The following is a 115272-nucleotide window of genomic DNA, read 5'->3' on the forward strand; positions in this document are numbered from 1 at the left end:
TTAAAAACTCCATTTTTCATTCTCCTGTCATCAGATTATATAACTCATTACTATCATCTATCATTCTATCTATGAATAACTGATCTTTCACTGGAACTTCTAGATGAGTCAAACTGATCAAAGTACTATGTCTAATTCCAATATTAGTTCTTATCTATTTCAATTTATGTGTAGATAATATTTACAGCAACTAGAATTAAGTCCCTTAAATTCCTCCATTCAACACCAGAGTCATCCCTGAGGTGCTGTCATTACTAATAACTGTAATGCTTTTATGGTATTACCATTTCATGCATAATACTCCCTAATACCACCTCTGTCTTTCTAAGTTAGTTCCAGTGTCCCCTAATTCAACTAGAACTTCCAAACTATTGTCCATTCCATATTCCCGTGGTCCTGCACTACTGGAGGTGCTCTCCATCCTTCTCATCCTACTTCAATTCCATATGCAATCATTACTACTACTCCCTCATAACTATTGTTGAATTCCAGGGACCTAGCTTACGCCTTCATTTGTTGACAGAATAACATCATGGTTTATTCAATCTCTTATTTCTCTTATCTTGCAACTATGCATTGCTGATTGTGACTAAAGAAAATGCACATAAATATTTAAATATACGACCAAAAAACAAAAGTGGGTTCTTGTGCTGCCAGACAACCAAACCATACTATTTGCTCTCCCGTTGTTCTAGATGTTATCTTACACTGCCTTTTCTTTACTAAAACTTCCAACATTTTCTACCTCATTTACCCTCATATAATGCCTATCGTTCTTACTTTCCTCGGGAAGTTGAGGCAATCACAAGAGAATATTGACAGACTGTCACCACTACACCTATTCATATGCCATCATCTATATTAGTATAAAGTAACTTTCTGCCCTTCATGAGAAATGAAATCTTCATTTACCTATGTAATGCCAATTACTCAGTCTATGTCCCAAATTTCCTTTGTCTTCCTTACACAGATATTGCTGTAACATTTCTCTACTTGCTTTTTTAGTTACTAAAATTTCCCTCTCTGATAGATTGTATCAGTCATCATAGGAATGTATTTAAACACTCTTTCCTATCTTAAATAAAACTTTTTGGCCCACAACTCTAATAAACTTCCTCCTCTTTGTAGCAAAACTCCATGTGAAATAATTGTCTATACTCGCTGTCTTCAAATAACTCTCTCAAATTATGTCTTAAATTGAGCATTTACTCTGGCCATTTTGCCAAAGCTGCTTTTCCCAAGGTCACCAAAGTACTTTATGGGTTATCTAAATTCCAATAACTATGTGTGACATTTGACACAGTCAATACTCTCACCTCCTTGATACACTGTCTTACTTGGCTTCTAACTTAGCCTACACTGTTAATTTTCTCCTACCTTATTGATTATTCCATATCAGTCCTCTTTTCCTATTACCTCTCTTCTATCCGACATTTACTATGGTAGTACCTTTGGGATATCAGTTCTTGGTTCTCTTCTCTGTCTAAACTTACCCTTGTATTAATCTTATCATATGTAATGATATTATAAAGAATACACAGGATCATATTATTAACTAGGCTCATATGAAACAGAAATACTACCCAGTATCAGGGTAACTAATAAATATTGAGGCACAAATAAGTAGGAAGACCTCTAGGACTATCAACACAGTTCCAATGGTTCTTTTATTCTACACTGGACCTGCTCCGAACTAATTAAAAAATTAACACAAGTAGTCTCTAAGTGATGTGTGAGGTTGAGATTATTTACAAAGAAGGAGTCATTGTGGTCAATAAGTTAAATCATGTATATTCAGATTATTAAATAATTTATATGACATATCCCATGGGCCACCCACATAAATTCATAGATGACAGGTTTACTGTAATCAATTCTAAATCAGGTATATCCTTTTAAAATCAATCACAGATAGAGCCTTCAACTAGCAAAATCATTTGTTTATTTTTCAGGAAAATTATCATTATTATATTTATAAGGACATTTACCAAGTAATTTGCCTTCTTTATTTTCCTTAGTAAGAGGAAACTGAATGAAGGGAAGACCAGCTGTTTAGCTGCATACTTTCCAGCATTGTCTCATATTTTAATATTAATGACTTCCAATTTATATATCCAGCTAAATCTCTCTCATGAATTGCATAATATTTTACCAAAGGCCATTCTCAATATCTCTATTAAGATGTTAAATCGTCATCTCATGCTTAACACGTCAAGCACTGAATTCTTAATACTCTTCCTGCTAAAATCTCTCCCATAATGACTGATAGCTATTCTCATCTTCAAGCTCAAAAATCATTAATTTAGGCCACTTGAGTCTAATTCAGCCCACTACAACCATGTACTTTGGTAATAGAAGTCTATTGCAACACGATTACAGTCTTTAGCTTATGTATTCTCTGTGGCTGTTTTCAGGATACAGCTGCATATTCTAATAGTTTCAGTGAAGATCATAGGCATAGAAAGTTTAAAATGTTTACTTTCTGGCCCTTTAAACAAAAAGTTGGCAGATCACTGATATAAAATAGTCTATAATTGTTCTGTCTTCTAATCTCATTGTGCGGTTTTCTTTTTTCTTTTCTTTTTTTATTATGCTTTAAGTTCTAGGGTACATGTGCACAACATGCAGGTTTGTTATATATGTATACATGTGCCATGTTGGTGTGCTGCACCCATTAACTCGTCATTTACATTAGGTATATCTCCTAATGTTATCCCTCCCCGCTCCCCCCACCCCACTACAGGCCCCAGTGTGTGATGTTCCCCTTCCTGTGTCCAAGTGTTCTCATTGTTCAATTCGCACCTGTGAGTGAGAACATGCAGTGTTTGGTTTTTTGTCCTGGTGATAGTTTGCTGAGGATCATGGTTTCCAGCTTCATCCATGTCCCTACAAAGGACAGGAACTCATCATTTTTTATGGCTGCATAGTATTCCATGGTGTATATGTGCCACATTTTCTTAATCCAGTCTATCATTGATGGACATTTGGGTTGGTTCCAAGTCTTTGCTATTGTGAATAGTGCCGCAATGAACATACATGTGCATGTGTCTTTATAGCAGCATGATTTATAATCCTTTGGGTATATACCCAGTAATGGGATGGCTGGGTCAAATGGCATTTCTAGTTCTAGATCCTTGAGGAATCGCCACCCTGTCTTCCACAATGGTTGAACTAGTTTACAGTCCCACCAATAGTGTAAAAGTGTTCCTATTTCTCCACATCCTCTCCAGCACCTGTTGTTTCCCGACTTTTTAATGATCGCCATTCTAACTGGTGTGAGATGGTATCTCCTTGTGGTTTTGAATTGCATTTCTCTTATGGCCAGTGATGATGAGCATTTTTTCATGTGTCTGTTGGCTGCATCAATGTCTTCTTTTGAGAAGTGTCTGTTCACATCCTTTGCCCACTTTTATAATTTTTTTCTACTTTCAAAACTGAGTTCATAAACCCTCTTTTAACTTCTTTGAAATAGTATTTTAAATGATAATATTTTCCTATTTCTATTATGGTTTTTATTGAATCCACATAGTATTTCTAAATTGTTTTCTTAATTTTTAAGAATATAAGTATCTTCAACTTAGTTACAATGTATACAGCAGAAACATTTGGTAAGCTATTAGTCCTTTTGAAATTTTGGAGACTTGCTTTATGGCAAATCTATGTTTGTTTTCTTTCTATGCTGCAGTGTAGATAGTTGTATGTGCTCTATCTTCAAGTTCACCAATTTTCCATTCAGCCCTGCCTAAACTTCTGTGAAACATATCCGTTCAGTTTTTAATTTTGGTTGTGTTTTGGTGTGCATTGGTTTATTTTTTAAAATATTTTATGCCTTTTAAAATTGTTTTATTGTTTTCAAGTCTAATAAAAGTGTGAAAACGTGCATTTTATTTCTTACTACATAGTAATCATAATTTGTATTTGTAGGCTGTGGTCGATATTTCCAAATAGTCCTCGGGGAAATATTTCAATTTGTGGATTATGCTCATTCTTAATTACAGTGTCTTGTTTCCTTTTATGTCTGGTCATTTGTACTCCATATTAGACCTTGTATAAAAAATACTTTTAATTATCCTTGCTTATTTCACTTTTGTGTGATTATATCTTCTTTCAAAGATGATATCCTTTACTTATATTTAATGCAATCTTTGATCATATTAATGTAAGTTTGGGATTTGTTTTTTCAGCTAAAGCTTTAAAAGACCATGTAAAGACAGGCTTTAATGCATGGCAGCCTGCTTTAATCCAGTTAAACCTTAACTGATGACAAAGATCTTTGAGTCCTACGTTAACATACTGAATGGTTCATCAGCATCACAAAATGTTTCATATCTCATTTTTTTTAAGTTCCATAGATGAAAAACAGATTCATTTGTAGTTCTTTCTTCCTTGATTATAAATGCTTTCAGAATCCATGGTTATTAGTATGACTTTTTTTTGTTTGTTGTTTGCTTGATTTATTCCTCAAATCATGGCCTAGAAATTCTTCATTGAATGGTTAGATCTTTGGTATTTTCAAGAAGATAAAATATGTTTTTGAATGAGCTTGGTTGTTCTCAAGGAGAACATTGACCATATTATACATTGTTTTATCCACCATTACAGGAAGCAAGGATTCCGAGTACTCTTCTGAGTACATGGCTATTTCAAGGAAATTAAATTCATAGATACAAGTGGTTCAAATCCAGGCTGCATTAGTAACTGTGCAATCACAGGCAATTTTATTGTCCTCTCTTAATCTTGTTTCCTACCTATTTAATATTGGGATGGTAACAGAGATTTTCAGAGTTTATGTGAGAAATATAAATGTATATAGAGTAACTAACATATGCATATGTCACATAAAAGAGCAACCAAACAGATGGCTCATTATTCTGGTCAGTATTGCTACTATTAATGTAAATTTAAAATTATAATTCAAACTGAGTAAATCATTTATCATTGTCGTGTACTACATAAATACTTGTAGAGAAAACCCACCTATCTTCAAAAAAATAGAGAAAATATGAAAGTGAGAGAGAGAGAGAGAGAGAGAGAGAGCACAGCACATTGGGTATATAACTATTATGTAGAAATCTTAATATCCTCCCATTACACTTAGACATTGTTCGGTAATTTTCTAGTTCGGTTTCTGATATTATAAATCTAAAAATGGTGATACAGAGTAGATTAAAAAGTTAGAACAAAAGACTTACGAGAAAAAGTTTAAAAATGGAAAAATTCTTAACCTGTTAATAGGAAACACTTGTTGTCCTACATATGAAGAGACGTGATTTAGAGATTCTCTCTTCAAGTCCTTGGAAAGCAAAATAAGAAAAGAGCTAAAATTAAGTGAGAGAGATTTGTTTGAAGATATGTTTTTGGAATGTAAGTGGTGTTTAAAAAAATGACAGAGCAATTTGAAGAAAGATGTGCCTGGTCTTTCCCTGGAGATTCTGAAAATATGATGAATAGTCACAGGTTAAAATCTGTTAGAATCTTTTTTAAAAGGTAGAAAAAACGTTAGATGATCTCACCGGGGTTACTTCAATCCTTTAATTCTATTTTTGTAGGACTCAAAATTATAACTGTATTCTTAGCATAAAATGGCCAGTTACAAATACATCCTGGTAATTTCAAAACAAATAAGCAAACAAACAAAAAATCTTACTATACAAAGTAATTTAAATTATATTGTGTATCTTGTAGCAGATAAGATCTGAGCTTTGGCATCTTAAATAATTTGCTTTGTTTCAGGTCAATGCTAAGCAAAAATTATTTGGAAAAAATGTTTAATTAACCTGTGAAAGATTAACTTTCTCATTGATAAAATGAGGACAATAATTCACACAATTGATCTTAGAATTTAATAAATAAAATAATACATATAAATCAAACTTTCACCATGCCTAATAAGCATAGTTTCTTAAAAATTACTTCATGAAAAAACAAATACAACAAATAAAAGCAGGCAATAAATTAACTAAGAATATATAATCTCATGATAAAATTGAATAAGAACTCCATGCTTTACTAGGAGAAGTAATCAAATGGTTAAGTCAAATAATTAAAAAGTGAATTTATCTTTTTTGTTATCATTGAATGTGACCTTGATTTTTTCTAATATTTAAAATTAGATGCATTTGTATAAACTGCCTCAAATCTTTCTCCTCCTGCTGCTCCTACTTCTCCTCCTTCCTCTTTTACCCTCTCCTTTTCTCTCTCCTCCTCCCTTTCTCTCTCTTTTTCTCTCTCCTCCTCCCTTTCTCTCTCTTTTTCTCTCTCTCATTCTACTTGATTTTATTTTTCTTTATCACTAGATGGTTTTGAGGCCTAAGGCACAGAATTAATCTCTCTATTTCAGTTTCCTAATGTACAGTCATGTATTGTTTAAGGGCAGGGATAAGCTCTGAGAAATGGGTCTTTAAGCAATTTTGTCATAGTGCAAACATCATAGAGTGTACTCACACAAAGCTAGATAGTGTAGCCTACTACACATCTAAGCTATAAGGAATAGCCTACTGCTCTGAAGCTACAACCTCGTATAGCATGTTACTGTGTTAAATGCCATAAGCAATTATAACACAATGTTAAATATTTCTGTATCTAAATATATCAAAACACAAAACAAGTTATAGTAAAAGCATGATATAAAAGTAAAAAACGGTACACCTGTGTAGGGCACTTACCATGAATGAAGCTTATGGGACTGAAAGTTGCTCTGGGTGAGTCAGTGAGTGAGTGGTGAATATGAAGAGCTAGGACATTACAATACTGTAGACATCATACATGATATACTCTTATGCTACACTAAACTTGTAAAAGTATTTTAAATTATTTAATAATAAACTGATCTTAGCTTACTGTAACATTTACTTTAAAACCTTTTTTTTTTTTTTTTTTTTTTTTGAGACCAAGTCTCCTCTATCACCCATGCTGGAGTGCAATGGCACGATCTCAGATCACGGCAACCTCCACCTCCTGGGTTCAAGCAATTCTCCTGTCTCAGCCTTCCGAGTAGCTGGGATTACAGGCAAGCGCCACCATGTCCATCTAATTTTTTGTATTCTTAGTAGATACGGGGTTTCACCATGTTGGCCAGGCTGGTCTCGAACTCCTGACCTCAAGTGACCCACCCACCTCGGCCTCGAAAATTGCTGGGATTACAGGCGTGAGACACTGTGCCCAGCCAAACTTTTTAATCTTCTTAACTTTTTGATTTTTTGTAGTAACACTTAAGTAAAACACACGTTATTCAGCTATACAAAAATATTTTCTTATTTGTATCTTTTCTATAAGCTTTTTCTATTTGTATTTGTAGTGTTTTTTTTTTTTTTTTTACTTTTTCAACTTTATGTTAACAACTAAGACATAAATACCCTTATTAGCCTAGGCCTACACAGGGTCAAGTTCATCAGTGTCACTGTCTTCCACCTCCACGTCTTCTCCCATTGGAAAGCCTTTGAGGGTAATAAGAGGCATGGAGCTGTCATCTTTTGTGATAACAATGTGTTCTTTTGGGATACCTCCTGAGGGACCCACCTGAGACTATTTTTAAGTATTTTTTTAATAAGTGGAAGGTGTATACTCTAAAAAATGATGAAACAAAATAAAAACATAAACCAGTAATATCGTCATGTATTATCATAATCAAGTATTTTGTACTGTACATAAGTGTATGTGCTGTACATTTATTGGAAGTACAGTAGGTTTGTTTATTTCACCACAGACACGTGAGTAATGCTTTGCACTATGACATTATGACGGCAATGACATCACTAGGTGGTAGGAAGTTTTTGACTGCATTATAATCTTATGGGACCACTGTTGTATATGCCGCCCCTCTTTGACAGAAATGTCATTATGTAGGGCATGGTTGTAATTGTAAATATTAAAGTATTTAATATATTTAAAGCATTTAAGACAGTTTCTCCATCTAGCAAAAAATAAGGAATTGTTAGTTATCATCTTTGCATCTTATAAAAAGGTATGGCTCTGCTTGATTTCAGCTTAACAATGTAAATTACAGTAACATAGGGTTGTTATGAGGCAGGAACAAATTAACATTTAGAATACTGCTTGGCACATAGCAAGCATTAAATGTGTTTATTTTAAAAATTAATATACCATGCAGTAATCATACAGTAGACTTAATTTTCAAGAAACTTAGCCATCTAACAAAATATGTATATGTTCGTGTCTATGTGTACAAAAGGCAAGCTCTAGATGTATTGAAGATATTAACATTTAATAGAATTTGAAAATTATTCTAATAAAGATTTGGCATATCATGTGATATAAGGGATGTGTAAATAAATAAACATAATCCAGGAAATTTATTTTTAGAAGTTTAATTACTAATGTGATTTATTCTTATAAGGTTAAAACTAATAACCACATGCTAAGTCACCAGATTCATTATAATTAATTTAAAATTAAAAGTATAATTGTTTCAATTTTATATTTATATACATATATTATATCTTTGTTGGCAAGGCATTGGTATTCATGACAGTTTAACATTTCTGGAGGAGGAGTTAGCTGTGTTGGTTTATATCCAGAGAGTTAATAGCAATGCCTATGCTTGAAGTTCCCAAAATGTGTGCTGAGGTGCTCAGGTTGCAACAGTGAATTCACCCAATTCCCATGGAATAATGCATTGCATTTCATAATTTTCAAGAAAAACACAGCAACACTCAACAGAGTTACTAAACATCATACATCACACGATACTTCACAGTTCAGTATTAATGCACATTGAATTCCTTTCAATGGCATCATGTCTTTGCAAATCTGTGTTTTCAGAAATTGCTATAATAAAAATCAAGTACTGAGGGAAAGCTACCACAAAACAGATTTTAGGGATACTGGTGTCCAATCTAATTCCAAAATTTGAGAAGCTATAAAGTGTGCAAAAGGTAAATATATCCATTTTATAAGACATTGTGGTTTTTTAATAATGAAATAAAATATTTTCTTACAATTTATATGTATTGTTTTAAAATGGCTGTACTGTTTAGGTTAACTACTTAATAAATAAAATTGATTAGTATTTATTTTATGGAGAAGAACCATTTTTTACTGTACATAAGTGTATGTGCTGTACATTTATTGGAAGTACAGTAGGTTTATTTCACCACAGACATGTGAGTAATGCCTTGCACTATGATATTATGATGGCAATGACATCACTAGCTGGTAGTGATCAGGCCAGAGTAAGGACTCTGTTAGCTGCAAAAGTTTGGGAACCTCTGGTCTACAGCAAAAGTGCTGCTCCCAGATATCTCAATCCTGAATGTCAGAATAGTTCTCTATTCTTTTCATATCCAGAGAAAACATTTTGCTACTCATTTTCGTTATTTTTCCACCCAAGCCACAGTGTACATATTAAAATTCTCTCATTAAATGTTCTTTCAGCTTTGGAATTTCACTCTGAGCAGTGTTTTAGTTAATGTCTGTAGTAGAAAACAAACAAATAACATCATCAACAACAACAAGGAGAAAGTTTCTGGTCTTTATTCTCCTAATATCAATATTTTTTCTTCACCGTTTGTTACTCCTTGAGGTTCCTGAAGTAAACTAGAAAGATGCCTTGGCACAACACTCTGCCAATACATAAGGGGATTCTATCATTGCAAGTAACAAAAAAAAAACTAATGAGAAGTGGACCTGGCAGCATCTCAAATCTGTATCAATGTTATGCATTTTGAAGAAACACAATTTTATTGGTAAAAATAAATCCCTTTAGATTGAACTAATTTTAGTCTATGTACTTCACATAGGCCTCTGTGTTATGATACAGGAGCAGAAAGAATGAGGCTTCTTCGCAGTAGACAGATTGAAACTTTCACTCTAATTTGAGAGTTTCCCTCAAATCTCTCTGTCCAATTGACACCTGTGTTATTTCCCATTGTTAAGTTCTGAAGGAATGAATGTTACAAAAGACCTGGGTGATATGATCACTAGTCTATGGCCAAACACATACCAGAATTATAGAGATCAAATATAGCAAATGGAAGAAGGGAAAATAATTCTAAAACAATGAGAGAAGTATTCAACCCACTTTTCTACGTAAGGCAGCAATATGTTTAACCGCACAATGTCAAATATTGAAAATATTTCTTACCCTTGGGGAAGGAATGATGTCAAATATTCGATATTTTATTAGGGATTTTGGAAAATTCCCTGGATTTTGACTGCAGACATCAAAATGAAAATAGAGGCTCAAAATCAGTCTGGGAGTTCAAGAGGGGTGAATAATGCTCAACTGACAATTTTCTCTCCATCCTTTTCCTCTCCACAAAGCCCATTTCTATTAAAGGTAAATGTGTCTCTCCTTTATGTAAGTAGCGAAGACCTCAAAGCAGTTTTGATTTGTGCAGCTTCTCGAAGCTATTCCAAAAATTCTCTGGACTACAGAGAATCTTTGCTTCATGTGAGTACAACTGAAAGGTGCTCTTATAGTTTCTTTTTATTTTTTAACAGCAACAAAGAAACTTACTACCCCAGATTATTAATTCCAGTTTTAAAAATAGAAAAAAAGTTGAAAATTTCAACTTATATTTCTCTTTTACCCCAGAATTTGACACAATACATATTCCTAATCAATATTTCAAGTATCTTAATATCCATTTTTACTCTATTCTTAAGTTCAAGCTGTCTGATTTCCACCCTCTGTTTAGCAAGCTCTGTGTAAAAGATAATTTTCTTAAGCATCTATGTTTCTAGAGATAGTCCTGAGGATATGGAGGTTAAGTGCTAAAAATGCATGTGAAATGCATAGGAAAATATTTGACACACAGCAGGCACCTAATGGAACCTATAGATGCAAGCATTCCTCCCCATTAGAAGTAGAAGTTGGCTCCCCTTGGGGACTTGTGACAGTTTCATTAAGGTATAAACCCTTGGAAATTCTGGTGAGGGGGAGGGAATAAATCTCCTTCTGAGATTGAGGAAAATTTTCCAGAAGTTCATTTCGGATGATCTTGCTTATGTCTCATTGGCTACAGGTGGTTTATATTTATGGTGCTCCTAAATTATTGTCACAAAATGAGAATGGACTTAAAATGGTTAGCTTAGAATAGTGAGTCTCCTCTTGAAACTCATCTTCATCAGGAGATGGACAAATGAAATCACAGTTCTGTTTAGAAAGAGAGAAAGAGAGGGGAAGTGACTGTCAGGTTGTCAATGTGAATTGTAAACTGCATAATATACTTAATTTGTACTTATCTCATGTTCCTAGCAAGCTATAACTAAACAGAGGTGGTGCACTCTATCAGGCATAGCCTCCACTTCTCTGTGAACAATGCACCCCAACTTTATGCAGAAAACTTTCTAAAGAGGGTTTGTACATTCTTCTCTGTCTTGACTTTGCATTGTCTCTGAATGTCTCTATCCATAGGGTTCCCTAGACAATTTTTACCATTGTACCATTGAGAATCATGCTTTGCATTTTTTTTAACTAATGAGTCTTCCTTCAGGAAAAACATTTTATCCCTTTGTGCTCATATCTGCCTTAAGTGATTTTAAATAGAAAGGGTTCTTAACTTTTCTCAGTGCCTGTGCCCCAGAGTACAGCTGCTTTGCCAAGGTCTGTTCTTAAGACCTTGCTTTACTTCATCTTTAAAACTTACCATAAGTGAGCAATTTGTGCTACTTCAACAATATCAGAGGCATTCATTTCTGTCTTTTATTTTTATTCAGCAGTGACATATTTCACTTATGTTCCACTTCCCATTTATTTTTCAACTATATCTGTAAGGAAGACTTTTAAAGTTATTAAAATGTTAACTGTTTCCTAAGAGCGTTCCTTTGCTATGGCCCGAAATCTTTGTCCTTTTATTTGTCTCTCCTGCCTTTAGGCATAGACATTTGTTTTGCTAAAATTTTTCTCCATATTTTTCATTGAGAATCCCTCACAGTGAAACCTATGAATTCTACAAATTCTCACGTTGATAGAAACATTCATTTTTCAAACAAATCTTTTCTATCCTCTCCTCCTAAGTTGTATAATTCTACCCAAGAGGTATCATTTATCCATTTTATATCTCTCCCCTCCATGGAATACATTTATTGTTCTACCTTCCTTCCCCAAAGAAAGATTTGTCTTCCCTGAGACATACCTCATGCTTCTAAGTAATAGATGTCCCTCAGCATACGTATATAACCTATTGGTCTCCTACCTAAATGTTTGGATTTGTTTTTCTTCTAATACCATATCAAGCATTCTACATTGAGAATAATACTAGTCTTTTCCCAGGAAATCTGACATGATTTTCAGGAACCTATAAGTGATGTTCTCCTAATCAGAAAAGAGAGGGACAAGGCAGTTGTCAGGGAAAATATTAACACCTTTATAAGATAAAAACACACGAAAGAGTTTCTTTAGCAAGTAAGTGTCTCAGAGAATAATTTCACTTTTCTACCTGAGATTTCCCCTTTTCTTCTTTTGAAATGCCTTGTAATTGTTCTCTTGAGAATACACTATCAAATCTCTGAACCTCCAATTTTCCCCAGTTCCATATTGATGAGCAATTTATCATTGAATAAAACACATTCACAGTTATGAATGTGTTTTATTTGTCATTATATACATATTTATCCTATTCTTTAATATTTCAACTCTTATACTAAGGAAAACTTTCAATTCCTACTGTGAATATTATTTTCTGGACCTACTAATCAATTTATTTTTAACATTAGGTTAATGTAATGTTAAAATACTGGAAGCATTCAGAAAGTTGTGTGAAATCTTGCTTCTACTCATCCCTCTTCCTCTATTTACTCCCAAGTGCCCTGCAATGGGCACTTTTATATTCTTGCAAGAAATTATTTAAAAATAAATTATCTTATTACCAAAGAAATGCTCACTGTTTCTATCTGATTCTTATATGGAGATGGCTCTGTAACTTACATTAATTAAAAGAGAATTTATCTCCTGATTGTTGAATGTTTTTGACACTATTAGTACTATTGTCCTCCTGCATTTTAAACTTCAGTTTTCAGGTTCATTAATACAGGAATTTATTTCTCTTTCTCTCTGGACTTAATATCCATGCCTACCAAGTTTTATCTTTTCTTTCCCTGCCTGATTTTGCTAATGTGAGCTTGTTTTCTTGGTAGCATACTGCATATTGCATGTCCAATCAGTGGCTACTTAGGAGGCTCTGCCCACATTTTCTCTCTGTTGCCTATTTCTTCTTTTGTGTGTGCTACTGAACATATGCAGCTTTTTAACATTGAGGGGCTTTAATTTATCAATAAGCAACTACTATTTTATACAAGAGATTCATGCATTGAACCTCACTTCAGTTGCTTAAGACGTATGGGGACCTTTTAATATCAATTACTATATTGGAATCAGAACCCTCCCTGTTTGTTTTGCTTCTAGATCTGGATACAATTAATCCCATAGTTTCAGTTCCTACATACTACTGTCTACTTTTGATCCACAGGCATATTTCTCTAACATTAACCTCTGTAATTCTTTGGTCACTTTCAAATTTCATATCAATATAAGCTTGCTTTGGAAAACCCACCCAAATATACACCCTGTGCCTTAATGAAAAGAGGCAACTAGGAATTAAGTAATTAGGTATCAACCATATGTCATATTTTTAACAATACCACTCATATTCAATTTCAGATCCATGCAAGTTTACAGCATAGTATCCTTCAACCTTCCGCAAGTACAACACAACATTTAATTATACAGAATTATTTCTCTTTATCTTTTTGGCAACTGCAGATATTTTCAAATGCGATTTGCAATCTCTATGCTTAAGGTTTTTTAAAAAAGAGGATATTTCAAGTGAAGATTGACAAGAGTAAAATGTTTCTTTCTAATTTACAGACGTTAAAGAACAAAATGAATTTAGAAGCATTTTCAATAAACTCTTGGGAGCTAGGTACCTGAAAAGTCTCTGTTGTTACTAATGAAAAAAGCATAAAACATTCTGCACATATCATTTATTCATTGTGTCACATTTAAATCTTACTTTGGTGACTATACATACACAACATCTAAATCATGATTTCAAGAAAATTAACAATTATTTTGCCCATAACATCTTATCAATTGTGAGTTCACTGTAGTAGCTATCTTCTAAATCCCATGAAGTATAGGACTAGAGTTATCTCTATTTAATACATTATTTTATTATTCAAATTATTCTTAAATCATTATTTGTAAGATTCCCAAATTAGGCATTCTGACATTGACTCAACTTGAATATAGCAAAGATAAATTATTTATATCTTTACATTGTTTCCTGTAATCGATGTTGTCATTATGATGGGCATTATATATTTTTCGCTGTCTCTTTTCACAAACTTCAAATATTATGAAAGCTTTAGCTCATTCTTATGATTTAACTCTTCAAGCTAAAAATACACAAAGGATATGAAAGGTAAAGATACATCCTCTGAAAGTTTATAAGCATAAACTGTATTAATTGAATTTTCTGTTTTTATACTTATTTCCCATTGTGCATTATATTTAATTTTGCCCTAGAACTTTTATGTTCTTTTTGGTTATGCAATATGAATAATGGTATTATAAACAGGCTCTTATATGATATGGAATGAGAGGATTAAATATGCCCTGACTAAACTTAATTTTACAGTTATAGTAACCAATAAATATTCAATTTATTTTCAACTAAATTTTGTTCAGGTAAAAAAAAAAGATAAAGTTTGAATATGATTGTATAATTATGATAAATAAAATGCCATAAATTTTGTGCTATATTAGATTTCAATTTCAATTTTCATATCACACCCATATTGATTTCACTTATAGAAAGGTTTCTTTCCAATCAATATTATTTTTATTTTAATATTTACTATTGCAATTTTTTTGTTCCAAAACAGCATTTTTTTTCTTTTTTCCTCCACCATCCCAATACAGTATTGAACAGAAGTAGTGTGAAAGGGCATCTTTGTCTTGTTCAATATTTCATCATTAAGTATATTATTAGCTGAGGTTTTATGTGACAGCTGTATATCGACTTGGGGTAGTGCTCATATTTCTCAAATTTTCTGAAGTTGTTGGCTATGAGAGTGTGTTGAATTTGGTCCAACAGATTTTTCTTCATTGTTGAGATTATCATATGAATCGTGTTATATGTTGTTTTAATGTGGTATATTAAATGGATGTAACCAATCTTCCATTTCTGGGATACAAATTAATTTGTCTTCTGTCAGAAATATGTTGCCAAATTCTTTGCATTAATAATTTCATAGGACTTTTACATCTAAATTCACAAGGGATGGTTCTCTGGAAATTTTTTCTTGCAGTTTCTGTCAGGTGTTCGTATGAGTTTTGTACTAGGTTCATGAAATTATTTGGAAAATGTTCCAGTATCCTAATGGTGATTGTGTGAGATTAAAAGTGTTAATTTCTTAAACATTTGGCGGAATTCAGTAGTGAAATATCTTGGTCTTGGGTTATTTTTTTGTGTGGAGATATTTTGTAATACAAATTTAATTTATTAAATATACATGTGACTACTTAGAATGTCTACTTATATTTGTGTATGAGTAAGTTGTGTTTTACTGAGAAATTTATCCATTTCATCTAGTTGTTGAAGTAATTAGCATACAGTTATTCAAAAATTGGGATAAATGTATTCTTTCATTGTCTGGAGAATATTTGGTGATATTCCATCTTTAATCCTTGATATTAGTGTTTTCTGTTCTCTCTCTTGTTCTCTATTAGTCATATTTAAGGGTCATCATGTTAACAAACCTTTCTAAAGTATCAGATTTGTTCTCTTTGTCTCTCTACTATCCATGATTTCTGTTTTTATATTCAATTTTTTAGTTACTTATACTTACTTTGGTTTAATTTGCCTTTTTGTTTCTACCTTTACAAGATGAAATAAAAATCTCTGGTTTTCAGGTTTTTCTCTGATACAAGAACATAAGGCTATAAATCCCTCTTTAAAGGATAATTTAGATGCAACTCGTGAATTTTATTATGTTCTTTATGTATTCTGTTTGTTTCGATAAACCTTATAAGCCATTTGTGACATCTGCTTACCCAAAAGTTAATTAGAAATATGTAACTCATGTGTGGTCCAGTATGGTTCAATATATTGTTTATATTCACAAATAGCAGTGTGCACTAAAAAGAATGTGTGTTTTTTAAGGTGTTGGATGTAATGGTTTACAAAAGTCAATAAGTAAAGTTGGTTGTTAGTATTAAGATCTATAGACTTACTCTTTTTGACTACTTGTTCTACCAATTGTCAAGACAGAAATGTTACAATCTCCAACTATTGTTGTGATTTTTCTATTTCACATATAATATTTTTATGTCGTGATTGCATGACCTTTTATCTTTATGGATTATCAGAGAGAAAAAGAGAGAGAAAAAATTAATCCCACTAAAGAAAAATTGAAATGATTCTAGAAGTCTAATGTAAAAAAAAAAGTAATTTCTGACAAAAGTTTTAAGATGCTGCAAAAATAAGAAGGTAAGTGGTAAATATATGAGCAAAAGACGCAAATATTTACTTAAGAAATAACAATATGAGTGATTAAAAATTTGTAGAATGCTAACTTCTAGAGAAATTAATAAAAATACAGCAGATATATTAGTTTAAAAGGTGTTCCATATTTAGATGAAAATATAATAACATATTTATGTTATGTATTTAAATCCAAATAACATATTTATGTTATGAATTTAAATCCAAATTCACAAAGATTCTTAAACATATGTTTAAAATAGGGTACAATCATATCATATATCCACCAGAAGAACTATAATTAGAAGACTGACTTGGTGATATCTTGGAGCAAGAAGACCTCTCAGGCATTGGTAGTGGTAATGTAAAATGGTAAAATCTCATTGGAAAAAGCTCTAGATGCTTCTTATGAAAAATACACTTACCCTATCATACACAATTGCACTTGAAGGTATTTCCTTACCAGAAACAAAAATACTTGCTCACACAAAACTTCTATAAGAGTGTTCATGACATCTTTATTCATAATCCACAAAACTGGGAACTACCTAAGTGTCTATCAACAGGAATTGATCAACAAATTGTGGTATAGTCTTACAATGAGATACTACTCATTTCAATGAATTAAAAAGGAAGAAACTACTAGTATAACAATAATATAGGTAAATCTGAAAGATATTATGGTGAGTGAAAGACACCTTAACCAAATGAATACCTTATGTATAATTACGTGTATTAATATATTAAATTTTAGAACAGGTAAACCTAATTTTCAGTGGGAAAAATAATGATAATGGTTGTCTCTGGAATGAAATGGGTTAAAAGTTAAAGACTGATGTGAACATTTGTTCATATTTTATACAATGATGAAGATCTGGATTAAAGTATATGCACCTGACAAAAATAAAATAATGTAAAAGAAAGATTTGTGTATTTCATGTAATGTAAAGTTTGTTTAAATACCTATAAATAAATATTGAACTATATTTTTAAATATATATGCTGAACTTAAGGTGGAATTGAACTGCTATCAGCAATTTTCTTTGAAATACAACACAAACTGTATTCATTGATAGAAGTTTGGGTAGATGAATAGATACGTGAAGAAACAAGTATAGTAAAATGCAAAGGTTTATTCTAGGTGCTAAATATGACAGTGACCAGAGTAAAACCTTTTAAACTTTGCTATAGGTTTAGTTTTTAAAACAAAGTATTAAAGAAAAATAGAGTGAAAATATGACGAACTGACAATCATTTAAAACAATTGAGTTTTAAAGCTTAGCACCAAATGAGTAAAAGAGTAATAAAATTGGACAACAGCAGCAACCACTTTAGTGGTTAATGCTCTTCTTCCCTTATTAACTTAAAATATTTATTTTCTTTCAGAAAGAAGATTCAAACTGAAACTACATTAGGCAATTCTTTGTATACAGTTTTGCCCTTGGTAAATATGTGGCCAACAGAAAAACTAATTTTGTTTTTCTGTTTCAGAAGAAGGGATGTTTTATTATAAGCATCTTTTCAAAGACACCTACTGACCAAGAATAATATTGATAGTGAGAAGGAAAAGAAAAAGGTAACAGCCTGGAATAATCAATAAATACACATGAAGCACATAGAGAAACACATGATAGAAACACCCATTTATGCCTATTATTTAGTTATAAAGAAGTTACATACTTTACTTTCTCTTATGTAATTTGGAGCCCACTTTGCTCAATATCTGAATTGTATGAAGTGATAATATTGATTCCCAGTAATTCTAAAAAATAGGAAAGCACATTCTCCAAGCAAACTTCTAACCATGAAATAGCCAGAAAAGGCTCCATCTCTTCCCTCATTGCTACATATAATAAGGCCTTTGCCACATATAGGCAATAAAAATTACAAAATTGATAATTTATTAACTCATTTTTCTAAACATGTATCCAAAGTCCATTTTTGTGACAGTAAATAATCTCTACCGCTGCTATTAATATGTTCATTAGAATACAAATAAATGGACATTTATTAAGTAATTAATATGTGATCGATACAGCAACACATTTTCTATTCCTTTCCTCCATAGAGTGAAAGACAAATGTAGAAATAAAAATAATTAGAAAATAATCAATTTTAAAAAATGGAGCTGGCCACACATGCAGAGACATTGCAAACTAAAAATTATGAATTCTAGTGTGAAGAAATAGTGACATCATCATAGAAAAAATGGGAACTTAGCTAAGCTTTACTAATAGCATTTGGCAGAAAAATATATAAAAGAGAATGTAGTACAAAATTTAAAATAGTCTTCCAAAAAGAAGAAAGGAAAGAGAGAAGGCAGAGAAAAATATGTTTCCTAGAAAGAGAAAGGAAGGTGAATTTATTTCACAAGCTTCTGAAGTTGACCATATATTAGATTAGTGATTAAAAAAATAAAAATTAAATTTATCCTTTTTAACTCTCTCTAAACACCCTAGCCACATACTTGTACACACAAATCCCCTTATTACATTTGTGAAAAGCAATTTTAAAGCATCTCAATGTTGTATCTTGATGGCTTTTTAAAACTTTAAAAAATATAAGACACTATTTCAAAGCATGTTGTATCATATATACTAAGTGATGTTTGATGAATTTAAATTATAAATATTTTATTATGCAATTTAATTATTTTTTTTCCAAAAAATAAGTAATGGTGTTGGAAAATGACAAATCATTACAGTTGTTTACCTACTTACATATCGCTAAACACTAAAACATGCAAGTAATTTCAAAATTAAATTACGCTTGACAAGATTAAAAATCTACATATAACTGAAGACTTTTAAAACACAATATTTTGATATATTCTTAAGTATACCTACAGAAAAGTGGTATTAGTACTTTCAATATAAAGGTAATTTGTTGATGTTTAGAAAAATTTTACATGTATATACTTGTTATAGATTTGCAATGGAATGATTTTGGATATGTAAAAAGCTGAGAACTTTCATTATATTGTTGGGTAATTTTGCCCTGGAAGTAAAGCTCAATTCTGCTGATGTAAGTGGAAATACTCTTTTCAATGTTTAAGATTAAAACACTTTTGTGTAACTTAAGAAAAAAAACTTTTTATTAATAAATTTCCTTTATTTAATGTATATTTTATCTGAGGCTCCAAATATTCAGTTGATGTTTATAACTAGAAAATAATTATTTGTACTTTGCCTTCAATGCAGCAAGTACTGAGTGGGAATTAAAATTATGTAAATATTTAATTAATCTATTTGTTATTTCTACCTTTGTTTATTAAATGGGCTCTGAGATCTTACAAAAGTGTTTAAACAAATCAAAACAAACATATGCCCACACAATAACAAAATGTGTAAAACGTATTTCTTACAACGTTTGGTACAGTGTACGGTACATCATTCAGTGAAGAGTCCAAGTTAATGGCTGTCTTATTAGCTCTTTCTATATCTTTTTATGTGCCTTTAAAATCTTGATGCCTTTTTAGTTTAGTCCAGCACTTCAAAAGCACTATAGTCATCATAGAATATCTTAAAAACATGTTACCATTTAGCGCAAAATGTAGTGGCTATCACTCAGAAATAATGAAAAAGCCTAGTAAATCTTTTGGGATCTTATTCTCATGGTTTACATTTCCAATGAAAATAGGTCCCAAATTCTCAAAAGAATACCTGTAAAGACACCAGGAAGGAAAAGTCAAAACACCACTAACCTTTGTCATGCATGCCTAAAAGAGGATATGATAATTCCTGATTTTTGTTATTTTTTTCTTTGTTTCTCATTTGGTAATTAAACCAGTATCACTTATTTTTGGATTTTGTTATGAAAGCCTCACATTCTTGTCACTAATTTCAGTTTTAGTTAGCCTAAATGTCAAGCTTCTAGAGCCAAGAAGATTCCTAAATACTCAAAGACTAAAAACATGCTTGTTTAAATTAAAATAATAATAACAATGAAGAACATTAATAGAAGAAATGTATTATATTGTTCTTATAATATATTTATTACATTAAAATCATTACTTATTTCTTTGGCTTTACCGCAGAGCATATAGCCAAAGGAAAAAAATTTAAAATATGACAGAAAAAATAATAGACATATAGATTGACAATGTGAAATATCTACGAGTCCTAGGATGTTAGACTTCAGAAAATAGATGTCTGAAATTATCCAAAATAATAATAGTAATAATAATAATAATGGTAGAAAAGAGTACCAGTCTTTAGATTAAAAATTCCCAGAAAGCCAAAATATTCAGTGAAAGAGAAGCATAATTAATATCTTCTTGATATGCACAATAATGAGGATAAAGAAAATATCAAACAAATCTTCTAAAAGTAAATAATAATAATAATGGTAATAACAATGGCAATGTAAGCAAATGGTTTGCTAAGCCCTTTCTCTATGCAGGAAAGCATTCAGCTTAGCAAACCATTTGCTAGATAGGCTCAATTCAAGTAAAAACAGGAGATCATATGTTGCATCAAGTTGAAATACATCAATGCATATTTCCCAAAAACAAAATTGACATTTTGGTTTCCAGCTAATTCCTACATTCGCTTATGCAAAGTTTCAGAACTAGGAAAGCGGAGGGATAATTAAATGGGAATTTTAAATCCTATAACATAGATTTGTATTTTGCGTTGTGATTTAAGGTAATGGTTATATGTATGGACTATTGAGTCAGCCTTCTTGGACATGAATTCTGGCCCTGCCACAGATCGGTTCTGTCTGTTCAACTCATTACTCTGCTTGACGCTGGTTTGCTCATGTGAAACATGGAAATTATGAGTACTTAGCATATAGGTTTTCTGTGAGTATTAAATAAGATATTGTAAAGAAAACTCTTAAAACAGTCTTGGGGTCTGGAGGGTTCTATATACATTAATCAATACTTTTTATTACATTAACCAGAAATTGAAACTCAATTGCTTGGAAGTCTTCTATAATCATCTCTATATCACTATAATGATAAAGTTTAGGTTCATCAGGTGAAGGAAGACTGAAGCCTGTCACACATAGTAGATTCAATGTTGGTGGCATCTAGTAGATTCAAAAATAGAAATCTAAGAGAGAGTAACTAAATTATTAGTTTTGCAGTCTTCCTCTTTTTACATTTCATCAAAGAGGGACATAATCCTTCTTTCCTGAAGATAAGTGACTTAATGGAAGGAGTAGATGGGTGTGTGGCAGACAGTGATAATTTCTTCTAAATATACTGACTTGGGAGACTGAGAAGAAGGCAATTGTCTGACATATTCATCAGAACCTGTTTTCTACCACTAGAAAAATGTTTCCTGATCTTCCAAATCATTATTCCATATCAGTTTTCTTGGGTTCATTCTTGCTTATTTCATTTTACCTTATGTCAGGGAGTGATTTTATCAGCTAAAATTTAAAGAATTGGCTAACAAAATCATTTTCAGATATATTTCTATTAATCACCCTCAAATACCTTCATCAGTAAGTAGATGAATTGAGGCCAAGATATCTTATTTTGAGAGAGAAATTTTAAACAGATCCTTCATTATAACAAAGCAAACATCAATGGCATCTCATGGTATCACTGGAGGAACATTTATAATCATGCATTTTTCACAACCATTCTCACATATTATGATGTTACTTGTAATGTTTACAATTATGAATTTGTGTATGAAGTTGGACTTTTCTGTTTGCTGGTGACAGATGGCCAATTTGAACTCTAATAATGGGAGGTATTGACTCATGAAACTATTGGCTCATAATTTGAAAGAGAAGCTCAGGGCCAGCATGACACATTATGGTGGCCTTCTGTCCTGATTTGTCACTTAATGTCCATTTTATTCCCATTAGGACGTGTTAAATTTATGTTTCAAGAGCCCTCAACACAGATTTTCTGGGTCCCTACACTTAAGAGAGCAAACCACCACGGCACATGTATACTTATGTAACAAACCGCACATTCTGCACATGTATCCCAGAACTAAAAGTGAAATTCAAAAAAAAAAAAGAGAGAGATTCAATATAAAAGAGAAAAGCATGTTGATTGCCTCTAATCTTACAAGAAATTGTTCAATGAATTTCCAAGTAGCCCACTTCAGGTGATATGTCCATGCATTTGATCATTACCTGAGCTACAGGTAAGACAGGTCTGCAGAAAGGAAAAGGTAATGCTTGATAAACACATCAGTATATTTCCACTATACCTTCCCCAATGTTACTGATTACATCTAATCTCTATTTACCCACCTCTGTAAGGCATGCTCTTTCCATTTATAATAAGCTTACTCATGATATTTCATTAATGTCTGCCTTTATTATTAATATGTACATGTACAAAGGGCAGGCAGGCATCGTGTCTGTTTTGCTCCTTGATGTGGTCCCATTACCTGGCATATTGACAGGTTTATCATTTGCTCTCACATATTAATAATGAAATAACTGTCTTTTTTCATTCAGTTCATACTAAAAGTTCAGATCCCAACTTGTATTATGTATTATTGAATGCATTCTATATCTGGAAATTATAACTTGTTCTAACAGTGCTTTGCTGAACTACTCTGCTGCTTCTGTTCTTTTCAAAACAATGAAAAATAGTACTTTAAGCCTCATTTTTTTTACCTTGCAAGTGAAAGGGAATCTCTTGCTACATGTGGAAGCAGCTTACGAAGTACTAATGGAATCTAGCCTCAGTAGCTGCTATCATGTTTAAACTAATTTTCATTGTCAAAAAACTTGAGTAAAAAGTTAATATATTCCCAAAGCTCATTTGGATTGTCTTGAATACTCTAGATTTTATGACTGGCAAAATCACCTAGGAAAGAAAAATTTCTCCATTTAACAGTAGTCATCAGTCATCAGATGCTAAGTATAGTACAGTGTTCCACAATTCAGATTGTTGCCAGGCCAGCCTTACTTCTATTAAGAATATTGGCTGTGGGGGGAGCAGGGGTTGGGAATGGGAAGGGCAAAGATGACCAGAGTGGAGAGGTGGAGATTTTCTTTTAGTATTTTTTTGGTTATTTTGAAAAAAAAAGAAAACAAACAAAAACACTGATATCACATGAAAACTTTCTAAAGCCTAGCAAATTAGACAGCTTTTTAAATTTTTTTTTATTTTATTTTTTACATATGTAACTGTTTATGGCACAGGGGAAGGGATTCTCTCCATATTAGTGAAGCAAATTCAGTACAGCTTGGTGCTGGTCAATACTCCCTTAGTAGACATTGTCAGGTGTCACCAGCATTGAACTGGCACTAGCTGCAGTAGCAGCATAGCAGGATGTGAAGGCAACTCTGAACATCTTTAGCCCACTGAAATATTAGCTAGGGGATTTGCTGGCCTTTAGAGGCCTGGAAAAGTAAATTTTATCAAAGAGAAGCAGAGTCAAAGCAGAGGACAAGGTAAAAGGTGATGCTTCTGTGTTAGCCGTGATCATAGGATCACAACCCCTGTGGACCTAAAGGAATAAATAGGACAGAAGCTTTGAAAGAGTCCTCTGGATAGAGACACATAACTTCTCTCAGTTACAGAAATTGTGACACTACATTTACATTCAGACTACTATGTCCTAAAATAACAGGGTTCCTTATACAATATGTTTCAATTAGGTAACAGAGTTGTTGTGAAGAGATATATAAAGTTGGACACTGCATCAATTCAAAGGGTAAAACATTCTGCCAAAAGAGAAGATTTATTTACACCTCTCTATTTAGATGTCATGTAGGAAATATAGAATAGTAGCTAGTTAGTTTCATTTATCTATTCTAAAAGCAGACAGTGGAATACATTTCAAAATGTATATGTCCATTTGGGGAATCTATTACAATTTACCAGGAAGCAGAAAGACTTGAGGAGAAATTAGAAAATTCCAGACTTCATGAGTCTCTGTAATGTAAAAGTGTTTTAAATAACCAAGCTGTCTTATGTTTGATGTATTTTCCTTTGGGGCTTGAGTCATAAACATAGATATATGGAGGGAAGAATTTTATATCAAGTTTTAATGAAAGGTTAATCACTTCAGCATCAATAAGTCATTTACTAGGAAAGACATTCTAATTCATAACTGTAAGGTTTGATATGTGTTTCCATTTATTAAGATGTAGGGAAAGAAAAAATGAAAATAACCAAACTTTAAATGTAGCTATTAACTTGCTTGGTGTTTCATGATGCTAATAGATTCCTGTCAAAATAGAAGCTGACTTCAGATGACCTTGGTTGAAGTTGACTAGCACTGAAATTTAATTAACTGCTGCATTAGGGTAGTAATGAATACACTTTATTGCAGGTTAGTAATAACCAGAAGAGACAAAGCCCAAGGGTGTAAGTTTTTAAGCATGCTGCAGAGATAGCAGAGGAGTAAAATTATATGCAAGCAACTTGAAACTTCTTGTAATAAATTACTTCCAATATTATAATGATATAGACAAAAAGCCATTGATACTTTAAGGAAAATCTCAGAGCAGCAAGTTGCTGGGGAAAGTTTCTTTACACATATGTAAGAATGTACGACCATTAATAGTAGATTAGAAGAGTGGCCAAAATGATCCATGCTTCCTTATGCCCACACTCTTTGCAGAGTGATTTGCAAGTCTTTTCTTTAAAAGGTGGAGACTCTTTCCTTACTCCTGGAATCTGAGCTGATCTGGTGATTTGCTTTGACCAGAGAGAATGACACAGAAGTGATGTTATGTAACTCCTCACTTCAGACTTCAGAGGCCTTGCATGCCTCTGCTCCCTTACTTGGACTCCTGAAACTTCCATATGAATAAGAAAAGACTAGCTTCCTGGAGATGAGAAACCAAATAGAGCAGAGTCAATCAGCTGGTTTATGTCATCCAAGGCCCAAGGCTTGCAAAAGAACCCATACAAGCTCCACAAAGACAACCCTCAACATTTCTTTGAGCTAACCACCAAATGGAACAGAGTCAATCAGCTGGTTTATGTCATCCAAGGCACAAGACTTGCAAAATAGCCCAGACAAGCTCCACATAGACAACCCTCATCATATCTTTGAGCAATCCATCAGCTGACTGCAGTAGGTACATAGCCAAGGACATCCTAGAGCTGACACGCCCACACTGACTCAGTGATTCCTGAGCTCAACAAATGTTTGTTTTAAACCATTGAGTGTTGCCGTAATGTTACATAGCAACAGAAAACTGATGTGGCTGATTATATTGTGTTTGAAAACAAGAGTTTATTTGTTAAAACATTGGGTTTTCTCCTTCAAAAAATTATTGAATCCAGGAGCTGGTTTTTTGAAAGGATCAACAAAATTGATAAACCGCTAGCAAGACTAATAAAGAAAAAAAGAGAGAAGAATCAAATAGACGCAATAAAAAATGATAAAGGGGATATCACCACCGATCCCACAGAAATACAAACTACCATCAGAGAATACTACAAACACCTCTACGCAAATAAACTAGAAAATCTAGAAGAAATGGATAAATTCCTCGACACATACACTCTCCCAAGACTAAACCAGGAAGAAGTTGAATCTCTGAATAGACCAATAACAGGAGCTGAAATTGTGGCAATAATCAATACCTTACCAACCAAAAAGAGTCCAGGACCAGATGGATTCACAGCCGAATTCTACCACAGGTACAAGGAGGAACTGGTACCATTCCTTCTGAAACTATTCCAATCAATAGAAAAAGAGGGAATCCTCCCTAACTCATTTTATGAGGCCAGCATCATCCTGATACCAAAGACTGGCAGAGACACAATCAAAAAAGAGAATTTTAGACCAATATCCTTGATGAACATTGATGCAAAAATCCTCAATAAAATATTGGCAAACCAAATTCAGCAGCACATCAAAAAGCTTATCCACCATGATCAAGTGGGCTTCATCCCGGGGATGGAAGGCTGGTTCAATATACGCAAATCAATAAATGTAATCCAGCATATAAACAGAGCCAAAGACAAAAACCACATGATTATCTCAATAGATGCAGAAAAGGCCTTTGACAAAATTCAACAACCCTTCATGCTAAAAACTCTCAATAAATTAGGTATTGATGGGACGTATTTCAAAATAATAACAGCTATCTATGACAAACCCACAGCCAATATCATACTGAATGGGCAAAAACTGGAAGCATTCCCTTTGAAAACTGCACAAGACAGGGATGCCCTCTCTCACCACTCCTATTCAACATAGTGTTGGAAGTTCTGGCCAGGGCAATTAGGCAGGAGAAGGAAATAAAGGGCATTCAATTAGGAAAAGAGGAAGTCAAATTGTCCCTGTTTGCAGACGACATGATTGTATATCTAGAAAACCCCACTGACTCAGCCCAAAATCTCCTTAAGCTGATAAGGAACTTCAGCAAAGTCTCAGGATACAAAATCAATGTACAAAAATCACAAGCATTCTTATACATCAACAACAGACAAACAGAGAGCCAAATCATGAGTGAACTCCCATTCACAATTGCTTCAAAGAGAATAAAATACCTAGGAATCCAACTTATAAGGGACATGAAGGACCTCTTCAAGGAGAACTACAAACCACTGCTCAAGGAAATAAACGAGGATACAAACAAATGGAAGAACATTCCATGCTCATGGGTAGGAAGAATCAATATCGTGAAAATGGCCATACTGCCCAAGGTAATTTATAGATTCAATGCCATCCCCATCAAGCTACCAATGACTTTCTTCACAGAATTGGAAAAAACTGCTTTAAAGTTCATATGGAACCAAAAAAGAGCCCGCATCGCCAAGTCAATCCTAAGCCAAAAGAACAAAGCTGGAGGCATCACACTACCTGACTTCAAACTATACTACAAGGCTACAGTAACAAAAACAGCATGGTACTGGTACCAAAACAGAGATATAGATCAATGGAACAGAACAGAGCCCTCAGAAATAGCGCCGCGTATCTACAACTATCTGATCTTTGACAAACCTGAGAAAAACAAGCAATGGGGAAAGGATTCCTTATTTAATAAATGGTGCTGGGAAAACTGGCTAGCCATATGTAGAAAGCTGAAACTGGATCCCTTTCTTACACCTTATACAAAAATCAATTCAAGATGGATTAAAGACTTAAACGTTAGACCTAAAACCATAAAAACCCTGGAAGAAAACCTAGGCTTTACCATTCAGGACATAGGCATGGGCAAGGACTTCATGTCTAAAACACCAAAAGGAACGGCAACAAAACCCAAAATTTACAAATGGGATCTAATTAAACTAAAGAGCTTCTGCACAGCAAAAGAAACTATCATCAGAGTGAACAGGCAACCTACAAAATGGGAGAAAATTTTCACAACCTACTCATCTGACAAGGGGCTAATATCCAGAATCTACAATGAACTCCAACAAATTTACAAGAAAAAAACAAACAACCCCATCAAAAAGTGGGTGAAGGACATGAACAGACAATTCTCAAAAGAAGACATTTATGCAGCCAGAAAACACATGAAAAAATGCTCACCATCACTGGCTATCAGAGAAATGCAAATCAAAACCACAATGAGATACCATCTCACACCAGTTAGAATGGCAATCATTAAAAAGTCAGGAAACAACAGGTGCTGGAGAGGATGTGGAGAAATAGGAACACTTTTACACTGTTGGTGGGACTGTAAACTAGTTCAACCATTGTGGAAGTCAGTGTGGCGATTCCTCAGGGATCTAGAACTAGAAATACCATTTGACCCAGCCATCCCATTACTGGGTATATACCCAAAGGACTATAAATCATGCTGCTATAAAGACACATGCACACGTATGTTTATTGCAGCACTATTCACAATAGCAAAGACTTGGAACCAAGCCAAATGTCCAACAATGATAGACTGGATTAAGAAAATGTGGCACATATACACCATGGAATACTAAGCAGCCATAAAAAAATGATGAGTTCATGTCCTTTGTAGGGACATGGATGAAATTAGAAATAGTCATTCTCAGTAAACTATCGCAAGAACAAAAAACCAAACACCGCATATTCTCACTCATAGGTGGGAATTGAACAATGAGAACACATGGACACAGGAAGGGGAACATCACACTCTGGGGCCTGTTGTGGGGTGGGGGGAGGGGGGAGGGATAGCATTGGGAGATATACCTAATGCTAGATGACCAGTTAGTGGGTGCAGCACACCAGCATGGCACATGTATACATATGTAACTAACCTGCACTTTGTGCCCATGTACCCTAAAACTTAAAGTATAATAATAAAAAAATATATATAAAAAAATTGGGTTTTCTTTCCTTACTACCACCTGAAAGACACACTCTAGCCCTATAAGCGGTTTAACACATTTCTAGATTAATTTCACATTAATATTTGGTAGAGAGTATGATTGGAACAGGTGATATTTATAGGTGGTAGAAACAGGATTAAATAGAGTCAGAAAACCAAATTTCTAGATGAAAATTTAGTGTATAATAGAAAGGAAAATTAGTCAGGTTGAGACATTTAATTTATTTTATTCTCATGTTACCTGAGATAGAAATATAACATGACCTTTTGTTTCTCACTTTTCCTCTAGATTAAAATGGAACTGAAACTTGTAGATTGTAGCAGTCCTGAGCTTTCAGGACCTTTCCTTCCTATATCCCCTTGGCTTTTGTATGTCAGATTCCTATTATCTCAAGTGTGAAGTATGGCAAAAACGCACTTTAATGATTTTCTCAAACCAACCGTCTCTCTTTTTAAGCCATGTATCACCCAGTAATGATTTTCAGCCTGAGCCAGATTTAAAAGTTTCATTCTTCAGTTATGATCCTTCAAAGCTTGCTGTATTGCATTGTATCAATATTCCTTCATGAACCCATGCCATTTTAGTTTCTCTGTCTTCCACTTCTCATTCATTGCTCATAAAACCTTAGATGAAGTACTCTTTCCAAATGTGTCATGAAACTTTTAAATTTCTTTAATTTTAGGAACAAAAAATTATATACATGTCTATGTTTCTTCTTTTCCTAGAATGCTAAAGAACTCAAATTCAATTGTGTATATTTGAAAAACTATATTTCAAATATGTATATTTGAAAAACTGTAATTTTTAATGAATGAAAACAAAATTAGTAAGAAAATAAGTAAACTTTCAAAATAAAAGGCACAAGGTGATTAAAAATTGCTGAAGTTCGTCAGAAATATGAGTTTCAGTTATAAAATGTGATGTTTGTTTTGGCAAAGAGAACTAGGGCCTCAGATATACCTGAAAGAGTGTGAAGAGGTTGGTTACTACAGAGTATATTGCAAGTATATGAAAGTAATGAGCTTAGTCTTAGAGGCTCTAATAAAACAATTACCTGAAAAGAGCAGTTAGTGAGTAGGTAAAAAAAAAAAAAAAAAAAAAAAAGAAGAAGAAGAAGAAAGAAAGAAAGAAAGAAAAGGATTACCTGTGAGAAAACATTTTAATTTCTAAATTTTCAAGGCATGATAAATCTAAGTACAGGTAGCCAGCCCGAGGATGTAACAAACTGCACAGCTCATGCACCTAGAAGGTCACGATAAGCAAACAGAATGTAGAGGAGGGGGTCAGACAATAAAGAAAGTTTTGTTATTGGGAAATTGAACCTTAAGTGGGGAAGGGGACAGGGATACAACCTTATAAGGGAGATAATAAAACTTAGGTGATGTCAGGGAAGATTGTAAACCCATAGTACTCGACCAATGAGGAACTGGGCGAGGGAGTTATGAGCTAGGAGATAAATTACCTGCTGTAACTGCCCCAGGTGTGCCTGCCTACCAGGCACCCAATCTAGCAAAACCGCCATTAAAAGTCTCGCTTCCACTGTTCTTTGTGTCTCCAAGTCTACTCTTTGGGTTTGGACAGGTGAATGTATGTTTCTCACATAAGAACAGTTGAAGCAGTACATAGTATTGTGGCTAATATCAGATTGTATAGTCAGAGTGTCTGGATTTTAATCCAGTTTCACACATTTACAAGATATACAACCTTAGGTAAATGTCTAACATGTCTCTGTGCTCTCATCTGTAAATAAGTAATAGCTTTACCTTTTAGGGTTGTTATAAAGATTAAATGAGAAGATTTTATTTTGTAAAATAATTATTTTCTAACTCCTGGACATTGGCCTAAGCAAAGGGTTTATGATTAAGTTCTCAAAAGCAAATGCAACAAAAACAAAAGTAGACAATTGGTACTCATTTTAGCTAAAAATCTTCTACACGGCAAAAAGAAATAACAGACAACCTGCAAAATGGAAAATAATATTTGCAAGCTATGCCTCTGACAATGGACTATCAAGAATCTATAAGGAACTCGGCTGTGCATGGTGGCTCACGTCTGTAATCCCAGCACTTTGGGAGGCTGAGATGGGCAGATCACGAGGTCAGGAGATCGAGACCATCCTGGCTAACATGCTGAAACCCCGTCTCTACTAAAAACACACAAAAAATTAGATGGGCGTGGTGGCGGGTGCCTGTAGTCCCAGCTACTCGGGAGGCTGAGGCAGGAGAATGGCATGAACCCGGAAGGCAGAGCTTGCAGTGAGCCGAGATCACGCCACTGCACTCCAGCCTGGGCAACAGAGCAAGACTCCGTCTCAAAAAAAAAAAAAAAAAACTATGAGGAACTCAAACAACTAAACAAGAAAAGAAATTAAGAAGTGGCCAAAGGACATGAACAGACATTTTCAAAGGAAGACATACAAATAGCCAACAAACATATGAAAAATTTCTCAACATCACTAATCATCAGAGAAACATAAATTAAAACCACAAAGAGATACTATCTTACACCGGTCAGAATGGCAGTTATAAAAAGTCAGAAAAGAACACATGCTGGTGAGGATGCAAAGAAAAGGGAACACGTAGACATTGTTGGCTGGAATGTAAATTAATGCAACTTCTATGGTAAACAGTATGGATATTTCTCAAAGAATTAAAAATGTATCTACCCTTCAATCCTGTAATCCCACTACCGAAAGGAAAATAAACCATTATATCAAAAAGATACCTGTACTTGTATGTTTATTACAACACTATTCACAATAGCAAAGATATAGAAACACCCTTAGTGTTCATCAATGAATGATTGGATAAGTAAAATGTGGTACATATAAATCATGGAATACTACTCAGTCATATAAAAGAATGAAATCATGTCTTTTGCAGCAACGTGGATGGAGGTGGAGGACATTATTCTAAGTGAAATAACTAAGAAACAAAGTCAAATACCACATGTTCTCACTTCTTGGTGTGAGCTAACCAATGACTATGCATTGACATTCAGAGCTGAATAATAGACATCAGAGACTCAGAAAGATAGGCGGGTGGGAGGAATGTGAGGAGGGATGAGAAATTGTCTATTGCGTACGATGTACAGTATTCATGTGATAGTTACAGCAGAAGCGCAGACTTCATCACTGTGTAATATATCCATGTAACAAAACTGCACTTCTGCCCCCTAAATCTACACAAATAAATAACATATTAAAAATGCAAAAAGCTATATTAACATGGTAAACATGTTATTTAAAAATGAAGTACAATATTTTAAAATATTTTATATTCTAAAATTTTTGCCTTGCTCACTTTTTCCGCCACATTCACCTCCCTGCCTTAGAGTATTTGGATCCTCTTTCAACAGATCTCCTGATGTTCTCGTTCATTTCATTCATATCTGTTCAAATGACAAATCCTCAGAGTGTTCTGGCATCATCTCTCCATTTAAAATGGAAGCGTTTCCTACTCTCACCCTCTTCTACTCTGCCTTTATATCTCTACATAGTCCGTATCAATATCTGACATCATATTCTGTGTTTAGTTGTTTGTTTTCACTCTGTTTTTACTAGAATACAATTGGGCAAATGACAGTAGATGTTTTGCCTTTGTATTCTTGTTATTCACTGATTCAAATCCTTCTACATAGAAAAATGTGGCTTATAAGTTCTCACTAATTATTTGTTCAGTATATGTTGAATAAATAAAATACTTTAAAAGACATTTCTATTTTTTCTCACAAGATTTTAAAAAGACCAATGACAAGATTTTTTTGGATGTGCAATCTATATATGAATAAGAGGAATCTAACACCTACAAAGAAAATATTTTATTTAATATACATTTTCAATAAGGGACAGAAACTATAGCTTGATTATCACACTTTTAATTTTTTCATATAATTAAGTTATCAAATCACATAGATATTTTAGACTATAATTTATACCAGGTAATTCCTTAAATGATTTTACTTAATAGAGTGTTCCGGAAATAAAAATACATTTTATTTTAATCAAGTAATACTTTTGGATTGTGTAAACAAAAGGAATAGTACCCCTATTCTTTGTTATATCTCTATCTTTGATGGATAACTAATTGGTGCCTTCGCTTCAAATTTGAGCAGAGTTTCTAATTTGGAACTCAAAGCTAAAGTTAATTCCTAAAATTTTCAAACCAAATTCCTCACTTTTTAAAGAAAATGTTTTTTGTTTTGTTTTGTTTTTGTGATTTAGGCCTGAGGGGAGAAAAGCAGCCAAGAGTAAGGTGCAAGAAAGTCACCCTAAGTCTCCTTCCCTATCTATCCTATGGAACAAAAGTCTTAATCTTTCTTTCTTTCTATTTTTATTTATTTGTTTATTTTTTCTTTGAGACTGGGTCTCGCTCTTTCACCCGGGCTGGAGTGAAGAGGTGTGATCTCTGCTCACTGCAACCTCCACTTCCCAGGTTCGAGTGATTCTTCTGCCTCAGCCTCCCAAGTAGCTGGGATTACAGGCATGCACCACCACGCCTGGCTAATTTTTGCATTTTCAGTAGAGACAGGGTTTTGCCATATTGCCCAGGCTGGTATTAAACTCCTGACCTCATATGATCTGCTCACCTCAGCCTTCCAAAATGCTGGGATTACAGGCGTGAGCCACCGCACCTGGCCAAAAATCTTCATCTTGTTAGGGGAAGGAAAACAAACACTGCAGTCCTTAGGACACTGAAGAAAATCTATTGCAGTTGGGACAAGGGAGTAAAATTAGAAAACAGACTACTTTTGGGAGAGAGGCAGGAACAAAATCTGTAGCCAGAAATACAGGACGAACAGGAAGGGCAGGAACACTGAGGGGATCACTCTCCCTGAGGCCAGGGTCAGAGTGCCTGCCTCAGACTGTGGCTTAATCTGAAAAACAGAATGGATTTTCCATGCCCTCCAGAGTTGGAAGACATAAAAAAGCCATTGGGTAGGAAGCACTGAGTAACAAGCAAGAGTGGAATATTGCTGGTACAGAGATAGGAATAGGATAAGGATGTCAAAAGGGACATTCTCTGAGACACCACAAGAATGGAAAACCTAGAGTGAAAGTGTCACAGCTAAATATGTAAGAAAAAATGCACTAGGGAGTAGAAGGTAGGTATAAAAGAGAGATAACTTCAAGGAGACTGATAAAAAGCAATAATATCTGTAATGGAATAAAAGCTGAGGCCTGGCACGGTGGCTCACGCCTGTAATCGAGCACTTTGAGAGGCTGTGGTGGGCGGATCACGAGGTCAGGAGTTCGAAACCAGCCTGACCAACATGGTGAAACTCTGTCTCTATTAAAAATACAAAAATGAGCCGGGCATGGTGGTGCACACCTGTAATCCCAGCTACTCAGGAGGCTGAGGCAGGAGAATTGCTTAAACCCAGGAGCACGAGGTTGCAATGAGCTGAGATCACGCCACTGCACTCCAGCCTGAGCGACAAGGTGAGACACATATATGGAGATGGTAGATAAAAGTAGAGAGATGAGCAAAACATGTTATTTTACATGGCAAAAATATGTTTTGGGAATGGGACTATCTTATGTATTCAGAGGGTAAGTTTTTATGCCCTGACTCTTCCATCAGAACAGCTTTGGTTACTTTAGCTTTGTGTGTATATGCAGCGGGTTAAAAACGCTCCCTTGTATTTTCCAGGACTGATGTTTGAGCTACAGTAGTGAAGAGGGAACATCAATATCTAGCATTTAATGTTGCCCTAAGTTGAAGCAATTCCCATTGACTTCAGCATGATTTTAATTAACGGGAAGATTTGGCCAATTAAGTTCATCTCCTTGTTGGGCAAGTCCACAAACTCCTACCTGTCACTTGGTACAGGTAGGCTTCACACTCTCACATGTTCAGGCCTCCCTGCTTTCTCAGATTTGGGCACTGGATAGAAGTCATTAAAACAAAAACTTTGTAGTGGATAAGAAAGTATATTATTCAAGAAAAGACTTAGAGGTGTTACATGGGTATTTTAGAAATACCTAGTTGGTATATTAAATTCAATATCATTGAATGTTGATGATATAGTTTTCACTTATAGCATTTTGCTATTGTACACTCTTAGCTTTCCTAAGAACAACAACGTATGTTATTAAACACCTGTAGGAAAACTATGCAACTTTTGGAATTGTAATGTTTTATTCTTTGGTGTTTACTTAAATATTTTATATGAATGTAGTTAGCTATAGTTTAATTTGTATTTGGCACTATAAATATATATAGCTAATTATGTAAATTACATCACATACATTTGAAATATAATAATGTTTAAATACGAAATAAGAACTTTGTTAATTTAAGAAAATAATGGCTTTTTCTGTGACTATCAATATTAATATTTCAAAAATAAAATTCAAATTTACTTGTTATCCAAAATTCATCAGGATTGTAATCTATTTTTCAGCATGCCTGATAATATAAACACATAAAACATAACTAAAAAATTACTAAGAATATATCCCACTGAAGTTTATAGGAATTTTTCTATTAATAATGAAGTACATGCAACATAAAGAAAAACATTCTGCTGTCTCATTATTCTTTCATCTGGAAACAGGAAACTGTTAAAAGTAGAAAAGATTCCAATAGAATCCATGATTCATATTATATATGAGAATGGTTGTCCATATATTAATTCAAGCACCTAATTAATAAATTCTATATCAGACTCAGGAATTGTCACGGGTCCCATAGAAATTTCAGATTATGGCTAGGGAGGCTATATACAACCAGCATCTAAACCATAGGTAGCACTTTTCAGACTGAGGGGATGTGGGACAAAGAGCGACAGCTGGGACCCTGGAACAACAGGTATTCAACAGACCTGCCTCCAGCAAACTGGGACTCATGGTCACCCTAGTTATGTGTCTGCTGTGCTCTACACTGAAATCTCAGTTTGCTCTGCCTCAGCCGCAGACTTTTGATCCCTCACTCGGTAATTTGGAATCAGAGATAATGAGTATAGCTCTAGAGGCAGGAAGGAGGATGGTAGTAAGTTTTGGATAAAAGTTATAAAGAACTGACAAAGAATAGGAATAAGAGACTCTGAATAATGCTCTCTTTATAGACTTTACTGCCTTGGCACCTGAAATGAAAAATCTGAGTGCAGGAATGAGGCACTAGCAATTTACCTTACAGTACTATAGATTTTGAAGATTGATGGCATTTTGTTCTTCTTGTACAGCACATTGGATACGTGAAGAGGTTATATGGTCTGCCTTTGTACACTAAATTTATATCTGATTTATAAGCTGCATAGAGCTCTCCATCAAAATAACAAAAAAGGTTTCAGTGCTGCTTAGAATGGCATTCTGACTTTTGTCTAACAATGAAATGTGATTTAAAGTGTATCACCTTCTTGATGGAGAAATCAAACCCCTCCCCACTGCCTATTTTACAACTTATTTCAAATAAGTCCTTCAATTTGGTTTGTGGCAAGTATGATTTCTTCAACTTTGACAGATTTATTTTGATTCTGACAAAAGTATCACCAAATAATGGCTCTGTTCTAAAAGGGAAGGCACTTACTTTTGCCTTTGACGACATAACAGCTTACCAAGGGGATCATGTAGCAAATTCTAAAATGTCCACTGTTACATACAGAAGGTAGCCCCCACCTAAGCTTCAGTTAACACTTTAATAACCTTGTGAATCTAAAAATATATATGAATGACAGTCTAATCAATATGAGGTTAAAAGGAGAAAGCTGACCTATAATTAAATAGGAGCACCTCAGAGTTTTCATGAATTTGCCATGAAGCAATGTTCTATCTAGAGGCTGAATAAGTGCTTCTTGGGACCATTGTTCTAAATTAATAAATGATTTTTTTAAAAAAAGAAAAAATGACAACACACAGCCTTAAAGGAAACTTTAAAAGTTTTAAAGGAATTTTATTCTCTTAGATTAAAAAAAATACTATTTTGAAATATATTTATGGGAGAGTCTAAATACATTTTTAGCAAAACTATATATAGGTCAGGAAGTTGAACAGAGTTAGGGTAGTTGAGTGTAACTTTAACACATGATTGTATTATCCACACATATTATATAGCACAAAGAGAAAATTTAGATTGCAATACAGTCAAAAGAGTATATTATATTCTTTTGAAGTTCCAGTACACACACATGCAAAATAGTGGTAGAAATCAAACTATTTTGATTATCTCTGTAAGGCCCCATTGCTTAGAAAGCAGTACAAATGAATCTTTGGCAATTCTGGAAATATTGTATATTCTGAACTGTATTATATTGACATGGATGTACACATTTATAAAAAGGAATATCTATATGAAAGATAAGTAAATTCAAAGCCCTTTACTGCATAAATATTGTACATCAATAAAAACTTAACTAAAAATTATAGAATACAGCAAAAGCAATGAAATTTCTTGAGAAGAAGCAAGGCCCAAAGAAATTTGAGAGACTTAACTGCATATGTTAGAAAGGAAGAAAGGCTAAAGTCATTGACCTAAGCATAATTCTCAATAAGATAAGAAAAAGAACACTAATGAATGAAAAGTAGGAAGTAGAAGTAGATTACAGTCTGGTAATCTAACTAAAATATATAAAAGCAATATAAAAAAGAAAACTAAAGAAACATTGTTAAAAATAATAAAATTTAATGAAAAATGCAGTGTATGGATCAGGAACCAAAAAAAGAGAAGACATAATATCTAATGACAAAGGAGGCATCACAATATATCCTAAAAGCAATAAAGGTAAGGGGAAATATAAAGAAAATTGGATGAATAAATTTTAAAATATAAATAAAAGTGATTATTCCTAGCAGACACAGCTACCAAAAACAGTCCAAAATTAGAAAATATAAAGTCTTACAACTTTTAAATAAAATAAATCATTTTATTTTTATTATCATTTTTAGTATTATTATTTTAGATATGGGATCTCTCTCTGTGGCTAGGCTGAAGTCTCACAGTCCTGGCCTAAAGTGATCCACCTGCCTTGACCTCCCAAAGTTTTGGGATTACAGGTGTGAGTCACTGTGCCTGGTCTAAGTAAAATAAATCTTAATTAAAAACCTTTTCACAAGATTCTAGGCTCAGTTTGTTCACAGGTCAATTCAACAGACATTTAAGGAAAAACTACTGCAAATCTTTCAACAATTCCTCCAAACAACATAAAGAAGTATTTCTCACAATGTGTTTTCTCAGTCCATCATGCACTTGCTATCAAATCTGACAAGGATATTACAAGAAAGGAAAATTAGAGGTCAATTGTTCACGAACATAGATGAAATGTCCCTAAATAGAATATAAAGAATGTGGTTCCTTTTAAATAGAGGGAATATATTTATACATTGGATTTATTCATTCTCTGCTAAGTTTTTATGAATGTTAAAATGTAATTAGAGAATTTATCATGTTAAGAAAACAAAAATCAGAAACATTTCAACATATACAGAAAGCCATGTAATAAATAGGCTGTCATTTTCTTCATCTGATATAGAATTTCTATTAAGAAAATACTACAGCAAACATACTTGCTAGTGAATTTTTAAACTGTCTATCAGAGATCGTAAATGAGACAAAGATACTCACTAGCATCACAGCTACTAAATATTAATTGAGTATATGAAACATTACAGTTTTTAAAGAATTGTAATTTTAACAGGAATAAAAGGACCATGTTAGCAGGTACTATAACTATGTGAATAGAAAATTCAAAATATATATCCACAAATTAAAACAAGCAGAAATTTAGTTTGTTACATTTCTGCCTAAATTACATTTTTAAATACAAACATTTATTAAATGTTATTTTAAAAGATATCATTGAAAAGGTACTTAGAAATAAATGTAACAAAAAGTCTTTAAGATATCTATATATTGAAAACATTGCAGGAAATTTTGTATATACTTAAATAAATAGGGAAACATACCATGATTTGATTGTATATTGGGAACTCAATATTGTAAAGATAAGAATACTTCCATAACTACCTCATAGATGCAATGTAATCAGTCAACATCCTAATGGTTTTTATTAATGTATTAGTGGTTATATTTGATGAGGTAATTATAAACAATAAATGAAAAGACAGAGGGCCAAATGTAGCTAAGTTACTTTTGCAGAGAAAAATGTTGTTTACTAAGCCCTAGGATAAAGTTAGATTTATTAAACAGTGCCTTTTCAGTATAAGGCAGGATGAAGAGACCAAAAGAGAATATAAACCCTAGAAGCTATCCTTCTCACATAGGGAGAATAGATTTGTGATTAAAATGGCATTGGATAGCACCAGGAAAGTCATTGTCTTTTGAAATAAATGTTACCATATTAACCGCACTTAAATATTTTAAAAATGAAACTTGACTTCTATCTTCCTATAGATACATGATTAATAATAATGTGAATAAAGTTTAGAAATATTGTACCAATAAAAGGTATTAATGAAATTGTATAACATAGTAACAATTTAAGAATATTTCCCCCACAATTACCCCTAACGTATTCTATATTTATTGGTGTAGTAAATCAAGTATTTTAAACACCAGTAAAATTAGCATACAAAATGCACTGGAAAATATCATGAAAATACTCAGAAACTGTGATTTAAAATATTATTTACAAATTAAAATTTGAGTAAAATGCTATGCAAATCATTTCTTATTTAATCAACAAAGTTTACAAAAATAAAATTTACTTATAGGAATAGTTAAATGATAATAAATTTTCATAAATTTCATCAATGATAAGAAAGAAAACCTAGAAAAAATAGTGTGAAAGAAATTGAGCTAGCCAGGCACAGTGGCTCACACCTGTAATCCCAGCATTTTGGGAGGCTGAGGCGGGTGGATTACTTGAGGTCAGGAGTTCAAGACCAGCCTGGTCAACATGGTGAAACCCCAACTCTACTAAAAATACAAAAAATTAGCTGGGCATGGTGTGCACCTGTAGTCCCAGCTACAGAAAAAAAAAAAAAAGAAAGAAAGAAAGAAAAAGAAAACAAGAAATTGAGCTTATAAGATCAAGTATTCTTTACCGTAGGTCATATTTTTTTGGAGGGGGATTGTTTGTTTGTTTGTTTTTGTTTTTTTGCGATGGAATCTCTGTCTCCAGGCTCGAGTGCAGTGGTGAGATCTCCGTTCACTGCAACTTCAGCCTCCCAAGTTCAAGCAATTCTCCTGCCTCAGCCTCCTGAGTAGGTGGGACTACAGGCGCCTGCCACCATGTCCAGCTAATTTTTTTTTGTATTTTAATAATTTTTTTTTTTTTTTTGTATTTTAGACAGGGTTTCACCATGTTGGCCAGGATAGTCTCGATCTCCTGACCTCGTGATCTACCTGCCTCGGCCTCCCAAAGTGCTTGGATTACAGGCGTGAGCCACTGCGCCTGGCCCATATTGTGATTTTATTTTGTGAAAAAAATGTTTCAGTCTTCCTGTGCAACAGAAAATCTCCAAATATGTGAATTTATTTCTTATTCCCTAAATTAGGAAACACCAAACTAAACACAACACTACTGGTTATCTTCCAAAATATATAATTTTACCTTTTTAACATTTATTGGTTTTATTCTGGAGATAAGTGGCATGGGGTCACATAGACCTTTAGACTATCTGTTCTTCATGTTTAAATGTATAATTGATTGTTTCATACTGTGATACTCATACATAGTATACTAATTTTCTTCTGAGATTTCTCTGTCAGCTTCAATATTAATATGAGATTTGGATGTTTGCCTGCTTAACATAACATGTTTAATATGAGAATGAATATATAATAATGTGAAGATTAATTTGAAAATGGCAAAATGAAGCTACCTCTATAAAAGAATAACACTGGAAAAGTTTTAATTTTTGACCTGTCCATTCGTATAGCTGCTCTTTTTGTTTCTTTTTTAAAATTTATTATTTAGTTGATTTAATTCACAAATTTGTTTGTTGTACTTCTAACTCAAAAAGAAGAGTCTTCTTAGGGTGATTGCTTTTCCTAATGGTTCACATACAGCCGCAATTTAAAGGCAAATATTCTGCCGATAAAATTAATTATTTGTTCTTCATCTCCAAATACGTGTGCTGCTTACCTACATAAAAGCTTTCAGAGGTTTGTTGTGAGTTCTACATTCTCCAGTGAGATTTATGGTAAAAAAGCTCTTCACACTTTACAATGTAAAATGTCATGTGCGTTAATGGTTATGATGATATTAGAAGAATCCTATTTTTAAGAAGCACTCATAGGGATATATTAAGAAGACATAAACACCTAGACCACATCAGTTCCATTAAGTCTAAAAACTCATTATCCAAATGTTAATACAATTGTCATTCATTATGACAGTAGAACAAGATATCTTCATGAGCAAAAGTAAATGTGTTTGCTATGGTCTTGGCTTTACTTTTGATACAGGCAGCTGTTTCCAACAAGACAGCTGTGGTAAGATAATAGAAACTATGGAGACAATAGCTGCCTTGTCATATGATAAGTAATGCTCTTGGAGTGATTAGATGAAGAGCTTCTTATCCAATGAAGTATGTGCTGCTTTTCAGAGTGATGCAGAACTTTGCAGAAAACTTGTAAACACTCATCAAGATGGCATAAATGGCTAAATGCTAGTGGAAGCCTTTCTTAATGATAAAAATAAAAAGTATTGTGAGGCCTTTAGTTGCACAGCTTACTGTTAACCATTACGGGATCTAGAATTGTACAGATTTGAGCTTGATATCATCCTCTGAATTTTGTTACCTCTGTGAACTGGACAAAGTTCCTAATCTCTGATTTTTTGATATTTTATACATTGAGAAATATAATTGTTCTTATGTGATTATTCTGATGGTTAGAAAAAAAGGGTGAATGAAAACTAGCTTTACAAGAGAAGGAGTGAAGAGGGTATAAAACAGTTAAAAAGCAAGGAAAAGTAAAAAGTAACATACTTAGATTTATTTATGCATTTGTTTTTGTTCAATGATTATAAAACAAATTTAAAGAAGTAAAACATGTAGAAAGAAATTTATTCATTCATTTGAAAGAATCAATGAAATTTATGTAATATGCCTGATGATAATGAATAGTGTTAGTCATTTTAGCTCATCTTCAGAATAACTTGATTGTTTGGTTCTATTCAGCCAGCAATACTTCATGCTGCTGAATGTTTTCCACGTACACTGTTTATCTTCCTTCTTTCTCACCCCAAACCTGTCTTCCTTTTGTGTTTAACCTAAATCAACAATGTTACAAATTCTCAGTCACCTATACTAGAAATTCAGAAGCACTTTGAAGTACTTCTGTACCAACACATAGACTCAACTTCTACAAACTTCTGAAATTTCCTCCCACACAGTTCTTGAGCCACTTTTTTCACCTCTATATTCACTGTTCTTATCAAGGCCATTGTGTGCTCCCTGCAATAGCTGCTTAGTTCATAATGTGCCACTTCTCTCTTTCCTCACAGCTGCATTACATTGTTATAGATAAACTCTCCAGACAGCTATAGAGTCCAGTGTCTACACTTATGCTTTAAATCCCTTACCCTCTGTTTTTGCAAGGCACAATTCTAGCAGTTTTACAGGTCTTTCTCTGAAGAATTCTGCATTCTCTCTCTAAAAAATAATTCTGGTGAGCTATAAATATATTAGAAATTTTTAATCTTAAAAATATGTACATACCTATATCTATAAACATACCTACATGTAAGCATATAGATACACTTCTACTGAATTAACTATGTGTGTGTATACACATGCATATACATATCTAAATAGAAATATATCTATCTACCTGTCATCTCTCTATCATTCCTATATCAATCAGCATAGGCCAGATTATGCTGTGGCAAAAAAAAAAAATCTTTATCAGTTGCTTAAAATGATAAATACCTTTTTGCATGTGATATCTGGTGACATATAAGTAGTTTATGCTCATTTAATTCATTTGGGGTGATTAACAATTTGCATGTTCCTGGTTGCTGTACAGAGCAAAAGAGGACTCTGAAGGATCTCAAACCAGCAATTAAATATTCTGGCCCAGAAGTAATTCTCATATCTTAAAGTACATATCATATTTTCAGCACCACCCAATGTTAATAAAGCTAAGAAGATCATCCTTATACCCAGAGAGCAAAGTTGAAAATATTTGATGAACTGAATTAATTCCAATGACAATCCACTTTTCTTATGACCAAAGGTAAAATATACTCACTTCATCCCCAATGGAAAAAAACCACAAAGCCCAGTTCAGTAATGACATCATTGCATCAAATTTAAAGTTCAGGAACTTTGGGGTGGGTGTCCTTACCACCTCCTCAGGCTCAGATGGTACCCCTTTGATTTAGACCCTTATGGAATAAAGGCATGAGTTTGCTCCCTCTTGTTACAGTCAATCTTATATTCATTTGGTATTGCTGGAACAGGAAAAATATATTTACAATGAATACCTCCACTTGGATAAATGAAGAAGGAGAGCAATATTGATCTATAGAAATTTTGAAATTCTGAAATGTCTCTTGGCAGAAAAGTTAGTGAAGAAGGAGGCAGGAAACTTCTTTCTAAGGCCCTCTCTTCAGGACTAGAAACCTTGTTCTCCAAAGACCCTGACTCTGACCTCCTAAAGTTCTTTCTTTTTCCTTATCACTTTTGCTCTATCTGAAGGGACTTCATAAAATACCTACTGTATTAGTCTATTCTTACACTGCTATAAAGAAATACCCGAGACTGTTTAATATATAAAGGACAGAGGTTTAATTGACTCACAGTTCTGCATGGCTGAGGAGGCCTCAGGAAACTTACAATCATGGCAGAAGGGGAAGAGGCACATCTTACATGGCAGCAGGTGAGAGAATGCTAGCAAGAGCAGGGAAAACTGCCTTGTAAAACCATCTGATCTCGTGAGAACTTACTCTCTATCATGAGAACACCATGGGTGAAACTACTGCCTTAATCCAATCATTTCTCACCAGGTTTCCTCCTAAATACCCAGGGATTACAATTCTAGATGAGATTTGGGTGGGGAGACAAAGCCTTACCATACCACCTACTTTGTGGGTTCTGAGAAACTTTCTAAAGCTCACTTGATGCAGAGACATCTGGAGACAAAAGCTTTGTTTTAGATCCTAATTGTCATGTTTTCTTTCAGATACTTTAGAAAAGATAGTCCCCTCAAAAATATAATAAGCTTTTTGTCTACTCAGTTTTGGTAGCCTCCAAGTGATAAAAGCCTAACTAGCCCTGGTAAAATAGTAAGCAGAAGAGCCAGATTCAAACCTCAACTGTGGGGCTCAGGGTCCATGATCCTAATCACGATGCTATGCTGACTCTTGCTCATTTTTTTTTAGCTTTCCCAACTATAATCATTTTGAAGTGCCATTCCATTTATATTTTTGAGTCATTTTATTAATATCTGTAAACTATCTTTCTGGAGTAGTTATTCAGATTGTCTTTAATCCTTAAATCTAGTTAGAAACAATGGATATCTTAACAATATTGAGGTATTCCAATTCATGAAAATGAAATATTTCACTTTTTACTTGATTTTTCTCATTAGACTGTTATACATATTAATCATATAAAAGTTTTGTTAGATTGATTCCTAAATGCTTTATATTTTTGGTGCTATTGTAAACAGTGTTGTTTTTGTAACATCAAATTCCAATTGTCCATTGATGGAGTATGAAAAGGTAATTGACTTTTGCATATTGATCTCTATCTTCATAAGCTGAAATGTTTTTCATAAATTGGTGTTGGATCTTGTCAAATACTTTTTTATGTGTCAGTCGAAATGATCATGTTTTTCTTCATTAGCCTGTTGATATGATGAATTATATTATTGACTTTTGCATGATAAATTAGCCTTGAATTCTTGGAACAAATTCTATTTGTTCACGGAGTGTAACTGTTTTTGTGCATTGTTTGACACAATTTGCTAATATTTTATTGAGGCTATTTCTGTTTAAGTTTATAAGAAAAATATTGTTCTATAGTTTTACTTTTAGTAATGTCTGAATATGATTTTCATATTAAGGTAATATCAGCTTTATACAATGAGTCAGAAAGTGTTTCCTCTGCATCTATTTTCTAGAAGAGATTGTGAAAAAAAAAATGTTTCTTTCATATATGTTAGGTAGAATTCACCAGCGATGGTATCTAGGTTTAGTGTTTTCTTTCTTGAAGGTTATTAATGATGTATTTAATTTATTTAATAGATACAGAGTTGTCAAGAGCTCAGCTGAGCTAGAGAGAAAGCTGAGCAACCAGGTGTCCAGTCGTTTACTAAAGCAAAAACATGCCAAAATTCAAGTAACAGGGAAGCCTTTAATCACTTATTGCAATAGCATCAGCAAGATGCTAAATTCAGAGAAAATACCTACTCTCCCATTTTCCATTTCCCCAGTTGGGCCAGTTCATTGGTGGAGGGTCAGGTGTATCAGCACAGAGTGGCATCACTATGAAAGAGAAAGAAAAAAAGGCTCCTGTAGTTTTATGGACTCTAAGGCTGTGGGGAGAGAGTAGAGAGAGTGCTAGGAATGAACAATTACTAAGTACTGAGTCAGACTAAGTATTAGTGTCTTCAAACACAGGTCCTTCCCCAAGGAGGTCTCAGAAGAGGCACTTGATGAAGACCTCAGCCAAATGCCTCAGACAAAAAAGCTTCTACATGAACACGCCTGGACTAAAAATGCAGGTATGCACAAGAGCATGTCCAGCCAAGCAGGGCTAAGTATTGGACTGCAACTCTCTTCAAAATTGCAATGTACTGGCTGTGCACATAGTCTAGTTTAGGAAGGGCAGCTTTCCACTGTGAAGACTACCAGGTAAAGCCTTTTTAATGGCTTATGGTCAGATCTGAAAAATCACACAGGAATGTTTTGTTGTTATTGTTGTTGTTGATGATATTGTTGCTGTTGTTGTTTTAATTTTTGACCAGGAGCTGGACTTCTAAAAAGCTATTCTGGTTATCTATTTCTCCTTGTGTAGAGTTTTAATAAATTGCATCTTTCTTTTTTTTTTTTTTTTTTTTTTGAGATAGAGTCTTGCTCCGTCGGCCAGGCTGGAGTGCAGTGGCGTGATCTTGGCTCACTGCAACCTCCGCCTCCTGGATTCAAGTGATTCTCTTGCCACAGCCTCCTGAGTAGCTGGGACTACAGGCATGTGCCACCATGCCTGGCTAATTTTTTGTATTTTTAGTAGAGACAGGGTTTCACCATGTTAGCCAGGATGGTCTCGATCTCCTGATCTCATGATCCTCCTGCCAAGGCCTCCTAAAGTGCTGGGATTACAGGCGTGAGTCACCGCAACCCGAGCCTAGATTGCATCTCTCAAGAAATTAGTTGGTCCATTTTTTCTGTTATAAAATTTGCAGGCACGGAATTATTCATAGTATTTCTTTGTTACTCTTTTAGTGTTTATGAGATCAGTCATGATGACCTCTCTGTCATTTCTATTACGCTAATGTGTATCTTCTCTCTCTTTTTCCTCATTATTCTGGCTATAGTTTTATTAATTGTATTGATTTTTTCCATACATGTAAATTAGATAACATCAATTCATAATGCTATTCTGATCATCTATATCCTTAGTGATTTTCTGCCTACTTGATCTAACCATTAGTGATAGGAAAATGTGGAATTCTCCAACTGTAATACTGGATTTATCTTTTTCTGCTATCAGTTTTGCTTCATGTATTTTGAAGCTGTTGTGATACATAAATATTTAAGATCATGGTGTCTTTTTGAAGAATTGACCTCTTTATCATCATGTACTTGTGCTTTTATTGCTGATCACCTTCCATCTTATGAAGTCTGGCTTGTCTGAAATTAATATAGCTACTTCAGCTTTATTTTGCATAGTGCTAGCGTGGTATACATTTCTCCACCACTTTACTTTCAACCTGAGTCTTTATATCTAAAGTAAGCATCACGTAGAAAAAGCATAATTGGATCTTTTTTTAATCAACTGTAACCATCTCTGCCTTTTAGTTGGTGTATTTAGACCATTCATTTTTAAATGATCCTTGTTATGATTAGAATAACATCGGCCACGTTTTTGTTTTCCATGCGGTGCATTTGTTTTGTTTCTTCCACTCCTTCCTTCCCTGGTTTTAATTGAATATTTTCTGTGATTTTATTTTACATGCTCTTTTTTCATACCTGTTGCACTTCCTTTGGAACTTTTTTGTACTGACCTCGAGTTTACAATACATATTTTTATTTAATCTAAATTCACCTTCAAATAACACTCTATTGCATGCAGTGCAGGTACTTTCCACCATAGTATTCCTAACTTTTTTCTCCCATCACTTATAATAGTGACACATTGGTTTCACTTATCTATATCCTAAAATTATCAAGTGTAGAGGTACTATTATCGCTTTAAATAAAGAGTTATCTTTTAAATCACATAAGAATAAGAAAAATAAAGATTTTATTTTACGTTCATTCGTGCCTTGTCTAATGCTCTTCTTTTTAAATACAGTTTCTGATCTATGTCATTTTCTTTCTGCCTGAAGTATTTCTATTAAAACGTCTTGTGAGGCAGTTTTGCTGGAGATAAATCCTTTCAGTCTTTGTCTGAGAAGACTTTATTTCTCATCAACTTTGTAGAATAAGTTTGCTGGTAAAAAAATTGTAGGTTGATGGATTTTTTCTTTTAGCACTTCAAAGGCTTCTGCTCATTCTTTTTTCTTGCATGGCTTCTGATGAGGAGGGTATTGTAATTCTTATTCTTATCCTATATTTAGGATGTTTTATTTTTTATCTGGCAGCATTTATTTGTTGTGTTTGTTTCTCTGCAATTTGAATATAATATGCCTAAATATGTTTCTTTTTTGGTTTTTATTGTTGTTTTGTTTTGTGCTTTGATATTTATTCTACTTGGTATTCTTTGAGCTTCTGGGATCTGCAATTTGATGTATATTATTACTTCAAATATTTCTTTCATTTTTTTCTCTTGACATTTTAATTACACATATGCTACACCTTCGATATTGTCACCCTGTCATTCTGTTTATTTATCTCTTTGAATTTTCTTCTGGAAGTTTCAGAAGTTTCTTTTGAATCTATCTTCAAGTTCACTAATTATTTCTTCAGCTATGTAAAGTCTAATGGCTAGCCCATCAAAGACATTCTTTATTAGACATTGTTTTTGATTTCTAGTATTTTCTTTTGATTTTTGGTTACAGTTTCTACCTTTCTGCCTTCACTAATTATTTATTTTCTAATGTTGTCTACTTTTTTCCATTAGAGCACTTAACATGTTAATCTTAGTTATTTTAAATTCCCAGTCTGATAATTCCAAAATATCTGACATAATTGAATTTATTTCTGATATTTTTTGTATCCTCGGACCATGTATTTTCTGTGTTTTGGCATGTGTTATAATTTTTTTGTTTAAAACTGGGCATGATGTATTTGATTATGGGAACTAAGTTAAAAAGGCCTTTAGTGTGAGGTTTTATGCTAGGAGTTGTGTTGTGTTAAAGTTTATTCTAACTGTAGGTGTCAGAGTCATCAATTTCCTCTAGTGTGCTTGTTTTTTGTCTTTTCCCTTGGTTTTGAACTTCCCTTAAGCACTGCTCCTCAGAAAGAGTTTAAGTTCTACAGTTCTTTCAACTGTAATTATCTGTTACTAAATTTGCACCCAGTTAGTGTAGAAAAAGATGTATCAAAGAAGAGTATTTTATAATATTCCTGTTAAATCAGTGTTTAAATGGCCCTGTGTCTTAGGATAGTAACCTTCATAATGTTTCTCCAGTGGTATAATATTTTTTTTCCACAGACCTCTACTCTGGTCTACAGTGTTCTGTCAACTTCCATGACTTGATTCCTATTAGCTACTTTTTTCCTTTAGTTAGTTACAGGAAGGATAGAAAGAGCTGGAGTAGGAGAACTGCCCTTCCTACAGCTGTCATAAGGCATTAGAAAAATGCCTTCCCCTGGAGTTTAAGCTTTTGTGATGGAGAAATCTCTTGGTCTATTTTATAATGATTACCTTTCTTTTCCACCTGCCAGAACCAAGAGGGGATCTTTCTTATATTTTCACCATGAGAATGTGTTGGGCTTTATAGAAAGACTGAGACCCCCAGCAGTTTCTCAGTCTCATATTAACCCATACTCAACCACTAACAATGATGAAAGTACTCTTTTAATATTCCTACCTGTTTAGGGTTCCAGCTGCTTCGTTTCCCATTAAGCGGATCTAGGGTATTTCTTTCAGGATGTGCTGGCTTCTCATATTTTCAGCCAGCAGTTCTCCCTGCAAATTCAGAATTCAAACAAATCACTGATTTTTATTTTATCCAGTTTCCACTTTAATATGGTTTGATTTTGTGTTCCCACCCAAATTTCATGTTGAATTGTAATCCCCGATGTTGGGGGAGGGACCTGGTGCGAGGTGATTGGATCATGGGGGCAGATTTCTCCCTTGCTTTTCTCATAATACTGAGTGAGTTCTCATGAGGGATCTGGTTGTTTGAAAGTATGTAGCATTTTCCCCTTCACTCTCTCCTGCCATCTTTCCCTTCACCCTCAGCCATGATTGTAAGATTCCTGAGGCCTCTCCAGAAGCAGAAGTCTGTACAGCCTGCAGTACTGAGAGCCGACTAAACCTCTTTTCTTTATAAATTACCCAGTCTCAGGTATGTTTTTATAGCGGTGTGAGAACAAACTAATATACTCCTGTTGTGGGGATGCAAGTGATTAATTCCAAGCTCTTTAAATGTTAAAATGTAACTGCATTTTTTCCTATAGCTTACCTCTTACTGATTCCATTTTTGTCATTCTCATTATTTATTAATTTATCTTTAACATTTTGTTGTTTTCTGAAGTGTTATTTTTAGTATCATCTACATGTTCTTTAGATTTTCTAAACATCTATTGAGTTATAGACTCCCAAATTAACTTAATATTCATGAGATCATAAAATCCTATAATAGTGTATCACTATAAGGCAAACCATGATTTCCGTATCCCCAGCAGAAAAGAATCGTAGTGCATATAAGTAAAGTAAATTCTTATCTACATGACATGTTTTCTGTGGCCTCTGGAAAGCTACTTTAATTCCAAAGCAACTTTTCTCCAACCAATATTTGAAATCCCTTTAACAGGAGATCAATCTTTTATACCACAATGAGAAATAAGACTTCAGATTTTTCCTTGGAGATGTAATATGTTGAGTTCAATTCATGCAGAGTAAAATTAAATAACAAGTACTTCAAAGGCAGTAAGCTTGAAAAGGAAAAGTAATGGGTCAGATAAACTGAAAAAAAGAACAAAAATATACGCATGTTGTGAAGAAACTCTGAAAGTGTCCCTGCTCTCATTTTAAACAACAGATCTATATCTTTATAAAGGAAAGTATCTTACAGTTGGAGAATATAAAGCCAGATAGATCTCACCCCTAAAGTGGATCATCAACCATTTCCTGTTGGAAAATTAGTGACTTAGTGCTAGACAGAAATTTAGTGACTTTTTAACTCTCATAAGCAGGAATACAGATCCAGAGCACTTAAGTGAACCAACTAATACACACGGATAATTAGTAGCAGATATATAACTAAAATTAAAATATCGAAACTCATATTCTTTGCTAACTTTTGATTTTGAAACATACAGTAAAAAAGTCACTCACATTACTGAGTTTTGAATCAAATGAGAACTATAAGAAGACATAATTGTCACAAAAGCAGAATGTTGTTATGCCTATGAATATTTACAAATATATGTGTATATATATGTTCATTCTAATATATACACTTTCAAAACGATGGACTGAGCACATAACTTAGCTCTACCTGGCCTACTCAAATGTATGGTATTAATTTTTTTAATTTAAATATCTATAGCTTTTTCAGAAAGCTATAAATGCCATGCTTAGTGGACAAGAAATTTGGGGGAATCCTGGAAATAGAGAAAACAGATAATATATTACTGAGAATAAAAGTTCAATATGAAATGCTTGAATGAAATGTATGTATAATGGATCAATATAAAGGATCTGGGATTAAAATTACCCTCCCTACAACAACACTAACACAGACAAAATATGTAATTCCTAGCAGTTGTATATTTTGTGTATAAAATGTATAAAAAATGTATACAAAAGAACAGTATTCACTGAGAGAGGAAAATAGAGCAGACAGAGTAAAGAGACTACTAGCAAAACAGTATTGCAGTCTCTCTAAATTAAGGATAGAAGTTGGAAGTTTAGAAAGGCTAAGAAAACTGGAAACACTGTGCAAAGGTATGTAGGAGAGTTTTCCCAAAGTGATTTATAGATTTAAGCATCCCCAATTAATATCTAAGCAATCCCAATTAAAATCTTAGCAATCAGTACAACAGTATAAATAGTACAGAAATAGACCCACCCATATACAGTCAACTGATCATTGGCAATGGAGCAAAGCAAATTCAATGGGGAAACAATAATCTTATCTATAAACAGTTCAGGGAAATGATATTTTTCTATACTGAAAAATAAACATTGATTCATAACTTACACCAAATAAAACAATTAAATTGAAAGGAATCCTATAACCAAATGTAAAACCAAAATGGAAAATGTAGAAGAAAACACAAAAGGAAGTTTTGACTAGAATGTGGTATAATTCAACTTCTTATACACTGCTCATGAGAATGTATCATTGTACAATTGCTTTGGAAAGTATTTATATGGTGACATAAAGAACATCAATTATGGTCTTGGAATGGGGATTTTGCAGGGTAAGTGGGAATAAAAAAGGTGAACGAACTTTTGGAAATGATGATGCATGTATTTCAATTGTAGTAATGGCTTCATATGTAACAAATATCACATTGCATATTTTGACCATGTACAGTTTAACTTGTGTCAAACCTTAAGAAAACTTTTAAACAATAAAAGAAAAATTACATATGGAAATGCAGGATTCCATTTGGCTATGACTAATAGAAAACTTGAACAAATAGTAGCTTAAACAAATGAGTGTTTTATTTTTCTCCAAGACAAGGCTCTCAGAGATAAGGCTGATCCAGTAGCCCCAGGATTTCATTTCATTAATGTGGTAGATTTCTCAACACTTTCTGTTCCACTGTCATTAGTGTTGTGTCTCTGCTTTATGAGCTCAGGAATACACCTCTATGTCCAGGAATCAAGGGCATGTTATTGGCAGTTAGTAAAAGGAAATGAAAGTAGAAGAGAGTTGTCAGCTGACCCTATTTTAAACAGGTTTTCCATTTTTGTACAGCTCTGTGGCCAAAATTTTGTCCTATGGCAATATTTCTCAGAAAAGAGTCCTTGATATATAGTTTTCATTTTCTTTGTTTAGCTTTACCCATTGTATCTCTGGACTAAATTGAAGTTTTTATAGTTTCTATTAGTAATGAAGAAAGCTATAATAGATATTGGATTGATAACTAGCAGTGTGTGCCAGAGGCATTAATAGTTCTTGTCATTAGTAGGTGTGGAATAAGAAAGAGAAAAGGTTTCAAGAGCAAGAGTACTAAAGCATATACAGTATGATTCCAAGAGAGTCACATCTTGCATATTGTCAATTCCCAATCTCCTTGCTCCTGATAGCTGCAGATAAATGAATATGTGAGTTGGGGTGGGAGAAAGACAGCCAAGATTCATGCAGCCTGATATATATATATATATATATATGTAAGTATATAAGTATATATAAAATATATGTGTATATATATATTATATATATCATATATATTACATATAATATATGTATATATATATTTTATATATATATATATAATAAAGCATCCCCTACTCAATGACTAGAGAGCAAGTGCCTCATATGTAATGAGATCCCTCAGTCTCATATTTTCTAGAAATAAAACCCACAAAAAACAAAAAGCCATAATACTCAGCAAAGTAGAATCCTGCCATCCAGTGCCCCCAAAAGACATCTCTGATATCTTGAAGGAAAATATGATTGTTTTCTCATATTCTAAAGGGTGTTAAATATTTATTCTAAATTCCTGAGAAATGTGTTAACATATATAAGATATTTAATATTAAAAGGCATGTATTTGAAATGCATAAAAATAAATGGAATTTCAGAATCAAGAGAGAAAACAAATAACTTGAGCAATGATAACAAAATCAAATTATACCCAGCCTAAGATTATAAAATTAATAATATAGACTTTGACTTATGCCAATGCACTTATAAGAACGTTATTAATGAAATAATAAATTTCTGAGAAATTACAAATTATGAGAATTAGACTAAGAAGTAGAAAACCTGAGTGAGGCGATGGCGGTGTAGTTACAAGATAATCAGGGATATTACATCTGAGATCTGGACAATTTCAGATGAAACTTGCCAAGTGTCATAAATGGAGTGCTCCCCAGTGCAAACAAAAATATGGCTCCAACCAGTCAATAGGTATAAATATGATCAGATACGACAGAATTTAAGAGTTTAAGAAATTTGAGAATTTTCAAGCACGGATACATTTCTCACTTTCGGAAGTAGTTTAAAGAGATTTCAGGCAGAGCTATAAGTGAAAATAATTATTCATATATAAATAAATATATTTATTTATAACTTGTTTACATCTAAAAGTTAAAATGGATTTAGAACAAGTTTTAGGCTAGTTCTGCAGGATAATATAGGTTACAAACTTATTTTCTCATGAGCTGAAAAATAGATATGGCAGGAAAATACATTTGTTTCCAGAGTGGGTCAGCCATAAAATTTTTTATTCTTTTATTCATAGGTTGGTAAAGATTGAAACTCTCTAACTTGTGTCATTTTGTATCAGGAGACAGTGATAACTGTGAAGTTTGCTAGTATTATTTGTAAGTAGAGCTTCATAACACTGACTTTGAATAAGTCTAAGTGAACCAAATCAGATTTGCTTAGGAGAGCTATGCTAATGTGTCTTGAAATCGGGAGTATGTCTTTGTGTAACCCAATAGGGAGGAGATAGTACATGTCATCTATAATAGTAATTTGAGAATAAATGCAATACTGAATTAAAATGTAATTATGAATAAATAGATTGTTTTGCATTTAATGATACATAAAAATATTTTAATATTTAATACATATTTTAACATATTTGCTAATTTATTCTATAGTAACATAATATAAACATATTTTTATTTATAATATAACAATGCATATTATATATTTGCATATGATATATAAGCTGCCTATAACATAAATATATTTTAATATAAAACAGTTTATCAAAGTTATATCAGCAATGATTTATTGATGTGGGGAATTGAATTATAATCTTAAATAGCTGCATTCCACGAGTAATTATGTGGGAAAATAGACCAGCTGGAGATACCAATAACAAGTATGACCAAGTCTCAAAAAAGAAAAAAAAATAATAATGATAATAATAATTAGTAGATCCAGATAGAATGCTGGAATATATAACATTACATTTAATCTCCAGGTTCTAATATGTTTTATTTTCCTAGAAATAAAAATGATTATTGGTAAAACAGATTCTTTTTCCAGTTTTCTAAGTATTTTAAAAACATTTTTGAAATTGCTTTTACTAATTAATGCTATCACCAGCATTTCCAGGGAGATCCTATTTGCCCACATTCTGGACAATGTTTGGCATTGTTAGACTTCTTCTTTTCCTACCAACACAATGGTGTGCAGATTGAATTAGCATTACTTTTACTTTCACTTCTTAGAATACCAAGTTGGAAAATCAGTTTTATGTATATTTAGTGTCAACATGTGAATTCGTTAGTCATATATTTTCACCAGTTTTCTATTGGCTTGTGGACTTTTCACATTTAAAAGAATATTTTGTTTATTCTCAATGCCAATTCTTTGTTAATTTTGATATATATAAACATATCATTTCACACCGGCCCTTATATTTTAGTTTTTTATACATTAGGTCATGCATATACATTTGTATTTTAATTTAGTTTTAAGGAAGATTAACTTGTCACTTTCTCTCTGTCTTTTACACACAAGAACATCTTTAATATATACAGATATTTTACCAATTAATAATAAAAGGATGCATGCTTCAAGGAGAAGATGGGCAAAGACACAGAAGAGGAAATTTACTAACTATAGAAATTACTTACTATAGCTGTGTGTGTGTGTGTGTGTGTGTGTGTGTGTGTGTGTGTCATTTAAACAATATGTAATGTTAAGGATGGAAACAAAATTCACTGTTTAATAGCTGTGGGTATTCTTGCAAGTGCCCATACAGCCCAGACACTCCCCTGCTCACTGACTTCCCCAGATGGCTTACTCATTAAAAACGTTCCATCATTGCCCAGAGGTGAGGCAAGAGGCCAGCTTTTTGTTTGTCCGTTTTATTTATTTACTTTTTTATTATTGTGGTTGAAACATTTAATATAAGATCTACACTTTTAACAAAATTTTTACTGCACAATACAGTGTTTAACTATAGACACTTTGTACCCATTGAAGAGCAATTAGCTATTTACCCCTCCCCACACCCCTTAGCAATTACCACACTACTCTCTTTTTATGAGTTTGATTATTTTAGATACCTCATAGACGTGGAATCATGCAGTACTTGTCTTTCTGTGATGTCATCCAAGTTCATCCATTTTGTTGCAAATGACAGGATTTCCTTCTTTTTTTTCCCATTTTTTCATTATACTTTAATTTCTGGGATACATGTGCAGAACGTGCAGGTTTGTTACATAGGTATACACATGCCGTGGTGGTTTGCTGCACCCATCAACTCGTCATCTACAATAGGTATTTCTCCTAATGCTATCCCTCCGTAGCCCCCAATCCGCCGACAGGCCCTGGTGTGTGATATTCCCCTCCCCGTGCCCATATGTTCTCATTGTACAACCCCCACTTATGAGTGAGAACATGTAGTGTTTGGTTTTCTTTTCCTGTGTTAGTTTGCTGAGAATGATGGTTTCCAGCTTCATCTATTTCCTTGCAAAGGATATGAACTCCTTCTTTTTTAAAGCTGCATAGTATTCCACGGTGTATATGTGCCACATTTTCTTAATCCAGTCTAACATTGATGGGCATTTGCATTGGTTCCAAGTCTTGGCTATTGTGAATCATGCTGCAATAAACATACATGTGCATGTGTCTTTATGATAGAATGATTTATAATCCTTTGGGTATATATCCAGTAACGGGATGGCTGGGTCAAATGGTATTTCTATTTCTAGATCCTTGAGGAATCACCACACTGTCTTGCCCAATGGTTGAAATAATTTACACTCTCACCAACAGAGTAAAAGCGTTCCTATTTCTCCACATCCTCTCTGGCATCTATTGTTTCCTTACCTTTTAATGATTGCCATTCTAACTGGTGTGAGATGGTATCTCATTGCGGTTTTGATTTGCGTTTCTCTAATGATCAGTGATGATGAGCATTTTTTCATGTTTGTTGGCTGCATAAATGTCTTCTTTTGAGAAGTGTCTGTTCACATCCTTTGCCCACTTTTTGATGGGGTTGTTAATTCTTTTTCTTGTAAATTTGTTTAAGTTCCTTGTAGATTCTGAATATTAGCCCTTTGTCAGATGGACAGATTGCAAAAATTTTCTCCCATTCTGTAGGTTGCCTGTTCATGCTAATGATAGTTTATTTTGCTGTGCAGAATCTCTTTAGTTTAATTAGATCCCATTTGTCTATTTTGGCTTTTGTTGCCATTGCTTTTGGTGTTTTAGTCATGACGTCTTTGCCCATGCCTATGTCCTGAATAGTATTGCCTAGGTTTTCTTCTAGGGTTTTTATGGTTTTAGGTCTTATGTTTAAATCTTTAATCCATCTTGGGTTAATTTTTGTATAAGGTGTAAGGAAGGGGTCCTGTTTCAGTTTTCTGAATAAGGCTAGCCAGTTTTCCCAACACCATTTATTATATAGGGAATCCTTTCCCCATTGCTTATTTTTGTCAGGTTTGGTGGTTGTAGATGTGTGACGTTATGTCTGAGGCCTCTGTTCTGTTCCATTGGTCTATATATCTGTTTTGGTACCGGTACCATGATGTTTTGGTTACTGTGGCTTTATAGTACAGATTGAAGTCAGGTACCCTGATGGGTCTGGCTTTGTTCTTTTTGCTTAAAATTGTCTTGGCTATACAAACTCTTTTTTGGTTCCAAGTGTAATTTAAAGTAGTTTTTTCTAATTCTATGAAGAAAGTTAATGGTACCTTGATGGGAATAACATTGAATCTATAAATTAATTTCAGAAGTATGGCCATTTTCATAACATTGATTCTTCCTATCCATGAGCATGAAATGTTTTTCTATTTGTGTGTGTCCTCTCTTATTTACTTGAGCATCAAAAAGTGGGCAAAGTATATGAACAGACACTTCTCAAAAGAAGACATTCATGCGGCCAACAAACATATGAAAAAAGGTTCACCATCACTGATCACTGGTTTGTAGTTCTCCTTGAAGAAGTTCTTCACATCTCTTGCAAGTAGTATGCTAGGTATTTTATTCTCTTTTTAGCAATTGTGAATGGGAGTTTGCTCATGATTTGGGTCTCTGTTTGTCTATTATTGGTGTATAGGAATGCTTGTGATTTTTGCACATTGATTTTGTATCCTGAGACTTTGCTGAAGTTGCTTATCAGCTTAGGGAGATTTTGGGCTGAGATGATGCGGTTTTCTAAACATACAATCATGTCATTTGCAAATAGAGATAATTTGACTTCCTCTCTTCTTATCTGAATACCTTTATTTCTTTCTCTTGTTTGATTGCCCTGGCCAGAACTTCCAATACTCTGTTGAATAGGAGTGGTGAGAGACGGCATTCTTGTCTTGTGCCGATTTTCAAAGGGAATGCTTCCAGCTTTTGCCCATTCATTATGATATCGGCTGTGGATTTGTCATAAATAGCTCTTATTATTTTGAGATACATTCCATCAATACCTAGTTTATTGAGAGTTTTTAGCATGAAAAGGTGTTGAATTTTATCGAAGGCCTTTTCTGAATCTATTGAGATAATCATGTGGTTTTTGTCATTGGTTCTGTTTATGTGGTGGCTTATGTTTATTGATTTGTGTATGTTGAACCAGCCTTGCGTCCCAGGGATGAAGCCAACTTGATCGTGGTGGATAAGCTTTTTGATGTGCTGCTGGATTCGGTTTGCCAGTATTTTATTGAGGATTTTTGCATCGATGTTCACCATGGATATTGGCCTGAAATTGCCGTTTTTGTTGTGTCTCTGCCAGGTTTTGGTATCAGGATGACTCTGGCCTCATAAAATGAGTTAGGGAGGAGTCTGTCTTTTTCTATTGTTTGGAATAGTTACAGAAGGAATGGTACCAGCTCCTCTTTGTACCTCTGGTAGAATTCAGCTGTGAATCCGTCTGGTCCTGGGCTTTTTTTGGTTGGTAGGCTATTAATTACTGCCTCAATTTCAAAACTTCTTATTGGTCTATTCAGGGATTCAACTTCTTCCTGTTTTAGTCTTGGGAGGGTGTATGTGTTCAGCAATATATCCATTTCGTCTAGATTTTCTAGTTTATTTCTGTCGAGGTGTTTATAGTATTCTCTGATGGTAGTTTGTATTTCTGTAGGATCAGTGGTGATATCTTGTTTATCACTTTTGATTGTGTCTATTTGATTCTTCTTTGTCTTCTTCTTTATTAGTCTGGCTAGCAGTCCATCTGTTTTGTTAATCTTTTCAAAAACCACCTCCTGGATTCATTGCTTTTTTGAAGAGTTTTTTATGTCTCTATCTACTTCAGTTCTGCTCTCATTTTAGTTATTTCTTGTCTTCTGCTAGCTTTTGAATTTGTTTGTTCCTGCTTCTCTAGTTCTTTTAATTGTGACATTAGGGTGTAGATTTTAGATCTTTCCCACTTTCTCCTGTGGGCATTTACTGCTATAAATTTCCCTCTGAATACTGCTTTAGTTGTGACCCAGAGATTCTAGTACATTGTGTCTTTGTTCTCATTGGTTTCAAAGAACTTATTTATTTCTGACTTCATTTTGTTATTTACCCAATAGTCATTCAGGAGCAAGTTGTTCAGTTTCCATGCAGCTGTGTGGTTTTGAGTGAGTTTCTTAATCCTGAGTTCTAATTTGATTGCACTGTGGTCTGAGAGACTGTTATGATTTCCTTCCTTTTGCAATTGCTGAGGAGTGTTTTACTTCCAATTATGTGGTCAATTTAGAATAAGTGCAATGTGGTGCTGAGAAGAATGTATATTCTATTGATTTGGGGTGGAGAATTCTGTAGATGTATATTAAGTCCACTTGGTCCAGAGCTGAGTTCAAGTCCTGAATATACTTGTTAATTTTCTGTCTCCTTGATCTGCCTAATATTGACAGTGGGGTGTTAAAGCCTCCCACTATTATTGTGTGGGAGCCTAAGTCTCTTTGTAGGTCTCTAAGAACTTGCTTTATGGATCTCAGTGCTCCTGCATTGGGTGCATATATACTTAGGACAGTTAGCTCTTCTTGTTGCATTAATTCTTTTACCATTATGTAATGCCTTTCTTTTTCTTTTTTGATCTTTTTGGTTTAATGTCTGTTTTATCAGATATTAGGATTGCAACCCCTGCTTTTTTTTAATTTCCATTAGCTTGGTAAATCTTCCTCCATCCCTTTATTTTGAGCCTATGTGTGTCTTTGCATGTGAGATGGGTCTCCTGAATACAGCACCCCAATGGGTCTTGAATCTTTATCCAGTTTGACAGTCTGTGTCTTTTAATTGGGGCATTTAGCCTGTTTACATTTAAGGTTATTATTGGTATGTGTGAACTTGATCCCGTCATTATGATATTAGCTGGTTATTTTGCCCATTAGTTTCAGTTTCTTTATAATGTCGATGGTCTTTACATTTTGGTTTGTTTTTGCAGTGGCTGGTACCAGTTTTTCCTTTCCATATGTAGTGCTTCCTTCAGGAGCTCTTGTAAGGTAGGCCTGGTGGTGACAAAATCTCTCAGCATTTGCTTGTCTATAAGGATTTTATTTCTCCTTCACTTATGAAGCTTAGTTTGGCTGGATAAGAAATTCTTGGTTGAAAATTCTTTTCTTTAAGAATGTTGAATATTGGCACCTCACTCTCTTCTGGTTTTGTAGGGTTTCTTCAGAGAGATCCACTGTTAGTCTGATGGGCTTCCCTTTGTATGTAACCTGACCTTTCGCTCTGGCTGCCATTACTAACATTTTTTCCTTCATTTCAACCTTGGTCAATCCAACCATTATGTGTCTTGGGGTTGCTCTTCTCAAGGAGTATCTTTGTGGTGTTCTCCGTATTTCCTGAATTTGAATGTTGGCCTGTCTTGCTAGGTTGAGGAAGTTCTCCTGAATAATATCCTGAAATGTGTTTTCCAACTTGGTTCCATTCTCCCCATCACTTTCAGGTACACCAACCAAACGTAGGTTTGGTCTTTTCACATAGTCTCATATTTCTTGGAGGCTTTGTTTGTTCCTTTTCATTCTTTTTTCTCTAATCTTATCTTCATGCTTTATTTCATAAAGTTGATCTTCAATCTCTGATATCCTTTCTTCTGCTTGATTGATTCAGCTATTGATACTTGTGTATGCTTCACGAAGTTCTCGTGCTGTGTTTTTCAGCTCCATCAGGTCATTTATGTTCTTCTCTAAACTGGTTATTCTAGTTAGCAATTCCTCCAACATTTTATCAAGGTTTTTAGCTTCCTAGCATTGGGTTAGAAAATGCTCCTTTAGCTCGGAGTAGTTTATTATTACCCACCTTCTGAAGACTACTTTTGTCAATTTGTCAAACTCATTCTCCATTCAGTTTTGTTCCCTTGCTGGCCAGGAGTTGTGATCCTTTGGAGGAGAAGAGGCACTCTGGGTTTTGGAATTTTCAGCATTTTTGCGCTGGTTTTTCCTCAACTTCTTGGATTTATCTCCCTTTGGTCTTTGATGTTGGTGGCCTTCGGATGGGGTTTTTATGTGGATGTCCTTTTTGTTGATGTTGATGCTATTGCATTCTGTTTGTTAGTTTTCCTTCTAATAGGCCCCTCTGCTGCAGATCTGCTGGAGTTTGCCAGAGGTACACTCCAGACCCTTTTTGCCTGGGTATCACCAGCAGAGGCTGCAGAAGAGCAAAGATTACTGCCTGTTCCTTCCTCTGGAAACTTCATCCCAGAGGGGCACTTGCCAGATGCCAGCCGGAGCTCTCCTGTTGGAGGTGTCTGTCGACCTCTCCTGGAAGGTGTCTCCCCATCAGGAGGCACAGGGGTCAGGGACCCATATGAGGAGGCAGTCTGTCCTTTAGCAGAGCTCAAGTGCTGTGCTGGGAGATCTGCTGTTCTCTTCAGAGCTGGCAGGCAGGGACGTTTAAGTCTGCTGAAGCTGTTCCCACAACTGCCCTTTTCCCCATGTGTTCTGTTCCAGTAAGATGGGAGTTTTATCTATAAGCCCCTGACTGGGGTTGCTGCCTTTCTTTCAGAGATGCCCTGACCAGAGAGGAGGAATCTAGAAAGGTAATCTGGCTACAGTGGCTTTGAAGCACTGTGGTGGGCTTTGCCAAGTTTAAACTTCCTGGAGGCTTTGGTTACACTGTAAGGGGAAAACCACCTACTCAAGCCTCATTAATAGCAGACGCCCCTCCCCCCACCAAGCTGGAGCATCTCAGGTCTACTTCAGGCTGCTCTGCTGGCAGCGAGAATTTCAAACCAATGGATCATAGCTTGCTGGGCTCCATGGGGGTGGGACCTCTGAGCAAGACCACTTGGCTCCCTGGCTTCAGCCCCCTTTCCAGGGGAGTGAACGGTTCTGTCTCACTGGCATTTCAGGCACCACTGGGGTACAAAAAAATACTCCTGCAGCTAGCTCAGTGTCTGCCCAAACAGCCACCCAGTTTTGAGCTTGAAAGCCAGGGCCCTTGTGGTGTAGGCACCCGAAGGAATCTCCTGGTCTGTAGGTTGCAAAGACCATGGGAAAAGTGTAGTATCTGTGCTGGAGTGCACTGTTCCTCACAGCATAGTCCCTCATGCCTTCCCTTGGCTAACGGAGGGAGTTCCCTGACCCTTTGTGCTTCCTGGCTGAGGAGGCACCCCACCCTGCTTCAGCTCACCCTCCATGGGCTGCTCCTACTGTCTAACCAGTCCCAATGATGTGAACCGGCTACCTCAGTTGGAAATGCAGAAATCACCTGCCTTCTGCGTTGGTCTCGCTGGGTGGGAGCTGCAGACCGCAGCTGTTCCTATTCTGCCATCTTGCCCAGGAATCTCTCCTTCTTTTCTAATGCTGAATAATATTCTATGTATATATCATATTTTCTTTATACATTCATTCATTGATAGACACAGGTTGATTCTGTATACAAATAATGCTGCAATGTGAATAATGCTGCAAAGAACATGGAAGTGCACATATCTCTGAGATTCTGATTTCAATTCTTTTGGATATATACTCAGAAGCGGCAATTGTTGACGAATATGGTAATTCTATTTTCAATTTTTTGAGGAACACTATTTTCATAGTGGCTGCACCACTTTGCATTCCTACCAACAGTGTTACAAGGGTTCCAGTTTCTCCACATCCTTGCCAACAAGTATCTTTTGTTGATGTTTTTAATTCCAATGTGTGAAGTGATATCTCATTGTGTTTTGTGTTTTGATTTACATTTCCCTGATGATTAGTGATGTTGCACATATTTTTATATACCTTTTGGCCATTTGTATGTCTCTCGTCATTATTATTTCTGCTTCCTATGTCTCTCGTCACTCTCTTGTTATTGTTTCTATTCTTTACGGAAATTTACCTAACATGAATAAATAGAGTCCTTTATATACTTTTTCTACTGTGCTTTATGCTTTGCCCTTCATATTTAAGCCTGAAATACATCCAGAATTTATTTTGTGTGTGGGGTGCAATGGGATTCTTATGAGGATAAAATGTAAACCATTTAATGAAGTTTTAATTTAAAAATATACAAAATAATGTGGAGTTCATATTTTAAAGCAAAGTTATTCTCATAGGATTAAGTATAAGAAAAGGGGTGGAATGGGAAAAATAAACAGATGTGGGTTTAGATTAAAGGCTGGCTCTGCATGTAACTAATCATAGAGAGGGAGAGATCAGAGACAAACGTGAAGTACCATTTTCATTGACTTTAGAACATATATTTGTTTTCACATTTTTAACAATTCTAAAGTTGAGATGATACAATCACTGGCATGTGGTAGTTCATTTGGCAGATTTTTTCTTTGGTAATGTTACGCAAACTATGGCATAATATAGAGTCAAGAACACTTTAGATTTGATGAAGCACTTTAATAAAATATTCTCTATGAGCTGAAGAGGGAATAGATATTTAGATTGATGGAATCCACTGACTGTTGAACGGAACCAATGATCAAAGACTCATGGTGAAACAGATTAAGATAAAATATCAGAGACCGAAAATTGAAGAGAAAATATTCTCATATATATGAGGGTGGCAAAAATCAACTGAACTGACTGGGCGCAGTGGCTCACGCCTGTAATCCCAGCACTTTGGGAGGCCGAGGCGGGTGGATCACGAGGTCAGGAGATCGAGACCATCCTGGCTAACATGGTGAAACCCAGTCTCTACTAAAAAATACAAAAAATTAGCCAGGAGTAGTGGCGGGCACCTGTAGTCCCAGCTACTTGGGAGACTGAGGCAGGAGAATGGTTTGAACCCAGAAGGCGGAGCTTGCAGTGAGCCAAGATCGCGCCACTGCACTCCAGTCTGAGCGACAGAGCGAGACTCCGTCTCTAAGAAGTGAAGAAAATTAGACTAACGTCATTGTTCTCATCAACAATGAAGGTTACAAACAATCAATCAACACCTTCCAAATTATAATAAAATAACATTTTTGAACTTATAATTCCATAAACTGGAAAGTTATCAAGTCATGACAAGATACTGTCACACTGGGGATCTTGCCTTGCATGATCTCAAGCTTCGCCTTTTGTCAGCAATGTGATTCCCAAATCCCAAGCTTCCATATAGGCAAATATTTTGAGTGTTTGATTATTCGATCTAGAATATTTCCAATAGCCAAAGAATACGAATATTAGTCATCTAAGCAAACTATATGAAAAAAAACTTAAAAAGTTACGACAGCAAAATGTAAAGATCTATTTCAAAGAAGGTAAAATTGGAAACAGAAGGCATGGGAGTAAAGATAACCTAAGAAAGAAAATAAAAAAATTAGAAGCAAATTCATTGGACCGAATGAATGGCAAAGTCTTCACTGAGCAACAAATATTTGAAGCACAGACTCACATCTCTTTTCTATTGGATTATTCACAATACTTGCTCTACAATATTGATTGCATTATTATAATTGTGTAAATGTTGTGTAGAGAGTTAAGTTTCAAGTTTTAAACTGACGAAAAAGCACAGAAGAGTTCATTATATATGAAAAGGAGGATAAACGCTGTAAAACTTGACAATGAAATAATCATAGTAAAATTAACACAAACCAGGAGTTGAACACAGAAGTGGGGAGCAGGGAAATTTACTGCATTCTTCACATTTTTTAGTGGTAAATCAGTATTATTTCTAAGGAATTTTACAATAGACTAAAGAAAAAATGTATATAACTCAAAGTTATACAATTGATCATCAAATGAGTAAAAATTAAAAACTCAAAAAATGGTTATCTCTGAAAATGGTTCTGAAGCAGGGAAAAGAGGCTGGTAACTATTTTTGATTTTAAGATCCTATCTTTAAAACTATTTTTTTCATAAATAATTCAGAATTGAAGGAAAGTTAAAAAGAATCGAGAAAAAAGTTGCCCCTTTCCTTTTTTCCCTCTGCATCAGTTAATTTAATTTTAGAGTATTTCTCTTCCACATGTGTACAAATATTTTATTCATTCTTTTCACTTTTACATCTAGTGTTTCCTATTTTTCTCCACAAAATTAAGGAAAATTCTTGGTTTTTAATTCTAACTTCATTTCACTAATAACCCAAGAAATATCTAAGTCAGAACTTACAACCTAAACTATAACATATTTTTCAATTACATAAAAATATTAAGTAAAATTAGGCATGATATCAAATAAGTACCATAAATCCCTAAAATTCTTGAATGATCTAAGCATTTTTTTTTTTTTTAGACAGGGTCTTATTCTGTCTTGCAAGCTAGAGTACAGTGGCGCAATGATGACTCACTACAGCTTTGACCTCCAGGGCTCAAGCTATCTTCCTCAGCCACACTACCCCCAGTAGCTGGGACTATCTTAGCACACCACCAGGCCTGGCTACGTTTTTAAATTATTTTTTTGTAGTGACAGGATCTCACTATGTTGCCCAGGCTGGTCTTGAATGCCTGGGCTCAAGCAGCTCTCCCAAGTCTCCCATCTAGGCCTCTCAAAGTGACAGGATTACAGGTATGAGCCACTGTGCCCAGCCTGATCTAAGTATTTTCATGACCATTTTTAATTAACTTCCATCTGAATATTTACACTCAACCTATTTTCTCTCAAAAAACACAGTATTTGGGGTAAAATTTAAAATGTTTCACTAATCCATACAAACACTTCTGTTTTATTCAGAACTATTTTAAAAATCCTTTTAATGTAATTAATAACAATTTAAAATATCTTGATTAAGATGAAATATTTTAAGTTAATTAATTAAAGAGGTTTTTTTCTTTGAGTCTACTAAAGAAATGCATATGTTGACCCTATAATAAGATATGTTTGCCTGTGTGCTAGCTTCATTTCAAGTACTAGCTCAGGAGAAAATATTTCTTTCTGAGTATAAACTGACCATCTTAAAAATAAGTGTTTTGAACAAATTCATGTAAGAGTCAGAAATTTACAAATTTTTCTGTTCTTGTTTCTTTAAAATAATTTCATTGAACATACAATCTCATATATTATAGTTTTAAATTTTATTTATGATGGCAAGTAAAAAGATATGACTATTATACCAGATAGAAGATAATAATTTCTGTCTAACATGTACATTTGTTGCTATATTAAGTACATTACATTTCAGTGATCAAAATAAAATGGAAATAATTAGTTAAGGTTCAAACAACTAATTTATAGAATTCCCAACAGCAAGAATGTTGTAATACGCATTGCCTAAAAAAAGCCAAACCACAGTAAAAGGATTGTGATAATAGCCTATTATTTCTGTCTTTAGACAAAAATACTTTGTATTTTTTTTGTTGACACATTTTTTGAACTCTCATTGGAAAAATAGGCAGTTATACACTATTGTAAATAACACAACCAAATCAGAGGAATGGTACTGAAATTAATTATGCAAATCACATAGGTACAACAGGATCTCAGTTATTGTAAATTATTTTGGTTGAACGTGAAACAACAATGAAAGGTTTTTTTAGCAATTACATAAAATTTTAAGGTGTAGGGAAAATTATGGAAGTTAAATTTTATTTAATTGAAAGATGTACCCAGTAGCAAATATGTTTACATGTGTGAATGAACAATATGGTTTTTAAATTTTATTGTTAGTATAAATTATTTTTCTTTACTATTGACTATTAATTATTTTTTAAAACAACTGTTAGTGGTAAGTATCAAGGACTTGTCTAATATGTGATTTAAAAAATAGTTCTAACGGTTCAGACTTAAGAATAGTGTTTGCTTTAGGATAGTGATAATTGTCCTTTAGTAGGTGAAGCACATAAAGAGAAATTATTATGACAGGAGAAAAAATTATGTTTTCTTTCATTTATTGGGATTATTTTTATCATTTAATGTGTTAATGAATGTGCACATTGTGTAATTTCTAGTTTATATTTGTCTTCAGGATTTTTTGCATCTATAGTCATAAGTAAAGTTGTCTTCAAACTCCTTTGCTGTTTCTCTTGTCTCTTAATTGGCTTGTTATCTGAGTTTTTAGAATTTACATATTAATTTTTTAACTTTTAAGTTTAGGGGTAAATGTACAAGTTGTTATATAGGTAAACTTGTGTCATGGTGTGGCAGGCCAAGTATCACTAACAGCTGAACAGGCAGGCCTCCATGACAACTGTTTCAACACTGACAAATGCTGACAGAGGCCAGGCGCAGTGGTATAATCCCAGCACTTTGGGAGGCCAAGGCGGACAGATCACCTGAGGTCAAGAGCTCAAGACTAGCCTGGCCGACATGGCGAAACCCCGTCTCTACCAAAAATACAAAAAAATTACTCGGGCATGGTGGCAAGTGACTGTAATCCCAGCTACTCCAGAGCCTGAGGTGGGAGAATCGCTTGAACCAGGGAGGCGGAGGTTGCAGTGAGCCAAGATCACGTCATTGCACTCCAGCATGGGTGACAGAGAGAGACTCCATTTCAAGAAGAAAACAAAACAGAAGATTATTATGGGTAAAGGCTTTTATATACAAATTATTTTTGAAAAAAAATCTCCATTCAAATTCCAGACAAAACACGACACATAGACACATTTGTGTATGTATGTGTCTCTGTGTCTCTGCTAGAAATGCTGACTATCCTTTCACTGAGTGGATCTCCATGGAATCTAGCTACCTGCTGACTATCCTTTCATGAAGCCTATATTTCAAGAATGTTGGCATTTTGTGGGGACATGGGGGTAGGAAGGAAAGTTCTTATAACCTACTCATTTCCATCAACTTGCCTTGCATGATCCCAAAGGCTTGCCTTTGTCAACCATGTGATTTCTAAACCCGAGGTTCCACAGAGGCAAATATTTTGAGTGTAAACATGGATTTATGGCTTGGTTATTCATATATTCCCTGCTATGTATTTAGTTTGCACAGCTGAAAATATTCATTATTTCTTATAGCCTTTGTGATTTACCTAGTATCAGAGTAAGGTCAGGTGCCTTATCTCCGCTCTTGAATTTGTAGGCATTTCCTTTTCTCAAGTGAACAGTTATCTGGGGAAATTGCCACAGATTTCTTTATGGAAGTATGAGAATAATATTTTTTGTAAACATTTTGGATGGTAATACAATGTCTTTTCTTAAAATAATTTTCTCTGCTTTTTAATCATTGCATCATTTGTAGCACCTTGGTGAAAAATCATTATTTCCCATTGCAATGACTGACATACTGACCTTACTGACTCTCCATTTTGTTTTGATTATATTGATTAAACACCCTACCTATCATACCTCCAGGGACATTATGAACTACTCTAGGTTAACACAGTGACCTGAGAGTCAGAGCACATTGTTAGACTTCCAGCCTTACTATAACATAAGGATTAAAGCCATCTTACCTATCACAATAAAAAGTCCACAACCTGATATCTGCTATTATGAAATTCTATAAAACATGTTAAAATTAGGGAATGTGGTTCCATGGCAACATCTTCCACTGTTAACTCTAACCAGAAGAGGATGGCCAACAGCAAATGTCTCAAAAGATGCTGGTGCCCCCTTACCTGTCCATTCTTCATTGCTTTATGAAAGATAGTGATCTCCGTGCCCTGCCAAAGAATAGAGTAAGGTGAAAATTTATATTTCTTTTTTCAGCTTTAGTGATGTATAATAGATAAATGTGAATTGTAAACATTCAAGGTACACAATGTGATGTTTTGATATATGTATAAATTACAAAACAATTGCCACAATCAAGCTAATTAACATATCCATCACCTCACATAGTTGTCTTTTTCTTTTCTTGGTGGTGAGAATGCCTAAAGTCACTCCTTCACACATTTCTAGGATATATTATGTTATTCTTAGCTATAATTACCATGCTGTACATTAGGTCTCTAGCGCTAATTCACCCTATAAGCACAAGTTGCTACCCTTTGATCAACATGTCCCTCTTCTCCCACCCCAGACTCCTTGTAACCACCCTTCTACTCTCTATTTTATGAGTTCAAACTCTTTAGATTCCACATATAAATTAGATTATGCAGTATCTGTATTTCTATGTCTGCCTTCCTTCACTTTGCATAATGTCCTTCATGTTTATACATGTTTTTACAAAACTCCTCCAAGAAAACAGGAGAATGGTCTATGACATTGGTCTTGGCAATGATTTTTTTGATGGGACACCAGAAGCACAGGTAAGAAAGGCAAATATAAGCAAATAGGACTACATCAAACTAAAAAGTTTCTGTACAGCAATGGAAACAATCAAAAACTTAAAAAGTAACCCCCAAAATGAGAAAAAATGTTTGCAAATTGTGTATCTAATAAGGAGTTAATATCCAAACTGTAAGAAGAGCTCTGAGAACTCAATTGTGAAAAACCAAATAACCCAATTAAAAAAAATGAATAAAGGATCTAAACAGACATTTTTTCAAAGAAGAAACACAAATATCCAATAAGTATATGAAAAAGTGTTCAACATCACCAATCATCAGGAAAATATAATTTAAAAATACCTCACATCTGTTAGGATAGCTATTATCAAAAAGTCTGAAGGTAAGTATTGGTGAAGATGTAGAGAAAAGGCAATGCTTATATACTGTTGATGGGAATATAAACTGGTATAGCCATTATAGAAATGAGTATGAAGGTTTCTGAGAAAATTGAAAATAGGGTTACCATATAATTCAGCACTCCCACTTCTCATTATATATTCAAAATAATTAAAATCACTGTTTCAAGAGATAACTGCACTCTTATGTTCATTGCAACATTATTCACAACAGACAAGAACTGGAAACAACTTAAGTGCCTGTCAATGTATAAATGGATATAGATAGTGATACAAAATGAAATAGATGTACATATAGATATAGATAAATAAAATAAAATATTAGTGAGCTTTAAAAAAGGAAATTTCTTAGTTTCTAACACAGTAAATCCACTCCAACATTCCCTACTTACTCCCTGATAATTCCAAGGTCTTATATTAAGGACACACCAACATCTCAATCTCATTTACTATAGGGCATCATTATGTTCAGAACTCAAGGTGATAACACAGCAGTGTATTAGGACAGCTCTGTCTCTCCTTGCCAGAATACTTAATGTATAGTAAGGGATAAGTCCCTTTTTCAATGCGTTTTCCCTTATCTACTCTTATATTATTCCTGCTCTGGTATAACTCCCTAAAAATACATCTCCATACATGTTATCCAGGTTCCTTCAAATATATATTTAATAAGCTTTTTTTTTCAATTTATGGTGGGAGAATTTAGATCCCTTTTTTTTCTGGAGGACGGCCAATATTTTCCAATTTCAATGATGCTAAATCGGAACCTTGGTTATTAATACAAAAACATTAGAGTTGGTTTGGATGTTCTTGAGAGGAACAAACTTTATCATGCAAGGTGCCTCCTTCAGGTGAGGTCACTATGCAAGGAAATCTGGTTTGTTTTGTTTTTGTTTCTCTTCTGAAAAGGGGAGAGGATGTTACTGTTTGCCAAGGAGTTTTACAGGGATTTGGGTTTTCAAATTTCCCACACTCTGAGGCTATCATACTAAGACTAAAGCTCTCTCTCCTACTTCATCAGGGATCTGACTTTATTATAACACAATTATTCTGGCTTTAGATTACTTCTCATTCTTTATTATTAGATCCTGAAGCTAATGTTCACCAAGGTCTGTCCGTTATCTGTAGAGGATAAGAATTTCTAGTTAAACATCTTTTTCATTCTCACTTTCACAGCATGATTTAAGTTGCTAATTAACACTTCTTAACCTAAAAATTTTTTGCAAAGCTTCACTTGCTTTCAAAAGCAGCTTCTTCACAGAAAATAATAATAATATAATAAGGTCATTATTGCCATTCTACCATCAAGTACAATAGCAACTTTCCTCCTGCCAAAGTATCAACTCTCATCTGAACCTTATCTGTCAACCAAGTTTTATGCTCACTCAAATTGCAAACAGAAGCATAAGTTCCCGTTTTTGTGTTTGTTAGTTTTGCTTTGCTTTGTTTTAACAAGTGGGAAAGCTAGATCCAAAATATGACTCTGGCCTTTTCTGGTATTAAGTGTTTTAGTCCCTATTTCCTGAAAAATAAGGCTATGGCCGTTTATGTACACACATATGTGTTATGTATATATAGGAATTACATAGACATATAGACACACACATATATGCGTATGTATATATAATTTTATTTGGAGGTACAATCCTCAGACAGGGAAAACTAAAGTGAAACAGGAAAGTAGTGGAAGCAAATGCAAGACGGCACTTTATTTTTTTATTTTATTTTATTTTTGAGACAGAGTTTCACTCTTGTTGTCCCGCTGGAGTGCAATGGCGGGATCTTGGTTCACTGCAACCTCCACCTTCCAGTTTCAAGCGATTCTCCTGCCTGTCTCCCGAGTGGCTGGGATTACAGGTGCCCACCACCATGCTGGCTAATTTTTGTATTTTTAGTAGATACGGGTTTCACCATGTTGGCCAGTCTGGTCTCAAACTCCTGACCTCGTGATCTGCCCACCTCGGCCTCCCAAAGTGCTTGGATTACAGGCGTGAGCCACCGTGCCCGGCCAATGGCAGCTTATTGAGTTGACCAGAGCTTCAGAAGAAAACACAGGAAGTGAACCAATATGTCTAATAGATGTCCATCAAGGGAGAAATAAGAATACTCCATTCACTTTCTTCTTCATTTCTTCTGCCTCTTATATTTGAATATTGCCTCATGTTGTGTTAACTCTTCTGTGTGTTGATCATGTGTCACTTGGTCCAAATGAGCTGCCTCTGGGGTGTTGGATCTCATGACTCCTGGTGTGGTGCTGCATCAGAATCAGGACCTGGCAAAAGAATCCAGGTACTCTGTGAGTCCGAATGATGAGAGCAGGGTAACAGAGCTACTGAAATGTCTAATATGGCAGATCTCATGGAAGCTGCACCAAAAGCTAGGTTCCAGTCTTGGGTAGCAAGTGACAGTTGGTGATATTAGATGATGAGGCAAGTTGCTAGAAGTAAGTGCTCTCTTTCGAGCAAGTGGTGGAAACCCAGGGGACAAGTGGGGTACAGTGTACCAAAGAAAGAGCAAAAATTAAGCCATTATAATTCTACTTTGTTCTCCATACCCAGCTTTAAAATATTATTTCTATTTTTCACATGCACATTCTTCAACTTTTATTTTCATAATTTCTATATATTATTTTAAAAGTGTCTCTTGTAAGCAACAAATTAGTAATTATTTTTGTGAATTTAAGTTTCCACCCTTTCATTGATATATTTAAGCCATATTTTCATTACTTTAAACTTTTTTCTATGATACTGTTTCATCTTTTCCATTTACGTACTTTATTTTTCTTGCCTGCTTTCACTTGTATATGTATGTGTTTATCATTTGCATATGTTAAATTTCCTCCTGCTGAATATAAATTTACATATGTTGTAATTCTTTGGAAACTAGATAAGACACATATTTGAGCCCTTTTTACAACTATTGATTTATAAAATTGATCAGAATATATACATTTTCAAAGGAAGACAAGAGCATTAGTATAGTTTTTCAATATGTTATCTTATCTCTGCCCAACACCATATTGGCATTTTCTACAACTTTATATTGGATTTTTCAGATACATATATTTTAATTTACATTTGTTTGGCTCTCTGATTATGTTTAATTTGCCTATGTTCATCTTTCAATTTTCAACTTTTCTCCAAAATTTCTTTCAAGTCAGCTTGTTGGGGAAAAACATGAGAGCTTAACTGATATTTTTATTGCGTTTTTCACTAAATGACAATTTAAATGGAGAGTAGTCTTAACACTGAAAAATTTGCTTCCTATTTCTTTTCTTGTTGTTTTTTTGCTTCTTGGTTCTTTTTTGCAGCCAGCGTTTCTGTTAAGAAGTTTCCCTTTCTCAATGTGATTTTTGATCCACAGTTATTACAAATTTATCAAAGTGTAGATATGGTATTTTTTGGTGACCTGTTGACACATTATGAATTGTTTCAATGTGTGATTTTAAAATCATTCTTTGATTATGGAAAATATGCCACCACTACTATTTTCTCCCTTCTATTTGCTTATCTTTCCTTCCGGTATTCCTATTATTGAGATTTTAATACTTGTAATCTCCATGCCTCTTAGCAACATTTTCTTAAAATTATTTATTTATGAAAGCTTTCTAATGAGTTTTATGAGAATTCTTCATTCTAATTCTTTAGCTCAGTAGTATACTCTTCCAATGTATTTGTTCCAGTACTCTTCATTATGCCTTTGCATTTAATTATTATGTTTTTCAAGATAATCTCAATATGTCTATCCCAACAATTCTACTTTGGTGATCTCTTTGAACTTTATCTTTATTTTATGGCAATGCTCTTCCAGCTTAGACCCATCTTCCTCTAGAGACATTAGTCTCCTTCTTAGGTAATGAGTATTGGTGATGGATCCAAACCACATGCTTTAGTTTATAGTGCACCTGGTAAGTTTAAAGAAAGAGAAAACTATGTGGTGAGAACAGAGCTCCAGGTATCATAAAGCCACATTTCACTATTTATGCTGATTGTTTACTGCCACTCAACCATGTATTTATTCTCATTAGTAATATAAGAATATTCACTTTCCTTAAATTCATTCAAAGGTAGCTTCCCTGAAGCAGCAGCAGCACCACCACAATTGATATTTGTATAGCATATGCTATGTGACAAGGACTTATGTGTGTGTATGTTCATTTAATCCCAACAGCAATCCTACAGAATGTGTACTATCACGAGCTCACTTTACAGACAGGAAAACTGACATAAAGAGAAGTGATGTCTACTGAGTCTGGCCCAGAATGTTGGCAGTTGAGATTTTACCTAGTTTTCAAATTAGAACTGCAGTTTAAATATTGATGAGTATTATAGTTACACTATGCAGACTTTTAAAAAAATTTTTCCATAAAAAGGCCTTATGAATATATTAAAGTTAATCAGTTTATTTTTACAACTATGATTTCAATAATCTGGGAATTTGATTTGCATAGTGTACTGAAAAGTAATAAGCAGATAAAATATTTTATAAACAAAGGAATTTGGAAAACATCTTAAACTCTATATATTTAATCTTATAAAGTAAAGAAAATGTATCTAACAAATTAGAGATTGACATTAACTTTTGCAAGAACAAAGAATGTTAAGATATTAAAAATGCATGTTTTCAAAATAAAAAAGAATGAAGATTAAAAAAAGAAAGTTTAGCAGAAAGGATTTTTTTTAAGTAGAAGAAAAAAGTAAGAGCATGTACATAAGAGTATCAGCTGGGAAATGAGTTTAGTTTGAATTAAGATCATTCACCAGATTGAGGAGGAATCAAACAATGCAAATTAGAAACATGATATTGCATTTCAAAAGAATGTTTCCTCACAGATGTTGTAGCTGAATGTAGTTTCTATTCTTACCTTTCCTTTAGATGGTAGGGCAACAGATGAGTACAGAGAAAAGGAAGCAGCATTTAACTTAAAGTGAAAAGAGAGAAATCACTATTATCTGGACCAATTATTATTTAACAAAAGAACTTGATTTACTGTAAAAAATAGTCTTTAAAATGTGTCCTTTTCTGTGTTCTTTATATTCTTTTGGGGACTTTGTATTGGTCAAGGAACAGATTCTACTATACACAATTTGAATAGAAGGGGATGTATTAAAAAGTATGTCAAATGGCTTACAGAATTGAGATGGCTGAAGGAGATTCTACAATGAAATTCCAGAATCTGCTCTTAGGTCTGTGCTGCAGAACCAAACTGCAAAAGGAGTTGTTTCTTTTGCCATGATCAAGAAGCTGCTGGTCAAATCAGGAGGCATTCTTCATTGAGTATACAAATATTAGAACTATCTCCATTCTGAGCTGCATAAATTAGCTGTAGTTACTGCTTCCAAAAGGCACTCTGTCCTCCCATCAGGAAACATCATGTGCAAAATCAAGAAGCTGCTATTATAGCTGCAGAAGTCTATACCATGCCACATTTTCTACTATCAAGAAGCCATCTCTGCCAAATCAGCTAGCCTCAGAGACAAATTTTGGCTCCAGAACCATGCCACATTTGCTACAATCCACATTGATAATATATCTGCACCATATCCTATATATCTCCATTCAAATTTCAAATTTCAATGTGTTTGTCTCTGATGTGGGACCTAAATCACATTTACGTTATCAAATGAAAATGAATTGGAGAAATTTCCCTTATAGTTTTCTGCCCTCTACAGAAAAGGAAAGTCACATCAGAAGAAAATTTGAATAGGTGTTTTAAGCCAAACCAGAATAACTGCATTAGACTTCACTCTTACTTTATATCTCTGCTTTTATTTTTAAAAATTTCTTATATTTTCACACATGGAATTTACATTTGATCCATCTTTGAGCATAGTCTCAGAGTCTGAAACATTCCAGCTATGAAGTAAGTACTTAAATGGCTGTTCAATAAATTAATATGAGCTACTTTCTGATAATTAAAAAATCTTTTTTATAAGAATACAATAGGAAAACATTGGATTTACTGCTCATTTTTTTTATGGTATAAGCACATCTAATCCTGTATATGAAAGAGTACCAGCTGGAGCCTTATCTGAAATTTCTACACATCTGGGAAAATTCGTTAAAGGTTGAGCTAGATTGAATATATTAAACAACTCTATTGGTATAAAAAAGTAGAAAATACAAAAGACAGAAATATTTCTAAAAGATAAGATAGCCTGAACAATGCAATTAATCAAAAAATGATCTTCAGTTATCAAAATTGGGTAGTGATTGTGACTATATTCTGGTGGCTATAATTCTAATATTCCTTCATCCAACTCTCATGGGCATAAAAACTAGGTCCCAGGAGAAAAGTAGGCTAAAATTAACAGCTGCAGCAGCTGTTTCCATATAACACCAACAAACAAGCAAACAAACATCTATAAAATTTTGTAGTCCAAGCAGAAATAATTTGGTTCCCAGTAACTTAATGTTACATAAAATATGGAGTAATATACTCTCCCACACATCACCTTAGACCTTCAAGGAATGGGAATCTTTATAGAAAGGAATGTCATGCATGAGTAAAAACAAATACAAATTTCAGATTTGTATTAATTATTGCCTTTTTGCTGAAATAGTTGCTACCAAAAAACCAGGTTGTTTTCCTGAGTCTATTTACTCATGGTTTTAAACAGCAGGTGGCCAAAGATTAATGGTTGCTGCTTGAAAAGAGTACTTAGCAAGATTTTTAACCAAGTTAGCTTGGTGAATAGAAGACCATATTTTTGTTTTATTTAAAAACAACATTTATTTTAAGTTCAGGGGTACCTGTGCAGGTTTGTTTTACAGGTAAACTTGTGTCACAGAAGTTTGTTATACAGATTATTTTGTCACTCAGGTATTAAGACTACTACCCGTTCGTTATTTTTCCTGATCCTCTCCCTCCTTGTAACCTCCACCCTCTGAAAGGCCCCAGTGTATGGTTTCCTTCTATGTGCCCGTGTGTTCTCATCATTAACTCCCACTTATAAGTGAGAAGATGCGGTATTTGCTTTTCTGCTCCTGTGTTAGATTGCTAAGGATAAAGGCCTCCACCTCCACTCATGTCTGTCTGCAAAGGAAATGATCTCATTCTTTATTATGGCTGCATACCATTCCACGGTGTAGATGTACCACATTTTCTTTATCCAGTCCACCACTGACTGGCATTTAGGTTGATTCCGTATCTTTGCTATTGTGAATAGTGCTGCAATAAACATATACATGCATGTGTCTTTATGGTACAAAGATTTATATTCCTTTGTGTATATATCCAGTAATGAGATTGCTGGGTCAAATGGTAGTTCTGCTTTTAGCTCTTAGAGGCATCACCACACTGTTTTCCACAATGGTTGAACTAATTTTCACTTCTACCAGCAGTGTATAGCATTATTTTTGTCTGCAACTTCACCAGCATCTGTTAATTATTGACTTTTTAATAATAGCTATTCTGACTGGTATGAGATGGTATCTCATTGTGGTTTTGATTTGCATTTCTCATATGATCAGCAATGTTGAGCTATTTTTCATAGTTTGTTGGCCACATTTATGTCTTCTTTAGAAAGTGTTAAAGTCCTTTGCCCAATTATTAATGGAGTTGTTTTTTTCTTATAAATTTAAGTTCCTTATAGATGCTAATGACTTTTGTCAGATGTATAGTTTGCAAAAACTTTCTCCCATTCTGTAGGTTCTCTGTTTACTTTACTGATAGTTTCTTTTGCTTTGCAAAAGCTCTTTAGTTTAATGAAATCCCGTTTGTCAATTTTTGCTCCTGTTGCAAATGATTTTGGCGTGAAGAATATGTTTTTAAACTCATGGTTAAATATCTAACCTGCAACAGTTCCACCATATCCACTTCATGAGACTGATAGGGAAGCCCTTGATAACTGACTAATATCCACAAGTGTTTTACTGTGTTCATTTTCCCCAGTAATAAAGGGCCTCCTCCAGACTTGACATCACCAATGAGCCTTACAATGGACAAACACGCTTTCAATCTTTCAGAACAAACCTTTGCTCCCTGTTGTAAATTGTAAGAGATCTATTTTTTTAGTGTTTCTCCTTTCAGGCACAGTAGGAAATGTAATATAATAGTTGAAGTTCTGCCCACGGTGGAGTTTTCCTTCTTCATGGCCATCTGGAACCCATTAAGCCAGGACCAACGCCATGCTACACAGAAATCATGTATTGGATTTTTGGGGATCTGTTAATTGTCACAAAAAACACACATAAAATCTTAGATGTAGGTTGAAGAAGAGACAACAGAATGACAAGATTGGAAAGATAGGTTGGAAGATGAGCAAACTGTTCTTAAAATTTAATTACACTTTTCCAAATGTGTTAAGGTCTTTTGTATAACTATTCTTCTAGATAACAAAATGCTACTGGGTCACATGATTTACATGGCTAGTCATATCAGATAATGTTAAATTTATGATAGGCTGCTCAAGTCTCCCTTTTCCTGAAAGCAAGTTTTTTTTAGTATCTTTCAGAGAGTGATAGCTAGAGCTATTTTTAAAAGGTGTCTTTTTCACTTATTTTACCTTTACTCCAAAAATTCAGAGGCCATGACTACGATTTTCTTATTGTGACTTGTTATGGTTTGTAAAAAATTTTACAGACAGTTTAATCCAGTGGATAATTATAAAGACTTAACTGTAAAACTATTGTCTCCTTAGTCCACCTAGAAAGCATCTTCTCTTAATCTGAGCCATATGGAAAGCTGACAGGTTTGAGGGAATACAGGAAATGAAAAAAAAAAAAACAGGACAGCAAAATATCACAATTTTTGCCTTCATAATTCAAAGAGGTCCACCATGCTGTGTCCCTTTCTTAGTATTAGGGAGCATAAAGCTCAGCAATGTGTTCATTACTTTAAAGGAGTAACTTCATATTACTTAATGCCACAAAATTCCACAAATTATGCAATATAGTTGGTAATATTTGTTAAAAACCTAGTTGCTGCTATAATAACGTTTTCCTTTTAAAAATACATATATAAAATGTAAGCACAATACATTAGGAAGTGAAAAATAATAATATCTATTTTTAAAGGAGGTGTACTAAGCTGTCAGTGAGCTTAATAAACATGTTTCTATACAGTTAAGCAATAACTGCTCCCAAATACTAATGAAACAATATCCATGGTATTGCTGCAATGCTGTCTTTATTTACTGTGTGTGCCTCTTGACCAACAGATCCTAAGAGTACTACTGGTCACTGTTAGTTTTAAACCGATATTGGTTTTTATAAAAGAGAAGGGTGAATAAACTTTAAAAGTGGAAAACAAGAAATCTTGGCAAATTAGTTAAAAGCTAGGGGGAAGAAAAAAGACACTTAATGCTTGAAAGAGCTTTCTAAATAGTGCCCAAATTATGATTAGCATTCCTATAGCACTTTCAAAAGGTATTTTATAGTGATCTCTCTGATGGAAAAATATTCTATAAAAAGCATGAGATTGAGGCAAACATACAACTTTTAAAAGTAATTATACAAAACCAAACATTGCTCTGAGAAACTTGAGGAAAATACAAACAGCAAGAAACAAAGCCAAAAGATGTTCTATCTGACATTTCTTGGAGGTTGGGTTTTCTGCAGTTCCAAAATCAATGAAATTGATTGTTCCTTCTATTTATTTTGCCTACCCCACTGCATATATTAAACATTTCCCACATTTAAAATTCTGATAAACCCAACTGCAGAACAAAATACTGTTAATTACAATTTATTTTAGGTAAAAGAAGTTATGCATGGCAAATCTTTATTACAACAAGTAAAACAGAAATTGACCTTAAGTATTGTAAAAGGTAATTAAAAAGCATCACCATTATGGAAATAATTAAATATAAGTTGCTTTCTGAACAAGCAACGAAGTATTTCAAAAAATACTTTAAAGGATAGAAAGGGAAAAAAAATTAAAAGCATAAATAAAGACATGCAGACAAAAATATGTAAGCACAATAAAATTAAATAAGCTTGCATACAAATAGGGAGCATCCATTGTTATATATGTCACATCAATATAGAACCACTTGATGTGATTTCTATATTTTAGTTCTTTTTTCATTTAAATTTAATGTTATTTTTCATATAATACATTTCTATGGCTCAAAAGAAAATTATATTAAAAATATTTATTGTAAAGTTAACTCTCCCCTCTTTCTGTATTAAGCCCCTCTCCCATAGTTAATCATTTTTCTTCCTCTTCAATGTATTTCTGTCATGTTTCTATTAACAAATTGTATTTGTGTTCCCTTAAATGTGATTAAAAGCCTTTTTAACTCATCTCATTTTTCTTAGCTTATTGTGATAATTTCCTATCCCTTTAATGTTTTATTGCATGGATAATGTGGCACTGTTTTCCCTATGTAAATTTGCCTTTTCTCATATAAATCACATCCACTTTGATTAGTCCTGTGATACAGATTTTCTTTGAGATTCGTCTTTATTGTCATGAGTGTACATTTTCTAACTTGGGGGCAGGGGAATCAACTTTCTTTAAGTTTAAAACATAAAAAATTATAATGGGCATCATTTTTTATCAAAATATCAACTTGATTACAGAAATAACCTAGACTGTAGCTTTTATTTGCAATCATACTTAGATAACAGTGTTTTCTCTGATAAAAGAATTTACCTAGTTAGGCACAGAGACAGTAGATAAAAAAAAAAAAAAATTAAGACTCATGTCCAAGACACTACTCCAGTAGGCCTAACTCAATAAGGACAGCCAAGGACTTCCAAGTTGAAGAACAAATGATTATATATTACACTGAGAGGCATTCATCTGAATTCTTCTGTGGTACTGATTATCTTTAACTGCTATTGCCATGAATTATCATTTCAGGCTAAAAGACTCAGACCATCAGCAATAGTGTGCTAAAAGCAAGTATGGTTTTCAAACAAATCATGTCCATGTTTTTAAAATGTTTTAGCAAAAGCTGAGTGATCCTTCACTTGAAGATGAATAGGTAAAGCAGCCAGGTAGAAAATAAATAAATAAATGAAACTGATTCCAAAATAGTAGCTTAGAAGGGATTTGGCTAAGGTCATCCTCCCTCACAGAAAACCAAAACCAAATAAACACAGGGAGATTATCACCAGCAAAATCCCCAAACTCAAATATGAGAAGGAAACTGTTTCTGGGGCCACAGAACATTGAAAACAGTCCAAGCATATGGTAAGAGAATTGGACTTCCATATATTTGATATCTCTATCCCCAATCTGTCCAGGACTAAGCTCATAGAAAATATTCCCTTGAGTCATAGTTTCTTTTTTTATTTAGATGGAGTCTCACTCTGTCACCCAGGCTGGAGTGCAATGGCATGATCTCAGCTCACTGCAACCTCTGTCTCCCTGGCTCAAGTGATTCTCCTGCCTCAGCCACCCAAGTAGCTGGGACTACATGCTCCCGCCACCAAGCCTAGCTAACTTTTTTTGTAGTTTTAGGAGAGACGGGGTTTCACTATATTGGCCAGGCTGGTCTTGAACTCCTGACTTTGTGATCTGCCCATCTCAGCCTCCCAAAATGCTGGGATTACAGACGTGAGCCATCGCGCCTGGCCAAATCATAGTTTCTAAACTGGGAAAAGTGAGATGGAGGTGGACAACCAGCTTACCCACCTTCTTGGGTTTCCTGGCAGGAGACTTGTGCCTTCTTTAACTCATGGGAAGTATTGTGACTGCCTGATGGGAGAAATCTTCCTCAGGACAGCTATAGACAATGGGGGTAAGTGGGACTACCATCACCAGCCTTGGAAACTACGCTATAACTCAGCCAAAGGAGATGCCAAATCAGAGTGGCTGTTTGGCAGCACCTCACTATACGAAGTACATTCCACTGGCCTCCTGGGCACAAATCCCTAGCTAGCCTTCCCATACTGCATGATATAGCCTTTGGAACTTCCCCAATTCAAGATGGGCAGTACTTTGGTTATTCACTAGAGCCAAGGCAAATCTGTGCTTAAGGAACCATCTAGTGCCAAAAGAAAAGCAACAACTTGGATACAACACTACAATAACCAGGGAAATCACAAAGAATTTTTAAACAAAAATATCCAAGGAAAGTGAAAACAAGCTGAACAGAAAAGACTGGAATGAATAACTTATTTTTCAAGGCAAATACATAGATGTACATCCGCAAGAAACAACAGCAAACAGGGAATCATGACCTCGCAGATGGACAAAGCAAGGAACAAGTGACTGACTCTAATGAGACAGTTCTATGTGAGCTCTCTGAACAAGAATCCAGAATAGCAGTTGTAAGGAAACTCAGTCATCTCCAAAATAACAAAGAAAATCACATCAGAAAATTTTTGGAGAAATGTAATACAGAGATTTAAATAATGATTAAACATTCAACTGAAATTTTAGAACTGAAAAATATATTGCTGAACTGAAAAACTCTTTAGAGGCTCTTAACAACAGAATGGATCAAGCAGAGGAAATAATCGTTGAGCCCCAAAACAAGCTATTTGAAAATATACAGTCGAGGAGAAAAAAGAAAAAAGAATAATAAGGAACAAATATTACCTACAAGATACAGAAATTTACATCAAAAGATCAAATCTAAGAATTATTAGTGTTCAAAAGAGAGTTGAGTGAGAGCAAGGAGTAGAAGGCTTGTTAAAATAAGTAATAAGAAAATTTTCCAGGACTTGAGACAGATACAAATATCCAGGTATAGGAAGGTCAGAGAACACCAAACAGATGTAACCCCAATAAGATGACCAGAAAGCATGCAATAATCAAGTTATCAAAGGTTAAATACAGCATCCTAAAAGCAACAAGAGAAAAGAAGAAAATAACGTATAAAGGAGTTCCAATATACCTGGCAACAGACTTCTCAACAGAAACCGAATGGGCCAGGAGGAAGTGAGATAATATTTTCAAAGTGGTGAAAATCATTGCCACCCAAGAATACTGCATCTAGCAAAACTATCTTTAAAATATGAAAAATAAATAAAGTATTTCCCAAAGAAAGAGGAGATAATTCACCAGTATCAGACTTATCTTACATGAAATACTAAAGGGAGTTCATCAGTCTGAAAGAAAAAACAAAAAACAAAAACAAAAATAAACACTAATGTGTAAAAGAAAACATTTGAAGATATAAAACCTACTGGTAAAAGAAAGTACACAGACAAGCCCAAAATACTCTGATACTATAACTGTGGTGTGCAATCAGTGCATAAATGTAGCATAAGGTCTAAAAGATAAATCTATTAAAACAATAATAGCTGTAGCAACTTGTTAAGAGATAGGCATTATAAAAATATATAATTTGAGAGAACAAAAAATCAAAATGTGGAAGAGATAGTGATGAAGTGTATGTAAAGTGGAATTTTAGTTTTTTCTTTCTTTGTTTCTATTTTTTTCTTTGTGATCTGAAAGAAATTGACAAGTCTTTAAAATAACTTGTGTACCTCTATTGTTGTAAATGTCATGGTAAACACATAAAAAGCAGTGAATTAAAACATACTACCAGAGAAAATCATCACTCATCCACAAAGAAAGACAGGAAAAAAGGAGGAGAGATATTAAAAAATGTTACAAATGAGCAACAAAATGGCAGTAGTAAGTCCTTACTTATCAATAATAACACTGAATGTAATGAATTCAATTCTCCAATTAAAAGATAAAGTGGCTGAGTGGATAAATAAATATGATTGAACTATAGTTCATATATGCCACCTACAAGAAACCCAACTCACCTATAAAAGCACAAATAAACTGAAAGCGAAGGGGTTGAGATACCTCATGCAACTGGGAACCAAAAAAATAAAAAAGCAAGAGAAGTTACACATATCAGATAAAATAAACTACAAATTGGATGATAAACAGAGACAAAGAAGGTCACTATACAATGAGGAAATGGGTCAATTTAGAAAGAGGTTATAACAATTATAAATAGGTATAAACCCAACACCAGAGCTATGAAATATGTAAAGTAAACACTAATAGACATAAAGGGAGAGATAGACTGCAATACAGTAATGGTAGGGAATTTTAACACCTCACTGTCAGTAAAGGACAGATCATCTAGCCAAAAAATGACAAAGAAACAGCAGAGTTAAAGTACACGCTAGATCTAATAGACCTACATGACATTTACAGAATATTTTACCAAATCACTGTAGAATACATATTTTTTCATCAGCACATAAAACATTCTCCAGAATAGACCATATCTTAGGCAACAGAACAAGTCTTAGCTAATTCTTTAAAGTAGAAATCTTATCAGCTATCTTGTCTGACCACAAAGGAATACAATTAAAAATCAACATGAAGAGGAACATTGGGAACAACACAAACTCATGGAAATCAAAGAATAACTTCCTGAATAACCAATAGGTCAATGAGAAAATTAAGAAATAAATCAAAAATGTCTTAAAACAAATGAAAATAGAAATACAGCATACCAAAATCAACAGGATACAGCAAAAACAGTACTAAAAATACTTCAAATAAACAACTTAATTATGCATCTCAAGAAACTAGAAAAGCAAGAACAAACCAAACCTCAAATTAGAAGAATAAAGAAAATCATAAATATCAGAGCATAAATAAATAAAATTGAGACAAACTCTGCAGAATTTCCTTTGGAAAAAAACTTTTTTTTTTTTTTTTTTTTTGAGATGGAGTCTCACTCTGTCACCTGGGCTGGAGTTTAGTGGCATGATCTCGGCTCACTGCAACCTCCTCCTCTCAAGTTCAAGAGATTCTCCTGCCTCAGCCTCCCAAGTAGCTGGGGTTACAGGCACCCACCACTATGCCCAGCTAATTTTTTGTATTTTTTGTAGAGATGGGGTTTCACCATGTTGGCCAGGCTGGTCTTGACTCCTGACCTCATGATTCACCCTCCTTGGCCTCCCAAAGTGCTGGGATTACAGGTGTGAGCCACCGTGCTGGGCCAAAAACTTTTTTTTTTTAATGAAGATTAATCAAATTGACAAACTTTTAGGCTAAAAAATGAAAGAGAAAATATACAAATAAAATTGTAAACAAAAAATAAGACATAACAATTGAGACTACAAAAGTAAAAGACAAATTAAAGGCTATCATGAAAAATTATAGGCCAACAACTTGCAAAACTTAGAAGAAATAGATAAAATTCAGGACACATGCAACCTATCAAGATTGAACCATGAAGAAATAGAAAACCTCAACAAACCAATAATGAGTAACAGGATAAAAACCATAATAAGAAGACTCCCATCAAAGAAAAGCCCAGGGCCTGATGGCTTCTCTTCTGAATTCTAACAAACAGTTAAAGAATAACTGACAATACTTCTACTCAAACTCTTCAAACTGATTAAAGAGGAATAAATACTTCCAAACTCACTCTATAAGGCTGTCTGTCCTCTGATTCCAAAACCACACAAGGACACAATAAAAACAGAAAAGTACAGCCAATATCTCCAATGAACATAAATGCAAAAACCAACAAGACACTAAGAAACCAAATTCAACAAAACATTAAAAAGATCAGTTACCATGATCAATTGGGATTGATCACAGAGATGCAAAAATGGTTCAACATATGCAAATGTGATACATCACATTAACAAAACCTACAACAGAAGCATATAATTATTTCAATAGATGCTTTAAAAATCTGTTAAAATTCAATATGTTTTATGATAAAACTACCAACAAAATGAGTATAGAAACAACATACTTCAAAGTAATAAAAGCTATATATGACAAACCCACCGCCAACATTATACTGCATGGGGAAAAATGGAAAGCCTTTTCTCTAAGATCTGGAACAAGACTCTTTCAAGATTCCTACTCAACCTAATATCAGAAGTCCTAGCCAGACCAACTAGGCAAGAAAAAGAAATAAAAGGCATACATATTGGAAAGAAAGCATTCAAATTAGCTTTGTTCACAGGTGACATGATCTCATACTTGGAAAAACCTAAAGACTCCACCAAAAAACTGTTATAATTGATAAACAAACTCGGAAAACTTACTGGTTACAAAATCAACATAGAAATATTAGTAGCATTTATATATTTCAAAAACAATCTGAAAAAGAAAGAATTCTAATTCCATTTACAATAGTTACAAGGAATATAAAATACACAGGAGTCAAGTTAATCAGAGAAATCAAAGACCGACAAAAGGAAAACTATACAACACTGATGAAAGACACTGAAGAGTACCCCAAAATGAAAAGATATTTCATGTTCATGACTCATGGTTAAAATAACAATAGTACACAAAGTGATTCACAGATTCAGCATAATTCCTATAAAAAAACAATGACGTTATTCATAGAAATAGAAAAAAATCCTTACATATGTATGAAACCACAAAAGACCCCAAATAGCCAAAGCAATTCTGAGCAAAATGAACAGAAAAGAAGCAGTGTACTACCTGACTTCAAAATGTACTATAAGGGTATGATAGCCAAATCAGAATAGTTCTGGCTTAATAGACACACAGGCCAATAGAACAGAATAGAGAACCCAGATATAAACACCTATATTTACAACCACCTCATTTTCAACAAAGGTAACAAGAATATACAATGGAGAAAGGACAGTTTTTAATAAATGGTGCTGGGAAAACTAAACATCTATACACAGAAGAACGAAGCCAGACCCTCTCTCTCTCTCTGCATATACAGAAATCAAATAAAAATGGATTAAAGACTTAAATCTAAGATTTGAACCTAAGAAACTACTAAATGAAAACATTGTGGAGATATTTCTGAACATTGGTCTTGGCAAAATATTTTTATGTAAGACCTCAAAACCACAGGCAACAAAAGCAAAAACTGACGAATAGGTTTACATCAAGGTAAAAATCTATACAGCAAAAGAAACAACAAAGTGAAGAGACAACTTGAAAAATGGGCAAAATATTTGCAAACTCTCCATCTGACAGAGGATTAATAATAGATAAGAAGTTCAAACAACTCAATAGGCCCAAACTAAATAATTCTATTTAAAAATGGGCAAAAGCCCTGAACAGACATTTCTCAAAAGAAGACAGATAAATAGCCAACAGTATATGAAAAATGATCGCTAGTCATCACAGAATATCACTAGTCATCACAGAAATTCAAGTCAATGCCACAATGAGACACCATCTCACCTCAACTAAATTTTTTTTTTATTGAAAAGACAGGGAGTAAAGGATGTTGGTGAGGATGTGGAGGAAGGGAAACCCTTGTAAACTGTTGGTAGGAATGTAAATTAATACAGCCATTATGAAATAAAAATAGTATGGAGTTTCCCCAGAAAACAAAAATAAAAATAACCATATGATCCAGCATTTCCATCCATCACCTTCCACCATAATTTTATGCTTCCTGAGGCCTCACCAGAAGATGTTAGTATCATGCTTCCTGTAAAGCCTGCAGAACTGTTAGTCAATTAAACCTCTTTTCTTTTTAATTTATCTAGCCTCAGATATTTCTTTATAGCAATGCAAGAATGGCCTAACAGAGATTACTGTTACCGAGAATTGGGGCATTGCTATAACATATCTGAAAATGTGAAAGTGACTTTACAACTGAGTAATGAGCAGAGGTAAGAAGAGTCTGGAGTTCTCAGAAGAACGTAGGAAGATGAAGGAAAGTTTGGAACTTCTTAGAGACATGTTAAGTAGTTGTGACCAAAATACTGATAGAAATATGGACAGTGAAGCCCAGGTTGACAAGGTCTCAGATGGAAATAAAAAAAGTTATTGAGAAATAGAGTAAAGGTCACCCGTGTTACCCTCTAGCAACTGACGTGGATGTTTTGTGTACATGTCCTAGGATCTGTGGAAGATTGAACTTAAGAGTGATTATTTAGGGTATGTAGTGGAAGAAATTTCTAAACAGCAAAGCATTGAACAGGTGACCAGGCTACTTCTAACAGCCTATGATCAGATCCAGAAGCAAAGAAATTACTTAAGGTTAGAATTTATATTTAAAAGGGAAGCAGAGTGTAAAAATTTGGAAAATTCTCAGCCTAGCCATGTGGCCAAGAGGAAAAAATGCATCTTCAGGAGAGGAATGGAGCAGGCTGTGGAGCAACAATTTGCTAGAGATAGTCGGATGACTAAAAGGGACCCAAGTAGTACATCCAAGACAATAGGAAAAAGGCCTCAATGGCATTTCAGAGATTTTGGAGACAGCCCCTCCCATGACAAGCCCAGAGACCTAAGGGATACAATGGTTTCTAGGTCCAGACCTGGGGCCCCATTCCCCTGTTCAGCCTTGGGACTCTGCTCCCCACATCCTGGTCGCTCCTGCTCCAGGTGCAGCTTAAAGGCCTGAGATACAGCTCCAGCCACTGTTCTGGAGGGTACAAGTTATAAGCCTTAGTAACTTCCATGTGGTGTTAAGTCCACAGGCACACAGAATACAAGTGTGAAGGAAGCCTGGTGGCTTCTCCCTAGATTTCAGAGAATGCCTGGGAAAGCCTGGGTGTCTAGGCAGAAGCCTGCTGCAGAAGCACAGCCCTCACAGTGAACATCTATTAGGGCAGTGCAGAGGGGAACTGTGGGGTTGGAGCCCTCACAGAGCCCCACCAGGGCATTACCTGCTGAAGCTGTGGCCAGACCCCCAGAATGGTAGAGCCAGGAGCAGCTTGCCTCTTGACCTGGAAAAGCTGCAGACATACAACTCCAAGGTGTGAGAGCAGCCATGGGGGCTGTAGCCTGCAAAGCCACAGGGGCAGAGCTGCCCAAGGCTTTGAGAGCCCACCCCTTGCACCATTGTGCCCTGGATGTAGGACATGGAGTCAACAGAGATTATTTTGGAGGTTTTATGATTAATGTCTACCCTACCAGCTTTCAGACTTGTGTGGGGCCTGTACCCCTTTCTATGGCCAATTTCTCCCTTGTAGAAAGGGAGCATTTACCCAATGCCTGTACCATCATTTTATTGTGGAAGTAAATAATTTGTTTTGATTTTACAGACTAATAGGTGGAAAGAGATGAGTCTCAGATGAGATGAGATTTACGACTTTGAACCTGATGTTGGAACAAGCTAAGACTTTGTTAGAACTGTTGGAAAGAGATTGTTGCATTTTGTAATGTGACAAGAACATGAGATATGAGGAATCAAAGGTGGAATAATATGGTATGGATGTTTGTCTCCTCCAAATCTCTTGTTGAAATGTAATTCCCAATGTTGGAGGTGGGGCCTAGTGGGAGATATTGGATCACAGGGGCAGATCCCTCTTGAATGGCTTAGCACCATCCCCTTGATGATGAGTGACTTCTCACTCAGTTAATTCATGTGAGATTTGGTTCTTTAAGAGTCTGAGACATCTTCTTTCTCTATCTTGCTCCTGTTCTCACCATGTGACATATTGGCTCCCCGTTGTCTTCTGCCACGATTGTATGTATGCTTCACAAAGCATGCCTCACCAGAAGCAAATGCCAGCATCATGCTTCCTGTAAAGCCTCCAGAACCATGAGCCAAAATAAATCTCTTTTCTTTGTAAATTACCTAGTCTCAGGTATTTCTTTATACCAATGCAAGAAGCCTAACACAGTGACATTATATACCTTGATGTTATATTTACCAAAACAATATCTACTATATGCATATCTATCTACTGATCTATAAAATACCCACTAGGTAAAAAGATATAAAGCTTACATTCCTTTCTTATTTTCTTCCTTCCTTTTGTTTTTTTTTTATGTATTTCTATATTTAACAAATGTTAATTGGGCTACTATTACATCCATGGGATTGTTCATGTAACTGTATTCAGGGTCCTGGTTCTTAAGGGCGCATATTGTAGAATAAACTTGTATTCTAGTGATTTGTATGCAGTAAAAATTTATAGAACTGAAATAATAATTTACAAATTTTTGAATATGTTTACAAAAATACACATTTTAATGAATTTGAGGGGTAAAATGTATTACAATTAGCCTGAAAGAATCAATGAATAAAAACAAGCATGCAAAAAACAGATGTGTTTAGCTATGTTAATAACAATTACTTATCAGAAATAGATTTTGGGGGATTTTTATCTTCATTTGGAAATGGCATGCCACTCAAAAATAAATGTTTTAACTACTATATTTAATTGTCCATTTACATGAATTTAGTTAGAAAAATCACATATTCCAGTAAATTAATCTTTTGACTAGCTTTAAGAAATTCTGAAATTTCTCCTTCTACTGCCTTCCTGTTCTCCTGTTCCCCATTCCCCTCCTCCCCCTCTCCTTCTTTCTCCTACTCCCTTCTTCTCCACTTTCTTTTTCTGTTGTTTTTGCTTCAGCTCCACTTGCTTCATCTAATGCTTCTCACCTATTTCTCAACTACTTCCCCTCCTGTCTTTATTTTCTTCTTTGTTTTCCTTCTCTTTCTCTTCCTTCCTTCATATTTTTCTCTTTTCTTTGTTCCTCCAGTCTCCACCTCTAATTATTTATTTGAGAAACAATCATATTTGAATTAACAGAAAAAAAAATTGTTTATGTTTCTATGTCCTTCATTAGTGTGTTTTACTATGATCTTAGGACAAAAATTGAAGACAGCGTTTCAGGTCCCCAAAAGGTATTAATGTATATCCTAAGTTCAGAGTTTTCATTTTATCAACTCAGGCCTAAGGCAGTAATAAATCATCTCACAAATAGTACACTGAATAAAAGATAAGTACAAATATCCCTAGGATCAATTGCCTGGGGTTTTATCAATTGTAATATTAATATAACCTAACTGTAATGTCATTTATAATTAGGTTTAATTACCTAAAAACATAACAAAACACAATAACGTGTATTTTTTAGCTTATATAATAAAAATTATGCAAGTTATTTGGCAAATACAGACTTTCAGCAGAAACTATTTGTTATTGAGGTTAGATAATAAGATAGCCATTTGAACTCCACATTGACAGTTTTAGATCACTGGAGCTTAAAAGGGTAAGCAATAGCTCAGTCAACTAGTAAATATCACTGGCATGGTGTTCCATTTGATTTTTAAAAATACTCCTTCTTCTCTTTCATTGTCTGGCTGCTGCATACTGGCTTTTTTTTTAATTTCACATTGACTCTGTTTAACTTAATTGACCATGCATAATTTTATTCTTATATTGGTAAAAATCTCTTTTATTGTATAATTGAAACTTAACCTTTACATGGTGCATTCATGTTTTCTGCCTAATGTGAGAATAACTGAGACTGCTTAATATCATTGCTTGAAATTTTCACAAATCAGTTAATAGATTTTCTTATACTCTCATGATTTTCAAGTGTATGTCAGTTATTTTCAATAAAATGTATTTTAAAGTAATGGCATTGATATTATATCTAAAATAGCTTATATATTACTATCTAAACTCCAATTACTTAGAGTATATCATAAATGAATACATATATACATATATCATCATTTTACTATAAAATATGCATGTATTCATGTACACATATTCATGAACACATCATGGCACTTATATTTGCAGGTTAATAAATAATTACAAATTGAGTACCCATAAAACTTGATAGTAAAGAAATAAGAGTGTTACCAGTACTGGAGAATTCTCCTGTGTATCCCTCTGCTATGGTTTGGCTCTGTGTTGCCACCCAAATTTCATGTTGAATTGAAATTCCCAGTGGGGCCTGGTGGGAGGTGATGGGATCATGGGGGTGGTTTCTAATGATTTAGCACCAGCCTTCTAGTGCTGTCTGGTGATAGAGTTCTCATGAGATATAGTTGTTTAAAAGAGTGTAGCACCTTCCCCTTTACTCTCTCTTTCCTGCCAGCCATATGAAGAAATTGGAGGGAAGATACAGTGTTTATACTGGGTTAGCCTGTATAAAAAGGGAGTTTCATAAAAGAAAAAAAAAGAAGAGGAAGAATGGAAGAAAGAAACAGGAAGAATGAAAACAATAAACAGAAAGAATAGCCACACCAATATGGCACAAATAGGCAGGACCTACATGTCTGATTTGGAAGATGTCTACTTTATCTAATACTCTAAATTTAAGCAGAAATTCCCCAGGTAAAAAAATGATGAAGGATAGAGCACAGTGGCTGAATAGAAGCCTCCAGTGAGGGTTCCCTCCTAAAACACCAAACTGAACAACTAGCCAAAGACAAAAAGCACCTTCATAAGAACTGAAAATCAGGCAAGCAATCACAGTACCTAGATGTTACATCATATCAAAGAAACAGTCAATGAAGAGGCTAGGAAAGTCAGTATTGAATAGTCTATGTCACTCCTCCCCTATCCTCAGCAGCAGCTACATGGCAAGAGAATCTGCACTTCGGGGAGGAAGAGTACATTGACTGTAGGACTTTGCATTAGAACTCAGAGCTGCCCTGTCACAGCAGATAGCAACAGAGGGCAGAACTGACTTGGAAATCATGGGTGAAACATTTATACCAGCCCTAGCCAAAGGCAAAACACCCATCCCAGTGTTTGAACCCTGAGTTCTGGCAAGCCCTGCCACCGCAGGCTAAAGTGTTTTTGAGTCCTAAATAAACTTGAAATTCAGTCTAGGCCACAAAGACTGCAATTCCTGGGCAAATCCTGGTGCTGTGCTGGGCTTGGAGCCAGTGGACTTGGAGGGCACATAACCTAATGAGAAATCAGACAGGGCAGAGAAGGGAGTGTTTGCATTACCCTTCTCCCAACCCCAGGCAGTGCAGCTCACACCTGCAGGAGAGATTACATCATTCTCTTTGAGGAGAAGGGAAGGAAGAGTAAAGAGGACTTTGTCTTAAAACATAGATGCCAGTTCAGCAACAGTAGGATAAGATGCCAGGCAGAATCCTGAGGCCCCCATTCCAAGCCCTAGGTTGCCAATGACATTTCTAGATACACTTTGGGCCAGAAAGGAAGCCACTGCCTTGAAGGGAAGAACCCAGTCCTGGCAGGATTCATCATCTGCTGAGTATAATGCCTTGGATTCTGAATAATTAGTAGTGGTAGTCAGACAGTACTCTTCACAGGCCTTGGATGAGACTCAGAGCCATGCTGGCTTCAGATGTAACCCAGCACATTCCCTGCTGTAGTGACTATGGGGAGAGACTTCTACTTGACTAAAGGAGAAGAAAAAGTAAAGGGCACTTTGTCTTGCAGCTTAGGCACCAGCTCAGCCACAGGGGAAGAGAGTAAAAAGCAGCCTCCTGTGGTTCCCAATTCCAGGCTTTGACTCCTGGATGGCATTTCTAATTTCTAGACCTGCCCTAGGTAAGAGGGGAGCCCATTGCCCTGAAAGGAGAGAATCACGCCTGGAAGCATTATCCACAATCTGACTGAGAAATCACTGGGCCTTGAGTGAACACAAGTGGTAGCCAGGTAGTACTTGTTGTGGGCCTGGGACGGTGGTGGCCAGGGAAGGAGACACCTCTGTTTGAAGGAAGGGGAGGAAAGAGTGAGAAGGACTTCATCCTATGGCATCGGTGCCAGCTCAGCAGCAGCAGACCCAAGCATCAGGTCTACTCCGAAGGGTCCTGACTCCAGGCTTTGGATCTTAGATGGCATATCTTGGCCCACCTCGGACCAGAAGGATCTCAACACCCTGAAAGGAAAAACACAAGGCTGGCTGGATTTACCCCCTGCTAACTGTAGAGCCCTTGCACCTTAAGTAAACACAGGTGGTAACCAGGAAGTGGCCACCATGAACCTTGGGCAAGAAACAGTGCTGTGCTGCCTTTGGGTGTGACCCAGCACAGTCCCAGTGGTGGTGCTCACAAGGGTCCTCATGTCACTACTCCCCCAGCTCCACGAAGCTCAGCACACACACAGAGAGAGACTTTTTTTTTTTTTTTTTTTTTTTTTGAGGGAAAGCCTGGAGGCAGAGATTCTTGTTCTCTTCCCTTACTTTCTCTCAAAAATTATCCAGGAATTCTCCTGGATCTTACCCAAGACTGCCAGGGCAAAATTCTCCAGGGAATTCTCCAGGATCTTACCCAAGACTACCAAGGCGGTGCATCTAAGAGTCTGCAAGAGCAACAGCATTATTGCGCTTGGGGTGCCCCCAGTGCAGACACGGCTACGGTGACCAAAGATGAAGATCACAACACACAGGTCTCGTCTAATGCCTGGAAAGCCTTCCCCAGAAGCACAAGTACAAACAAGCCCAGACTGCAAAGGCTACAATAAATCTCTAACTCTTCAATGCCCAGACACTGATGAACATGCACAAGCATCAAGACAGTCCAGGAAAACATAACTTTACCAAATCAACTAAACAAGAAAGGCACCATGGACCCAATTCTGGAGAGACAGATACGTGACCTTTCAGACAGAGAATTCAAAATAGCTGTTTTGAGGAAGCTCAAAGAAATTCAAGATAAAACAGAGAAGAAATTCAGAATCCTATCAGATAAATTCAACAAAGAGACTGAAATAATTAAAAAGAATCTAGCAGAAATTCTGGAGTTGAAAAAATACAATTAACACAATGAAGAATGCATCAGTGTTTCAATGGCAGAATATGTCAAGAAGAAGAAAGAATTACTGAGTTTGAAGACAGGTTGTTTGAAAATACACAGTCAGAGGAGACAAAGGAAAAATAATAAAAAAGACTGAAGCATGCCTACAAGATCTAGAAAATAGTCTCAAAAAAGCATATCTAAAAGTTATTGTCCTTAAAGCAGAGGTAGAGAGATCCAAGTAGAAAGATAATTCAAAGGGATATTAACAGGAAACTCCCCAAATTTATCTGTTAATGAAAAATTATTGTGTTATAAAAATTAACAAAAATGCCCCGTAACATGGCCACTCCCAAACCTAAAGGTATCCACAGTTAAGTACCAGACATGACAATTACAATGTTATAATATTCTGTGTATACATACCTATGCATTTATATTTAATGCATTATGTAAATATGTATACCCACATAAAATGTAAAAGTGCTTATATTTATACATATGTGAGAGAGTTTGCATATACGTATCCATATGTACATAAGTGCCATCTCAGCTGAATTGTAGAAGATGTAAATAGTTGATTTATATTCTGATGCAAGCTCCTTATAGCATCATAGATGGATTGGTAGCAAACTACTTTAGACCATCTCTGAGCAGCACTGATCCAGACAAAAGGCTGAATGTATCAGAAGACTGAGAGGTGAAAGAGGAAATCGCTTATTTGAGTACTATGAAAGCATTATGTGTAGCTGCAGCACAGGACACAAAGACAAGAATAGTTGAAAGGGGCGAAGCTGAAGAGATAGAAAATGGATGCGATTTTGAGGTCTTGGGATAATTTTGCTTAAGATTTTGAATAACTGTTGATAAATTATTCCAGTAGGTGATATTATCTAATTTGCATTTTGGAATGCAACTTTGTCATGGTATGGAGATTAACTGGAGGGGAATAAGGCTGGATTTGAAGAAAATAATAGACATCCAAATGAGATATCACTATTATAAATAATCACCAGGGGGATGAAAATGACATAATATAAAAATAGATTGGATTTTGCAGTGGGAAGTTCAGAGAAATGGAATGGATGATCTTCAAGGTTCTGGTTTATCTTTTGATATAACACTGTCGCTTAATAAAGACAGAGAAAAAAGTTTAACGTAGTTGAAATAATAATGAGATCGATTTTCAACTTTGTAGTTTAAATTGTTCATATAGCTTTACAAGCAGATTATTGTGAGTTTGTTCAGATATTTTCTCACTGTGAAAATGCACATCAGGGCAGGGCATTTTTGTTCATGTCTGTAATCTCAGCATTTTGGGAGGCCAAGGCAGGAGGATTGCTTGAGGACAGAATTTCAAGGCCAGCTTGGGCAACATAGTGAGACTCTGTGTAAAAAATTTTAAAAAATGGCCAAGTGTGTTTGTATGCATCTGTAGTCCCAGCTACTCAGGAGGCTGAGGCAAGAGGATCACTTGAGCCTGAGAGGTTGAAGCTACAGTGAGTTGTGATAGTGCCACCACACTCCAGCCTGGGCAGCAGGAAATACACATCAGTACGATAGTTTCCTGCATTCAAATAATGGCATGTGTATATTGTTTAATCCCATCATCTTGAAATTACCATGTTTGATTAGATAAGAATGAATAAAATCTCTGATTTTTCCAAAATATATATAATAAAGATGAAATCTTTCAAATATGTAGACCAAGTTACTCCAACCAAAATTCCTCATTTTTCTACTCTTCTGTTAGTAAGGAAGGTGAAGTTTAATTTAGATGACCAATTAAATAACTCATTGGCAATCAGGTAAGTTGTTTCTATGTCTAAGAACACATTTTTTGAAACATGTTTTAGTAAAATATTTTGGCAAGTTCAAATGAAAATTACCAGTCCCATATAAGTGGTCTGCTTTTAACAAGTTGTTTTGGTATTAGTATTGTCATTGTATCACTTGCCTGCGTGTGTGCGTCTGTGTGTGTGTGTGTGTGTGCACGCATTTGCTAAAATCTATTCCAAAATAAACAGCGTGACAGATACCATCTTTCTACTTTCTACATTTGTTCTACTTGTTTGCCTATCAGGATCTTAGAATTTAGATTCATCACTGATGAGATAATTCTCTCAAATACATATACATATTTATTTACACATTGATGTTTATAGCATAATTTTGTCTGTTATTATGTTGTTTTAATCATAATTTATTGCATATTTCAAAATAGAAGAATTGTCATGTTCGCAAAGAAAAGTGTAAAAAATACATTTTTTTTTTACAAAACTGCTTAAAAGTTTGTTTGACACAACATACTCACAAATTTGCTATCTAAGTTGTAATCCCACAAGATGCTACATTATTGTCATTGAGAAGAGTAAAGTGGCCCTCAGTTCAAAGAGAGATTGGGAACTGTCTGCAAAACTAAAAAAGAACGTGTAGTTCCCTTAGAATCATTTGTGTTTAAAATATTAACTATTCATCTCTGAAGTCTGTTTTAAACATTTGGCCGGGCGCGGTGGCTCACGCCTATAATCCCAGCACTTTGGGAGGCCGAGGCGGGCGGATCATGAGGTCAGGAGATCGAGACCATCCTGGCTAACATGGTGAAACCCCGTCTCTACTAAAAATACAAAAAATTAGCCGGGCATAGTGGCGGGCGCCTGTAGTCCCAGCTACACGGGAGGCTGAGGCAGGAGAATGGCGTGAACCCGGGAGGCGGAGCTTGCAGTGAGCCGAGATCCTGCCACTGCATTCCAGCCTGGGTGGCACAGCGAGACTCCATCTCAAAAAATAAATAAATAAATAAACAAACAAACAAACAAACAAACATTTAGTGCACTGTTTACTCATGGTTTAGGTTACTTTACCACCCCCAAGTGCTCCCAATTGTTTACTTGCGGGTAAAACTTGCAACAAATACTTAGATAGATCAATTACTGTATGTTGCTTTCTTTCTAAGTGTCAGTCTTTCAGTTCTGTAGACTGTTTAGTTTGATTCAAAGTAGTAATTGGTAGATTTACTGGAATCAGGAATTACTGGAACCTCATCATCAGAGCAAAGATGCCAGACATTTTTTCTCTAGACTCATTTATCAGACATACATTCATTTACAACCCTTCCGGCTTGGCAGATAGGAGTGTTGGCATTACGAAAGGACTACACTAATCCCTATCTCTGTTGACGTATAAATTGTTCCTTCTAAAAACAAGTTTACTTGGGCTAACTATGATATTTCATCTTGCTTAAGAGACATTGACCCATTCTTCAGTCTGAATTTTAGACAATCACAGAAACATCATCTTTAAGAATGTTTTTTTTTTTGATAAATTACTACTTGTTGATTGGAATTAAATAGCTTACATTTTCTTGCCCAAAGCTGGAAATGTGTACATTTGCGTATTTGAATTCATTTGCTGACCAGAATTGTCCGTTCTCTCTACCTCCAGTCAGAATATAACTTTTAGATTGTAATTAAATTTTAAAAGTCCGCTGATCTTTGTAGAATCTTAGAGGTTTGATGATGGTGTTGGTGAAAATAAGAAAGAATTGCAGTAAAATCCTGTCTAATGACTCAAATATCACTGTGACTGGAGGCACAAATCACTGTGGGGAGATAATTTTTGTCATGAAAAGGCAGCATTTGAATACTCCTATTACTAGCAGAAATATATTATAAAAATTAAGATTTTTGTCTGATTGAAACTTGAAACAACTCCTCTCTTTACTAGCAACATCATAAGATAGTTACTAATAAACTGTTAGAAGAAGGTATGATAGTTTTTATCAAGCTTTCCTCATTTTGATTTGTGGCTGTTACTGATCTTTTATTTGTGGAAATATTCATATCTCTTCTGTTAAAAATAACATTAAATAAATTTTAATTTAAAAATTTACAAAAAAGTAAAACATTTGATTTAAAAGGATATTTTATAATAAATCCATGGGAAGAAAAGCAAACTTACATAGTGAAAGGGAAAGAAATTGTTCTAGTACTAAGATTTGGACATAAACCTTGAGATGTCCCATAAATGGATAGAAAAATTTTCTTAAATAAATCTATTTTATTTTTTAAGATAAATGAAGCAGGATTTCTAGATTAAGTTCTGGTCATGTTGATAATGTGACTATTGCAGACAAGAGTCTGTGTGTGACATTTTAAGATTATCACGGCACTAAGTAAATGAACACATACATATATACAGCAATCCAGAAACAAAGAATGAGACTCAAGGATGTCACTGCATTGGAATAAAACTGTATTTTAAAGGAAGAGAGAGTTGGTAGTGCTGGCTCTCAGTATCAGGAGCTTCAGCAGTAGAAGGTAACAGCAATTGGAAGTAAGGAACTTGCACTAAGGCCTTAGGAAGCAATAAGAAGCAGTTGTTTATGGTCTTAACGTGTGTGATCTTGAGCCCAAGGAAAAAATATTTAATAATAATAAGGTAGATTCTCTAATCTCACTGAATACCTCTGCAATGGAAAGCATAAAGGGAAAGGGGATTTAAAACAAAACACAAGTAAACTCCTAACGATAAAAGAAAACTTATCCAAAACATGTCTGTTTACTTATTTTGGGCAGGGGCCCAGAATTCTTATGAATAGTTAAGAAGACACTTCTGAGTATGACTTAAACTTTTCCCAATTTCAGGGACAAGAGTTACTGAAAGAGGACTACTATTCATTATTGGGAATGTAATTCTATAATTCTGTTTTTATCTTGAATTTGGATTGTTTGAAGAGTCTGGATTATACATGGCCTGAAATCATCTTAATGGAGCAATTGATATCATGGTGTCAAAATACCATCATGCATTGCTTATTGATGGGGATACATTCTGAAAAATATGTCCTTAGGTGATTTTGACCTTGTGCAAATATCATAGTGTATACTCACCCAAATCTAGAGTATATAGCCTACCACACACACTTAGGCTATGTGTGACAGCCTATTGCTTGTAGGCTACAAACCTGTTCAACATGTCATTGTACCAAATACTATAGGTAATTGGAACACAATGGGAAGTATTTATATAATAAGAACTTTTCAGCAGCTCCATCATAATCTTATTGGACCACCATTGTTCTATATGCAGCCCATTGTTAACCAAAATGTTGTTATTCAGCACATAGTTGTACATGGTGCTATGGAGATGCAATTGTGAAAATATGGGACTCTGAATAAGTCTATGAATCTGAGATATAGAAAAATTAGTCATTAGTTGAATATTTTGGTTTTTTCAGAAATTTATAATATATATGGTTACTATACAGGGCTGAATACTAAGAATGAATTGGTAACAAAATTACTGCTTTACTTTTGAAAATGCAAATGTGGAAATATTTGAACAGAAAGTAACAGTTAAATGGTAGTTAGGTAAAATTATATTTCGAAAAAGCACATGTAACTTCAGCTTCACAGATCTATTTTTTTTTAGTTAACCCTTTTCCCATTTAGAAAAAAAAAATGCAGCTCACTGCCAGCGCTCATTTAATTTTGCATAGACACGTTCTTTAAGGCTGAAGCAAACCTGATTTTCAATGTAAAAATAAAATATAAAAACTGTTCTTGGAGTTATTTCCAAACAGAACTAACATCAGAATCATCTGAATCATCAGAATATTCTATTTTGGAAAAATTGGATTCATCAAATGGGTCTTTGGCCAATAACTTTTCAAGAATGATGTTAATATCACACATAAGCATGCTACGTTTTCTAGAATTTGACATTTTCTGTGATCAGGAATTACTATATTTTGTAAATGGTAATACCAGTACTAAAACCAGAATACTATAAAAAGAATGATGTCTTTTGTTTCCAAAGTCATTATACTAGAGCGTTGCAAAAATAATAATAAAAGCAAGATATTTTATGGCAAAGTTATCCTGGGGTAAACACTGCAGCCACAGGCTCTGCCAGCAAGTATTCTTGGGGCAAACAGGAAAAGGGTTAAAGTGGTTTATTGTGAGGAATTGGTATAAGGTAAAAATATTAAAATATTTTTAGGTGAAAAGCTCATTTTGGAGCTAACAAGAAATTCAGCTATGAGAAAACTAAGAAAAATATGCAATGTTATCACATAGGTAAAGATCAAGGGTGAGGGTCTACGAAGAAAATAAAAAAGCAAGTCACATGATGGAAGAAAATATTGTGACAAAGGACTGATATGCAGAATTTATCATATAAAATATATACATAAAAATCTCATTTTAACTTAAAATAACTTTTTATTTTTTGTTTTGTTGGGTTTAATAAATATATTTTAATATTTGACTTCCTCCTGAATTAAGCATAATATGACATACTATGGCTAAAACTAAAAGACTTAAAAATTTACAAAAATATGTAAGAAAAAGTTAAAAATGTAAAGCAAATATTGAGGATTTCTGGCTCCTTAAATAAAGGGTCTCACAGAATGTGCGTTTATGTATTAGGAAAAACTGGAGCTGGGAATGAAAATTTGGGAATGAAAATAGAAGCAGAAACATATATGGAGACAAACTCTGAAAATGAGTAATTTACCATGTTTTCTTTGTCCTGAATATGCATTTCCCAGTAGACACAGGGGAGCTGTAATTTTCCAAGTGAACTTTAAAGGTCAATATAGGAAGTTTCAGCCGATGAAAAATGCCATGTAATATTTTATAGCGTTTCATTATGCCAGTTGCAGTGATCATGTTTATTATTAATATGACTACCATTACCAATAAAAATAGTAATAATGTCCTATAATGGAGACATAATAGATTTATATAATTTAAATTTGTATTTGATTTATAGATCATAAATTTGGATGTAGTAGGTTCAAATACATCACTTCTCCTGCTTGAGCAAGTACACAATATTTCTAAGTATCAGCCAATCTTAATACATAAATGAATCTCAAATATAAATATATATAATTCCTTTATTTAAAGAAATAAACATTAAATATACATAAGAAATATACAAAACATTAATAACTCATGTATATACCAAAAAGGTCCTATAAGTCCGCTGTGACATGACAAAACGTGCTCATCACCCCAGAAAATTCTCCTTTGCTCCTTCCTCAAGTAATTTAATTCAAACTCAGCAATGTTCCATTTACTGTCACTATAGATTCAATCTCAATTTCTAGTTTCATCTAGAGTTTTATCATGTAGTATGTACTCCTATGTAAATAAATATCAGTTTTAACAATTTCATGGACATTTTCCCAAAACCAACCATTGATATTATATTTTCCCTTTGTCCCTGTTTATTATTTCATTAACTTTCCCTCACTACTATTTTTTAACAAATATATCGAGTTTAAATTGTTACTTTAGTTTTTTAGGTTCTTAAATTACAAGTTTAGTTGTCTTGAGACTTTTATTCTTTTCTAATACGAGCATTTACATTTTCTAATACATTTAAATTGTTATTTTGGTTTTGTAGGTTCTTAAATTACAAGTTTAGTTGTCTTGAGACTTTTATTCTTTTCTAATACGAGCATTTACTTTTGATACTTTTTATTTTAATTATTTAAATATTTTATAAATTCCTTTGCAAATTTTTACTTAACATAAGTTATGAGAAGTGTGTTGTTTAACTTCCAATATTTAGAGATTTTATAGGTATCTATTTGCTATTAATGTCTGATGTAATACTTTTGTAGTCAGAGAAGAAAACTCCATATGATTTCAATACAAATTCATTGGGACTTACTTGATGGTTTAGTATACAGTCTTATCTTGGTGAATGTACCTAAAATAACGTATACTCTGATGGTTCTGAATGGAGTGTTTTATAAAGATCAATTAAGTTGGTTTAAGGAATGATATTATTCCTGTCCTTTATATATTTATTGAATTTTTAAGTTATCACATACTGAGAGAACAAGTTCTGAAATGATCTCAATCTACAATTACAGATTTGTATATTTCTTCTTTCTCTTCTGTCAGTTTTTCTTTCATGTATTTTGAAGCTCTATTGTTAACTGTATATACATTGCAGATTCTGGCCTTTGTAAAATAACATTATTATGATTATTAAACTATTTCTTATGCCTGGTAATATTCCTTGTTCTGAAATCTATTATATCTGACATTAATATAGCCACTCTTACTTTCCTATTATTAATGTTTATTCATTGTATTTTATTCTATTTAAAGAATTTTAAACTTTTGTTGTCCATATTACCACTGTTTCTTTTCATAATACAGCTGGGTCTTTGTTTTTATCCATTTGGGCAATCTCTATCTTATATTTGTAACATTTCACCCAACTGTATTTAATGTATGTTCAAAACTATTGACTTTAAACATATCAAACTGTTTTCCATTTCCCGCATCTTTTTGTTTTTGTCTGTCTGCCTTCCTTTAGATTAACTGAACATTTTTATTATGATATAAAATCAAAATTATTTGATTAATATTTGTACTTTTTGTTTTATTTTTATTGGTTGCTTTAGGATTTACAATACACAACTTTATCACAGTCTAGCTTCAACTAATATCATTTATGCGATTTTTAGCATATCTTTTAGTTCAACATGTGTTACAAATGTTGGAAAGCATAACATATATATATGTTTTATATAACTTTAGTCAGTTTTACTTTATAAAAGTTAAAAAGTGAAGAGTATTTTATATTTACTTTACCATTTTTGACACTCTTCATTCCTTGAAATAAATACAAACATCTGTCTAATATTCTCTTAGTGTAGTATAATATCAGGTGATGATGTTTAACAGTTTCTGCCATATTATAAATGTTTTTATATAAATGATAGTTGGTTAAGATACTTTAATGGCAATGCTTATCATAAAAAGGAATGTTTAGGCCAGGAGCAGTTGCTTATGCCTGTTATTCCTGCACTTTGGGAGGCTGAGGTGGGCGGATCACTTGAGGCCAGGAGTTGAGAGAAGCCCGGCCAACTTGGTGAAACCCCATCTCTACTAAAAACGCAAAAGTTATCTGGGCTTGGTGTTGTGTGTCTGTAGTCCCAGCTACTCGGGGGCTGAGACAGGAGAATCACTTGAACCTGGTAGGTGAAGGTTTCAGTGAGCCAAGATGGCATCACTGCACTCAAACCTGGGAAACAGAGTGAGATTCTGCCTCAAAAAAAAAAGTTTGACAATGACCATAAAAATTAAAGTAAATATATGATTTTATACATAAAATGTAGCTTAACCAACATATTTGTTTATAAAGAAAGTTAGTATCTATTCTCTATCCGACAATTTTTAGGAAAGATTATTCTTTCTGTTAATTTGACAGGTAATCTTCTCTTTTTACTTTTCTCTCTCTTTTCTATATATTTCTTTTTATGCTCTCTTCTATAGCATTAAGGATTTTTTTCCATTTAAATGGACCCTATTAATAAACATCACCATTTAAAATTAGATAGCAGGCTTCTTTAGAACAGATTTGCTTCCATGTGCCATAATGCAAGGGGCAAATCTGGCTGAGTTTCTTTTTAGGTTGGGGCTAAGGCTGAAACCCTAGCCCTATAATTATTTCCACCACTGTCCCCCAGATTCATAAGCCCTAGGCTTGAGATCTTTTTCTTTTATTGTTAACAATTTGGGAACTACTACAATTCATATGCGTGTTAAATAAATATTTGTTAATTTGGTAGATCAAGCTTGGCCATTTTTTTTCTAGCTTGTGGAGGGATATGAAAGAGTAATTGTGTGATCATAGTAGCAGAAAAAAGAAGTCTCAGTGAGTAGGAAAACAACATACAAAAGCAACACAATAGGAACATTATGGAAATGGCAGCAGGTAGTACTGAGTTCAGCAGTAAAGTATTGAGTTATCACTCCAGGGCTTTGTCTGGTCTGGTTGTTAAACGTAAATTAGCATTTTTGAAATAAATATACTGCTTTAAAATGTTTGCACAGTTAAAAACGAAGAAAGAAATAAAAGCTTAAAAAAGACATATTAATTTTCCTGCTAATTTAATCAACAAATAGGTGAGACGTTAATTTGAAAAAAATTAGGAAATATGAACTGATGTATCCCCAGAATTGTTGCATGGGTCACAGTGTTATTCATCTTTCATAGTGTTGCAGGGCTATAGAAATACATTTTACATTCATTGGAAATATAAATGGTAGGTCATTATTTTTTGAAAATTTTTATAAATTTTTTAAATCACTAGTGTATGCACCTTCTTTGATGAGTTCAATGATTTTCTACACCTGACTACATTTTCCTGCACATTTCCTTCTGTTTTATAATTTCTTACTCAGACCATCCTGCTGTTTCTCCTGCTATGAGGTGGTTTGCTCTAAGCTGATAAATATCTGGAGCTCAAACACTCCTTGCTAACTCTGTTGCTCTCAGAGCTGCTACTGTAAATCACTTTCTTAATTTAGGCATAATTTTCCTACTCTTATCACTTTACTGCTGCCTCTGGGAGCAACACTAGCTCACTGAGTAGCTACAGTATTCTATTCTTAAGAAAGAGCATTGATTAAATAAATTATTTCTGTCATAGGAAAACCAATGTACTGGCGGAAAAGTAAAAATTATAATACATTTCTGCTGTTTCTTCAATCACTAGATGCTGCCTTTTTCTCTCCAATTTCTCAGAGATTAATTTATGAAAGATCCCCACCCGTTACTTTGATTCCTAATCAATTAAGCTAATGTAGGTATTATTTAAATTTATGTTGTTTTCTTATACTTATTTAAGGCAATGCTAAGCATTCATTTATTCCTCATCAGCAACAGGCTCCCTTCTGGTCCCCCTTCCCTTTGCATTTAGCTTCCTGCTGCACTCCTGAGCAATGCATTCTTTCCACTACTTAAAGATGATCCCTAAGCTTATCTTCCAGCTTAGGCGCTTGAATTCCATTAATAAACCAGGAAGACCTGACGATTTCCCCAGGGTGGTTCACCTTCTATTTAGGAATCAGAAATAAACTGAACAAACATAATAACTAGAAGCATAGTAAATAATAGAAACAACAAAATTGCTAAGTTTGATAATAAAATAATGGGGTATAACTTCTGGCGGGGTGATTAGAACAACTTGTCTGAGTAGATAGCATTAAAGCAGAGTTCTGAAGAATATGCAGGAATAGACAGGTAGAATGAGAGGGACACACAAAGCAAAAGCATGGGCATGAAACAGACCGTAAATGACTTGTTGAGAAACAGTGAAATTGTCTTAAGGTGCCTTGCTCTGAGATGTTAAAACATGACAAATAGAAACATATTTTGAAATATCAGTTGTGGCAAAATTTTCTTGATCCCTTTTAGATTTTGAGCATTCCATCTTTGTCTGTGTAATGTATTTTTCTATTAGGTATGAAACTTGGTCTGTGTTTCCCTGAAGTGAACTGAGAATAGCTGGGTTAAAGAATTAGTTAATGTGAGTTTAACACCGTGATACATAAACTCTGACATCTCAGTGTCTTAAGTGAATTAGTTCATTAACACTGAGAAGTGTGGCTTAACACTGTCACATAAAGTTTATTGTGGGAGTTCTGATCAATAGAGTTATTCAGGAACCCGTACTGATGGGAACTTCTACCTTCTTTGACATTTGACTTCTCATATTACTTTAAATAAATTTTTTTTAAAAAGATGTCAAATGGAGAGGAAGAAAAGTTTGCAAAGTTTTCTTGGGACTTAGCCTGAAATGAGCTTTCAAAATTTGGACACATGACCACAACTAATTGCAAGAAAGCTGTGAAATGAACACTCAAAACAATATGCCAAGTTTAAAGAATACTTAGCCATTTTCTGAGCCAATAAATGATAGTTTCTTTTCAATGCAACTGGAATTTTTTCTGAGAGCAACTATCTTTTTCAAGAACACTGTATAAAACACAAAAATAAAATTTCATGGATTCTTTTATATTCTGGATGTATTATAAAATGTTATTCAAAATCTACCTTATTACATCATGTTATGAAATATTTATTTTAAATATAATCAATCAAATCCCATTTTATATTTTCAATTATTTAATATACCCTATCTCATATTAGTAAAAACCAACTTCTAAACTTATGAATGTGTGAGGGTATACTTATCATGGTAAGAGAGGCTGTATTAGTCTGTTCTCACACTGCTAATAAAGACATACTCGAGACTGGGTAATTTATAAAGGAATGAGATGTAATTGACTCACAGTTCCACATGGCTTGGGAGGCCTCACAATCTTGGCAGAAGGTGAACAAGAAGCAAAGTCATGTTTTACATGGCGGCAGACAAGGTGGCATGTACAGGGGAACTCCCCTTTATAAAATCATCACATCTTATGAGAATTATTCACTGTCATGAGAACAGCACACTCCCATGATTCAATTACCTCCCACCAGGTCCCTCCCACAACATGTGGGAATTATGAGAACTACAATTCAGGATGAGATTTGGGTGGGGATACAGTCAAACTATATCATGGGCTATGTTGCAATAACTGACAACACTAAACTCTGACTTGCTTATCACAACAAAAATCACATCTCAATCATCTTATATAGCCATTAAGGGTCATTGAAAAGGGTCTGCTTCACACAGTCATTCAGAGAGTTTGTATCAAATAGGCTTCTTTGGTTTATTTTACTTCACATAATGTTCTCAAGGTTCCTCATGTTGTCACAAATAACAGTATACTACCTCTTTTAATGGCTGAATAGTATTCCATTGAGGATATGTAGCATATTTCTTTATCTATTCATCCCTTCATGGACACATAGGTTGATTCCATATCTTGACTATTGTGGTAAATAGTGGAGCAATAAGCATGAGAATGAAGATATTGCTTCAACCTACTGATTTTATCTCCCTTGAATATATAGTTGACCCTTCAACAACACAGGTCTGAACTGTATGGATCCACTTATATAGGGATTTTTTTCTGTAAAAGTTACACCCAGGGTGACTGACTCTCCTGACTACCCTTAAACCTCCTCTGACTCTTCTGCGTCTGCCACACCTGAGACAGCAAGACTAACCTCTCCTTCTCCTATCCCTCAGCCTACTCAAAATAAAGACAATGGAGATGAAAGCCTTTATAATGGCCTACTTCAACTTAATAAATAGTAAACATATTTTTTCTTCCTCATGATTAACTTAATAACATGTTATTTTCTCTAGCTTATTTTATTGTAAGAATACATCATATAATACTTATACAAAATATGTGTTAATTGACTATTGTCAGTTAGGCTTCTGGTCAACAATAGGCTATTACAGTTAAGTTTTGGGGGAGCCAAAATTTATACACTGATTTTTTTTAATGTGGAGGGATTCAGTGCTCCTAACCCCTATGTTGTTCAAGGGTCAACTGATACTCAGTAGTGGGACTGTTGGATCATATGGTGGTAATAGCCAAGTGAAGTAAGCCAGGCACAGAAAGAAAAATAGTGCAAGATCTCACTCATATTTGAAATCTTAAAAAGTTGAACTCACAGAAGTAGAAATAGAGGGCAGAATGTTGCTTACCAGAAGCTGGAGCAGTTGGGAAGGGTGGAAGTGAGGCATGGGGCAGATATTTGTCAAAGAATACAAAATTAGTTAGATAGGAGGAATAAATACTAGAGATCGATTGTACAGCATGATGACTATGGTTAATGATGATACATTATATTTCTGAGAAATGCCAAGAAACTGGATGTTAAATGTTCTCACCACAAAAAATGATAACTATGTGAGGAACACACGTTAATTATCTAGACTTAACCATTCCACAATGTATATACATTTCAAAACATATTGTACACAAGTACATACAATTTTATCTGTCAATTTAAACAAATTAATTAAAAAGTTTTAAAAATAGTCTTCTTTGGTCTAAGTGGTGAAGAGTGAGTTACATACATGTAGAATACCTGTATTTGGGGGTGGAGTTTTTAGGAAGTAATTCAGAGTAGGTTAGGTCAAGAAGGTGGATCCTAGGTATGACTGATTATTGTTCTTACATGTGCAAATTTAATTACAAGATTTTTCTTAAAGTTCCCTTTAAAAACTGGTCTAAAAACTTTGCTAATAGTTTCTCCTGGTAGGATTTTGAAAATGTATATATGGTGTTTTTTTAAATTAATCTGTTCCCACATCTTTCTAGACCAATTTGGAGTTAGAAGGGGACATGTACCTTACTCTGAAAAGTGGGCTATAAGTGAAAGTGATATAAATTCTACATATATGCAACAAGGGAAAAGTGATTTCTGAAGGCAGTTCAGAGATCATCAGGGCTTCTTCCTCCATTTCAAAGGGGAGTGGGAGGATTGCAATTCTTCGAATTTGCTTTCAGGGTAATTCTTCCCTTGCCTTGAAGAATAGCACAAGTTAAGAGCCTTAATAGCTAAACAGTCTGGTTCTGCAGGATCTAAGAAGTCTGGAAACCTTCCTTCATTCATTATGTTTTCTCTGTTTTCCTTAGTTTAAACAGGCAGTGCCCTTGCTGGTATAATCCCACCTCTATCCCTGGCCTCTGTTCAGATGACTGATTAAGTCCCTTGTACACACCCATGTTAATCTGTTCACCAAATGGTAGGTTAGCCTTGGTGTTTTCTTCTGAGCACACTTGTATGATATGCGATATGAAAAGGCTGATAATTTTCCAAATGTTTAAATTCTGGTTCCTCCTTTTTGCTTAACAATCTCTACTTCAATTCATTTCTCTCTTTTCATATTTAATATAAGCAGTCATAAGGAAGTAAGCCACCCATTCAACATTTTGCATAGAAATTGTCTCAGCTAAATATACAATTTCATCATTGTCAAGCTCTATTTTCAAGAAAAAAAAAAACGTACAACATAAAAGCAAATCAGCCAAGTTGTGTGTCACTTTATAACAAGGATTACCTTTCCTCCAGCTTCCAATAACATACTCCGATTTCTGTTTGAAACTTCACCATAATGATCACATTTCTACCAACATTTTGTTCATAATTATTTTTGTATTTTCTAAGAGAATGGAAGCTTTCTCTATAACTCTCCTCTTTTCTTTCTGAGCCCTCACCAGAATTGCCTTAAAAAATTCTTCACAGCATTCTTGTCTTTTTCTAGTACACACTTGAAAACTCTTCCAGCCACAACCCATTACCCAGTTACATGCCACTTCCAGGTTTTTACAGTAACACCCCACTTCTCTGTACCAATTACTGTCTTAGTTTAATATGCTATAACAAAATACCATAGACTGGGTGGTTTATACAACAGATATTTATTTCTCACACTCTGGAGGCTGCAGGATCCAAGTTCAAGGTGCTGGCAGATCTGGTGTCTGGGAAGGCCCAATTCCTGGCTTGCAAACAGTTGGCTTATCTCTGCATGCTTACATGGCAGAGAAAGAGACACAGGCAGAAAGAGAAAGAGAGAAATGGAATGAGGGGGCAAAGAGGGAGGAGGAGGAGGAAAAGAGGAGAGAGAATTCACTCTGCTCTCTTCCACTTCTTGTAAGAACACTGATATCATGAGGACACTACCCTCATGCCCTCATCTAAATCTAGTTACCTACCAAAGACTCGCCTCCAAATGCCATCACACTGGTGGTTTGGGCTTCAACATATGAATTTTAGTAAGTCATAAAAATTCAGTCCATAAGAGAATGGAAGGCAGACACAATGACAGGACATCTTTAAAGTGTTAAAAAAATTCTGCAACTTACAAATCCCCACCCATTAAAAATACCATTCCATGGCTATTATTAAAAAGTCAAAAATAATAGGTGCTGACGAGGTTGCAGAGAAAAAGGAATGCTCATACACTGTTGGTGGGAGTGTAAATTAGTTCAACAATTGTGGAAAACAGTGTGGCAATTCCTCAAAGACCTAAAAACAGAACTACCCTTCAATCCAGTAATCCCATTATTGGGTATATGCCCAAAGGAATAGAAATCATTCTATCATAAAAACACAATGCACGATGTGTGTTCATTGCCACACTGTTCAGAATAGCATAGACATGGAATCAACCTAAATGTCCATCAGTGGAAGACTGGATAAAGGAAATGTCGTACATATACACTATGGTATACTACACAACCATAAAAAAAAACAAGATCATGTCCTTTGCAGGAACATGGATGGAGCTAGAGGCCGTTATCCTTAGCAAACTCTCATAGGAACAGAAAAGCAAATACCACAAATTCTCACTTGTAAGTGGGAGCTAAATAATGAGAACACATGGACACAAGGAGGGGAACGACAGACACTGGGGCCTACCAGAGGATGGAGAGTGGGAGGAGGGAGGTCACCAGGAAAAATAACTAATGGGTACTAGCCTTAATACCTGGGTGATGAAATAATCTGTACAACAAATATCCTGACACGAGTATACCTGTATAACAAATCTGCACATGTACCCCTGAACCTAAAATAAAAGTTAAATAAGTAAATAAATGAAAAAATAATACATTATTCCAAAGAAAGGTAAACATAAAGCATTTCCAAACAAACAAAAGCTGGGAGAGTGAATTGCTGAGAGGCTTGTGATAAAAGAAAATGCTAAAATATCTTCATGTGGAAAGGATATGATAGCTGATAGACAGTAAGATTCACACAAAGAAAGATCTACAGCATGGAAACTATGAGGCAAATATAAAATAATGTTTTATTCTTTTCAAATTATAATTGACTATTTAAAACCAAAATAATATAATTTATACGGAGGTTTAGAACTAATGTCAAAGGAAAATGTATGATAAAAATCACAGGTTTCAAAACAGTTTGACCTAGTAAGTTTAAAAGCTTATAGCCCACAAATCTGTTGTCCCCAAATTATAAAAATCTCATTAATCATTAATATTAGCTTTTAATCTTGAATTGTTAGATTATTCAATCTACATTTCCTAATATTGATATTTTTCAATGTTATGCCCATTTAAACATAAATTATTATTAAATTATTAGATTAAAATAGAAAGTGTATTTAATTCTGTAGTTGTTTGGTATATGGAGGGAAATGTATAAAAAGAAGAACACAGTATAAGTCTTGATTGGAACCCTTTTCCTTCAAAACTAGTTTGGAAGACTGTTGAGAAAAGACCATGGCTAAAAAAAGTTCCAGAGTTGTAAAATCCAGCTCTTTTATAAGAGAAAAGGCAGTTTATGTGGAGATTGCTATGGGTTAGTCATAGAAACATGCTCATTGTCATTACATTGTGTAACATTGAAAATATGCAGACTGTATAATTTTTCTTTACATGGTGCTGAATTAATTTTGTGCTCCAGTTATGAGTATCTGTGTTTGTATGTTCACTCTGTGGATTCGTCTTTGTTATGTATGGGAGGAGGCACAGAGCAGTAGGAAAAGAAAGATGAAAATAAGGTAAATTGGCATATGTAATTTTTTTCCTTTGTGTTTGTTTCACCTGAAGAGATATTATTATTTGAACTCATCTACAGTTTACAAAATTTATATTTGAGAAAAATATAATGCTAGGTAATGTTTTCAAAGATTCCTAGTTGGGAAGAAATAACTATGGTTATTCAGATCATGTCCCTAGTAAATACACAGTAGGTGTTTCATTTGTCTGTTCACAGTGCTATAAATAGTTGTGACCTGGTTTCCAATGATGTGTGAAACAGTCTTAGGAGATACATTGAGTTTTATTTATTTATAGAAACCAAATGTGTAATTAACATGTCCAGAGGAGGTGAAGTATCAGTTTGAGCCCACTGAGTGTCATCTAATCAAATTTCATGAATTAATGTTCTCAGTGAGCATTGTTTCCTGGAGATATATTGGCTAAGGTCAGAAGTGGAGATGTAGATTAATTGAAAATCAATTTTTGGAACAGATAATGGGCTCTTATGTGATATCCCACTGGCAGGTAAGCTTAAATGTTCTGGAAAATAAAAGGAAAGAAATGATAAACGCATAGTATTTTTGGCCATCGTTCATTATGTAACAGTCCATAATTTCACAAATATTACTAGGACTGTAATTATTTGTGTTTATGTTGGCTGCCACATTATTTGGTTTTGAAAACTGTGCTACTGTTAGTTTTCTGAAGATTTATTTTGTAGTGTCACTCAAACTGCTACAATTTATCATTTGTAGTTCTGACCCTGTAAATTCAGGGCTTCTATAAGCTCCTGGGAGTATTCTCCCTTTAATGAGACATTTATAGTGAAGGGGTATTAAGATGAAACATTTCATTGAAAAGGTCATTAGATATCTAAATTCATAAGTAAGCCTATTTAAATGATGCTGTAATGACATGTTCATAAGTAGTAAAAAAATCCTTAAAGATGTGTTATTACTGGAAATAAAACTGCAAATATATGAGTTTAAAATTAATTGTTATTCAGTAAGTCAGATGTAAAAGCTTTAAGAGAGACTGAAGATCATTTAGATTTGTAGTTTCCATGCCTGGTTACACATTAGAATATTCTGGTCTCTAGAAGTTCTTATTCAGTAAGACTCTTTGGGAGGCCAGAAATATGTATTTCGAATATAATAAAAAAAACAAATTCCTCAGATAATTTCAACATAGCCAATCTGTATAATTGCACTTGAGAATCCCTGTTCAAGAACAGTTCTTTCTTCTATAAACAAGAAAGTGACACGCAGAAATAATAAGACCCCAGGTGAAAAACCAATAAGATCTCAAGTTAAAAACCAATTTTGAATTTATTTTAAATTTTGTCCGGTTTCTCCATTATTTAGGGAAGAGGGGAAACTTGAGTACCAATTACACCAACATGGATGCTGCTGACATTCAATAATTATTTCATGTGCTATTTCTTTTCTATAAATAATTGTTAACTGTACCTCCTTTGATATGTTTACTGGTTATTTTAGGACTAAAATATGCATTATTAATTGATGAAAGGACATTTAGAGTCAACATTGTACTATTGGACTTTGCTCTTCATACCTCATCCTTTCTATTTCATGCTTCACCCTTCATAATTATCAATTTTGGTTAATATTTTCATTTTAACCCATTATGTCCTAAGAATGGCGTAAAAACAAAACAAAAAATCCCACAGTCCTTTATACACACTGACTTATTGACTTTATTGGCACTTTTCTTTCCTCCCAGTAGATCAATGTTTCTGTTTGAGGTTCATAAAAAACATCAGCATAAAAAACAGCCTTTTGGATTACTTGTAAGGGTCTTCAGGCAACCAAATCTCTCAGTTTTCATGCATCTGAAAACATTTTTATTTCACTGTTGCTTTTAGGAATTTTTACCATTTATATAGAAACTTGGGTAGACAGAATCTAGTTTTGTTTTTGTGCCTTGCTTTCTTATAGTCTTTCAAAATACCATTTTCCTGGCCTTCTATTATTTCTGATGAGTAGGTAGAATTTTGTATCATTGTTTCTCTGTATGTAATATTTCTTTTTTCTCTGAGTATTTTCAGATTTTCTACTTTTTTCTGCTGAATTTATTTGAATTTTCAAGTTCCTTTATTTCTTTCATATTTGTGAAATTATTCTCCACTGTTTCTTCAGAAATGCTCTACCCCAATCACATACCCTTCTCTTTCCAGAACTGCGGTTACATGTATACTAGACTGTTTTATTTTGTTCCTCAATTGCTATTATGCGTATCTTTGTCTCAAATGTATTTCCCTCTGTTATTTAGATAGTATAATTTCTATTGATTTGTTATCAAGTTCACTGATTCTTCCCTAATTTCTAATGCACTGTGAAGCACAGAAAATTTTCCCTTAGTGATTGTTTTTTGTTTTAGATTTTTATTCTTTATAAATCTCATTTCTCTAATGAAACTCCATCTATGTGCACTTATCATCCCCTTATTTTTGTCTACTTTTGTTTCACTAGTTTGAAAATAGTTATAAAACCTATCTTACTTCTTTGAACTAAATAATATCTACTTTAAATATTTTGTCGCTGTATTTCACACACAGGTTATCGCTGATTTGATATCTATTGAATGCATGTTTTACCGACTACTAATCACACAGTCCAGAGTTTCTTTGTATATCTAATTTTTAAAACTATTTTTTATGGAATGTTTTTGAGGAGACACTGTAAAGACTCCATATTCTGTTAACTTCCTCTGAAGTGCATTTATTTTCTTCTGGTGAGGAGTTTAATTACTTGAGGATCAAATAGTCCTTGTTTATGTAGGCTTTACTAATGTTTGTTGCAAAGAATCTTTGGGAAGTCCAAAGTGTTTCTCAAGCACTTCTAATTTCGTAGGATTTAATCAAACTCCATCTTGTGGAACCTGGCAATGCTTGATTTTAGCCATGTTAGGGAAGGGCTAGTGTAGGCATCCTTTAGGTCATGGCACTTACTCATAGCTATGGTCTTTCCGGTACAACTGCATGAACAAGATATTAAGGAGGTGTAATGAGATTTCTTCACTTGGGTGAACTTGACTACCAATGTCTCCCAGCACTGTCCGATCTCTTGTGTCTCTGCTTGATTCTCAACTTTATAGTCACTGTTGTATGGTAAACCCTGAAGTCTTCCATTGTGTATGTGAGACCTAGTCTTGAGCTTTAGATTTATGAGGAAACCTCACACACATTTCTGGAAACCCCCTGTGCAAGGATTCCTCCTATTACAGTGATCTTATCTACAGAATTTAGCTGCTTGCAGACTTATGAATTCTGATCTCTCACTCACCTCAGTTCAACCATCATGATTCTGCTTGGAGTCCAGCTTGCTGAGCCATCATTAGGAAGTCTTGTGCTGGTAGAGAGATGACTGTGGAGCTCACCTCATACATTTCTATGCATTCAGAATCTGCTGTTGTATATTGCTTACTTTCCAATTTGTAATTGTTGCCTTATATATTTTTCTATTTTCTCAGTTGTTTAATAGAAGATCTAACCTACTGTCACACCATCATACTTGGAAGAAAAATCTCTGTGTTGAATGTGTAATATTTGGTATTAATAACAGACAAAGCACATGAGACTTAATTGTACCTAAAAAAAGAAAATACAATTGTTTTCAATGTTGAAAAAATGAGAGTAAACCTAAAGCTCAAATAAGTTCAATACAAAAAGAACATAAGTACTTGTATCATCTTCTTAAAAGGCAATGATAAATCAATAGATAATGTTTAAAGTTGTCTAAAGTATATATTTTAGTTAAAAAACCACTGTGGATTTGAAAATTATATAATTCTTCCACATTGGGTGAAAAAAATGGGGATCAACAGAGTAATGTTACTAAGATAAATTACCACCTTTTGTTGAAATCAATAGATCCTGTCTAATACTAATAAATCAAGAATTAGAAGCATGAAAATCATGAGAAATACTGCATATGAATTGAACGAATAGGATGTTACTGAAGAAAGATAGAAAAAAGTAGAGGAAACTGTTGTTCTCCCTTCTAATCTCCTTTCCAATTTCATGTGTGTTAAAAAAATATAAAATGCTGTGTAATGAATATGCATATTGTTTTTGACATGCACTTATCGCACGATCATTGGTCAATTCTGGGTTATATGATGAAAATATCTCATTTTTATTCCCTATGTGATGATTTTATTATTTGTTTATTTATTTATCTGTTTGTTTTTGAGATGGAGCTTTGCTCTGGTCACCCAGGCTGAAGTGCAATGGCATGATCTCTGCTCACTGCAACCTCTGCCTCCTGGGTTCAAGCAATTCTCCTGCCTCAGCCTCCTGAGTAGCTGGGATTATAGGTGTGTGCTACCATGCCCAGCTAATTTTGTGTTTTTGGTAGAGATGGCTTTTCACCAGGTTGGCCAGGCTTGTCTCAAACTCCTGACCTCAGGTGATCCACCTGCCTCGACCTCCCAAAGTGCTGGGATTACAAGTGTGAGCCACTGTGCCCAGCCTGATAATTTTAAATAATTAAAAATGCTTAAATGAATGTTATTTTAATGTTTAAAATTTACACAGTGATGCAAACATTAAGCACAGTGCTTCATTTGTATTTTTAATCTGGTTTTGTGTTTGTTTGTTTGTATTTAAAAAGAAAAAAAGAGGTTGTTGGTCATTTATTTGTCTGCTCCAACATTCCTCAGTGACCTGGGGACCCAAATAAATTACTGTCCCTAAACTACCTAATGATATCCAACCGTGGTTGGATAGAACCAACGTAGAGAACCGTAGTTCTCTAGCCACAATTTTTCTAATGAAGTTTCTCTGCTTTTACCATGGATTAGTGTTTTATCTGCTGCAAATAAAATG

At 34.4% G+C, this 115272-nt stretch overlaps 1 long non-coding RNA gene across 2 annotated transcripts, besides 4 other annotated features; it reads right to left on the reverse strand.

Annotated features, from left to right (window-relative positions):
- Window positions 1-9654: 9654 nt before the first annotated feature.
- Window positions 9655-67916, reverse strand: LOC105377514 (uncharacterized). Of its 2 annotated transcripts, none has more exons than XR_939408.1 (3): window positions 67872-67916; window positions 48753-48850; window positions 9655-11116 (listed from the first exon to the last, which is right to left on the reverse strand). It is a non-coding gene; the product is annotated as an uncharacterized LOC105377514 (long non-coding RNA). The 2 variants fall into 2 exon arrangements; XR_939407.1 differs by lacking the exon at window positions 9655-11116 and adding an exon at window positions 44969-45042.
- Window positions 23394-23563: an enhancer, noted in NCBI's record as "experimental_75287 CRE fragment used in MPRA reporter constructs". NCBI's record gives its function as "activates a minimal promoter by MPRAs in K562 erythroleukemia cells, with activity observed for both the introgressed and non-introgressed 4:162001608 variant alleles {active_cell/tissue: K562}" and the evidence as "EXISTENCE:reporter gene assay evidence [ECO:0000049][PMID:34662402]".
- Window positions 33699-33868: an enhancer, noted in NCBI's record as "experimental_75306 CRE fragment used in MPRA reporter constructs". NCBI's record gives its function as "activates a minimal promoter by MPRAs in K562 erythroleukemia cells, with activity observed for both the introgressed and non-introgressed 4:162011913 variant alleles {active_cell/tissue: K562}" and the evidence as "EXISTENCE:reporter gene assay evidence [ECO:0000049][PMID:34662402]".
- Window positions 39649-39871: a silencer, noted in NCBI's record as "fragment chr4:162017778-162018000 (GRCh37/hg19 assembly coordinates)". NCBI's record gives its function as "represses an EF-1alpha promoter that drives an FKBP-Casp9 reporter gene in an ReSE screen in K562 erythroleukemia cells {active_cell/tissue: K562}" and the evidence as "EXISTENCE:reporter gene assay evidence [ECO:0000049][PMID:32094911]".
- Window positions 65476-65645: an enhancer, noted in NCBI's record as "experimental_75339 CRE fragment used in MPRA reporter constructs". NCBI's record gives its function as "activates a minimal promoter by MPRAs in K562 erythroleukemia cells, with activity observed for both the introgressed and non-introgressed 4:162043690 variant alleles {active_cell/tissue: K562}" and the evidence as "EXISTENCE:reporter gene assay evidence [ECO:0000049][PMID:34662402]".
- Window positions 67917-115272: the final 47356 nt, after the last annotated feature.

The sequence above is a fragment of the Homo sapiens genome, chromosome 4 (genome assembly GCF_000001405.40).
Source record: "Homo sapiens chromosome 4, GRCh38.p14 Primary Assembly".
Taxonomy (NCBI): Eukaryota; Metazoa; Chordata; class Mammalia; order Primates; family Hominidae; genus Homo; species Homo sapiens.